This window comes from Schistocerca cancellata, chromosome 1 (genome assembly GCF_023864275.1).
Source record: "Schistocerca cancellata isolate TAMUIC-IGC-003103 chromosome 1, iqSchCanc2.1, whole genome shotgun sequence".
Classification (NCBI taxonomy): domain Eukaryota; kingdom Metazoa; phylum Arthropoda; class Insecta; order Orthoptera; family Acrididae; genus Schistocerca; species Schistocerca cancellata.
Window position 1 is genome coordinate 677,036,378 of NC_064626.1, and position 144,179 is coordinate 677,180,556.

At 43.2% G+C, this 144,179-nt stretch overlaps 1 protein-coding gene across 1 annotated transcript; it reads right to left on the minus strand.

Moving 5' to 3' along the window:
* Positions 1 to 545: 545 nt before the first annotated feature.
* Positions 546 to 120,252, minus strand: LOC126184060 (prolargin-like). The gene is made up of 6 exons (XM_049926424.1): positions 120,219 to 120,252; positions 73,244 to 73,555; positions 59,936 to 60,079; positions 50,846 to 50,932; positions 30,869 to 31,112; positions 546 to 1,953 (listed from the first exon to the last, which is right to left on the minus strand). The coding sequence occupies exons 2-6, from the start codon at positions 73,493 to 73,495 to the stop codon at positions 1,310 to 1,312; spliced, it is 1,371 nt and encodes a 456-aa protein (XP_049782381.1). The 5' UTR covers positions 73,496 to 73,555; positions 120,219 to 120,252; the 3' UTR covers positions 546 to 1,309.
* Positions 120,253 to 144,179: the final 23,927 nt, after the last annotated feature.

Below are 144,179 nucleotides of genomic sequence, written 5' to 3' on the forward strand. Positions count from 1 at the left end.
GTTCTACAGTAAAAACATCTAATGAGCTTACGACACAAACATATTGTGGCTACTGTACTGTAGTTCGTAATGAACAGGAGCGCCTCCACCGATACGGTGACCTAGTTTATACCATATTTAAAATATGTGCTACGATGCCGTGCTGATTTTGTGTATATCTTTTGACGATGCCACTATGGTTTCATTAAGTTATGAGATGTTTTAAAACAGGTATGGGCAGTCAAATTTAAAGAGCATGTTTTTCACATGTAGCTGTATCAGTAATACTTTTCATTGTGGCCTACTGTATTGTTTTAAGATGTAGACTGTCCAGTAGTCGTATTTTTCATCTCCCATATTTTGCTGCAGATCTGAAGATGGTCATCGCTGAGTGAAACTGGTAATCTAAGAACCTAATAAATTTATGATCATAGACGTAAATAAATGAAATTTATTGTACGCTTTCTAGATCATTGTTCTGTTCGCCACCATGTCGCAGCTTGTGGATCTATACATACCATTCGTAGATCATTCGAAGGAAAGTATGGGAAATAATGATACAAGTGTTAGAGCTCATCTTACGTTTTTAATTCTGGCACTAGCGGGGTAGTTCATGTTTTTGCACTGTTGGCAGTTGTACAGCATAGAGTTGCAAGTTTAATAGTTTGTAACCTTATAATGATATAACAGTTATTGCAGACTAGTTTAAGATTCGTTATTTGAAGACTATCATTTCTAATTAGCAATATGTTTAGGAGCTTCTTTAACAGTGGGCAAAAACCTCGTGTGCTACTAGTACACACACCTCCAAGACTGACGTTAGAAATGTGGCAGTTTATACCTTCAGAGCTGGCAGCTGCGAGCACTGTAATTTAAAGCTTGGTGTTTCTACGTCTTTTACTACGAACATTCATTTTCTTTTATCTTAATTTTTTGAGACCATTGACACTGAAGCTGATAACTGCATGGTTAGCTGTTTTGCAACACCTCTCGATGCGGATTTTGTCCAGATTTTGCAGTTTTCCTAGAGATTATTGCAGTAAGATCTTTATTTAGAGCTTTTGGCTGTAAAGATAGCGATTTAGACATTTGTAATTATGTAGCTGGTCAGACAGTAAATTTCGAAGATACTGATATTTGGTTTTTACAATAGTTTATTTTAGACTGGTAATGTGGTTTTAGGGCTAATGTGTTGCCCCAGTGCTCATTTAACTGGTACTAGTTGATTATACACTACAGTTTCCATTGCTTTCACTGACATTGTGATCATTTGGAATAGTTTATATTTTCAGTCAGAAATATCATGCTCTTGTTTGGGATTTTGTATCTCCTACGATGTCAAAATTGACGTACGTTGCGGTTGTTCTGTGCTACCGTTTACGTCTATGGTTGATCCATAGTTACTGGCAGCAACGTTCTGGCTTGCAGGAATCGTGCTCGCAGATGTGGTATATTCAGAATCGAGCGTGACATGACCCCCGTCTATATTTAGATCTTTTGAGCCAGCAATGTAAGTCGTTGATGGAGTTGTTGTTTCGGAAATAGGTGGTGACTCAGTGATGGTTTCATGTTTTACAGATACTGTAGTTACAGAATCAGTAGTACTAAAATCGATCGTCGCATCGTGGGCTACTGCAGGGGCTCCACCGTTGAGGAGTCCCGACGCAGTGACCGTGACGCGACCAGCGGGGTGGTCGTAGCGGCTAGGCCGCCGCCGAAACAAACGACATGTCTGTGGCCTGTCCAATTTGCTGAGCTCTGAAGCTGAGATGTTGTCTCGGCACCAGAAGCTGTTGTACTCGAGAATCACACGCGATGCACCAAGCGCGACCAAGTCTTCGGCAGTCGGCACGAGGTTGTATGTGAGGTCGATGACCGCCGGCTGCTGTGGTAGACTGCTGGCTGGCGGGAGCACGCTTATAAGGTTGTCGGCGAGCAACAGGCGGCGCAGAGACGTCGCCTTGTTGAACAGCCCTGCGGAAACCGGAACGTGTTTGTAGGACACAGGAGAATAAAAAGCTTAAGTCCACATTTTTTTAGTCATTTCACGCACCATTTGCATAAATGAAGTTCTACACAGGGCAAACGTTCACAAAACCACAAACTGCAGGGACGGATTCCTGACTAAGTGGAGGAAGCAAGTTCGTATGAACATCTGTCCTGAAATGGACGGTGTACGTGCAAAGACAACAAATCGTCCTGGAATACAGTATACAGCTGCATCGATGAACGACACAACAGATGTTCAAAGTGGTGTTCATGGGGTTGCAGGTGATAGGGATAGTACCGGTTGTCACGCAGCATACACGTAATCGTATTTTGGCTTACACCATGTTAGCGGGCCACTTGCCTGGAGCCTGTACTAGGGTTCGTCTGAATATCCTGTAGAACCCGATCCTCCAAATGTGGTGTACGCTCAGTCCGCCGCCTCCCTGCACGTCCGTCTGTCTCAATGGACCCATGATCGCACAAACACCCAAAAAGGGCTTAACATGATGTCATGTGATTGGTGGCTGTGAAGGACTTGTTTGGGTATAGCCATGCTGCCTCTCGACCGTTTCCATCTGCTTGGCTGTTCCCGACATGAATTGCGGGCCAGTCTGCTTCTTACAGTAGGCTGAGTCAATCGCACGGCCTGCAGCAAACTAGGAACACACGGCACGTGGTAGGAAGAACTGTCATTCGTCAACGCCGCCAATGTGGTAACGATGCCTTTCCGGACACATGTTCATGGGACCTTTTTTTCCTCCATTTCCAGTCAGGAATCCACCCCTGCAGTTTATCGGTTTTATTAATGTTCACACTGTATGTTACAAAGCATAAATCCTTCAGGGTAGAAAGAGGTTATTCACATAGATATTGAATGTTCTAATATCCATAAACAGGTGGAGGGGGGGGGGGGGGGGGAGGGAGCAAGATCAGCGCCTACTGAGGGAAAATTGTTTCTATCTCACTTTACACTTGATTAAACATGTAGCTGTTTTATTGTCCATTTCCGTACTAACGTTAAGCAGTATGCTCAGTTTCATTGTGTAACGGTAAGCAGTATCCTCAGTTTCATTGTATTTTTATTGTACGAGGTGCATTCAAGTTCTAAGGCCTCCGATATTTTTTTTCTAATTAACTACTCACCCGAAATCGATAAAACTGGCATTACTTCTCTACGTAATCGCCCTGCAGACGTACACATTTTTCACAACGCTGACGCCATGATTCCATGGCAGCGGCGAAGGCTTCTTTAGGAGTCTGTTTTGACCACTGGAAAATCGCTGAGGCAATAGCAGCACGGCTGGTGAAAGTGCGGCCACGGAGAGTGTCTTTCACTGTTGGAAAAAGCCAAAAGTCACTAGGAGCCAGGTCAGGTGAGTAGGGAGCATGAGGAATCACTTCAAAGTTGTTATCACGAAGAAACTGTTGCGTAACGTTAGCTCGATGCGCGGGTGCGTTGTCTTGGTGAAACAGCACACGCGCAGCCCTTCCCGGACTTTTTTGTTGCTGTGCAGGAAGGAATTTGTTCTTCAAAACATTTTCGTAGGATGCACCTGTTACCGTAGTGCCCTTTGGAACGCAATGGGTAAGGATTACGCCCTCGCTCTCCCAGAACATGGACACCATCATTTTTTCAGCTCTGGCGGTTACCCGAAATTTTTTTGGTGGCGGTGAATCTGTGTGCTTCCATTGAGCTGACTGGTACTTTGTTTCTGGATTGAAAAATGGCATCCACGTCTCATCCATTGTCACAACTGACGAAAAGAAAGTCCCATTCGTGCTGTCGTTGCGCGTCAACATTGCTTGGCAACATGCCACACGGGCAGCCATGTGGTCGTCCGTCAGCATTCGTGGCACCCACCTGGATGACACTTTTCGCATTTTCAGGTCGCCATGCAGGATTGTGTGCACAGAACCTACAGAAATGCCAACTCTGGAGGCGATCTGTTCAACAGTCAGTCGGCGATCCCCCAAAACAATTCTCTCCACTTTCTCGATCATGTCGTCAGACCGGCTTGTGCGAGCCCGAGGTTGTTTCGGTTTGTTGTCACACGATGTTCTGCCTTCATTAAACTGTCGCACCCATGAACGTACTTTCGACACATCCATAACTCCATCACCACATGTCTACTTCAACTGTCGATGAATTTCAATTGGTTTCACACCACGCAAATTCAGAAAACGAATGATTGCAAGCTGTTCAAGTAAGGAAAATGTCGCCATTTTAAGTATTTAAAACAGTTCTCATTCTCGCCGCTGGCGGTAAAATTCCATCTGCCGTACGGTGCTGCCATCTCTGGGACGTATTGACAATGAACGTGGCCTCATTTTAAAACAATGCGCATGTTTCTATCTCTTTCCAGTCCGTAGAAAAAAAATCGGAGGCCTTAGACCTTGAATGCACCTCGTATGAGATACGTGTTTGTTGTGCATTGTTATTAGTACTGTAGATTGATCGTTTCTTTGGCCTTCGAAGGGAACGAAATAAAAGTAATGAATGATTTCAACCTCTCATCGTCTGCTCTACCATCAGATCAGAAGACCCTCACCTGACGAGCTGCTGCTCTCCGGACCGTGATGGTGTCAGATTCTGCTTCACGTAATGCAGGGATATCGACAACTGGCTGAAGTTAAGTGGTTAATAAATAGAACAGGAGACTGCAGACTAGTAACAGACAGCTAAAAGAAAACATATTCTCGTAGACACACTGAAATGAGAGGCAGTATCGATACAAGTATATGGTAACTAGCCAGTCCACAATTTCGGGCTGCACGGGTGATCACAGGCTTATTATGGGCCAGGCCACAAGTACATGGAAAGACACAAAAAACGGACACAGATAACGATAACTATTCCGGTTCATAGAGAGAGCTTAAGAAAGATGAACTCCAAGATCCGAATCACAAGTTCTTGTGAGGATCCATGTGTGGGAACATGATGCGAGCACGTAGACAGAGGCAGCAAGAAGAGAACTATCGACTTAACATCGATCAGACCGTGAGGTTGATCTCTCGCGAAGCAAACCGAATACTTGCATCTTAAACACGGTTGCCTTTGCTATGATCGTTCTACCGCGAATGACGTGATTGAGCCGTGGCGCCATTGAATTAATAGTCTGTTCGGTCTGGCGCCACTGGCTCAGGTGTAGAATCGACTATCCCTCTTGCGGCCCCATTGTCAATGTATGTGAGGAAGAGATGGTTTCTGTGGGCTGTGTCCATAGAAAATCTTTGATTGCCGATACATATACCGGGTGATCAAAAAGTCAGTATAAAATTGAAAACTGAGTAAATCACGGAATAATGTAGATAGAGAGGTACACATTGACACAAATGCTTGGAATAAAATGGGGTTTTATTAGAACCAAAAAAATACAAAAGTTCAAAAAATGTCTGACGCTTGGCGCTTCATCTGATCAGAATAGCAATAATTAGCGTAACAAAGTAAGACAAAGCAAAGATGATGTTCTTCACAGGAAATGCTCAATATGTCCACCATCATTCCTCAACAATAGCTGTAGTCAAGGAATATTGTTGTGAACAGCACTGTAATGCATGTCCGGAGTTATGGTGAGGCATTGGCGTCGGATGTTGTCTTTCAGCATCCCTAGAGATGTCGGTCGATCACGATACACTTGCGACTTCAGGTAACCCCAAAGCCAATAATCGCACGGACCGGAGTCTGGGGACCTGGGAGGCCAAGCATGACGAAAGTGGTGGCTGAGCACACGACCATCACCAAAAGACGAGCGCAAGAGATCTTTCACGCGTCTAGCAATATGTAGTTTAGAGCCATCCTGCATAAACATCGTACGTTCCAGCAGGTGTTTATCAGCCAGGCTGGGGATGATGCGATTCTGTAACATATCGGCGTACCTCTCACCCGTCACTGTAGCAGTTAAAGAGCCAGAATCACGCATTTCCTCGAAGCAAAATGGCCCGATAACGGTAGATGTGGTAAATCCAACCCATACCGTGACTTTCTCGTCATGCAATGGACTTTCCACGACAGTTCTAGGATTTTCGGTAGCAAAAATTCTGCAGTTGTGGGCGTTGACCGACCCTCGGAGCGTGAAATGAGCTTCGTCGGTCCACAACACGTTACTCAACCTATCGTCATCTTCCGCCATCTTTTGAAACTCCCACCCCACAAATGCCCTCCGCTTCACAAATATCGCCATGATGCCGATTTATTTTGTATGGATAGCATCGGAGGGTACGCCTCAGTGCCAACCAAACAGTAGTGTATGGAATGCCGGTGCGACGTGCGACTGCACGAGCGCTGACTTCCCTGTGCATAGACGAACCCGCAACAGTCTCCATTTCTTCCTGAACTGTCTCAGCAGCATTACGCCTTGTGCTCGGTCGGCCACTATGGGGTTTATCGTCTAAACAACCCGAAATCATTCTCACCACAGCTGCATTTGTCAACGGTCCATTACCCGTTCGAATCCCCTTCCTATGACGGTAGGATCGTAACGCTGAACTAGCACATTCCCCATTCTGGTAATACAGCTTAACTAAAAGCGCCCTTTCAGGTAACGTCAACATGCTGCGACTGCTGGCGCATCTGATTCTCTCTCTCATTACAGCTCCTTTTATACACGATTGTCATGCGCAGTCACTGGCGTTTTGCTGTCCAGCGCCATCTGTCGGACATTTTGTGAACTTTTTTTTTTCTTCTAATAAAACGCCATGTCATTCCAAGCATGTGTGTCAATTTTTACCTCTATATCTACATTATTCCGTGGTTTATTAAGTTTTCAAATTTATACTGACTTTTTGATCATCCGGTATATGGGGTCCGCTGGCCCGAGAGGCAGGCACCAAGTTTGGGGATTGGCGGCAGCGTCGCGACAAGAGGCGGGCACGACGTTCGAGCGGCCGAAGCGACGAGCTGCGAAAGGAGGGCCTGCGCAAAGCGAAGATACCGCGGTCAGCGTCGACTACAAGCAGCAAGACAACATCCCGTCGATTGGTTGACAACATTCGTGTCGGACGGCTCATGGCCTGGCTGCCCTCTTCTACCTGGCTTTCAACGGCACCACTCAGTAACTGCTGCTACGTACCGTAGATCCATGGAACTGCTTGCACATAAAGGGGAGTAACATTCTGTAATCATCGTGGTGATTTGTGTCATTGCCTACTTGTCCTCATTATTTTCTGGTTTGTACTCGACCCTCAGAGTTTTACTAGGTCCAGCATTGCTGGGTGGCGGCGTGGTCTCAGGCGCCATGTCACGGTCCGCGCGGCTTCCCCCGTCGGAGGTTCGAGTCCTCCCTCGGGCATGAGTGTGTGTGTTGTTCTTAGCATAAGTTAGTTTAAGTTAGATTAAGTAGGGCGTAAGTTTAGCGACCGGTGACCTCAGCAGTTTGGTTCCATAGTCCTCACCACAAATTTCCAATATTTATTTTACTCTGTCGGCTCTTTGGTTGTAAATATAGGCCGTAGTATTCTCCTGAGACACTAGCTGTCATTTGAAAATTTGTTCCGCTAATATATTGCCTTTCCTTTCTAGTTTGTACCCGATCATTTATGTTCTAATGAATCAGCTCCTGGTCATATATACAACCGGAACAATTGTACTAAGGCACAGGTTGCCGTAAAAAAATAAAAAATAAAATAAATAAATAACTAAATAAAAAACAGGGACCTTGTGGTTAAATTTAGTTTTTAACTGGTTCAGTTCTTTGATTGTAATTCCATTTCTCAGTCATTAGTTATAATCTGAACAACCCTTTTACACTAAGCTGTGCGTTGTTGTGTTTGAAATACCGGGTCATTATTGGTGTATTTTAGCTGGATATTGTGGTTCCGCCGAGTCAGTTCTCTTGTAATAAGTGCTCACAAGTAATGCTTAAGACGTTCCTTCAGAGCGGTCTTCATAATTGACAGTCAGTTTAACCTTGAAAATATTAACAGCCAACTGTCACCAGCTCCTTAGTCAAAATAAAATTGTCAAAAGCGACGGGTTGGGATCCAGTCGCACCTTGGTTGCCAATTGAAACGAAGAGGTTGGTTGCTTTGAAGTAAGCCTTATCATTATTATATTGTTTCCTAATCTGTTTAGTCCGCAGCTCGTGGTCGTGCGGTAGCCTTCTCGCTTCCCACGCCCGGGTTCCCGGGTTCGGTTCCCGGCGGGGTCAGGGATTTTCTCTGCCTCGTGATGACTGGGTGTTGTGTGACGTCCTTAGGTTAGTTAGGTTTAAGTAGTTCTAAGTTCTAGGGGACTCATGACCATTGATGTTAAGTCCAATAGTGCTCAGAGCCATTTGAACGTAATCTGTTTAACCTCTAAGAACAGGTGAGCATCTTAACCCCGAACTTTTCGACATACAGTTCTCAAATTAAAAGTTACGCCAGCTGTTTCGGTAATTGAATCACTCTTGTCATCAATGGTGCTCAATAGTTTTCATGTGTTGCAGAAGGGCATTTAATAAGACAGACTGTGTCCAGCGCGGTAGTAAACATCGCTGCCTCACGCGATAACGGGCGGGCTGCAGGTCCGGCCACCTTGAAATCATTCTTATATTGTCTGCTGTTTTGATTTCTTTTGCAAAAGCTTAAGGTCAAAGGAATTTTTTGTAAACAAAAATTTATGGTTATTTAATGTTAAATAAACAGGTTGTGTGAATAGAAAGTTATATTAGTGGGTCCTCCCCTCCACGTTTTTCTTAATTCCAGTGAGTACCACGTATCAGTGATAAAAACTGGAGGTAACGATGTCTGGTTGCTCCCGTGACAGTGGAAAAGAACACACGGAGCTCAAAGCGGCTGATACTCCCGCGCGATTGCTGGTCACGAAATACAGCCTACGAAGTACTGTCTAAACTGAGCCTTCCAAGAACTGCAACGAATTGAGCCTACTAAGCAATGAAACGAAATAAGACCCTAGCGGCCACTCAAAGTACTTTTGGAATCTCGGGTCATTGACATCGTATGCTTCGTCTGAGAGCAATAGGTCCTGCTGCCAAGATGAGCGATGGCCGGATTGCACACGGTCGCTTAAACTTTCAGCCGACGGGTAGTTCGGCGCCCACTCACAGTTTGACGTCACTGGGGTAGCTCCAGGAGTTTCGATGTCAGAGAGGCCGGTGTTCCTCCGCGAAATCGTCGCCTTGGCGTGGGTTTTTGATACCAACGGCCACTGTACCTGCTGCTTTTCTACACAATTTTGAGGCATTTACGAAATAACTTATAAATGAACCCAGAGGTTCCTCTGTCCATACCATCTGATATTCCCGTGCGCAGGCAAGTTATCTGTAGTTATAGATTACTTGAGAAAATTACTTTGATAGCGTAATGAAGTGAATTAACTTGATCGTCTTTTAATAAACGTTTGAGCATCCTCGTGCCTGTTACTGCTGAACTCGCAATTTTATAAGCAATCCGAATGTGTGACTGGAACAGCAATTTCATTTTTACTGTACGCTGTCTCTTTGTGCAGGGGTTGGGCTGGACCATTGTAAAGAATTCGACATGTGCTCTAATCATCACTGGAAAATCTTTGTGTTCCAGTAGGTCTTCATGAACGGCATTCATGACCGGCAATCACATAAGCAAACTAAGCCGCGTAACTGGGAACTGACATGTTTTCATAATGTTCTGGCACCAGGAAGATCAAAGATAATGAGAGATTTTTTATGCTTTTGCTGCTCCGAAGGCCAAGTTGTCACCACCATATGAGTGATATAGTCTCTTCAATAACACATGAGCTGTTTATCATCAGTTTGAAAATCAGGAGTGGAAGTATGAAACCGGAATTTCCCTACAGGTGGTGCTAGCCACCAGTGTAGGGCCCGTGAGACAGCGTCTGCAGCGCCACATGCTTCCTGACGACGAATGGCAACACACAGTAACCCAAGTTCCATGCATCAGTATCTGTTTCAAACCCGTAAACATGTCCAGTTTTTTGGCTGCGAACGACAGCATTGGTTTTCTGTTATCGTTTGAAGAAAACTGCTGCAGAATCGCATCGAATGCTTGTCGAAGCTTCCGGCGAACACGCTCTTGGGGAAACACTGTGTTTCGAGTGGTTCAAAAAATTCGGAAGTGGTAATTTGGGATGAGGAACGACGAGCGTTGGAAATCACCAAAATAGTCCGAAGACGATGGACTGCAGGCCTTATGGGATGAAGATGATACTCGAACTTAACAGTAACTCGTGGAACAATTGAATGTGAGGCAGAAAGCATTGTCTCTTCGGTTACAAGCTATGTGAAAGGTGCAGAAAGCGGGAAAATGAGTTCAGAATGAACTGAATCAAAGACAGCAAGCAAATCGAGTGACCACTTGTGAAATGCTGCTCGCCAGATACAAAAGTCGTTTCTGCATCGAATAGTAACAGGTGTTGAAAAACGAATATATTTTGAGAATCCTAAGCGTCGTAAATCATGCGTGAATCCAGGCCAACCATCGACATCCACTGCAAGGCCAAATCCCTTTGGAAAGAAGACAATTCTCTGTATTTGGGGGGATCAGAAGGGTGTCATTTGGAACCACTAATGCTAATCGCTACCAACAGCAAATGATAGTTTTAAATCAAGCATTGCGTGAGAAACGACCGGAATATGGAAAATAAACAACATACAGTCATATTGCTCCATGATAACGCCCCGTCGCACACAGCGAAACGGGTCAGGCAAACGATCGAGGCGTTCAAATGGGAAATACCAGCTCATGCGGCTTATTCTCCAGTCTTGTCCCCTTCCGATTCTCATTTATTTGCATCACTGGTCCACGCTCTAGCTGAACAACGCTTTAGTTCTTATGGAGATGTACGGAAACGGCTCGCTGACTGGTGCGCTTCAAAACAAGGACTGTTGTTTTGGCGTGGCATTCATAGCCTGCCAGAGAGGTGGGAGAAATGTATAAATATCAATGGAGATTTATATATTTCTGGTTAGGTGAATACAGGATTATAAATACAAAATACAAAATACCTAATACAGGGCTATAAATACAAAATCAAATAGGTGTAATGCAGGAGTCGGTTTAATAATGAATAAAAAATAGGAGTGCGGGTAAGCTACTACAAACAGCATAGTGAACGCATTATTGTGGCCAGGATAGACACGAAGCCCACGCCTACTACAGTAGTACAAGTTTATATGCCTACTAGCTCTGCAGATGACGAAGAAATTGAAGAAATGTATGATGAAATAAAACAAATTACTCAGATAGTGAAGGGAGACGAAAATTTAATAGTCATGGGTGACTGTAAATCGGTAGTAGGAAAAGGGAGAGGAGGAAACGTAGTAGGTGAATATGGATTGGGGCTAAGAAATGAAAGAGGAAGCCACCTAGTAGAATTTTGCACAGAGCACAACTTAATCATAGCTAAGACTTTGTTCAAGAATCATAAAAGAAGGTTGTATACATGGAAGAAGCCTGGAGATACTGACAGGTTTCAGATAGATTACATAATGGTAAGACAGAGATTTAGGAACCAGGTTTTAAATTGTAAGACATTTCCAGGGACAGATGTGGACTCTGATCACAATCTATTGGTTATGAACTGTAGATTGAAACTGAAGAAACTGCAAAAAGATGAGAATTTAAGGAGATGGGACCTGAATAAACTGAAACAGCCAGAGGCTGTACAGAGTTTCAGGGAGAGCATAAGGGAACAATTGACAGGAATGGGGGAAAGAAATACAGTAGGAGAAGAATGGGTAGCTTTGAGAGATGAAGTAGTGAAGGCAGCAGAGGACCTAGTAGGTAAAAAGATGAGGGCTAGTAGAAATCCTTGGGTAACAGAAGAAATACTGAATTTAATTGATGAAAGGAGAAAATATAAAAATGCAGTTAATGAAGAAATACAAACGTCTCAAAAACAAGATCGACAGGAAGTGCAAAATGGCTAAGCAGGGATGGCTAGAGGACAAATGTAAGGATTTAGAGGGTTATCTCACTAGGGGTAAGATAGATACTGCCTACAGGGAAATTAAAGAGACCTTCGGAGAAAAGAAAACCACTTGTATGAATATCAAGAGCTCACATGGAAACCCAGTTCTAAGCAAAGAAGGGAAAGCAGAAAGGTGGAAGGAGTATATAGAGGGTCTATACAAGGGCAATGTACTTGAGGACAATATTATGGAAATGGAAGAGGATGTAGATGAAGATGAAATGGGAGATACGATACTGCGTGAAGAGTTTGACAGAGCACTGAAAGACCTGAGTCGAAACAAGACCCCGGGAGTAGACAACATTCCATTAGAAATACTAACGGCCTTGGGAGAGCCAGTCCTGACAAAACTTTACCATCTTGTGAGCAAGATGTATGAGACAGGTGAAATACCCTCAGACTTCAAGAAGAATTTAATAATTCCGATCCCAAAGAAAGCAGGTGTTGACAGATGCGAAAATTACCGAACAATCAGTTTAATAAGTCACGGATGCAAAATACTAACGCGTATTCTCTACAGACGAATGGAAAAACTGGTAGAAGCTGTCCTCTGGGAAGATCAGTTTGGATTCCGTAGAAATATTGGAATACGTGAGACAATATTGACCCTACGACTTATCTTAGAAGCTAGATTAAGGAAAGGCAAACCTACGTTTCTAGCATTTGTAGACTTAGAGAAAGCTTTTGACAATGTTGACTGGAATACTGTCTTTCAAATTCTGAAGGTGGCAGGGGTAAAATACAGGGAGCGAAAGGCTATTTACGATTTGTACAGAAACCAGATGGCAATTTTAAGAGTCGAGGGGCTCGAAAGGGAAGCAGTGGTTGGGAAGGGAGTAAGGCAGGGTTGTAGCCTCTCCCCGATGTTATTCAATCTGTATATTGAGCAGGCAGTGAAGGAAACTAAAGAAAAATTCGGAGTAGATATTAAAATCCATGGAGAAGAAATAAAAAGTTGAGGTTCACCGATGACATTGTAATTCTGTCAGAGACGGCAAAGGCCTTAGAAGAGCAGTTGAACGGAATGGACAGTGTCATGAAAGGAGGGTATAAGATGAACATCAACAAAAGCAAAACGAGGATAATAGAATGTAGTCGAATTAAGTCGGGTGATGGAGAGGGAATTAGATTAGGAAATGCGACACTTAAAGTAGTAAAGGAGTTTTGCTATTTGGGGAGCAAAATAACTGATGATGGTCGAAGTAGAGAGGATATAAAATGTAGACTGGCAATGGCAAGGAAAGCGTTTCTGAAGAAGAGAAATTTGTTAACATCGAGTACTGATTTAAGTGTCAGGAAGTCGTTTCTGAAAGTATTTGTATGGAGCGTAGCCATGTATGGAAGTGAAACATGGACGATAACTAGTTTGGACAAGAAGAGAATAGAAGCTTTCGAAATGTGGTGCTACAGAAGAATGCTGAAGATTAGATGGGCAGATCATATAACTAATGAGGAGGTATTGAATAGGATTGGGGAGAAGAGAAGTTTGTGGCACAACTTAACTAGAATAAGGGATCAGTTGGTAGGACATGTTCTGAGCCATCAAGGGATCACCAATTTAGTATTGGAGGGCAGCGTGGAGGGTAAAAATCGTAGAGGGAGACCAAGAGATGAGTACACTAAACAGATTCAGAACGATGTAGGTTGCAGTAGGTACTGGGAGATGAAGAAGCTTTTACAGGATAGAGTAGCATGGAGAGCTGCATCAAACCAGTCTCAGGACTGAAGACCACAACAACATCAATGGAGATTATTCTGAACAAAATATCGTTTATCAGTTTCAAACCACAGATGTGTGATTATTGAACCAAATTTCGGTTTCATACTTCTAAAACTGGCAATACTATTCAGTTATAAACAAGAACAGTTATTCTTTTTTATTGTTTTTGTAATTATTTAAAACCTCATACTGAAAAAAGTGTTTTTGTACATACAAATTGGAAGCACCTGTTTTGTCCCTGGGCACATTCATGCCAGCTGCGCTCTTTATTCGTTACAAACAACTGAAGGATATACAATTACTCCCACAAGTATGTAATAATAAAAATACAGGCAGGTTGCAGGTACAGAATAATACGATTCACTGTTTACTTAAATCATTTAAGGATAGCCTACAAAGCAGAAAGCCGATTCATAGTGAAACAAAAAATTACGTATTGTGCAACATCATAATGACTATTAAAGCATATAATATGTTTACGTTCCTCCATGTAGCGTGAGTATATCCATTAAAAGAATCACTTTAACTGGTTGAAATTATTCTTCTACCACATTTATTCACGTGGACTTACGCCACATTTTCCATATGGCCTTCATTTTATTTGAAGTCCACGCTAACAAGTTAGCAATACATTGTAAGTTAACTCTTTTGTATTTGTTTCATGGTGATTAATAAATCTAAGTAATTACCTAACGATGGGAAACCAAAGAATAATTCGTTCACCAAGAAGATATACGAATATTACACTTCACTGCCATCAACAACAGATGAGTATTAATTATTTGTTTTTGCAGTTTATAGCGAAGCGTTTCGTGGTATTATTTGCTCTTTTTCGGGAACGAGATGTTCAAAAATATGTGCGAAATCTTATGGGACTTAACTGCTAAGGTCATCAGCCCCTAAGCTACACCCTACTTAACCTAAATTATTCTAAGGGCAAACACACACACACATGCCCGAGGGAGGACTCGAACGAAATGTTCACACGCTACTTAATCGAAGTTAAAATAAATCCTAAATCTGCAATTTGGTGCTTCGTAATTGTATGAAAATAGTGATAAAAATAGTTCCATCTATTTTGCTCTGACACATAAGTCACAATGATTCGTTTAGTTCTTTTGTGATTTTCAAATTTGTAGTTAAGACATGTCGACAGTTAGTAACAAACCACAAAGAACTTGTACATAGAGTAACACGACAAAAAATATGTGACATTTAAAAATGATGTGAAGTTCCTGCAGAATTTGAAATTAACAATGGATTTTAAGACAGACAACCCTGACTTTTACATGCAGATATTATGGATATTAATAAGGAGCACTGCCAAATGCTTCTATTGAAACTATACGAAATTACCCCACTGAAAACCAAAATCCTAAAATCGATTATGCAGACGGCTACCCCATTGAGATTGGTAACTATAAATACTGTAATATGGGGTGAAACAGGCATAGAAGTTGAATACGAACAGTTTCTTGGTTGACTGTTGTCCGCAGCTCGTGGTCATGCGGTAGCGTTCTCGCTTCCCGCGCCCGGGTTCCCGGGTTCGATTCCCGGCGGGGTCAGGGATTTTCTCTGCCTCGTTATGACTGGGTGTTGTGTGCTGTTCTTAGGTTAGTTAGGTTTAAGTAGTTCTATGTTCGAGGGGACTGATGACCATAGATGTTAAGTCCCATAGTGCTCAGAGCCATTTGAACCATTTTGACTGTGTGGTCACACGTCAAGTGTACGACCGTGGAGAACTTGAGCAATAACAGAAGACGAAATTCTTGACGACACACCTTTAGAAAATGTAGTACTACAACGAGCAAATAATATATAATGATGAACCACCACATTATGACCACCGTCCACCGCCAGACTAAATACTGCCTGATCACGTAATAATCACGTAAAGCGATAAGGAAAATATGTACAAGTGGAGCCAGAGACGAACGGGTAATCATCCTAGCGCCGATATGCGCAATGATGACAGAGGGATGATTGTTTCCAAGCACCTGAGAACGAGCTTGTCGTAAACAGCTGCTACTGCCGTGAGCATTACGAGAAGTGATTAAAATACGATGAAATCACGAGTAGGCGACAAGACGTTGGAGTTTCATCCCTCATCAAGTGGAGCCTGGGGACTTTCCCGCTCTGTACCGCAGATCAGAAAACACAGTACAGTGCTAGTTCAGGCACAAGTGTCCCGGAACACACCGTTCAGCGCACACTGTTGAAGATGGGGCCATGCAGCAGAAGACCCCTACGAGTTTCCACTACGACATCGTCTATTACGATTATAATGAACATGGGATCATGAAGACTGGACCGTTACTCAATGGTAAACTGACACCTGGTCGGACGAATCACGTTTTTTCGTTTATCAGGTCAATGGTCGTGTCTAGGTACGCCGTCATCCAGGTAAATGGCTACTTGAAACATGCTTAGCACCACGGGTGCCGGTCGCTGGAGGAGGTATTACGGTGCAGTAGAAATTCACCCAGGCTTGTATAAGACCCGTGGTTGTTATCGAATGCTCTGTGACCGCTATAGACCACATAGACGTTACTACGGACCACCTGCATCCCTTCAAGCTTGATGTCTTCTCCTACAGCGATGGCCTCTTCCAGCAGGCTAACTGTTAATGTAACAAGGTCAGAACTGTGGTTTAGCGATTTGAAGAGCATTAGAGCGAAGTTTCATTGATTCTCCTGGTCTTAACCTGATGGGACACATCTGGGACGTTACTGGGTGCCATCTCCGCGCCCACTCATCTCTGGCGGACTACCAACGACTTGTGAAATATACGCCACTCAGAAATGCTGCTGTGTTTCCTTTCAAAGGTGGACCAACTCGTTATGAAGCAGGCCATCATTATGTTTTGGCTCATCCGTCTACAGCCAAATTATGAGAACTGGAGAAAAGAATGAGTTCTAAACGAATTAGTACACAAAGAAATCACGTAATCCAACTAAAAATCAAATCTATTATACGAGAGTCTCAAAGAGCGGGAAGGTAACGACAACCAAAATATTTAAAGGAAAAATATGGAAATTATGAGTAATGGATGCAGAAAACTGCAGTCAAAAGAAAATTCATTTAGCTTCTTTATTTAAAAGTCTAAATAAGGTAAATGCAAGATTGAAATTATCCAGGAGTCAAAATAAATATTTTATAAAAGTGTTCAAGTAGCTAGATAATCCAAAACGATTCTAGTCATTATCTGAATCCAAGCAGAAGACTAATGTCGAGCAGAGAAGACAATGAAATCCTGGATCATTCCATGAAAATTCATATATTTGTACAATTGACTGCCAAAATTGCCATCACACTGTCTCACGAAGACTCAGACGAAGCCTTTCTGAAAAATGAAATAGACAATATATTCATACGTATTCAATGAATACAAATTAACCTGTAATGACAATGAAAAACGGCCTGATACAAGCGATCGCACAGTGTTGGTTATACTGAAAAATATCCAAAAATATTACAGTGAGGAAGGTATCACGTATGAATTGGAAAACTTGAGTGATGTTAGGAATAAATCATCCTTAATACGACAACAAGGAAAATATCACTGGTCACTCAAGGGGCTATGTGTTGCCCCTCGTGATGGACATTTCTTCAATAAAAGTATGCCCAAATTTAAGCGCAGTTCTTTATATTATAAATCTAACGTATGGGACCACAACTTCACAATTCAAAATCCAAGCAAACATGAGCCATTACGCTTGTGGTTCAATGGAAATGAAGTTGACTTATCAACTAAAAGCCATGTTACCTGTCTGACTATTTAACAGAACACTCGTTTTCAATTTATGAAATAATGGCTCCAGAGTAAAAAAAAAAAAGGAACAGAACTGTAACCAATGCTCTGTTAGTACACAGCTACTAGGAAAAGGCTGAGTACAACGAGAATTTCATACAAAGCAGCACACACAAATGAATTTGTGATATATGCCTTCATTTATCGAATGAAAACTGCAAAATAAAAATGTTTACTTTTCCACCGGACTGTAGAAAAGAAAATCATAAAACATAAACTTATAATGAGATCTTCTTAAAAATGGGCTTCATAGCTTTCTGCTTTTATTATTCTGCAATAACAAAAATAAAACGCTCAGCAACTTGTGGTGGTTATTTACAGCAAAAAGTATATTACTTATGCCGTATTTCAGACAACGAAGTCTCATCTGATGACGTTAGTACATCAAGTTGTAGGATTAAACATTCTAAAGCGAACAAATGAATGATTATCAGGGAGACAACGATTTTAAGCTTAACCACTTGCAGTCAAAGGACAAGCAGATCATCTCTGTGTCACGTTTCCAACAAACAGTTTTCTTCGTGTTGCAAATAATAAAAATTTAAGAGAAATAACGTGAAAGACACTAGAGAAATATGATACATTTCCGTATCAGAATTAAAGTACCTGCCACAGAATTTCGATACGGTTCCATTACGCCCTCGCGCTTACTAAGCGACCCGTGACGAAACATGCTGCTCGACTCTTCTCTATACTATTAATACCACTCGGTAACGCTCACAGGCTCGTCAAAAAAATTAAACAGCCGCTCGACATAACTACTGAGGAGAGTAATGCCGGTGATGAATAGATCGCTTGAACAACTGGTCACTTCCTGTTCAAAAATTCTTATATATTAACTCGTTTCGGACACAGCCCATCATCAGAACATGGAAAAGTCTTCATACTGAGTAAAGAGTCACATGTATCTGCTGTCAGTATCAGAACGCAGGGTACATGTGACTCCATAATCGCCACGCGACATTAGCCGAGCGGTCTGGGCGCTGCAGTCATTAATTGTGTGGCTTGTCCGGCGGAGGTTACAGTCCTCCCCCGGGCATGAGTGTGTGTGCTTGTCCTTAGGATCATTTAGGTTAAGTAGTGTGTAAGCTTAGGGACTGATGACCTTAGCAGTTAAGTCCCACAAGATTAAAAAAAGAAGAGTAACTCCATAATCTGCATGAATACTTGTCTTTGATACTCTGAAGACGGGCTGTGCCCGAGACGCACCAATAAATAATAACTTTTGAACAACAAGTGAGCAGTATATTTAGCGACCAGTTCAGAACTGTCATAAGTCTCCTCAAGTACGCATTATGGTCCCAGACCTCCTGCGCAAGCTACTTCTTTCATATACGAATTTCAGTTCCTCAACATTCTTCCAGCGACTCTCAATCTGGAACCTATAAATTTTCCTCTAGTTCCTGCATGTGGTAATTCCACTTTACGTCATTCCGAGCGGTTACTTGTAGATATTAATGTTGTTACTGTTTTCAGTGATTTATCGATTAGCGTAATCCAATAGTAACAGATCTCTTCGTCTATTCGTCAGGAACACATTACATTTATTTTCGACAAGTAACCGTCCCTGCAACCAGTCATCGATTTCCCGCGAGCACTCCTGAACTTCTCCGCTCTATTTCTCCCTTGCAACCTCTGTGTAGCTAACTGCAACGTTCGCGTAACGCTTGACGAAGCTTTCAACGTTATCCACAGTTCACTTATAAATTTTGTTAGCAGTAATGGACCTACTCCGTTCGTTTAGGATACTCTTGAAATAACCTTTACATCTGTCGATTAAGACGTTAAGAACAAGTTCTTGAGTTCTGTCTGCGTGGAAGTCCTAAATCCAATCACAAATCCTGTTCGATTCTCGATATGCTCGTATTTTGTTCACTAAATGACGATGTGCACGTTCTTATTCTCTGTTGAATGTTGTATCTTTATAAATGCTAACGCTAGGGGTAGAACTGCTTTGCTTCTAAGTAACATTAATGTTGCATTTATTTCATTGAAATTTTATTTAATGTTATAACACTGAGTATCTGTAAATGTGTTTGATTGAACAGATAACACAAAATTGTATACTCTTTTCTTTGTCAAACATTTGATGTCGTGATTTGATTCTATGCAAAATAGTGTATCTGCAATTTATATTCTTTGTCCCATTTGGAGGGAACAAAACTTACTGTATATGATTGTAATTTTGTGTGAATAATTTTTTGTAGAGATGTCAATATGTGTAAATGTTTTGTTTTATTTAATGTATTTGGTTGCCGTTATGTAAATTGCTGATCCTCACTTATTCTGTATGTAAAAGGTGTAGTGGTTCCCCTCGGGAACGGAACTGTGTAGCGCGCGCAAATTGTGGTTGGCCTAGGTGGAAAAGGTGGAACTGATAGTCAGTCGGGGACGAGCCAGCAGTCGGAGACGAGCTACGAGTCGGAGACGATCTACGAGTCCGTGCACTGCCATGTAAAAGATTCATATTGTGCTGATTCCGAGAGAGGCTTTTCCTGCTTCTTTCCAAGGCCTCGGATGGATGGATAAATAGCTGGAACTATTCTGGAGTTTGTATCTATCATCGCCACCAAGAAATGACAGAGTCCAGCAATTCTGCCTACAATTCCACCTACCAACATGCAGTTGCCACCACATTGCGCAATCATTTGTAACGTAATACTATAATGATGTACAGTGAAGGATCAGCTTAATGGACGTGCTAATGTGCTGAAATATAAGGTAATTTGTATCTGAATTTATGTACCTACCTTGATTTTTCTCCTCATCATAACACCTCTCAGGTTCCTCTCCGTTTGAGCTAAAGTGATATCCGAGTGTCCTTACTAAAAGAAATTAAAGCCTAGAGTTTTGCTAATTAATGCCTCTTGAACTTAGTAAAAAGAAGGTTAAAGTTAATGTGGCAATAGAGTGAGTTAAAGTAAATGTTATTTGCTCAAAATAATTTTCCTATTAAAACTGCTATATAAAGTGCTGTTGCTAACTTCAATATTAAAAGTTCTTAAGACTGAGGCTTATAAGGCAAATGATCACATTATTGTCTGTAATAAATTCTAAAAGGTGAGTCAGTTTCTTGCAATTTGGTCAGTATTGTGTTTCGCTGTAGTAAAAGTGAGAAAGCTGCAGTTGTGAAACATTATATATTCATGTTTGCTAAGTGTTTGTGTATCTTGTGTATTAGAAGTGCATGTTAATAGTAATGTTATAAAGACCATTCACTTTAAGTAAGCCTGAAAGTAATAGGGTGTTTCGGTATATCTTATAATTTAGCAAATAGTTTGTGCTGCTCCAGTTGTTAGCTTCAATCTTAAAACATATGTGTGTCAGAGTTCATTGCACTCCCGTGTGGCTAAGTCTAGGTTGTGTTTGTCCACTATAGTTACTTATACCTACTTTCATAAACGAGAACGTTAATCTTTCTCTTGCCTAATTAGGCTGGCGACCGTTTCCCTTATTCTATAAACAGTATAGCTAGGCAAAATTTTGTTTGTCACTATTCCAATATTTAAGTAATTCTGACTTTCATTTCCGATAAGCCACCTCCGTTAGGAACAACACGGTCAACATAACAAAATTCCTCTCAGAGGGTAACACTGCTCTGTTGCTTTGTGCCATAGTTGCTTTTACAAAATAGTTTTATGTCACAACCTGTTTCTGGCATTGAGGTTATGGTACAGTAGCAGCAGACAGGAGTGTTATACGTACTTTCCATAACTACCGAATTAATGTAACCTGAAAGTTATTAGTCACTTACATCTGCACTACTGTCTAGGTTTCGAACCTTGTAATTTCTCATCTGCGCAGTGCATTATAAGCCAAATATTAGAACCAAAGAAACTGGTACACCTCCCTAACATCGTGTAGGGCCCCCGCGAGCACGCAGAAGTGTCGGAACAGGACGTGTCATGGATTCGACTAATGTCTGAAGTAGCACTGGAGGGAATTGAAACCACGAATCCTGCAGGGCTGTCCATAAATCGGTAAGAGTACGAGGGGATGGAGATCTCTTCTGAACAGCACGTTGCAAGGCATCCCAAATATGCTCAATAATGTTCATTTCTGGGGAATTTGGGGGCCAGCGGAAGTGGCTAAACTCAGAAGACTATTCTTGGAGCCACTCTGGACGTGTGGGGTGTCGCATTGCCCTGCTGGAGTTGCCCAAGTCCGTCGGAATGCACAATGGACAGGAATGGATGCAGGTGATCAGACAGTATGGTTAGGTACGTGTCACCTGTCAGACGTATCTAGATCTATCAGGCGTCCCATATCACTCCAACTGGACACGCCCCTACCATTACAGAGACTCCACCAGCTTGAACAGTCCCTTGCTGACATGCAGGTTCCATGGATTTATGAGCTTTTGTCCATATCCTTACACATCAATCCGCTTGATACAATTTGAAAATAGATTCGTCCGACCAGGGAACATGTTTCCAGTCATCAACATTCCAATGCCAGTCATCAACATTCCAATGTCGGTGTTGGTGAGCCCAGACGGAGCGTAAAGCGTTGTGTCGTACAGCCATCAAGGGTACACGAGTGGGCCTTCAACTCCGAAAGCCCATATCGATGACGTGTCGTTGAATCATTCGCACGCTGACTCTTGTTGATGGCCCAGCTTTGAAATCTGCAGCAATTTGCGGAAGGGTTGCATTTCTGTCACGCTGAACAATTCTCTTCAGTCGCCGTTGGTCCCGTTCTTGCAGGATGTCTTTCCGGCTGCAGCGTTGTCGGAGATTTGATGTTTTACCGGATTCCTGATATTCATGGTATACTAGTGAAACGCTTGTATGGGAAAACCCCCACTCTGTTGCTGCCTCGGAGATGCTGTGTCCCATCGCTCGTGCACCGACTACAACACCACGTTTAAACTCACTTAAATCGTAATAACCTACCATTGCAGCAGCAGTAACCGATTTAACAACTGCTCCAGACAATTGTCTTTATATAGGAGTTATCGGCCGCAGCGCCGTCTTCTGCCTGTTTACGTATCTCTGTATTTGAATATGCGTGCCCAACCAGTTTCTTTGGCGGTTCAATGTACATGGAACTGTGAGAATATCAAATTAATTTAATACTTCCTGGAAGGTTCTAGTTTCAAGAGGAACTACAGATATGATATGATTTCTTAATAGCATAATATGATGAATCTTTTTCTCTGTAAATTTTGTATCCTACAAAGCTTTCATGGTACCCAATTATTTAAATTCTGAGAATTACTTGAATTAATTCATTTCAAACTCACGGAAACCAGCTTTGGTCGAGGTGTCTCAGATTGCTCTTTATTTGTGATCAAGTAAATGTTTCCGACGAATGTCTTTGAAATTGTCTATTCATCATGATCATCATGATCATCATCATCATCAAATCGGCGATCAAGGACCCTGCAGATCATGCGCCGACCTCACAATGCTCCTCCATATATGGCGATCTTGTGCATTTTGGATCCAGTTGTCATTCTTACATCGCTTCCTGGGTCTTCCAATTGAATGGCTTTTTCCCGAGAGGTGTCTGGTCTCCTAGAAATGTAGCCTGCCAAGCTTATTCTCCGCGCTTTCAGTTTTTGAATGATGTTCGGTTGCCTCATCAGCTCATACAATTCTTGTTTTTTCCACGTCTCCACGACATCCCTTCCTGGACAGGTCCAAAGATCCTTCTCATAATTTTTCTTTCAAAGACCAACAATTTTTCTTCATCTTTCTTTGTTGTGCTTAGGCCTTCTGTCCCATACAACAATACTGGCACTATCTCGACATTTTATGCTTTAAGTTTGGTCGTAATGACAGATTCTTTGATGACATTACCCGCTTTAGACACAAATAAGTTCTAGACCCATTCGTTGATTTATTTCGTGTTTTAAATTATTTTGCCTGTTGAACCATGTACCAAGGTATTTAAAATTTTCCACTTTAGCGAATTTCCATATCCCTACCTGTAATGGGATGTCATTAGGGGCTTCTCTTGATTCCTGTATTACCTCGGTCTTCTCCGCATCAATCTGTAACCCGACCATACTTGCATTCTGCGCTAAGTGCTTTACAGTTTCTACCATCTCTTCCTGTGATTGTGCTAGGACTGCGATGTCGTCTGAATAACCCAACAAATCTGTCCTACCATTTAGCGGCACCCCTTTGTTTTCTCTGTACACTTTTTGGATTGCTTTCTCTAGGACCAGATTAAATAACAGTGGTGAAATAACATCACCTTGTCTTACATCCCTTCTGATATGGAATTCCTCGGATATCTCCCCTTGGTATTCCACTTTGGCTATTGTCTCCGCTGTACACACCTTGACCATGTTTATTAACGTCATTGGTATACCAAGCTCTCTCAGGATGTTGTACATATTTAATCTGTGGATACTGTCATAAGCCTTTGAGAAGTCCACGAATGTCACCAGAAACCGATGGTTGAACTCCCAGCATTTATGTCATATTTGCCTCATGGTGAAAATTTGATCGATGGTCGATCGTCCTTCCTGGAAGCCTGCCTGTTACTGTCCTACAATATCTTTTGCAAACGGGTTAAGTTTTTCAAGTATTATTATAGATAGAACTTTATAAGGTACACTTGGGAGAGAAATGCCTCAGTAGTTGTCACAATTCCTATTGCTGTTTTTTTTATACAGTGGGATAATGACGGCTGATTCCACTCTTTGGATTTCCCCTTTTTCCCATATTTCTTTTATGAGATTGTATAGCTCTTCCTGAAGTGTTCCTCCTCCTGCCTGCAACATCTCTGCCTATCCTCTCCTGATGCGTTGTTATTCTTTAGTTTCCTCATTGCTCTCTGTACATCTTGTTGAATAACTTGAATGTTTGCTGCTTCTCCTTCACCTTTTGTCTTATTCTCATATAGAAAGACATTCTCTGGATCTTCAGTATTTAATAACGCTTCAAAATATTCACTCCACCTACTCAGAATTATTTTCTTGTCTGTTATCACATTTCCATCCTTATCATTAATAACTAAAGCTTCGTTTCTGTGACCATTCATCACATGTTTCAACATCTGAAACATTTTCCTGCTGTCTGATATTGTATTTCCCTTTTCGATCTCATCATATTGTTCATGAATTTTCTTTTTTCTGTTCTCATAATCCTATTTGTTTCCCTTCTTACGGTCTTTAGTGCTTCCTTTTGTACCGCACATTGTCTGTCCAGCATGTTCACCGCCCTTGCTCTCTTCCTGGCCTTCACAGCTTGTTCACATGTCTCATTGAACCATTTCTTCTTCGTTGATAGCTTTTTCTCTCCTAGAGAGTTCATTATTTCTTCCCATTGCTTGTTAACACTTGTTTTGTCAGCGTGGTAAGATGCCGAATAGTCTCTAGCACGTTCTAATATTCCTTCGCCATTAATGGGGAAAAAACCCTCTGGGCACGAAAGTACTAGAAAGGTAAAGTAAATAGAACACATTTTTACAACAGACCTGCTACTTTTGACTGTGTTGTGGTAATATGCCTCCAACTGTCTCAGACATATTCGTCATTCCTTAATAGTCGTAAATACGAGCTCGGAGCCACATTTACTGACAGTGGTCCTACAGATGAAATTAGGTTGCTAAAATTATGTTCTACTTGCAGTAGCAGTTTTATCGCCGTGTAAGATTTCTTAGTTATTTACTTTGCAGTTTTGCAATGTTCCTCTGTAAAAATATGCTTATGTGTCTCTTCGACGCAAATGAGTTAATGATCTTGCTGTATGCAAGAGAATGTGCTGTAGAAACCGACAATTAAAAAATAATCTTGTTTTTCTGGCCAAAAGTTTGAAGTATATACATTTGGAAAGCGTGGTACATAAGTTCCAGTTGTCATTAGGTTTATATCCGAAAAAATGCTAGAATGGTATCTGGTAAATGCTAAGTAGAAACAGAGTAGAATTATTTGAGTAATTTGGTTGTTTATAGATATGATATAAACTCCCAGAAAGCAGCTCGTGGTCGTTGCTTGCTTCAGTGACGCACTTTTGAACAATATAACTTTGACACTTTAGTAGCAGCCTGTGTGCATGTATAGAAGTGAACCTTGTTCGTATACAAACGCACAGCGATACCCATGGCTGACAATGCGTGAATGATTCATAAATAAACATTCAGATGAAAGGCCGTCGTTGTGCACCCGTGACACACTACTGAACAGTTCCATTTGCCGAGATTAATCTGACGTACATCTGACCTGAATTTCAATTTACCTTTAATATCTGCCTCTCTGCACAGTTAACATAAAAATCGTCAACTGCGCGGCAATAAAAGCTGATATTCTCTCGCGCATTTTAACCGTGTCTAGTGAGGCTTGACTTTTATGTTTGTACTTCACTATTTCGCCATTCCCCGCTGGTTCACCTATACTATTTTAACGGCCGAGCAACTGAATTTCCCGTCGAATATTGAAAGTAACAGGCTTGATATAAAATATGAAATACGCAATTAAAATTCATTTTTATCGTTACTCGATACAAGAATTCGAAGGATTTTCCATTGTTAACAACGCATCTTCCATTAAACGTGTCATTTCTGTGCTGGTATATCACGCCCCAATTTATACCATGAGCCCCAACTTCTAGGCTGAAATATGCTGTATATGTCTATCACATTTATTGTGTTCTGTTAAGAGGCAACGCCATTTGGGTTTTACACATACATGAGAATTGCCGGTCTCTTATATAGGAGTGTGAAAAATTTGACGATGAATCCATGTAGTACGAAAATTTTATAGGAATTAAAAACGACGAGAAAGAGAAAATATCTCGCTGTCTTGTGAATATTTACCGCTCAAAATTACTGCAGTAAATATGCACCGTGGCCCTAATACTGTAGATTTCTCGATATTACACGAATCATGATTTTTATATTCCACTTCGGGGACTCTGCATTATGTGAAGAGAAATCACAGATCTACAGTTAATCTAACTGCAGTATGATAAAGCAGTTGAAATCAACGAACAACTGTTATATTTTAATTATAAGAATTTATTACATTATAACTAAAGTCAATCGTTTTACGAATCCCTGTAAATATTCTCATCAATGGCTTGGAGGAAGTGACCAAGGACACAAAATTCTTTAATTCACTTTAGTTTCTTCAGATTAAGGATCTTTTGGTATGGATCTGCAGCTGAAAATACGGAAAACTATTTTTCAGTTTTTTATTGTCTCAATTGATTGATCCTAATCTTCTTCAACATATATACACTTCCACTATCAACTCTATTCTGTCAGTTTTAATTAAACCCATGGCAAATGTTAGGCACTCTTTAAAAGGTCAACTTAGGTTTTCATTAAAATGGTTCAAATGGCTCTGAGCACTATGGGACTCAACTGCTGTGGTCATAAGTCCCCTAGAACGTAGAACTACTTAAACCTAACTAACCTAAGGACATCACACACATCCATGCCCGAGGCAGGATTCGAACCTGCGACCGTAGCAGTCCCGCAGTTCCGGACTGCGCGCCTAGAACCACTAGACCACCGCGGCCGGCGGACATGGCTCGACACCAGTCCCAGTACCACTTTCACTTATTAAGCACGTATCATCGTCACTGTGCTTCTCATGTACACTGTCCGCACAGTCAACCGTATACGTCACCACACATTCCACTGACTCATCCGCCACTTCTTTCTCATTCCGTGAAATTCTGCTTGTTCCTTTCTGAGGAAACGTCAACTTTGGCAACATTTGTTGCAGATATAATGCAACGTTTGTTTGCTTCATCGTTGCCATGCTCTGCTTTGTATCAACACCACCAGCACAGTAGCGCTGTTGTGAGTTACTCGTCTACTAAGCAGTCCAGCTGCACTCCGTAGCCTCGTGCTACGCTGACCATTGGGTAACTCGAGTCCCGCCCCTGTTGCCTTTAACAGCCGGTGCTGTGGTTGCTTGGTAGACAACGTATGGGGATTCGAATGCCATAAATACCATTAGCCTTTCGGGATCGCACTCAAGCGGTTCCTTGTAAGAAAATTAAAATACGTTCATTAATATGAAAGAAGGTTTGCTAACACAAATCGAACCAACTTAGTATTCTGTTATAAAGCAAAAAATCGCTTTTCTCATATTCTTATTTCTCTGTCTCTATAAAATCGTATAGAAGTCTATATACAGCTATGTTTTCTGTCGCTAAAAGAGTTTAATTTGTTGTTAATTGATTGCCAGAGGATATCACACGCAGCATCACTTTCGTAGTTTCTTGAAATCTTCTGTCGCAACCGAACTGCATATAGTTAACATCCTCCTCACTTTTACGTTCACATGAAAAAGATGTGATCATGTTGAGGTGGTACAAACGTTGCCGCAATCTCTCGAAGTTGTGTCTTTGTCACTGTAAAGTTTCCCTTGTATATGTTTTCTCTTTAATGCAATTTATTATAACATTTGTAGTCAAGTAATTTATATTTATTTATTTACTATACGTTATAGCTAATTACCTGATATCCAAGATAAATCTTGTTTTACACATCTAATTGCATTTTCACTTTCACTGTAGGTAAACAATAACCACTTTACTATTAAAACTGTAGCAAAAATTATTATTAGTGTTACGATTTCTATTACTGCTAACAGGGCTATGAATATTAATATTGCCACATTTGCCTGCATTATTATTTTTGATGTATAACGACAGGAAATTTGTTTATGTGACAGAGATTGTTCATAATGTCAGTCAGTGGCACCCCAGTTTGTAGGTTCGTTGTCGGCTCCATCTGCAGTGCAGAGAACGTTTCGAGTGACTTCTACTTGTTCTTTCATTCAGTTTAGACGGTAGTCTTTGTTCATAAATTTCCTCCTCTGCTCCCTTGTCTCTTTCCCTGGACCTAGGGCGTGTTGCAATGTTAAAGGTCGACTGTCGCCTGAAGACGATTACATAAACACGGTCTTTCGGATTTCTTAGGTCAGCAGACCAGCACTTCAGCAGCGTTGATCTTCCAGTAGCTCAGCGAAAACGTGTTGGTTCAGATGATTATGTTGCTCCCATGCCGTTCTGTCAGCAATCTTCTCGACCATCAGCCAAGCTGACTCATGGTGCAGGAGCTCGCTGACAACTGATATTACCTGCTGAATCAGTTGTAGCCTATCAGTGTAGCCACGTCCTTAGACAGAAGGTATTTCAGTGAAATGTACTCTGGACTGTATTTTTGCCCGGAGTCTCATTACTTTTATTCGCTTCTGATTTATTGTATGTACGTGACATGTTGTTTGCGGCCCATCAGAAAATAGGTCAGTCCTCTGGAGCGTTCCCGGCGTCGTAATGCGGGGCTTCATTTGAAAAGTTTCGCCTTCCTACACAAACCATCTCAGAATAAGTGGTAAGTGGATGCGGCTTTGACAACCTGCGCCTCCCCCCCCCCCCTCCACAACCCGAATGTATCCATTGCTTTAAAGTCTACACCAGCATACTCATGAGGCACAGAATTCTTTCTCTCCATGTTATAGGACCGTAGAATAAATATTCTCTCCTTTTCATTTCAAACGGACCCAACAACTAATAATAGTAGAGTGACATACCTAGGTTGTGTGGCTGGCATATCCTTATTCAAAGGGCTTTAAAAGGAAGTACTGTCGTAGCGTGAGACATTCTGGGAACTTCTAGTGCATGTAGAAGGATGCAGCGCACACCTTGTCACTATCTACAGAGTTGAAAAAAAAATACTGAATGAGTCAACAAACTTTGGAAACATGAAGACCGTAACAGGGTGGATTATAGTAGCCTAACAACCACATCTGGTATAGGAAGTACGCTGAACGAGTTACGAGGAAAGGTGAGTCACTAGGTACCAAGCAGGTGCAATTAATTACTGTGAAGACATCAATAGACCACACATCACAGGTGCTGCAGATAAGACATGCTGCAAGTCACCCTGAGTGCTCTGGGCTTAGCGATTTCGTTTTCCGCTGGACTTGAATACGACTCCATTTCATGGTAATTCTGACCCCTCAGCCATGGAAGCAGATTATCAGGGTAAGCATTTATGTTTTATACACATTTGTCTCAGAGATAAATTTTCGAAGTACTGGGAAACGATTTTACAGTTTGTATCTGTCTCGTTCCTGATATGCAGGTTAATTCAACTGCCGCTACCGACCCCGATTTATGCAACCTGCAATGCCTGATCACATGCTCCACGCTACACTGCTGGGAACATGCTAGTATTACAAGTACAGAACACACTCCATCAATTCAGTGTTTAATGCGTTATTTATTTCACTGTTACCTCCTTTTGAACATTAATTTCGCTCTTTGTTACATCCAGTCACTCGGGGCGCCTTATTAACACAGCTACATGTCAGGCAGGAATCGCTAAATGATTTAAAGGACTGATGTTCTGCGAACGGGTCGCAAAAACTAGATCGGTAGCGCTAGCTGAATCACCGTCTACTCCCTGTAACTAGGAGCTATATTTTGATATACCAGATAGTATATGGTTTTCAAACTGGTTCAAATGGCTCTGAGCACTATGGGACTTAACATCTGAGGTCATCAGTCCCCTAGAGTTAGAACTACCTAAACCTAACTAACCTGAGGACATCACACACATCCATACCCGAGGCAGGATTCGAACCTGCGACCGTAGCGGTCGCGCGGTTCCAGACTGGAGCGCCTAGAACCGCTCGGCCACTTCGGCCGGCCATATGGTTTTCACTTTTAATTTCAGATGAATAAATTACTAACACAATAATACTGAAAGTCGACATTGGGGTGTTAGTAACTAAAGGGAGAATGACCACGATGTCATCAATGATGGAGTACGAGCTGAGATTGGGGAGGAATGGTTCAAATGGCTCTGAGCACAATGGGACTTAACATCTGAAGAAATCAGTCCCCTAGAACTTAGAACTACTTAAACCTAACTAACCTAAGGACATCACACACACCATGCCCGAGGCAGGATTCGAACCTGCGACCGTAGCGGTCGCACGGTTCCAGACTGAAGCGCCTACAACCGCTCGGCCACACCAGCCAGCTGGGGAAGAATGAGGGGAAGAAATCAGCCATACTCTTTAATAAGAATCAAACCATTATCTGTCTAAACCTATTTAGGAAATCAAGCACTGCTTATATCTGGACACGTGAACTGCTGAACGAGTACAGTCTCCTAACATTGGGCCACATCATTCGTCGTATATTATTAACTAGACTATTCCCTCGTTCTGTTGCAAACAATGACTTCCATGCACACAGTTTGTTCGAAACTATGACAAAGAAATATTTGCCCCTATCTCACTATTTTCAGTATTTGAAATTAATCTCGGAAAATGCCCATTATGTGACTATAATATGTTACCTTGTGAAACGTTCTTGTTCCTCTGCAGGGACAGAATATGAGGAAAATATAATGAATCTGATCATAAATTCTTCAGAAAGAATGTAATTTAATGACGTTAATAACGAGAGACCATTGATAATGAGAAGCTGGACTGAACGACTTGCTTCTTACAAAGTAGCGAACGCAGTTCCTGTCTTACCTGTCGGCAACGACTTGAGGCTATTACTGGACAGATCAAGGAGGTCGAGTTGCGGGTTGTTGTCAAAGGTGTCGCCAGCGATGTCCTCTATGAGGTTGTGGTCGAGGCGCGCGGTGCGCAGCTGGGGCGTGGCTGCCAGCAGGCGTTTCGGCAGCCGCCTCAGACGGTTGTGGGAGAGCCACAGCACCCGCAGACTCCCGCAGCTCGCCAACAAGTCCTCGGGAAGGTCCGTCAGGTTATTGACCTACAAAATAAAATTGCAGCTGGAAAAACATGTAGTACTCTTTTCGATAAGTAAAAGATTGACATTTATAGAGACAAAATGGCAGGAAATAATAATGATAGAGATATATGACTAACTAATATATTGACATAAAAATTTAATGATAATAAATTATGCGAAAGGTACACAGTACTTGAAATGATTTTTGAATAATCTTCTAGGTGTTCATATTTTTGCTGTGGTCTTCACTCCAAAGACTGGTTTGTAGCAGCTCTCTATGCTGCTCTATACTGTGCAAGAATCTTCCACTCTAAGTCTTCTGAATCTAATTATTGTATTTATCTCTCGGTCTCCCTCTACAATTTTACCCCCTTCCCCCCCCCCCCTCCGCGGTTCCATCTAGTATTAGACTTGCTAGCACTTGATGTCTTAGAATGTGCCCTATCAGTCGGTTTCTTCTTTTAATCAAGTTGTCCCTGCTTGTCGTCCATGTTTCACTTCCATACATGGCTACACTCCATACGAATACTTTCAGAAAAGACTCCCTAATACTCAAATCTATACTCGATGATAATAAATTTCTCTTCTTCAGAAACGCCTGCCAGTCTACATCTTATATGCTCTCTACTTTGACCATTATCTGTTCCTTTTCTGTCCAAACAGAAAACTCATCAGTAGATGAGTTTTTAACGTCTCGTTTCCTTATCAAATTCCCTGAGCGTCACCTAATTCGACTACATTTCATTATAACTGTTTTGCTTTTGTTGGCGTTCGTCTTACACTGAAGTGACAAAAGTCGTTGGGTATCTCCTAGTGTGGTGTCTGCCATCCTTTTCCACGGCATAGTCCAACAACTCGACGTGGCCTGCAGAAATACTGAGCGACGCTGCCTCCATAGCCGTCCATAACTGCCAAATTATTGCCGGTGCAGGATTTTGTGCACGAACTGACCTGTCGATCATATCACTCAAGTGTTCGATAAGATTCATGTGGGTGACAAGAGTGCCCAAACCATTCTCTCGAACTATCCTGAATGTTCTTCAAACCAATCGAGAACAACTGTGGAGTGTTGACAAGGCACATCGTTGTTTGGGGACATGAAGCCCAACAATAGGTGCAAATGATCTCCAAGTAGGAAAACATAACCATTTCCAGGCAATGATCGTCTGGGTTGTACCAGAGCACCCAGTGCATTCCATGTAAACACAGCCCACACCATTATGAAGCCACCACCAGCTTGCAATGTGACTTGTTGACAATTTGGGTCCATGGCGTAGTAGGGTCTGTGCCACACTCGAACCCCATCATCAGCTTTTACCAACTGAAATCGGGACTTGTACGATCAGGCTACAGTTTTCCAGTCATCTAGGGTCCAACTGATATGGTCACGAGTCCAGGAGAGGCGCTGCAGGCTATGTCTTGTTATTAGCAAAGGTATTCGTGTCGGTCTACTGCTATAGCCCATTAACGGCAAATTTCAGCGCACTGTTTAAACGCGTTCAAAATTGTGTCAATTCTTAAGGAACCAAATTTTTTAGGTCATCGGTCCCTAGACTTACACACCACTTAAACTAACTTACCCTAGGGACAACAAATACACCCTTGCCCTTCGTGACAGAGCGCCTCTAACCACACGGCCACTCCGAGCGGCATCAGCGCACTGTCCTAACGAATACGTTCGTCGTACGTCCAACATTGATTTCTGAGGTTATTTCACTCAGTTTTGCTTGTCTGTTAGTACGGGCAACTCTACGCTGACACCGCTGTTCTCTGTCGTGAAGTGAAGGCCGTCGTCCAATGCGTTGTCCGTGGAAAGAGGTAATGCCTGAAGTTTGATGTTTTCGGCATTCCCTTGACACTGTGGTTCTCGGAATATTGAATTCCCTAACGGTTTTTCGAAATGGAATGGCCCATACGTCTAACTCCAACTATCATTTCGCGTTCAAAGTCTGTTAATTCCCGTCGTGCGGCCGTAATCACATCGCAAACTTTTTCACATGAATCTCCTGAGTACAAATGACAGCTCCGCCAATGCACTGCTCTTCTATATCTTGTGTGCGCGATACTACCGCCATCTCCATATGTGCATATCGCAATATCATGATTTTCGCCAATTCAGTGGATATACTCCTTTCAAGACTGTCAATTCCGTTCGACTGTTTTTCCATTATAATGTCATCGGCAAACCCCAAAGTTCTTTCTTCTTCCTGAACTTTAACTCTTATTCCAAATTTTTCTTCGATTTTCTTTACTGGTTGCTCAATGTACTGACTAAATAACATCTGGGCTAAACTACAACTTTGTCTCACTCCCTTTGCAACCATTTGCTTCCCTGTCATGTTCCTAGACTCTTCCAACTGGTTTCTGTAGAAGTTGGAATTACCATTTCGGTCCCGGTAGTCTACCCCTGCTACTTACAGAATTTCAAAGACAGTATTCCAGTCAACATTGTCAAAAGCTTTCTCTGAGTCTAGAAATGCTATAATAGTAGGTTTGGCTTTCCCTGACTTGTCATCATTTGTCCAGAATCGAAACTTATCTTCCCCGAGGTCAGCTTCTACCAGTTTTTCCATTCTTCCGTGAAGAATTCGTGTTAGCACTTTGCTACCAGGACATATTAAAGTGATAGTGTGGTATATTCACAATTGCCGCACCTTCTGTCTTTGGAATTGGAATTACTACTTCAGTAGTTCTGTCAGGCCATCTCATTTTATCTATATCCCCTTCCCTTACAGTAATATTGCCTTCACGTATGTTTCCCTTGTATAGGTCCTCTAAATTTTCCTTCCACCTTCCAGCAAATGATCAAATTTGTGTGAATTCCTAAGGGACCAAACTGCTGTGGTCATCGGTGCCTAGACTTACACACTACTTAAACTAGCTTAAACTAACTTGTGGTAAGAACAATACACACACCCACGCCCGAAGGAGGACTCGAACCTCCGGCGGGAGGGGCCGCGCAATCCGTAACATGGCGCCTCTAACCGCGCGGCCACTCCACGCGGCCATCTTTCAGCTTTCCGTTTTTTGCTTAGCACAGGTTTTCCATCTGAGCTCTTGACGTTCATACAGCTGCTTCTCTTTTCTCCAAACGCCTCTTTAATTATCCCGTAGACGGTATCTTCATTTCCCATGGTGAAATATGCTTCTAAATCCTTACATTTATCCTCTATCCATTCCTGGTTAGTCAATCTACACTTTCTGTCAAGCTCAGTTTTTAGACATTTGCATTCTCTTTCACCTGCTTGATTTGATTCATTTTTATATTTTCACCTTTCATCAACTCATCACCATCATTAATAGCCAATTCGATCACTTGGTGATGCAGCCTCTATTAGTCGGCGTGCAACGTAGGATCCCTGCATATCTCTTCCGATGTTGAGCTTCCCGTTGCCAGTTCAGTCCAGCTATCTTCTTTAAGACTTTGTCCCATCTGCCTGATGGAATTCCCCTTGGTCTTTTTTTTGGTATATTGACCTCCAATCTGGTGCTTAGTTTCACCTCCTACCATCTTTTCTTCTTGTGACATGTCAAGCCCACTGCCATTTCACTGTACTCACTCTTTCCATTGTCACCGACCTTTGTCATCTGTCTGATATCAACATCTTTATTTCTGTCTTTCTTCGTGTAGACCAACATTGATCTTCCTTTTCCCCTTTTCTGGCAACGAAATCACGTAACATTCGCGTTTCACATCCATAAGTTATTACCGGCAGTGTACATTAGTCAAAGACTGATTTCATCAGCTCGGCCGACATTTTGCACTTCAAAACTGTGGAGTATCTTCCATAAGCTTGCCAGCCTAAATTAATTTGTTGAAATATTTCTAGTTTTAGGTCACCTTTCATATTTAACAGTTGACTCAGGTAGACTTATTCTGTATCCCTTTGAAGTCGCATGATTCCAACAGTTGTATTTCCCTTCGGTGTCCACTCATTCATCATGATCTTGATTTTATCATAGTTCATTTTTAGGCCAGCTTCAGCGCAGACTGATGCAAGTTCACTAACTTGTATCTGAAGTTTCTGTATAGACCCTGGTTGTTTAATATCTTTCCCAGAATTAGGATTCTCTTCGTTTTCCAGTCTAATTTAGATATCGGTTTTTCGAAGACTGGTGAGAAAAGTTTTGGAGATATACAGTGGCCTTGTTTTACGCCCTTTTTTGTTGGGAAATTTTCTTCAACTACATTTACAGACGCTTTGGAGGTTTTGTTTATGCATTGTAAAACTTTAATATAGACCCGTTCTGTTCCTTACTCTGTTAGGGCTTCAAACACAGTTGAGCGACTGATCGAATCGAATGTCTTTTCTAAATATATGAAGGAAAGGCAAAGAGGTAGATGGTACTCATTTGATCTACTAATTGTTTCGCGTAGAGTGAGATATGATCAGTTATACTAAACCCTACGCGATACCCAGGTTGCTCCAAGGGTTGATCCACGTCAAGTGTAGTGCTCAATCTGGTAGCCAAATTATAGTATAAACTTTTTACAGTACGTACAGGAGGCTGACAGCGCAATAACCTATTAAAATAAAGTTCCCCCTCCTTCTTCCTTAAGTGACCAATGAAACTAACTACCTTTTTAAAATTATGACGTAATGGCATGTGCAGTGAACACTAACAACAAAATATAAAGGACACCGCATAGCTAGAACGCACCATTAGACCCAGAGGAAGGCCGCTGCAATCATGGTCGAAACTTTGGTTTTTCTCCAGTAGCAGTAGTTTTAACATCATGACGCGGTGCCATACCCAGAAAACTTTTATGTCGAGGGTGATAAACCTTTATACCTTTCGTACTGCCATTCTCGTGTATTACGATTATTTTAACTTTATCCCAATTGCTTGGTAATATTCCACTTTGAAACTATTTTAGCAAAATGCTTTATAGATTCGCCATCCAGTAGCTTTAAAATATCGACTGAGAGGTCATCACTACCTGACGCGGTTCCGTTTTTCATCTTGCCTATAGCATGTTTGACTTGTGGTGGGAGTATTTCTAGTATTTGGGAAACAGAGGGATCTAATTCGTCTAGGATTAAGATATCATCATTGACTATACTGTACAGGTTACTACAACAGTTTTTAATATACTCAAATATTTGTTTCTTATGTGTAATTCGGCCTTGATCTGTGTCTAACGATGTCAGCTGGTTCATTCCAATCATAAGCTTCCGCGTGGCTATCTTTAAGCTGAATTTATTTTCAAGACTGACTTTTAGTGTATCTTCTTCATACTTCTCGAGGACATGTTTTATGCTCTTTCACACAGTTCTGATATTCTATCTTGTTTTTTGTATGTTTCTGCTTCCATTTTTCTTCCCTTGTCCATCAGACTTATCGTTTTACTTTCCTGCTTCTCTGGTTGGTTCAGAGATCTGCACTTATTCATCTGTTGTGGTCAGTATCTTCGTTACAAATTCTGCTTCACATTCTTCTAATTTTCTCTCAGTTCTTTCTTGAAATTCCTCTTTCTGTTCTTCGAGAGTTTTGAAATTCAAAATTTTTCTTTTTCCTATAATTATTTTCTGTTGTTCATCTTCTGTATTCAGTTCAAATCTTGGTCTTACTTTAATTGACGATCACTGTAGTGAACCAGTTCAGCACAGAGACATTTAAGGTTTTGTGCCCTGTTGGAAAGAATGAAGTCTATTTCATTTTTCATTTCCAGTCTGATTTAGATATCGGTTTTTCGAAGACTGATGACGTCCAACAACTCTGTCATATTAATGCCAAGCTGAGTAATAGCTTCCATAAGGGTCACAGATGGACCAACGCATTCCTGACTAGACCACTTTCTGAAGTCAATTTGCGACTAGAATGTTTCTTGAAGAACTTATTCATAATAGTTGTTTTCATGCATTCAGAAAATTTAACCAGTTTCTCACCACTGTCATTTCTTTCAACTGTTCCATGTTTGCCAATAACTGAAACACAATGTTCAAATGTGTGTGAAATCTTATGGGACTTAACTGATAAGGTCATCAGTCCCTAAGCTTACACACTTCGTAACCTAAATTATCCTAAGGACAAACACACACAACCTTGCCCGAGGCAGGACTCCAACCTCCGCCGGGACCAGCCGCACAGTCCATGACTGCAGCGCCCTAGACCGCTCGGCTAATCCAGCGCGGCTAACTGAAACAACTTTGCTTTTGCGTCCGAACTTTGGAATTAAAGTACGAATTATAAATTTATAGAAGCATCTTTCTCTTTTTCACAGGTTTCTTTCACGCATTCATACAAGGATTCTATCTCCTTATCCGGGTGACTAGAAGTAGGTGCAAACGCTTGAAGTATTTGGATTTTATACCTTTCTGATATTTTGAGGACCAAACGTGCAGTTCTGCCTGAAGTTCCCTCTAATACTGCCATTTATCTACAACGACTTTGTTTACAAGAAACCTGACTCCGCTTAGTTTACGGTTTGGTTTACCACAGCAATACAAGAGACTTCCCTAATGACTTCACGATAGTCTACGCCCCATTTTGTTGCCCTTAATGACAAGTCTGTATGGGCTCACACTTCAGCAAGATAACGTCCGCACACGGTGAGAGTTTGTACTGTTTGTCTTCGTGCTTGTAGCAAGGTCGACAGATCTCTCCCCAACCCAGAATGTCTCGAGCATTATGGATGATCTAAAGCGCCAATCGGACAGAGTTTGGTACTACACCCCTCAGGAGGACGTCCAACAACTCTGTCATATTAATGCCAAGCCGAATAATAGCTTGCATAAGGGCCAGAGATGGACCAACGCATTACTGACTAGACCACTTTCTGAAGCCCTCTTTGTTGAATACATCATACAATTTTTCTGAAACTGTAATCACATCCATCGATTTCCGTCCTATTCGGATAATTCCTTCGTGACACGTCGTTTTATTTTTGTCTTAGGGTGTACTGGGGGAAAACTTACCAAAAGATCGGACAAGTTATGTTACGTATGCTAAGGCCTAGGGCAATTTAACTGTTTCTTTATGAAATGTTGAAAATGATTGAAGAAGATGTAGGGGCGTGCTTATCTGTATATAGGCCAATTTCCGGCTGATCACCAGAGTTAGGCACCGCTAGGCGTGATTAGTACTCGTATGGTGACCGTCCGAATACGCCACGCACTTTTGACAAATTTACCTTTGCTTTTTTGGCAGAATGGACGGGAGATGTGGTGGCGCAAAGTCCCACCTCAGCAGTCTTTGTGCTAGTGTCCTTGATTAAACTCCAAACCTCTCCGCACTGTCTCTTGAAGTGAGATTATGTGACACTGTTCACGATTATTCTTCTGTCGGATGGACACGTTACGCTCGACGGCGCCCTTTGAGCTCGTCGACAGGAGTAGGCTACATGCTGGTACCGGGTTTCGCCCTCTCCCTTCTCTCATCGTCTTCAGCACGAATACGACTCTACACTACGCTACACACACACACACACACACACACACACACACAATTACAGTTACATGCACTCAAACACACAGCTCTCATACTTGGCGAAGCAAAGGCGCCTGTGGGCGCGAAGGATAAGGAAAGCCTTTCCAATTACCGCCTAAACCTCCCCTTCGGTGTCTCCCAGCGATTAATGCCAGATGACTGGACTTAAATTCAGAAAACATGGGAGAAATTTTTGTTTCAGCGTGACTAATTTGCCTAGAGATCTCTGTTTTACAGAGGTTTCAGATTTTGTTAACGCAAATATTTTTTTCATACGAATGGAGTTACATTTCTGAAAGTTTTTGCACCGTTCATAGGAAAGACCATACTACACAGTTGTTACAGATTTCTTTTTCTGTTCCTGACTCAACTGAATTGCGCGACAAATGTGTGTCAGCCAACGTACCATACGTAATGTGTTTGTTACTCAAGATTTCTGACGAAGTGGAATCACATAAAAGTCAGTATAAAAAAAAAATCTTCCTTACAGAGATTAGTACACATATTCCGTGAGCATCTGCACAATATTATCTTCCTGAGAGCTGAACACATCAAGTGCCACATAACGTTGAATTATTTAGATCTCGTCCTTGAAACTGATCTGGTGAAGAGTATTTGAGCAGTATTCCAGAGTAGATCGATTAAGAGTATTTTCATTTATCTAGTTTGTAGATGTACTACGCCTTCCTAGAATTATGTCAATAAAACCAAAGTTGTCCTTCAGTCCTTTCTACTATAGATCGTTATATTAATGCAGATTCCCAAACAAAGACAGATTGACTCAGCACAAATCCTTGACATGTTTGTTTAGGCATTTGATCATACATCTACTTCCTTGAAAATGTATTGACTCACATGATATCAATTTCAGATACTTAAATTCTATCGCAAGGCACGTTTTTGGGGCCGCCAATTACCGTACTCAAAGTGGCAATCAGTAATAAAGTTCGTAAGACCATGACCACCACCAGTCAATAAACCGTCTATCATGAAATGTATTGGCAGCTGCAAATATGGACTGCCATCAGCTTTATAGTAGAATGACGACAATCAAAATTTGTGCCGGATCGGGACTCGAACCCGGCTTTGCAACTTACCTTTGCCACCGGAGCACACTTCATGGCCTGACCAAAGTTGCCATATGTCGTCAACCATGTGTCTATAACACACAGGCACTGTTATATCTTATGGTAACCGTCCATCAAGACAACTGAAGGTCTAGGAGTCGGCTAATTTGTCATTTCACTTCCGGGGACTAAAAACGAAACGCTTAGGCCAATGTACCTGACCATTGCAGTATTCTCACGCTGTACTTGAAAACTACTGGAGCCGGCCGCGGTGGCCGAGCGGTTCTAGGAGCTTCAGTCCGGAACCGCGCGACTGCTACGGTTGCAGGTTCGAATCCTGCCTCGGGCATGGATGTGTGTGATCTCCTTAGGTTAGTTCGCTTTAAGTAGTTCTAAGTTCTAGGGGACTGATGACCTCAGATGTTAAGTCCCATAGTGCTCAGAGCCATTTGAACCATTTTTTGAAACTACTGGAAGCTCACCCTAGACTCGAACGATCCCTCACACTTTTCCTCACTGAAGAGAAGCTGCCACTCGTGTACACCCTCTTTATACATTTTGTCGGTATTTTGACTATGTTGTTCAAAATCATTTCCCATCATATATATATATATATATATATATATATATATGCATAGTAACTTCTTGTATGTTCGTTCTTGTAAGCTATTGAATAAGAAAAGAAGCGTATCCAGAATGAGATTTTAATTCTGCAGCGGACTGTGCACTGTTATGAAACTTCCTGACAGATTAAAACTGTGTGCCGGACCGAGATTCGAACTCGGGACCTTTGCCTTTCGCGATGGTAGAGCACTTGCCCGCGAAAGGCAAAGGTCCCGAGTTCGAGTCTCGTTCCGGTACACAGTTTTAATCTGACAGGAGGTTTAAAAAGAAGCGTAATTGTGTTAATGAGAACGCGTATGTCATCTGCTGCTGACTGTTGGCCACCGTGACTCCGAAGCTAATCCAATAAAACGGAAGCAAATAAAATTAATATTCCGCCAATTTAAAACGCGGACCGTGAAGAACAATTTGTGAAAGAGATGTGAATGATTTTAAATAAAGTCCTTCGCTACTTAAAATCGTACCAGGCTGTCACTGATAAAGTTTATTAAATCCAAATCGAAAGCTGCGAAATATTTTCATGTGTTTCTCAGTTTTTTATTCCAAGTATTACAGCAAAGATTCATCTACTAGCAATTTAAAGTACCAGTTCCTGTGAAAGTGAAAGACTCACTTGCAGACGAAAGCTATCACCGTCATGATAATTGATTTCTTGGCTTAACTTTAAACCGCTACGGCTGAGATGCGTAATTAGAGAATTTTAAGTATTGTACTGCAGTGTCAGCGAATGCTGCAGACAGAAATGTTCTGCGTTATTACTACTCTGTTAAGGCTTCCATATCCAAGAGCGTAAATGAGAGTGCTAGCACAACGTTGCGTTCTGGAGGAAAGTCAATCTTAACAGCCACACACGACCTGTGCTAGCCATATCAGTTCCTGTGGCCTGATGTTTACGCACAAATCATCGTCAGCCGTTCTCCGCTTTCTATCTACCAATATTCTTCTCTTCGCGTCAAATACAAAATTTTATTAATGCATGACTGTTTTAGTGTCAAAACACTTCCTCTTAAAATACATGTGTGTCTGCAAATTACGGTTGAGTTAAATATTTTATTTTTGCCGTTGTTTCTGGGTTTCGTTTTCTCTTTTTGTTTTGTTATGTTTTGCCTGTTTTAATAATATGTTGTTTCTCGCTGAGTTCATATGTTTTGCGGCACCTTTAACAGAATAAGAGCATGTGCTATGTAAATGGGTTCGCACTGGCGCAAACTTTCTCACGTTGTAATATTCATATACTTGCTCCACGGTGTCACGATTGGATCTTCGGGGTCAGCATTCTCTATAAGTATTTCAGCATACCAGTAGATTTTTGCGAGAGGAAAAAGTTCACGTTATCTATAGCGTTGCCTATTTTTTACGTTGTTCTCCTAACAGAGAGCAATAATCTGCGCTATTATATAATCTCTTCGAATAACTCTCAGAGCAAGACATGTAAAATACGAACACCTTATTTATAAACTTAATAATAATCCCCCCACGGCCTGGTTCCTTTTTCCTCCACACATATCAAACAGAGGAACAAAAAAGAAAGGAAAGTAGATCCTATCTTGAGCTCTAACTGGAAAAAACTCGTAGTGAGTTCGACGTTGTCGAATATTAGTTTGGTGCATACACTGATGAGCCAAAACATTATGACCACCTACTTAATAGCTTGTTCGTCCATTGTTGGAACGAGATACCTCACTGATGCTGCGTATCGGGATGATGATGATGATGATGGTTGGTTTGTGGGGCGCTCAACAGCGTGGTTATCAGCGCCCGTACAATTACCCAATCTTTGTTCAGTCCAATTGCGCCACTTTCCTGGATGATGATGAAATGATGAGGACAACACAAACACCCAGTCATCTCGAGGCAGGTGAAAATCCCTGACCCCGCCGGGAATCGAACCCGGGACCCCGTGCTCGGGAAGCGAGAACGCTACCGCGAGACCACGAGCGGCGGACAGGCGTATCGGGGATCCGACAGTTTGTTGGCAGGGTTGTGGAGGTATGTGGCATTATATGTCTACGCATAGCTCATGTAATTCGCATAAATAACGGTCCGCTGATTTGCGCCTGATAGCGATTCAGATGGGTGCCACAGGATTTACATCAGGCAAATTTGGTCGCCGAGAAATCAATCTGAGTTCACTATAGTGCTCCTCAAACCACTGTACCAGTGTTCTGGCTCCGTGACAGGACAGTTATACTGCTGAAAGATGACATCGCCGTCGGGAATGGCTTAAGCATAAAGGGCTGCAGGTGGTTCGCAGCTGTCATCGTGTCATCGATTACTACGACAGGTTCCACGCAAGCGCAAAAGAAAGTCTTCCAAAGCATAATACTGCTCCCACCAGCCTGCGTCCGTAGCGCGCTGCACGTTTCGAGGTGCCGTTCACCCCGATGATGGCGTTTGTCGAGACCACTATCGACCGGATGTATAGATAATGTGATTCACCCGAAGAGCCGACACGTTTCCATTGTTCCACGGTCGAATCCCGATGGTCTCGTATCCATACAATCGTAACTGACGTTGTCGCCTTGTCACCATGTGAACACTTAAGGGCGGTCTGCTGCAGAGCTCCATGTTAAACAATGTAGGGTGAATGGTGTGCTCCGAAAGACTTGTGCGTGCACCAGCATTGTGCTCTTTCGGCAGAAATGCCAGAGATCACCAGCTATACTATTTTACAGAGCAGACAAGACTCCGAACCCCACGTTCTGTGAAGAGACCTGGACGTCCAACCATTTAGCACCTAGTTGTTGTTTCACTGTCCATCTAACTCATTCCGTAAATGATCACTACAATACCACGTGAACATTCGACCAGATAATCTGTAAGAGGTACGAGCAGATGTAATTTCGATGTATTGCTCATGCGCTGCCTGCGATATGCAAGGTCTCTGACCAGAGAGCAGTGTTGACTGCAGTAGGAACTGTGTAGCTGTAGCAGTAAGTTGTTGCTAGTCTGGAGTCTGCTCTGGTCTGGTCTGGTGTATCGTGCTGGCTGGCCCGGTCGCGGTGCAGCGATGCCAGAGCCTGAGTATTATTGTACAAGGTAAAAAGCAGCCTCGTGCATATGTAGTAATGTTATCTCAAGTCGCATGTAAATGTTTTAAAACTCTCGTAATAATAATCTTCCTCATAAAAAGTAACTTTTAACAACCATTCATTTCAATTTAAAGAATTTACTAATTTCTCCCATCCATGATCATCCCGATTTTTGCAATAGAAAAATCAGTTGCTTTCTTTCATAAATGACAGACAGGTCGGCCAGCAGAGCTGTGCCGGAAAAATTTATTGTAAGAGCAGATATATCCGGCGACTTCATTGAGTTAAGAATTTTTCCTTTTTTTATTCAGAATGATCTTTCAGGGCCATGACGCAGCACTGCTGTCATCCAAAATTTACCAGGTTAAATTCACAGTGAATTATTGAAAAGTCATAAGTGAACGACAATTTAATTGAGAGGTTAGTTACACTGTTTTATTACCAGGTTACTGATTTTTTTTTTTATTGGGACGTTACACTGAATGTGAACGACATAATTATAATTTTTACTGTTGAGAGGTTTAGGAATTTTTCTGTTGTGAGGATACGCTAAATGTGAATGAATTTTGAGCTTAGATTAAATCAGAAGAAATTTTGTGTGGGAGGACAAATGAGAAAGAATTTTGTGGGGAGGTTACACTAAATTATAATCATACTCATATTATTATTTATATTTTAAATTTTTTGTGGGGAGGTTACAAATCGTTCACAAGTTCTGCGTGATAATAATCTGCCCTTTGTCAAAGTCACTTATCTCAGAGGATTTCCCCATTTGCAGCCCGTACCTTTGCCAGGATGATCTCCTCTGCTCAAAAAAATGTTCAAATGTGTGTGAGATCTTATGGGACTTAACTGCTAAGGTCATCAGTCCCTAAGCTTACACACTGCTTAACCTAAATTATCCTAAGGACAAACACACACACCCATGCCCAAGGGAGGACTCGAACCTCCGCCGGGACCAGCCGCACAGTCCATGACTCCAGCACCCTAGACCGCTCGGCTAATACCGCGTGGCGATCTCCTCTGCTTACATACTTTTGTCGCAACATCACGTAGGCGCAACGCGACCGGGTGGCATCCTACGTCTTGGTGGGCAGTAATCATACTGTTCTGGCTTATTAGTCAAATTCGTAGCGTTTTTCCATATGTTCAATAACCCCAACAGATCCAAATAATAGTGACTTTAGTCATCAGTCATATTTTATCCTTCACTATTTACGACTGCCAAAGTTTTTCGACTCCACGGTTGTAGAAAAGTCACATGGTTCCATCACTGAAGGAAGTTCCTTGGAAGCTGTACGATAGAGAGGGGAGAAGTTGAAAATCTGAGGGCGCAAGGTCAGGTGAATAAGATGGGTGCGGATTGATACCCCGACCCAGCTTCTGTAATTTTATTTTTTATTTTTTTATTTGCTTGTTCATTTATTTTTTAGTCTAGTAGAACTCGGGCGGGCGCTATGTAGGAGTAGCATCACTTCAGGCAGTCTTCCTGGTCGTTGTTCTTGGACTGTATCTACCAGAAGCCTCATTTGTTGACAATAAACGTCAGCCGTGGTGGTTACACAAAGGGGAAGCAATTCGTAATACAACACATAGTTCCTGTTTCACCAGATGCATAACATTATGTTATGAGTACGTCGCAGGTCTTTTTTATGGGGGGTCGCTGCTTTGTTTGGGTTCAACCATTTCTTTTATTTTCCTTATGTTGGCGTAAAGGCACCATTTATCGTCACCAGCAGCGATACAGCATAGCAACGGTCAGTATTGTTCACGAGCCATTTGATGACGAACAAGCAGACATGCATATATAACAACCCACTGATTTTTATGACTTTGGCCACGCTGTACCCATAGATACGATTTTTGAACGTTCCCCACTGGATGCAAATGTCGCGCGACGGCGGAATGAACACATTTGCTCACATCTGCCAGTTCTCGAATACTCTGCCTTGGATAATTGTAGTTCAAGGTGTTTAAACGATCTTCTTAAAACTCTAGAAGTATTTCTGAACGCGAACAGCTACTAATGTGAAAACAATCGTCCTTAAAACGAGAAAACACAGTGGAAATTCTACTGGCTGCCTCCATTGCTGTCACCCCTCTATTGAACTCAAACAGAAGAATATGTCGAAAATGTTCCAGTTTCTCCACTTCATACTCCATTTTCCAGCGTCCATAGCTCCACTTATTATTTCCAAATGACAGAATGACAATATGTAAACTCAATTAACAACAGTGAACTACAAATTAAAAATGACAATTGATAAATAAATTCATATCAACCGGAATACCAACATGAAAAACAAAAACACTAAGAACCAACCTAATAATATCAGTGATACCACCGGTATATATAATTTTTCCTAGTTTAATGAATAAAGATAATTAAACTGTTATATAACTATGCCACCTTAAAGTAACTGAATTTTTTTTCTCTTTTTTGGGGGGGGGTGGGGGGTGGGGGAAGGTGGGCAGTGTGTCATGCAACATTTTGTAATGCTACTACGATCTTGTGAATTATTTAGAGGATTGGAACATCCTATATTACTTCACGTGAAAAAAATCAGAAGCTGATCAGCTTTGTGATTTTCCCAGTATGCATCAAATAAATGTCATCTGTCAACAGGACTCGCATTCTGTTCCGTAGAAACTTAATTGTTTGTATAGATGGTAATAATTTCGCGTGGCTCCGTGGACTGGTGCAAGTCGTTCTACTGGACGCCACCTCGGCGACTTGCGTCTACTTAGACTGCCGCAATTGCCCTGACGAGGGAAGAGACCTACTGTTTAACGTGGAATCCGAAGCACATGCTGTGTCTGAGGGCTCCTCGCTGAGAGGTGAATGCTAGGTTGAAGCGAAGACCGAAAATCCATGTTCCGGCCGAGGTCCGATCTCGCGATCTCTAGAGTTCCAGGAACCGATTTCACAGCTTTTTAAAAGATGGTTCTTCATCGTTCCTCTCTCTTCTTCTTTTTCTTTCCTTTTTCTTCCAGTGGTTTTATGCGGATGTCGAATGACACCATTCAAATTCTATCGATGAGATTTTAAGTCAGTTTTTTGTTATTACGAAGCGTGACCAGTCCCTGGACGGAATACGCTGCCCAGTTGCGCCGAGTCTAGACCGCCAGGCCAGACAGGATTGTAGATGGTTCATCTATGGGTTTTGATGGGTCGAGTTTACGAGTTGTATATGACATGTATGACCGTGGCTTTTAATTGTATTGAATTAGTAATTTAAATTATTTACACCGCCAAGGGTCTGCACACCTTTCACATAAGTTTCAACTTGATAACTCTACACACTCTTGATAAAAAGGCGTCTTAACAGACGGACAGACAGACAGCGTATGGTGACAATTTTTTTCTCTTGCATGTAAATCCAAATTAACAATTTTCGAATTTTTCTTTTAAAAGTACTGTAAAAACTTGGCTATTGCCAAATTTTATGATTCTAGATCAATGGAAAGTACCCTACTGGTTCTGATGAATGAGTTTGCGATTGTCAAAATATGTGACATAATTGACCTTTTTTTTTATTACATTGACTTATTCGCCACCAAGTGGCCGTAGGGCTTAGTACCCGACGTAAATTTCAACCCGATACCTATACCAGTTTCTGAGAAACAGATGTCTTAATAGACCAACAGACAGACAGATAGACGTACGACGAAGTCATCCTACAAGAGCTTCCTTTCTACCGTTTGAGGTACGGAAACTTAAAAAGCGTGCACAAAGAGTGTTTTACAGTAAATAAAGTAAATTTCTGAATTATTCCATCCACATTTATTTACCGTGTATCTTACACAGCTTCAACTAAGCATTTCGAAAATGATGTTTACTGCATTCTCCGCATGTAATATGTTTTTTAAAATTTCGAAGTTAGTTATTTTAGAATGAGGTCTTGTAAGCATAAGAAAGGTCACGAACTAAATAATATTTTGTACATCCACAGTTCCTATTTTTAAATCCTAAATATGAAAATGTTAAATCAGGCAGAAACGGAGGGCTCCACTAACGTCATACTTGTATCACAGCCAGAAAATATGCAGGATAATATTATTAAAATTTTGTGGCACCGGAACTTGATGACCACCTCGCTAAAATGATTTTTTATGTATAACCCCCAGATGACGTAATATAGCTACAAACGTTTCAGCTACTATTGTACGCAGCCTTCATCAAGATGTCTTCTTGTGATGAATGATACCAACATTGGTAGCTGAAATGACTGTGTTTTTATCACATCTTGAAGCGGTCACACACGAATTATATGTGGAACAGCTCTCCAACAATAAACCTATCCCTACTGATGTGTATCGCAGTTGACGTGCAACTAGCACTGTCGGAAACCAAATGCGAGACAGAACTGAACATTACTGAATATGAGCTTGGGATCAAGGAGTTAAGCAAGCCTTACTGTTATGAGTTCTATGAGTCAATGGAACAAGTTTGTTTCCAAACAAGACATAAAGCACGTATCATTGAGATTTGCACATTTGCGCAGCTATTTTCAGTACAAAGAATGGTTCAAATGGCTCTGAGCACTATGGGACTTAACATCTTAGGTCATCAGTCCCCTAGAACTTAGAACTACTTAAACCTAACTAACCTAAGGACATCACACACATCCATGCCCGAGGCAGGATTCGAACCTGCGACCGTAGCAGTCCCGCGGTTCCGGACTGCAGCGCCTAGAACCGCACGGCCACCGCGGCCGGCATTTTCAGTACAATTCAGACTGGAAGATACATGTGAGTAAGAAATGAACTGAAACGTCATTACCGTGTGACGAGACATAGGAAATCACTGGTACCGTACACCAAAATACCCCTGAAGAAGCTCCAAAATTTTGATAGTAATAACTTCTGAGTCACTAGATCGCGTGTACTCTTGTACAGGCTTCTTCAATGCTCGATAGTTCTATCTGCTGGGATATTCTACAAAATTCCGTTGGTGTTCCTGGTTGGCTGAACACCGTCTAAAGGGATTTGTCATAAAATACCATTTCCTCGCGCTTTTCAAGAGAAGTAGAGCTACTGGGCAAACGTCTTCAGTCTTGATGGGCTCATCATTGGGTCAGTACTGAAAGCAGGTACTGAAACAGAGGGGGACTCCAAAATATTATTGTTATGCCATCTTGACTGTTTTCCGTTAGTTGGTTATGTTCGTCGCCTGTCGTGACTGGGTCTCTACTCCGTGGCAACGGATAACCATGAAGATGGGTGGCGGCAGTCGTCATCTCTATGAAAATTGTACACTTTCTTATTTATTTCAACTGCTACATGGATGTTATTCCTACCAATATTACTTTCGCTGAATAGCACTCGTTTGTGATTCACGTTCATAATCTGGTCATAGCATTGTTGGTGATCTGTTAGCTCTGCGCGGCGTTCGTCCTTTTCAACCGCTTTTTTTTTATTAACCTTCCAGTTTAGCCGATACATACTTAGCCACAGCAAGTTAGCTGTAGTTTGGAAGGCGTTTTCTGTCCTGTGTTGGCTGAAGACTGTACTCCGTATACCATTCTTCCGAAGCATTCTGCATATGTGACCGGTTACTCCAGAAATAATCTGTAACCTTACAAAAAGTGAGGGAGGTCCTCGTTCTTCTTCTTTGCGTTATTATTGTTAACGCCTCCCTATTTACGATAAGGTTATCATAGCCGTTAACCATCAATGTTTCCCTAAGGAAAATTAGCTCTGATGGCTAGCTCGTACTGTCACTAATGCGGAATGCACGCGAAGACAGTGTCCTCGTGGCTGGTGGTGTAAAGAGGTGTCTAAACACCTGTTTGTCTTGACAGCCTTCATACACTCTCTGTGGCCTAGGGTACTGTCAGAGCTGCACATCAGCACATCTAGGAAGAGGAGAACGACTTCACTTTCTGTCACCATGGTGAAGTCGATTTTTGGAAGAATGCTGCTGATAAAATCGTGAATTCATGTAATTCTTCGCTGTTGTCACTGTGCAACAAATTTGTCATCCACATAGCGAAACCAACAAGACGTATTTAGTTCCGCGTTGCTTAAAGCTTTCTGTTTGAATTGCTCCATTGAATTATCAGCTGTAAAGATGAGGCCAAACCGACTCCGTCACATTGCTCATTAAATACCCCTTTACCCACAGTTCAGTCACATTAATATGACAACCTGTCAAAAGCCTGAATACTCACCTCTTTTAGCGCTGACCTCTGCGAGACGTGCAGGAAGAGAATGACGTCCTGGAAGGTATCGACTGGAAAGTGAAGCAGTGCCGACTGCAGTGTCATGACCATCTGCGCTAGATTCCCTTCGAATTACGCACATACACTGCGGGCCGTGTGACACGTTGGACTGTCCTGCTGGTGGATGCCATCGTGCCGAGGCTTCATTTAGGGTTGGACATGGTCCACAAGAATAGATACGTGCTTGTGTTGATCGAGTGTGCCTTCCAGCATGTCAAGACCACCCAGGGAATGGAGCGAAAACATTCCACAGACCATAACGCTCCCTCGATTGTTGCAGGGTGTTTGTTTTCAAACATTTCGCGCTGTCCACGCCAACGGCCATCTGTCCGACGGAGCGGGAAACGTGACTGATCTGAAAAGGCCTCCTGTCGCCACTCAATGAACGTCCAGCTGCGGTATTGGGGCGCCAGTTCCATCCTACGTCGTCAATGAATAAACGGCCGTCGTCTCAACTTGCCTCCTGTCACAAGGATGCACGTACAAAAACTGTTGTCTATGGCCCTTGGTCCACCACTTGGTGCAAGTAATTTCGTAGCGCCATTTTGCCATGCACGGTATAGTTTAATCACAGCGGAAAATGGTTCAAATGGCTCTGAGCACTATGGGACTTAACTTCTGAGGTCATCCGTCCCCTAGAACTCAGAACTACTTAAACCTAACTAATCTAAGGACACCATAGACATCCATGTATTACAGCGGCGCCGGGTTTCCCATGTTAACCGTTTTTGAAATGCTCCCATCCTTGAGAAAGACAATGATCATGCCCTTCTGGACGTCAGATAAATCTCTGCGTTTCTGCATTACGACGACGACTGCACTGTTATCTGCGTCCCCCCAATACGCTTTCAATACCCTGCACTATTAGTGCTGCCACCTGCCGTATGAGAGTGATTATTACAGTTTGACTCCGAACATGAGTGGTAGTCACATTAATGGGACTTGACTGTGTATTTAAAACAGCTCGGCGGCATGTCCACCAGATCACATGTACCTGTCAGTGGTGGTCGCGTTCATCATTTAGAGAGAGTTGAATGCCTGTTTAACTTAGTCCTCCACATTACAAGTACCGTGGGTATTATTTGTTCACTATTGGCCTGTTTATGACAACTCTATATAGCTAACGACTTCTATAGTCTCCTCCTGTAATAACTGCAGAAGTACTAAGCGAAGAAATTTAATTGCCCTAGTTACAACAGATACAGGATTTATAGCTAATTGGCCCTGCATTGAAGCAATATCACAAAGAATATCCAACTGTGTGCCTCTTGCAACTCATCTGCTAGCGGCGTTGTATTTGCATTTCATAATGTAATCTTGAATACAATTTGTCCTACAGTATCGTAAATTAAATCTGTATGAATACATAGTACTACCTGCAGGAAGAGCTCGGCGAGGTGGCTTGTTTTTTCCAGAAAAGCATGTGGTACCTCCATCAGCTTATTGTGGCTCAAGTCCAGCTCCTGTTAGGAGACAACAGTTAACAATATTAGCAACAGCATTTTACATATTAAAACATGTATGGTGCCTGTTACTTTGACGCAATGCACAGAAAAACGTATTATAGAATTTTATAATGCAGTACTCTGCAAAACAAATGCACCTGGTGCTGAAAGATTACTGTAATTCCAATTCGTACACAAGCATCCTCTGCAGACGTGATACATGATTCGTGGAATGTAATGCTTTACATGACAAGGACTAGTTAAGATAACATTGGTTTTAAGAATGTTAACATATACTTATATTTGCACAATTTAAAATACTTAAGGTGAAAAATTAATTTTGCGAAAGAGGTAACCCTAAATAAAGGAAATTGCTGAATTTTGTTTATTGTCTCCTTGACTTCCGGAAAGCGTTCCACACTGTCTTACTGCCTCCTAGTGAATAAAATACGAGCGTATGGCATACCACACAAGGTTTTCCTTTCGAATGATGAGGTCCCAGTAGATAGAATGCAGTATCTCATTCTTAACGTGGCTTCTTGCTATCGGCAGAAGGCCTGTGAGCATGGCGGAGGGTGTATTGTTTGTTATCAGATGCCCAACCTGTCCTGTGGTCTCTGTTCTGCAATACGGTGCTGGGCAAAGCTTTATAAGAAAGCCGACGTTGCAACAATTTCACAGCAGAATAACGGACTGAAGGGTAAACTGTTTTTTGGTTCATCTTCGCCATTCTGCATGTGTAGGCTTTAAGTTTAGTAGACGTTCTCTGATAAGTGGTGACTGCAGCACGCCCGTAGTGTCTCATTCCGCCCATTTTCTGTACCGGCGATAAGCGCCGCTATTATACGGTTTACTATTATTGGTCCAATAACTAGAAGCATTGTCAGTCTCGCTGGTATTCCGATACAGCTCTGCAAGAAAGATTAAATTATATGTATTTTGGTTCGCCTCTCTGTGATAATTTTTTTCTCGCAGTGATGACAGATATTCGCTCCACGTACAGTACACCTATCTGTACAGACTCTTGGCATATTAGAAATGTTCTCTTAATTTTAATTCAATTCAGAATTACATTAATTTGTTTGAAGCTGGTGAAAATTTCTCGTTCATGAAACGTTACATGTCGAAAATTACTAAACTCATTGAAGTACTTTTTTCTCCAACTACTGAAGCGTCTCTGCAGAGTTGCGTATCGCACTAGGTTTGATATCATTAAGACTATCAGGATGGCGTTGGTCTGTTTAGTTATACGAATTCTGTCGGTGACTAACACGTAGAAAATATGAAGTTTCAAGTCTAGTCTCTTACAAAAATCACGTGAAATATACGTATGGTACAGACGTCTTCACTGTGCAGTGGCTTACTGAGAACTGTCAGTCAGGATGTTTCGCGCGGCGGAACTGGCCACACAGAAGGTGCCGACATCGCCACGTTCACACTGGTGTTTTGTGGGAGCGGTCTAGCCTCCAGCTGCTTTATGTCGAACTACAGATTGTAGAGGTACAATATTTTCTTTGTGGACTATTTTATGTGAACATAATTTTCTTTGTGAAAAAAGAGACTTTCGTAGTGTGTAAGCTTAAAATATTGATAACGCTGAATTTTTTTCTCGTGCTACCTCCTCTTGTCTCTTCTTTCGTTATCTGTGCTCCTCCTAGCTCCTGTGTATAGGGATGTATGCATTTATGTAAGTTATTTTGGATAATTATAAGTACGATCAAATAGACAAATTGCATTGGTCTTATTTATTTTCTAACATAAATGTTATGTTTTTCTTTAACAACCTATCATTTGGATGTGTGCCGGTGAGTTGGTTTCACGGTCAGATTTATCGGATTTGGACGTGTTTACTCGCAACTTCGGCTATCTCATTGAGATTACTGGTAACTGTAGTAGCAACATAGAAACCGCTCTTCTTTCAATTAAGCAGTCTGAAGCACCAGTGAGAATAAGAGTGATGCACCTGAAATGTTTACATTTCACGGTAGCAAGTAATAAACGAAGCCAGCTACTTCTAAATCACAATATTTCGTGTTTTTCGTTTTACACTTGATCTGGGTCTTCGTTAGAAGATGTGGGTAAATTTATCGCCCATACATCTCTCGATTCCTGCCCCCTCCCCCCGCTCCCCTAGAACCATGGACCCTGCTGTTGGTTGGTGGGGAGGCTTGTGTGCCTCAGCGATAGCGATACACATAGCCGTATCGTAGGTGCAAGGTGCAACCACAACCAGGGGGGGGGGGGGGGGCGTGTACCTCATGAAAGGCCAGACAAACATGTTGTTTCTGAACATGGGCAACAGCCTTTTCAGGAGGAACAGCCTGGATGATTGATGATCTGGCCTTGTAATATTAACCAAAACGGCCTTGCTGTGTTGGTACTGCGAACGGCTGAAAGCAAGGGGAAACTACAGCCATAATTTTTCCCGTGGGCATACAGCTTTACTGCATGGTTAAATGACTATAGTTTCCTCTTGGGTAAAATATTCCGCAGGTGAATCAGTCCCCCAGTCGGCTCTCCGAGCGGGGACTACGGAAGAGCACGTCGTTATCAGAAGAAACAAAACTGGCATTCTACGAATCGAAGGGTGGAATGTCAGATCCTCTAATCGGGTAGATAGGTTAGAAAATTTAAAAAGGGAAATGGATAGGTTAAAGTTAGATATAGTGGGAATTAGTGTAGTTCGGTGACAGAAGGAATAAGACTTCTGAACAGGTGAATACAGGGTTATAAGCACAAAATCAAGTAAAGGTATTGCAGGAGTAGATTTAATAATGAATAAAAAGTAGGAGTGCGTGCAAACTACTACGAACAGCATAGTGCATGCATCAAGACCTCAGATGGAAAACCAGTTCTAAGCAATGAAGAGAATGCAGAAAGGTGGAAGGAGTATATGGAGGGTCTATTCAAGGGCGATGTACTTGAGGGCAGTATTAGGGAAATGGGAGAGGACGTAGAAGATGTTGAAATGGGAGATATGATTCTGCGTGAAGAATTTGACAGAGCACTGAAAGACCTAAGTTGAAACAAGGCTCCGGGAGTAGACAACATTCCATTAGAACTACTAATAGCCTTGAGAGAACAAGCCCTGACAAAACACTGCCATCTGGTGAGCAAGATGTATGAGACAGGTAAAATACCCTCAGACTTCAAGAAGAATATAACAATTCCAATCCCAAAGAAAACAGGTGGTGATAGGTGTGAAAATTACCGAACTATCAGTTTAATAAGTCATGGTTGCAAAATAATAACACGAATTCCATACAGACGAATGAAAAACTGGTAGAAGCCGACCTCGAGGAAGATCAGTTTGGATTCCGTAGAAATGTTGGAACACGTGAGGCGATGCTGACCCTACGACTTATCTTACAAGGTAGATTAAGGAAAGGCAAACCTACGTTTCTAGCAGTTGTAGACTTACAGATAGCTTTTGACAATCTCAACTGGAATACTCTCTTTCAAATTCTGAAGGTGGCAAGGGTAAAATATAGAGAGCGAAAGGCTATTTACTATCTGTACAGAAACCGGACGGCAGTTATAAGAGTCGAGGGGCATGAAATGGAAGCAGTACTTAGGAAGGAAGTGAGATAGAGTTGTTGCATATCCCAGATTTTATTCAATCTGTATATTGATCAAGCAGTAAAGGAAACAAAAGAAAAATTTGGAGTAGGAATTAAAATCCATGGAGAATAAATGAAAACTTTGAGGTTTGGCGATGTCACTGTAATTGTGTCAATTCTGTCGGAGACTGCTAAGGACCTGAAAGAGCAGTTGAACGGAATGGTCAGTGTCTTGAAAGGAAGATATAACATGAACATCAACAAAAGCAAAACAAGGACAATGGAATGTAGCCAAATTAAATCAGATGATGCTGAGAGAATTATATTAGGAGATGAGACACTTAACGTAGTAAAAAGAAAAAAATGGCTCTGACCACTATGGGACTTGACTTCTGAGGTCATCAGTCTCCTAGAACGTAAAACTACTTAAACCTAACTAACCTAAGGACATCATACACATCCATGCCCGAGGCAGGATTCGAACCAGTGACCGTAGCGGTCACGCGGTTCCATTCTGTAGCGCCTAGAACCGCTCGGCCACACCGGCCAGCTAAAACGAAACGTTTTGCTATTTGGCAAGCAAATGATGGTCGAAATAGGGAGGATATAAAATGTAGACTGGCAATGGCAAAGAAATCGTTTCTGAGGAAGAGAAATTTGTTAACATCGAGTATAGATTTGTCAGGAAGTCTTTTCTGAAACTATTTGTATGTAGTGCAGCCATGTATGGAAGAGAAACATGGACGTTTAACAATTTAGAGAAGAAGAAAATAGAAGCTTTCAAAATGTGGTGGTATAGAAGAATGTTGAAGATTAGACGGGAAGATCACGTAAATAATGAGGAGGTACTGAACAGAATTGGGGAAAAGAAGAATTTGTGGCACAACGTGACTAGAAGAAGGAATCGGTTGTTAGGACATGTTCTGAGGCATCAAGGGATCACCAATTTAGTATTGGAGGCCAGCGTAGAGGGTAAAAATCGTAGAGGGAGACCAAGAGATGAATACATTAAGCAGATTCAGAAGGATGTAGGTTGCAGTAAGTATTGGGAGATGAAGAAGCTTGCAGAGGATAGAGTAGCAAGGAGAGCTGAATCCAACCAGTCTCAGGACTGAAGACCACAACAACAACATTTTTACTGTGTCTTTTGAACCAATTTCATTTTGGAGACGATCCGCCTTGAGAAAAAGACAATTTTTATCTTTTATTTCCCAGACGTGTGTCGCTAAAGTTTCAGCATCATCAGATGGCTTATATTATCTTTCTATAAAACGGAAAAAATGCTCTCTATTAGCTGTACACATTAAATTTGAGTTTTTAAGTCATTACTTACAAATTTTAAAAACAGACAAGTTTTTGGAAAAGTACCTTGCTACCAAGTGCTGTGGTTTTCCTGGATTTTTATGTTTTTATTGTACATGTTTTATTTCATAGTTTATCATCTGCAACCATGCGAACTTAATGTAGAACCGCTATTTACTTTGTAATTTTAGGATCAGCCTCAAAGAACAGTCAGAAAACACCAAATCATAAACACTCCAAACCTTCCTCTTCACACACACACACACACACACACACATACACACACACGCACACACACAAAGTGGCTGATACACATCACAAAGATTCATAACTCCCGTCCAGAAAATATTCAACTGTTTAGTTGTCTACCATCTTGTTTCTGCAGTTAGTACACAGTAACTTATTGCAGTTCTTCAGAGTGACAACAACGGGAAAACAGAAAAAGTAACTGGAACGTATTTCCAACAGACGCACACACACATACAATCTTCCACGCAGAATTACTTAATGGTGCGAATAATCTAACATTTGCTAGTCTAAAATTTCGAAATGAATAGCTGTTCTATATTAAGTTCTGTATGGATACAAATGGCGAACTGTGAAAGAAAACGTGCAATTAAAAGCATAAAAATCCAAAAAAACTAGAGCGTATGGTAGAAAGGTGTATATAGAAAACTTTGTCTGTTTTGCAGATTTTTAAATACAGTCTTCAAAACTCAAATTTAAATATGTACACGTAATAAAGAGTTTTTTTTCGTATTTTAATCGAAAGATAAGAAAAGCCTACCGATGATGCTAACACTTCTATCTACATCTACATCTATAGTCCGCGAGCCACCTTACGGTGTGTGGCGGAGGGTACTTATTGTACCACTATCTGATCCCCCCTTCCCTGTTCCATTCACGAATTGTGCGTGGGAAGAACGACTGCTTGTAAGTCTCCGTATTTGCTCTAATTTCTCGGATCTTTTCGTTGTGATCATTACGCGAGATATATGTGGGCGGTAGTAATATGTTGCCCATCTCTTCCCGGAATGTGCTCTCTCGTAATTTCGATAATAAACCTCTCCGTATTGCGTAACGCCTTTCTTGAAGTGTCCGCCACTGGAGCTTGTTCAGCATCTCCGTAACGCTCTCGCGCTGACTAAATGTCCCCATGACGAATCGCGCTGCTTTTCGCTGGATCATGTCTATCTCTTCTATTAATCCAACCTGGTAAGGGTCCCATACTGATGAGCAATACTCAAGAATCGGACGAACAAGCGTTTTGTAAGCTACTTCTTTCGTCGATGAGTCACATTTTCTTAGAATTCTTCCTATGAATCTCAACCTGGCGCCTGCTTTTCCCACTATTTGTTTTATGTGATCATTCCACTTCAGATCGCTCCGGATAGTAACTCCTAGGTATTTTACGGTCGTTGCCGCTTCCAATGATTTACCACCTATGGCATAATCGTACTGGAATGGATTTCTGCCCCTATGTATGCGCATTATATTACATTTATCTACGTTTAGGGAAAGCTGCCAGCTGTCGCACCATGCATTAATCCTCTGCAGGTCTTCCTGGAGTACGTACGAGTCTTCTGATGTTGCTACTTTCTTGTAGATAACCGTGTCATCTGCAAATAGCCTCACGGAGCTACCGATGTTGTCAACTAAGTCATTTATGTATACTGTAAACAATAAAGGTCCTATCACGCTTCCTTGCGGTACTCCCGAAATTACCTCTACATCTGCAGATTTTGAACCGTTAAGAATGACATGTTGTGTTCTTTCTTCTAGGAAATCCTGAATCCAATCACAAACCTGGTCCGATATTCCGTAAGCTCGTATTTTTTTCACTAAACGTAAGTGCGGAACCGTATCAAATGCCTTCCTGAAGTCCAGGAATACGGCATCAATCTGCTCGCCAGTGTCTACGGCACTGTGAATTTCTTGGGCAAATAGGGCGAGCTGAGTTTCACATGATCTCTGTTTGCGGAATCCATGTTGGTTATGATGAAGGAGATTTGTATTATCTAAGAACGTCATAATACGAGAACACAAAACATGTTCCATTATTCTACAACAGATTGACGTAAGCGAAATAGGCCTATAATTATTCGCATCTGATTTATGATCCTTCTTGAAAATGGGAACGACCTGCGCTTTCTTCCAGTCGCTAGGTACTTTACGTTCTTCCAGCGATCTACGATAAATTGCTGATAGAAAGGGGGCAAGTTCTTTAGCATAATCACTGTAGAATCTTAAGGGTATCTCGTCTGGTCCGGATGCTTTTCCGCTACTAAGTGATAGCAGTTGTTTTTCAATTCCGATATCGTTTATTTCAATATTTTCCATTTTGGCGTCCGTGCGACGGCTGAAGTCAGGGACCGTGTTACGATTTTCCGCAGTGAAACAGTTTCGGAACACTGAATTCAGTATTTCTGCATTTCTTCGGTCGTCCTCTGTTTCGGTGCCATCGTGGTCAACGAGTGACTGAATAGGGGATTTAGTTCCGCTTACCGATTTTACATATGACCAAAACTTTTTAGGGTTCTTGTTTAGATTGTTTGCCAATGTTTTATGTTCGAATTCGTTGAATGCTTCTCTCATTGCTCTCTTTACGCTCTTTTTCGCTTCGTTCATCTTTTCCTTATCAGCTATGATTCGACTACTCTTAAACCTATGATGAAGCTTTCTTTGTTTCCGTAGTACCTTTCGTACATGATTGTTATACCACGGTGGATCTTTCCCCTCGCTTTGGACCTTAGTCGGTACGAACTTATCTAAGGCGTACTGGACGATGTTTCTGAATTTTTTCCATTTTTGTTCCATATCCTCTTCCTCAGAAATGAACGTTTGATGGTGGTCACTCAGATATTCTGCGATTTGTGCCCTATCACTCTTGTTAAGCAAATATATTTTCCTTCCTTTCTTGGCATTTCTTATTACACTTGTAGTCATTGATGCAACCACTGGCTTATGATCACTGATACCCTCTTCTACATTCACGGAGTCGAAAATTTCCGGTTTATTTGTTGCTATGAGGTCTAAAACGTTAGCTTCACGAGTTGGTTCTCTAACTATCTGCTCGAAGTAATTCTCGGACAAGGCAGTCAGGATAATGTCACAAGAGTCTCTGTCCCTGGCTCCAGTTCTGATTGTGTGACTATCCCATTCTATACGTGGTAGATTGAAGTCTCCCCCTATTACAATAGTATGATCACGAAACTTCTTCACGACGTTCTGCAGGTTCTCTCTGAGGCGCTCAACTACTACGGTTGCTGATGCAGGTGGTCTATAGAAGCATCCGACTATCATATCTGACCCACCTTTGATACTTAGCTTAACCCAGATTATTTCACATTCGCATTCGCTAATAACTTCACTGGATATTATTGAATTCTTTACTGCTATAAATACTCCTCCACCATTGGCGTTTATCCTATCCTTGCGGTATATATTCCATTCTGTGTCTAGGATTTCGTTACTGTTCACTTCCGGTTTTAACCAACTTTCCGTTCCTAATACTATATGCGCACTATTTCCTTCAATAAGAGATACTAATTCAGGAACCTTGCCCTGGATACTCCTGCAGTTTACCAATATTACGTTAACTTTTCCTGTTTTTGGTCTCTGAGGACGGACGTTCTTTATCAACGATGATAATGTCCTCTCTGGTAAGCCGTCAGGTATTTTATCGTTTCGCCCAAGGGGGGGTCCCTCTAACCTAAAAAACCCCCGTGTGCACGCCACACGTACTCTGCTACCCTAGTACCCTAGTAGCTGCTTCCGGTGTGTAGTGCTTCAACGAAACATCTCTGGGAAATAAAAGAAAATTCTGTTTTGCTCAAGGCGACCCTCTCCAAAAACAAATTTATTTCTAAGCAAACACGGACGGAACAACTTCAACATGAAGATGATCTTTTAGACGCGGCCCCTCCCGCCGGAGGTTCGAGTCCTTCCTCGGGCATGAGCGTGTGTGTTGTTCTTAGCATAAGTTAGTTTAAGTAGTGTGTAAGTCTAGGGACTTATGACCTAAGCAGTTTCGTCCCTTAGGACTTCACACAAATTTGAACATTTTGATCTTTTAGACCGGTTTGTAGGATATAACTTCGATACACGAGGCGGAACGCATTGCCGTTTAGCTACTATGGACCGCAGCTGGTTTACGTACCCGCAGCGACGTGGCGTTGTGTAGGAGCCTGGGGGGCAGGCTGTCCAGGTGATTGCGGGATGCCTGCAGGCGGCGCAGACTGGAGGCGGCCGACAGCAGCCGGTCGGGCAGCCGCCGCAGCGCATTATGGGACACGCTCAGCTCCTGCGGGAGGGCAACCACCACCAGTGTCACCACACCGTCACCACATGGAAACTGCTCAGGAACACTTCATGTAAACATGGTTATCATACCAGTCGCGGACCTTAAAAAAGAATTCTTCAAGTGTAGTCTTGTACAAGAAAATCCTAAAAAGACAAGCATGAGCTAAAGTGAAAGTCGGCTAAAACACTGAGGTGACAAAAGTAATGGGATAGCAATGTGCACGTACACAGACGGCGATAGATCGTATACAGAAGGTATAAAAGGTCAGTGCATTGGTGGAGCTGTCATTTGTACTCAGGTGTCACATGTGGAAAGGTTTCCGACGTGATTACGTCAGCACGATGGGACTTAACATACTTTTAACGCAGAGTGGTAGTTGCAGTTAGACGCAAGGGATATTTCATTTCAAAAAATATTCAATAAAAATTCAATATTTCGAGACCCACAATGCCAAGAGAGTGACAAGAATACCAGATACCAGCGTTACCTCGTATCAAGCACAGTGCAGTGGCCGACCGTCTTCATAGAACGACCAAAGGGATCGGTGTTTTCTTAGAGTTGTCACTGCTAAAAGGTAAGCAACACTGCGTGAAGTAAATGCAGAAATCCATGTGAAACATGCGACGGACGTATGGTTTAGAAAAGTGGGGCGAAATATGGCGTTAATGGGCTATGACAGGCGACGACCGACGCGAGTGCTTTTGCGAACAGTACGATATCGCCTGCAGAAACTGCCCTTCGCTCTTGACCATATCGATTCGACCTTAACCGACGGAAAAACCGTTGCATTGTCGGATGGCCCCTGTTTTCAGCTAATGGCAGGGTTCAACTGTGGTGCAGGCTGCACGAAGCCATGTGACCAAGCTGCCAGCAACGCATTGCGCAAGCAAGTCGTAGCTCCATAATGATGGGTGTGCTTACATGGAATGGACCGGATCGTCTGGTACAACTGAACACATCATTGACTGTAAATGACCATTTGCAACTATTCATAACTTCATGTTCCCACACAACGATGGATTTTTTTATGGACGACCATGTGCCATGTCACCGGGCCATAATTGTTGGTTAGACCATTCTGCACAACAGCTCGCGCCAGGCTCAACTGCCCTAGCGTTTCCTCTCCAGCGACAACCACTACGTTTACATGCGAGACGTCTTCCGAAAAACGAAAGTCGAAATTCGGAAAGCGTTTTTCGCTTTCGTGTTTACCTGTTAAGGTCTGAAGCGGATTTGTTAGTGCAGTTAAATATGGCGTCTGGATAACAGCTGACCTAGTTTCTGATTTAGTCAACACAACTGTTATTTCTCTTCACTTAGACATTACACGTAGACAGCTTCACCCTGAGTCTAATATTTCTGCTTCTCCTTCACTGCACAATAAGTCCGTATGAACCGAATATTCTGCAAACAAGACGTAACTTGAGAACGAAGCACGTTTGAAAACCGGTTGCCTTTAAATGGGAACGAAAATCGATTGCGGAATTGGAAAATCGGCAACTAGAAGCGGATTTCCTAAATCGATTTTAAGTGTTTACATAATCACCCAGAAGCGATATTAGGAAATCGGTATAAGAAATCCGGCTTTGGGAGTCCCATGTAAAAGTAGGGAATGCTCGCTACTTCAAATATACTCTTTGACTGTTCATAATAACAAATCGCCCTGAGTAGACCAGCGTGTTTACTACATGTTATTACATTATTCTTATTTTAGGTGTTGCATTTCAATTACATCATAGTCATTCATAAAAACTTTTTATAAATATTAACAAAATATAATACATTAAAAATTACTCCATTACTCAAAGTTACGAATTTAATACGGGAAAAATCTTTTATGTTAGACACTGTGTTGTTGTATTACAAGATTTATGTGTTGTACTCTGAAATGAGGTGAAACTGTAATAAAACAACGTGCAACTGGAACTGAAAATTAAACGGTACATTAAAATTTCTTTAAATTTCTATGTTTTTATTGTACGAGTGGAGGGTTGGAGGCGATAAGGTCATCAGTCTCTTCGTGGATTTGATACGATTCACAACTTCATCTTGTATGTCAAACGCTTGTGCAAGCAGCAACCCTTACACCGAATGGCTTGATTTATTTGTTGACAAATTTCTTACTTCCGCTGCAGTTTTTCTACCTACGACGGAGTCTAGTATTATGAAAGTTTCGTCGCCTATCCTGGCATCGTGTCCGTTTTCTACTTACTGTTCCCCACATTTTCCTTACCTCATCGATATTATGAAAGACCTCCTTATTTCTCATCTTATCAGTCCATCTAATTTTCACGATCCTTCTGCGAGATCACGTCACAAATGCTCGTTATGTTTGACAAGAGCAAACCTGCTTTATTCTACTAATGCCTGTGGCTGTTTCTTAGATCCTGTTTAATTCATCCAACGTCGTGCGTCATTGTACTTCCAAAGCAGCAGGATACCTTCACTTAAGCTATTGCGTGGCCTGTAGTTTTGATATTACAATTTGCGCTAATTTTAGTTCCGCTGCTCCTCATCTTTCTGTGTTTCGCTTTTAGTGCATATTCTGAGCTCACCGAACTGTTTCTCACACTTTACAGTACTTTTTTCCCCGTCATTGATTCTTCGATATAATTACAGAGTGAACAGTAGAGGAGAGAGATTTACATGAAGGTCATGAGATATCTCCTAATGTAGAGTCGGTTCTCCTTTTAGCCTGGGTAGTGTAGCATTTCGACCTAGTATGGACTCAGAAAGTCGTTGGAAGTCCCGTGCAGAAATGTTGAGCCGTGCTGCCACTATAGCTATCCATAATTGCGAAAGTGCTGCTGATGCAGCATTTTGGGTACGAACCGACCTCTCGATTACGTCCCATAAATGTTCAATGGGATTCATGTTGGGCGATCCGGTGCCCAATCATTCACTCGAATTGTACAGGATTTCTTATACCGATTTCCTAATACCGCTTCTGGGTGATCATGTAACTTAAAATCGATTCAGGAAATCCGCTTCTAGTTGTCGGTTTTCCTACTCCGCAATCGATTTTCGTTCCCATTTAAAGGCAACCGGTTTTCAAACGTGCTTCGTTGTCAAGTTACGTCTTGTTTTCAGAATATTCGGTTCATACGGACTTATTGTACAGTGAAGGAGAAGCTGAAATATTAGACTCAGGGTGAAGCTGTCTAGGTGTAATGTCTAAGTGAAGAGAAATAACAGTTGTGTTGACTAAATCAGAAACTAGGTCAGCTGTTATCCAGACGCCATATTTAACTGCACTAGCAAATCCGCTTCAGACCTTAACAGGTAAACACGAAAGTGAAAAACGCTTTCCGAATTTCGACTTTCGTTTTTCGGGAGACGTCTCGCATGTAAACGTAGTGGTTGTCACTGGAGAGGGACGCTAGGGCAGTTGAGCCTGGCGCGAGCTGAGAAGCGCTCGGTCGTAGTGGCCGCTAGCAGCATATATAGTGCAGCACACTGTAAGGTACCAAAATAGAAGAACTGTACGTTATGGCCTTTCATAATTACGGTGTTTACTGGGCACAGTGTGCAAAAAGCATGAAAGCCCTTATGACAGAAAAGCACTGCTGGCCCGAAATTCTTTACTGCAAAGCGACGCTAAGACGAGCCTGTAGCCATGCACTGTTGGCGATTATTATCTTACGCAGCACCAGCAGCCACTCACTAAAGTAAGACCAGACTAACTTTAGTATTTAGAAGTGTATCAAGGATAGCTTGCGTACTAGTTCATTTTGTGAATAATTACCAGCTTACTGTTAACGCTGTGTTACAAGTGTTAAAACTTGAACAGTTACCAAGTTGGGTCCTAGCCTGTCCTTACTAATTAAAACCTAGTGTCAATGCTGGCCGGCCGGAGTGGCCGAGCGGTTCTAGACGCTACAGTCTGGAAACGCGAGACCGCTACGGTCGCAGGTTCGAATCCTGCCTCGAGCATGGATGTGTGTGATGTCCTTAGGTTAGGTAGGTTTAAGTAGTTCTACGTTCTAGGGGACTGATGACCTCAGAAGTTAAGTCCCATAGTGCTCAGTGCCATTTGAACCATTTTTTTTTGGTAGAGAACGATAACCAGCTAACGGCGGACCGCCCGGATAGCTGAATGGTCAGCGCGACACAATGTCAATCGTAAGAGCCCGGCAGGGTCGGAGATTTTCTCCGCTCAGGGACTGGGTGTTGTGTTGTCCTAATCATCATCATTTCATCCCCATCGCCGCGCAAGTCGCCGAAGTGACGTCAAATCGAAAGACTTGCACCCGGTGTACAGTCTACCCGATGGGAGGCCCTAGTCAATGCTGATGATAAAAGGACGATTGCTGAGCTAAATTAATTTTGATAATTTGCATAAAAAACGAAAGTTATCAAAACTTAAAAACTAACTGAGACTGAAGAGTTAATGCTAACGGACTTTGTTGCTCAGCGAAATCTTCACCTAAAGACCAGGATTAATATGCAGTGTACCAAAAGTAATTTCAGCGAGTTTTTAAAGATTATTGTAGATCAGAATGATTAATTTCTGCTGTCATTTCCAGAATACGTAACAGTGTTATGCAAAAGTCAGTCAGTAGTTGTTTAGTGAAAGTTACTCGCTGATAAGACATATTTTGCTTAACAGAAAATACTGATTTAAGATCAGTTGCAATTGGAGAAGTATTACCAGTAGGCTTGTGATAAGTTTCGTGAACCTATTTATTACGCAAACTGAGTGCCAAACAATCAGCAATCAAGTGCGTATGCTTAGCACAGTCTGCTTAACTAATTCCACTATTAGATTTATTTCATATTGCTGACAGTCATTTTGAATCTCAATTGTAGTCAGTGTCACTGTGGACGTTTCCGCCAGAATGTCTTGCACTAATTATTACGTAAATACTTTTCCAAATTGATTAACAACCATACAATATTGTTCGCAAATACCGTTTGCTAAAAATGCCGCGTGACTAAGGCCTCCCATCGCGTAGACCGTACACCGGGTGCATGTCTTCCGATCTGACGCCACTTGGCGACTTGCGCGTTGATAGGGATGAAATGATGATCATTAGGACAACACAACACCCAGTCCCTGAGCGGAGAAAATCTCTGACCCAGCCGGGCTCTTACGATTGACATTGTGTCGCGCTGACCGTTCAGCTATCCGGGCGGTCCGCCGTTAGCTGGTTATCGCTCTCTACCAAAAAAAAATGGTTCAAATGGCACTGAGAACTATGGGACTTAACTTCTGAGGTCATCAGTCCCCTAGAACGTAGAACTACTTAAACCTACCTAACCTAAGGACATCACACACATCCATACCAGAGGCAGTATTCGAACGTGGGACCGTAGCGGTCGTGGGGTTCCAAACTGTAGCGCCTAGAACCGCTCGGCCACCCCGGCCGGCAATCGTTTTCTACAACCATTGCAATCTACAATAAAAAATCTTTAACGTCATTACTTGAGATTTCACCGAATACTTTCCAATTTTAATCATTTGTCAAAATTCTTTCGATGTTACTGCGTAGAAGTAGTCGCGCAATAAGGATTCGGTTATAGCTTTTCCTTCATTTTTTTATTTAATTTGTTCTTCGGTACCGATGATTTTTTCCCGGATAACAGGGCATCAGGATCACGTATCATCAATCACTTTAATTATTCAAAATTATAGGTCCGTTATAATCTGAAGACTGTCCAGGGATATCAGAACTAGTCGTACGGTAAAAGTAACACTGCTAAGTGCGAGTGCGGCTCACGCTCAAGGTTCCGTACAAACCTAACTCTGCACCTACACGGTTCATCCATCCCGGGATTCGAGAATTGGACGATTTTCGCCTGTTATCGATATTTATACTGGCAAGATAGCTACATTTACGTATACATACGTATTCCTCAACCCACAGTACTGCGCGTGCAGGAGCGTACACTTTACAACCACCAGTCGTTTCCTTCCCTGTTCCAACCGCAGACTGAACGAGGGAAGCAAGACTATCTACAAGCCTCCACACGAGCTCTAATTGCTCTTATCTTATCTTCGTGTTCCTCACACCAAATGACGCTGGCTGCAGCAGAATCGTTCTGTAGTCAGCTTCAATTATCGGTTCTCTAAACTTTCTCAGTAGAATATACTGTTCCCTCCCCTCCAGGGATTCCTATTCCAGTTCCCGAAGCATCACCGTAATGCTTGTGTGTGTTCGAACCTACCAGAAGCAAATCTGTTTTACTTCGATGTCTTCCTTCCAACCGACCTGCCTTCAGTCTCAAACACTCGAGCAATACTCAAGAATGGTCACATCAGAGATCTATGTGTGATCTCCTTTACACATGAGCCACATTTCCTAAAATTCCCCCAGTAAACCGAAGTCGACCATTCGTCTTCTCCAGTACAATGCTTAGGTGCTCGTTGCACTTCATATCGCTTTCTAACGTTACGCCTAGACATTTAAGTGAGCTTTGTCAAATACACTACTGGCCATTAAAATTGCTACACCAAGAAGAAATGCAGATGATAAACGGGTATTCATTGGATCAATGTATTATACTAGAACTGACATGTGATTACATTTTAACGCAGTTTGGGTGCATAGATCCTGAGAAATTGCACCCAGGACAGCCACGTTGATACGCCTGGGCATTGAGTCAAACAGAGCTTGCATGGCGTGTAAAGGTACAGCTGCCCGTGCATCTTCAACACGATACCACAGTTCATCAAGAGTAGTGACTGGCGTATTGTGACGAGCCAGTTGCTCGGCTACCATTGACCAGACATTTTCAATTGGTAAGAGATCTGGAGAATGTGCTGGCCAGGGCAGCAGTCGAACATCTTCTGTATCCAGAAAGGGTACAGTATCTGCAACATGCGGTCGTGCATTATCCTGCTGAAATGTAGGGACCGAATGAAGGGTAGAGCCACGGGTCGTAACACATCTGAAATGTAACGTCCACTGTTCGAAGTGCCGTCAATGCGAACAAGAGGTGACCGAGACGCATAAACAGTGGCACCCCATACCATCACACCGGGTGATACGCCAGTATGGCGATGACGAATATACGCTTCCAATGTGCGTTCACCGCGATGACGCCAAACACGTATGCGACCATCATGATGCTGTAAACAGAACCTGGATTCTTCAGAAAAGATGACGTCTTGCCATTCGTGCACCCAGGTTCGTCGTAGAGTACACCATCGCAGGCGCTCCTGTCTGTGATGCAGCGTCGAGGGTAACCGCAGTCATGGTCTCCGAGATGATAGTCCATGCTGCTGCAGACGTCATCGAACTGTTCGTACAGATGGTTGTTGTCTTGCAAACGTCCCCGTCTGTTGACTCTGGATCAAGACGTGGTTGCACGATCCGTTACAGCCATGCGGATAAGATGCCTGCCATCTCGACTGCTAGTGATACGAGGCCGTTGGGATCCAGCGCGGCGTTCTATATTACCCTCCAGAACCCACCGATTCCATATTCTGCTAACAGTCATTGGATCTCGACCAACACGAGCAGCAATGTCGCGATACGATAAACAGCAGTCGCGATAGGCTACAATCCGACCTTTATCAAAGTCGGAAACGTGATGGTATGCATTTCTCCTCCTTACACGAGGCATCACAACAACGTTTCACCAGGCAACGCCGATCAACTGCTATTTGTGTATGAGAAATCGGTTGGAAACTTTCCTCATGTCAGCACGTTGTAGGTGTCGCCACCGGCACCAACCTTGTGTGAATGCTCTGAAAAGCTAATCATTTGCATATCGCAACATCTTGTTCCTGTCGGTTAAATTTCGCGTCTGTAGCACGTCACTTTTGTGGTGTAGCAATTTTAATGGCCAATAGTGTAGAACACTACTAATGCTGTATTCGATCATTATGGGACTGTTTTTCCTACTCACCTACATCAACTTACAGTTTTCGACATTAATAGCTAGCAACCATTCTGTCATATATTGACGACGTAATGACTTCCACGTTGATGCGCTTAAGACTGTTAGAAGCATCAAGGGCAGCATTCTAGAAAACCAGAGACACAATGCAGAGAGCAAGCAAATGTGGTAGCGTTTAGGTTACCGGAGATAAACAGTAAAACTAGAGCCAAGCAATTTGCAGACGCTCTGGGAAGCTGTCCCAGGTGAGAAGTCGGGCTTTAGAGCCTTAACTGGTAACTCCATTCACCGCCTAGACGCTGTTGTAAGGTGTCCCTTTAGAAGACGGCCACGAAAATGCAAGCCTCAGAAGAGGCAGCAAGTTTGATACTTGCTCATTAAAACTGCAACTTCAGTGAGTTTATACAGGTTAGAGTGATATACAGCAGTCCCCACTCACAAAAGGACGGAGGGCGGGGCCAAGTGATGTAAAACACTGTTGTTGCTGGCCATAATTGGAGTGACAGTGAAATTTATCTTTCTGCTCAACGCAGTTGTTAATGTACGATTCAGGAGAAAATCCGAGTAGGAGTAGGGGAGAAATTTAAATGTGGTTGGTCAGGGGCGCTCTGGAGGTGCAGAGCGACTCGCCAGATTGGCCGAAGCTTGTTAAGTTCCGGTGGATTGGTGGCTCTACTGTAGGAACGGAGAAATGATGCGCCACCACGATTCTTTAAAAACTCATGTTTTTGTATTCAGAGGGAGTTCTCAGTCAGATCGCTGAGGCGCCGACTCCGTGTCGCTCGTGACCAACCTCGATAAGTTCCGACGTGTGTTTTTTCTTACTTGGAGTACTGCTCTCAAGTTTGTACCTAACGTGCTGCTAGTGTTCGCTACTTCTGTTATCATCCGCCCCCCTGGCTTCAGACACTTCCCTTGTGCAACCAGTTGCCTCCTTTGCTTTTTATAATGTTTAGAATTGGCCTTCAGTGTATCAGCTAACCTGATCGCAAATAAACACTGTTAATGAGACCCCTGAATCACGTGAGCCTCCTGCTGCAGGAATCCTGTCGCGTCCCAGAACCTGTATCTCTCGTTAATGCCCTGGGGCGGTGTTTGGCGCTGATCCAAGTCATAAACCCGCCGTCATTGGGAATTGTCTTTCTACATTTGCTCCTCACAGCTCGGAAATTTCAGACTGACCAAAACCCCCTGTCTTCCCTCTATCCCGTGTCAGGACACGACAATTTATCACACCAATCAGAAATTTTGTCATCTTCTATCCCCCCTACAGCAACTCAACGATGACATCTTCCCATACACCACAGCATCATCAGCAAACAGACCCAGATTGCTTCTCACCTTGTGCATCAGATGATTTATTTATATACAGCATAATACCGGGCCTATCACACTTCCCTGGGATATCGGTTCTGAGTGATGAAAGACTTCCGAAAATGTTTTCATTTCAAGTTTTAAGTGTTAAGTGTTTCTGTAATTTCGCAATCGCTAAAGTAATTAATTTAGTTTATTAATATTGGAATTATACTAACATTCTATGCTACATGGCAGTTGCATTTATGTCACGTATTTATACACTCGCAATCTCACTCATCAAAATATACAGGGTACTTGTCGTTGACCTACAGTCATGAAATTTGGATAGAAGCAGTGCTTCACAGTACAAGTGAAGAAAACATCCCAAAATTGTTAATTACACCTCCAAAGGGTCGTGGACTGTCGTATGTGCCATAATTTTGAACTTGATACGTCTACTCGTTCTGAGAAAAAGGGGTCTTAACGAAGGACAGGCAGACAGACACGCAGGCGGATAACAAATGACAAAAAAATAATATTCGTTGTGTGATACAGTTACAAACACTATAGGTTTTGGTGAGTGAATTTGCACTGTCAGAATTTGTGACATAAATAGCCATATCTTTCTATTGCATAGACATAAAAGCTCAATTATTTTACACCACCAAGGGACCGTACCACCTGAAATATATGTTAACTTGATACCGCTACCGTTCTTGAGATAAATGGGCCTTAGCAGAAGGACAGACAGACAGACGGACGGACAAGAAAGTGATACTATAACGGTTCTGTTTTTACCGATTGATATGTGAAACTCTAAAACCAAAGTGCAACTGCGCCCGAAAAACAAACGGTAGACTAAATTTGTTTTAAATGTTAACATAGTTGTTCTCTCGCTGCGAATACCACGAGCTATGAAACATACGTTGGTCATAAAAGGCCGTACAGACATCTAGAGAATGTTCAAACTTGATCTATTTGATAGCCCGAAGTCCGCTACACAGACAGGCATACATTTTAGAAATAGTACCGCCCCCTTTTTTTTTTGAGTTATCAGTCTTTCCATCGTTTTGATGCGGCCCGCCAAGGATTTCTCTCCTGTGTCAACTTCATATCAGAGTAGCACTTGCAACCTATGTTCTCAATTACTTGCTGGATGTATTCGAATATCTTTCTTCCTCTACTTTTTTACCCTATAGAGCTTCCTATAATATTATTTAAGTTATTCCCTGATGTCTTAACGGATGTCATATCTTACTGTCCCTTCTTCTTGTCAGAGTTCTCCATACAGGGTGGTCGGAAAATCCCGTTACAAACTTCTAGGACATGTACAGCTTAGCGAGTACGTAACATTTTGAATAGGAACCCATGTCCGAAAAGAATACTGACTCGTTCCGTTATTAGTTACGCATTTGCATTACAACTTACACCTTATGATTTACATTAGTCGACAACAACAAGAACCTAGCATCTACGGCACCAGCCGCAACGTACCGATGCATTACAACAGCGGCTCGATGTGGCGACCACCAACTTTGTTACACACATTGTACCTCCGAAGCATGTTCTGGTACACTCTTTCCATACCACCTGGTGTCTCTTCAATGTCTTGTGCACCGGCCATAACTCGTGCCAGCAGATCTTCCTCTGTCTCTATAGGTGTCTCATAAATTAGGCTCTGCATACGACCCCACAAGAAGTAGTCCATAGGGATTAAATCCTTCGATCGTGGCGGCCACGCGGTTGGACCCCAAGGCCCATCCATTTTTCACCATACCCTCTGTTGAGATGTCTCCGGCCACCCAGTGAAAAGTGAGGTGGTGCTCCATCATGCTGAAACCACATTTCCTGACGGACATTCAATGGCACAGCTTCCAAGAACGGATCCATTACGTGTCGTAGGAAGACTAAGTATGCGGGACCCGTGAGCTTGGATGGAAGGAGGTATGATCCAATCACATGACCCTCCAGAATACCTGCCCACACGTTAATTCCAAACCTGTCTTGAAATCAATGAACATGCGTGGCATGAGGGTTTTCGTCCGCCCAGACATGGCTATTTCGAGCATTCAGAACACAATCCCTTGTGAACCTACGTTCATCTGTGAAGAGAACTCGACGTGGAAACTGGGGTGCGTCGATGCAACGGTGCAGGAACGATGTGCAGAAAGCGACCGGCGTTGGAAAGTCTGCTGGACCCACAGCGTGTACCATTTGTAAGTGGTACGGATGTAATTGTTGCTCATGCAGGACGTCCAAGACGGTACTGTGACTAACAACCGTTGAATGCGCAATTGTTCGCGAACTCGTTGACGGCCTATCTTCAAGGCGACGCAGTACACTTTCTTCAATTACGGGAGTGCGGCGTCGCCGTGGAGCACCACAGTCCAGCCTCCTCACGGTGAAGATACCCGTTTCTCGTAGCCGTTGTGAAACTTGGGCAAACGGTTTGTGCGATGAAGTGTGACGGTGTGGATAACGTTCGTGATACAGCCGAATAGCAGCTCTTCCGTTAGCTCCAGCTTCGCCATACACAAGGAGCATGTCTGTGTATTCCGCAAACGTGTATGCACCATGTTTCCTCTATAGGTGATGCACAGGTATTGACTCAGTCTCACAGCAAAACGGACAATAAGTGACATCTGGGGATCGTTTAACGTAGTACTCGTCATCGTGTCTACACTGTTATATGCTCTGAGACGTTTCTCTTGCTCTAATCAGACGTTGACGAGGTACACATCTGAATTGAAACTGTCGTAGAACGGGAACGATACGATTCCGGACATGGGTTCCCATTCAAAATGTTCAATAGTCACTATCCTCCAGATGTGCTAGAAGAAGAATTTCCTTCCATCCTGTATATTCCTTTCCTCTACGATTCTGAGCAGAATCTCCTCGTTCCTTAAATTATCAGTCCACCTAATTTTCAACGTTCTTACGTAGATCCACATCGCTTCCGTTCCGATTTTTCCTCAGTCCATGTTTTACTACCATACAATTCTGTGCTCCAAACGTACGTTCTGAGAAATTTCTTCCTCAAGTTAAGGCCTACATTTGACACTAGTGGACTCCTCTTGGCCAGAAATGTCCTTTAGTCTGCTTTTGATGTCCTCGTTGCTCCGTCCGTCATGGGTTATTTTGCTGCCTAGGTAGAAGAATTCCTTAACTTCATCTAATTCGATCCTGATGCTAAATTTCTCGCTGTTATCATTTCTGCTACTTCTCATTACTTTCGTCTTTCTTCGATTTACTCTCAGTCCATAATCTGTACTCACTCGACTGTTCATTCTATTCAACAGATACTGTAAATCTTCTTCACTTTCACTGAGGATGACAATGTCGTCAGCAAATCTTACCATTGACATCCTTTCATCTCTAATTCTAATTGCACTCTAACCTTTCTTTTATTTCCATCATTGCTTCTTCGACGTATAGATTGATGAGTAGGTGGAAAGACTGCATCTCGATCATACATCCTTTTTGACCCGACCATTTCATTCTTGAGCTTCCACTCTTGTTGACCCTCTTGGCTCTTGTACAGGTTGTCTATTACCCCTCTCTCCCTATTTCCCTCAGAATTTCGAACGTCTTGCACCACTTGACACTGTCGAATGCTTTCTCCAGGTCGACAGTCCCCTAGGATCTGACGAAGTCATTTTTCCGCAGTATTCTTTCTTCTAGGTCTGCTCCAGGGTAGGTAGGAGAAATTCTGTAAAGTTTGGAAGTGAAGTATTGCTGGAAGTGAATTTTGAAGGCGGGTTGCGAGCTGTACCATGGTATCTTGGTCGGTAAGAGCACTAGTCACTAAATGTAAGGTTCCATGTGCGAGTCCCGATCAGGCGCACAGTGTCAATCTGTTAGAAAGTTACACCAGACTCTCCGCTGTATAGTGGAAGATCCATTCCCATAATTCACTACTGCGCTGTAAGGTAAGGAAGAACCAGTGGCATGCCTGTAGCGATTTGTGTCTCTTTACTACTGACAAGAAAGTCGAAGTGTCAAGAGCTACAACGAGAAGCTTACCTCGAGGTCCGAGCACTCAGCCAGCCAGTCCTCTGCCAGCTCCTGAATGTTGTTGCGGTACAGGTAGAGACGGTGGAAGGTGCCGCAGCAGGGCGGAGCGCTTCGCAGCTTATTGCCGCAGAAGTTGGCGGCCACCAGGTTCCTCGAGCACAGGTCGTCAGGCGCCGCCTCCAGGCCACTGAGCGACTGGTCCAGCACCTGCGGGGCCGCAGACACTGTCCACAGCAGGAGGAAAAGCACCACCTGCATCATGGCAGCTCCAGAGGAAGACAGCGGGGTGCAGATAGAGAGGTGAGAGGTCTGCAGAAATGCCTGGAAAATAGAAGTGCCACGAAGAGTGAGCATTAGCTATCTTTTGAAGTAAAGACCCATAAATTATCTAGATGCAGTATTTCTTTAGGAGCTCTTCATCTCCATTGATACATCCTCCAGAAGTCACTATAAAGTACATGGCGGAGAGAGAGAGCATTTGAACCACTATTGTTCAGTGCTTTACTTTTTATTGTGCAGTTTTCGCGACGAACGTGTTCGAGAAAGCGGAATGATTGGAACTGGCTGTAAGAATATCCTATAGTCTTCCACAACGACCGACATGTTGTTGTGGCCTACTCAGTCGCCAGATTCATCTCCAATTGAGCACACGAGGAAAATCATCGGATACCTCCAGCATCATTCCTGTATGGACTGACCAAGTGCAACAGGCATGGAACTCCTTTCCGCAAACTGACATCTGACACCTGTTAAGGCCGAGCGGTTCTAGGCGTTACAGTCTGGAACCACGCGACTACTACGGTCGCAGGTTCGAATCCTGCCTCCGGCATGGATGTTTTTGATGTCCTTAGGTTAGTTAGGTTTAAGTAGTTCTAAGTTCTAGGGGACTGATGACCTTAGAAGTTAAGTCCCACAGTGCTCAGAGCCATTTGAACCATTTTGAACATCAGTTTAACACAACGCGTGCATGTTTGCCTGCTTGCATTCAATATTCTGGTTGTTACCCCAGTTATTGATGTACCAGCCTTTCACATTTGAATCTTGCACTTACATTAACCTATGTCCGTCCCAGGTATCTGAATGGACAGCGCGACAGAATGTCAATCCTGAGGGTCCGGGTTCGACTCCCAGCTGGGTCTGAGATTTTCTCCGCTCAGGGACTGGGTGTTGTGTTGTCCTAATCATCATCATTCCCATCCCCACTGACGCTCAAGTAGCCGAAGTGGCGTCAAATCGAAAGACTTGCACCAGGCGAACGGTCTACCCGACGTGAGGCCCTAGTCACACGACAACGAGATCGTCTACTCTCCTCCAGTTATTCTCATATATTATCTCTCAGCATTTCCAAAACCTATTTCGGTTAATTAGCTGTTTTACAAAAATAAAACTTAATTAAAGTTTACCAGTGATGCAACTCTATAATTACTTACAGGCTTAGCTCTTTCCAAAACTATACTACACTTTCTGGTGACAGCTCATCAGTACTCACTTCACATATTAGACACGTTATGTACATATACCTTCAATTGACAGACCGACGACGAAATCCCAAACTCTGTAACTTTCATTGTCGGTTCCCGGTTGTCTATTCGAAAAGCTAAGTCAGCATCCCTCCATAAAGAAGGAAAAGTAGAGATGACGGACATGAAAGGAGGCAGGCATTTTCGATCAGAGATCTTGGGCGTATAATTTTTCAGTAACACTATATTCTGAATGTATATAGTGGAAACAAATAGATTTTTTAAACTGTTGTTAAAACTAATATTTTTAAGAAGCCTACTTTACTTTATGTTAGTAATTATTGCGTGTATGGTATGTATTATTCTTTAACTACCTTCCTGAACATGTTGCTTTTGGTTCTCTCTCAGTTCCATTGGTACCTTATTGTACGGTTTGGTTCGCTGGCACAAAACACATTTTTGAGTTTTGTAATTAACTTTCCTGGGTGATACTGACTCAAAAATATTCCTGAATGTCTTGTGATCATTTATAGGCAAAAAATAGAAAGTTGTAGCTGCTATACTTGCATATGGTAGCAATGTTTCACTGTGGAAGCACGATCGCACACAAAAGACAGCGGGAAAACCACGGTAACGTAAATCACATTAATTGCCCTACGTGTTGTGATGTACTGACAAGTGCAGGAAGAGAAGAAAATCCTCATCTCACTGGACCAATGTACTGGATGCGACCTGAAGGATCTCAGCTGTAACATGGAAAGACAAGACTGGGGAATGCCGATGCTCGTTACACCTGTCAAAGCGAAAATAGGAGAGAAGAGACGAAATGCACAGCTTAAACCGAAGATCATCGGTGAAGGGACAGTAATCATTTTCTGTAATGCAAAATTTATAAAGCTCTATGAATATTAGGGTTACAGTTCTGAACAGTAACAAAAGAACGAGCTCTTGCGAGACTAATTCGTGTACTAAAAGCTGAAGAACCTGTACACCAGATCTGGACACCAAGAAACGGGGAAAAATCGAGAAACTAAGGAACGATTTGTCATGAGGTACTAGTGCCGGACGGTATTGTACCTGCGTTGGAGCCGCGCAGTTTTTGTATTGTGAGTAGTTTCATTTTCCTCTCAGTACTTGTATAAAGTCCTACACAACTGCATACTGCTATGCAAAAATGCAAAACCATAAATGAATTTTTCTTTGGTTGAAACGGTTATGAACTGACAAGCAACAGTCTGTATTTCACACAATATGCTTGACCGGAGATAAGATTTTCTAGTCGATGTTACCTCCATACTCTGAGGTGACAAAAGTCATGGGATATCTCGTAATATCTTGTCGCACCTCCTTTAACCCGGCGTAGTGCAGCACCTCTACGTGGCATGGATCATTAGCTCGTTGGAAGTCCCCTGCAGAAACATTGAGGCAGGCTGTCTCTATGGCCGACCACAATTGCAAAAGTGGTTGCCGGCGCAGGATGTTGTGCACGGACTGAACACTCGATTATATCAACAAATGTTCGATGGGATTCATCTCGCGCGATCTGGGTGGCCAAATAATTCACCCGAATTGTCGAGATTGATCTTCAAAACAATTGCGAACAACTGTGGCCAGTTACAATTCCGTCGTTGTTTGCGAACATGAAGTGTTTGGGAACTTGTTGTCCACAGCTCATGAATGGCTGCAAATTGTCTCCAGGTTGTTGAACACAATCTTTCCCAGTCAATGATCGGTTCCGTTGGACCAGAGGACCTAGTCCATTCCATGTAAAGAAAGCCCACACCATTATGGAGTCACTTCCGAGTTTGGAAAATTTTGGAAATTTGTGGTAAGGTCTTATGGGACCAAACTGCTAAGGTCATCGGTCACTATGCCTACACACTACTTAATTTAACTTAAACTTACGCTACATGCACACTCATGCCCGAGGGAGGACTCGAACCTCCCACGGGGGGAGCCGCACAGACCGTGATAAGGCGCCTGAGACCGCGCGGCTACCCCGTGCGGCCTCCTTCAATTTGCACAGTTCATTGAGAGCTTGGGTCCGTGGCTTCGTATGGCCTGCACCATACTGGAACCCCAATGTCAACTCTTATTAGCTGAAACCGGGACTCATATGACCAGGCAACGGTTTTACCGAAGTCTAGGGTTCAACCGATATGCACACGAGTCCAGGAGAAGCGCTTCAGGCGGTGTCCTGCTATTAGAAAAGGCACTCGAATCGGTCGCCTGCTGCAATAGCCCATTATCGCCAAATTTCGCCTCACTGTCCTAACGGGCACGTTTGTCGTACGTCCCACATTGATTTCTGCGGTTATTTCACGCAGTGTTGCTTGTCTGTTAGTATTGACAGTTTTATGCAAATGCCGCTGCAATCGGTCGTTAAGTGAAGGCCGTCGGCCACTGCTTTTTCCGTGGTGAGAGGTGATGCCTGAAATTTGGTACTCTCCGCACACTCTTGACACTGCGGATCTCGGAATACCGAATTCGCTAACGATTTTAGAAATGGAATGTCCTATGCTTTTAGTTACAACTACCGTTCTCCGTTCTTTGTTACTTCGTTTCGTGGGGCGTTTATCCCGCTTCAACGCGTGGTCGGCCGTGTTACTATTGATTTGGCAGTGTTGGTTGCAGAAGGTGGCCGGATGCCCTACCTGCCGCCACCCGGAAGACTCCAGAACGGAATTAATGAACCCCAGCTGTCTGCATCTAGTGTAAACCATGGAATAGTGCGAACGTTTTCAAACGTGTGCGAGTCGTGTAACTAAGGTAGAGGGTGACATCCAGCCCGGTATTCACCTAGTGGGATGGGGAAAACCGCCTAAAAACCACATCTAGGCTGGCCAGCATACTGGCCCTCGTCGTCAATCCATCGGGCGGATTCAATTTGGCCGGCCGCTGTGGCGAGCGGTTCTAGGCGCTTCAGTCCAGAACCGCGCTGCTGCTACGGCCGCAGGTTCGAATTCTGCTTCGGGCATGGATGTGCATGATGTCCTTAGGTCAGATAGGTTTAAGTAGTTCTAAGTCTAGGGGACTGACGACCTGAGATGTTAAGTCTCATAGTGCTTAGAGCTATTTTGAATTCGATCCGGGGCCTGCGTGCCTATCCGAGTCCAGGAAGCAGCGCGTTAGCGCTCTCGGCTACCCTGGCGGGTCAACTATCATTCCGCGTTCACAGTCTGCTAATTCCCGTCATGCGGCCATAATCATGTCGGAAACCGTTTCAATTGAATCAGGTGAGTACAAATGACAATTCCGCAATGCACTGCCCTTTTATACCTTGTGTACGCGATACTACCGGTGTATGTATACACGCATGTCGCTATCCCATGACTTTCGACACCCCAGTGTAGAACGACGCTTGAAAATAGTGGGGTACACTTTCATCCTTCAAATTGCCTAGAGCCCTCCTTCTTCCTACGTATGTATCTCGATCCACGAGAAAAGTGCATATGTGAGCCAAGCGGGTCAAATAGTTCTTGAAAAGCTCAGTAACTCTCTGCTGGGAGCAATCTGCTGCGGTAGTATTTCGCACTGGTGCGTATTCCGGTGCTGAATTATCAGAAATCACGAAGGCGGAGAAGTGTCTATTAGTGCAGTCTTCCGTCACTTCTATGACTGCTGTTATTCTAGCCATAACAGTAACACATCTTCGATTTAGCTATTCCTTTGAAAATAGGGTTTGAAAATAACCGCACTGGGCAAAAATTTTGGTACACGCAGGATAACATGCTAATACTGCTTGACAATGCTCTTAGCCCTCATAATGGCCTCAGTTCGGCGAGGAAGAGAATCCACATGTTTCTTGAGGTACACCATATCCAACTGCAACCACTCATTCAAGACTGGATCATCCCGCGTCCGGCATCCTGATTTAGGTTTTCCGTGATTTCCCTAAATCGCTCCAGGCAAATGCCGGGATGGTTCCTTTGAAAGGGCACGGCCGACTTTCTAACCCCATCCCTCCCTAATCCGATGAGACCGATGACCTCGCTGTCTGGCCTCCTCCCCCACAACAACCCAACCCCAAGACTGGACCTGGGTGTGGACTAAAATAAAGGTTTGTTGAATTCTTCCTCTGTTCCAAATTTCATCCTCTGTTCCAAATTACCCCACGCATTTTCGATGCAATTAACAGCAGATGTAGGCGAAAATGGGTACTGACATTTAATCTTCGGTGTCTTCTACAATATTACCGTCAAAATGTTAGAGCTTGAAAATATTATGTAGAAAATATTCTGTGCAGTTTTTGTTCGATAACGTTCATGGACGTTCATTTGATGAGGATTTGAATTTTTAATTATTATAACGAATTTTTAATTATTATGATGTACACTGGTAATGCCGCCGAGTTGCAAGTCTCATGTCACTCGACGCCGCAATGGGCGACTTACGTGCCGGTGACGATGATGAAAGGATGGTGACGACAACACCCAGTCCACGAGCGGAGAAAATCTCCAACCCGGCCGGGAGCCGAACCCGGGCCCGCTGCATGCGAGGCAAACTCGTAACCACTCAGCCAAGCAGGTGTACACTAATAAAGTACTAAAGCGGCAACATTACAGATTACATCTGCATATAAGTCTGCTAAAATCAATGTGACAGATTTTTGTTTAAGCTCATAGTTACTTTCAAATCAGTTTTTCAATTTTATGTTAACCGAGATTGCCCTCTTTTTCTCATACGGTAAAGGAGAACGTCTCCCATACAGAAAATATAGAAAAATTGCTGCACAGGATTATTCAGTAAGTGATTTCTAAGAATTTCGCCAAATTTCAGGATATTAGCTTCTACAGTTCCTGAGAGAAGGCACATTATATCTGAAAAAAATTGCTCTACTGCATATCTCATTGTTAACAATATTTCCGTACCTCTAGTCATTATTCTTGTCCATATCCATAATCTTCATTCTCTTCCTTGTCTTCCTGCATCTTTCTCTTCATCTGCCTCCATTGCCCAGCCATTTTTTTCATATTTTCTTCTGCTCCTTGAGCTCTGTCAAATCGAGCTTCATCGATGCTTCTTAGTGTCTTCAGTGCGCCCGGGTGGAAGCCTAATCATTGCAGGTACCTACATTTCTATTACTAAACACTAGACAGACGTCAGATGGAACTGTCTTCACAACATCCGAGAACACAAGTACTGTTTTTTAAAAATGTATCCACCTAAGGCGATTGTAGTTCTCATTCGTATTTTGTGTTTTTACGTGTACACATTTTTTCATCAGTTCATTATTGGCTATGTTTATAGAAGTTGGCTTTATAGCAATTAAACCAGCAAGTGGCTAAGCATGCTTAAGGGTTATGGCTTCCTTGGCTTCTCGCTGACGATATTTGCACCATGATATGTCACAGAGGAAGTGCTGACGAGTCTCAACCATGCAAATTTTGTGGACGAGGTACCCGTGGTCTAGGGGACAGTGCGGCTCTCCCAGCCGAGCGAAGCAGACGTGCGGTGTGTGCTCTCCGCTGTCAGAGAGGGCCCGCGCGCCTTGTTTACTTTCTTCGGCCGACACTAACGTGACGCCGTAGCGCTACAAGACGATGGCAAACCAATACAGAAGATCAACCTTGAAATTCACATTTCGGAACGACTTTACCCGACCAAAGGCGCTCGAAGTCGAACGATTTTTAAAAGAGGAAGCCAAGATCCCGGCTGCCGACATTGTCGGCATTCACTTTTCGATCGTCAGTAGCACGGTCTATGTAAAGCTCATAAACGAAACTACATGCGACAAGGTGCTTCGTGAGATGAAACAAGAACTCCGCTTCTGCCATGCAGATGGCAATGTTGGCAACGTCGAGGTCGGCCATGCCGCAATGGGACTGCGGACTATACGCATATTCGAACTTCCATTTGAACTCCCGGCGGCAGAAGTTGTAGCGGCGCTCCGCCCCTACGGCACGGTACACGAACACGTGGCTGAAAAATGGACCCAGTTTAAGACGTATCCAGTACTCAATGGAGTACGCAAAGTGCGCATAGATCTCCAACGACACGTGCCATCCTATCTAAAGATAGGCGGATGCCGGGCCATAGTTATTTATGACGGCCAGCCGAAGACGTGTTCCGGATGCGGCAAAGAAGGACACCTTCGTTCCGAGTGCCTCCAGCGTCGGATCACACAACTCCCGCCGAAGGACGTTGCACCACCAGCGGCGAAGACTATTCTACCCGTGACTTACGCGGCGGCGCTCACGACGTTCTCCACACAACAGACACGGCCGACCGCTTCAGCGGTACAAGAATCAGTTTCCACGGACAAAAACCTGCATGATCCGCCGACCTGGCCAGTGGTGGAAAATAGTACTACGACTCTGGAGCTACCGAACGCGACAGACATTGACGCCGGCAAGATGGCAATTGATTCCCTTGTTGTACCGACCGAAGCGTTTGTTCCGGCGGAGCGTGAGTCAGTGCCGTCTTCTGACAATGAAGGCCATGTACGGAAACAGCGATCGCCGAAACGCCGAAAGCGCCGTCGTCGGACCGTGTCGGAACACAGCGGTTCGCATTCGGCCGGGGAAGAACAACTGACCACTCAAGAAGCCAGCTGCGAAGCTGAGGCTGTGTCCACTGACTCCAACCTTGCAGAACAGACAGAAAAACATGCAGCTTTCGACCATCAGCCCATTGACAGAAACAATGAGCAGCGGGAAGGTACCAGTGCAGGCAGCGAAGTCGCCCGGTCCCTTACTATCAAACATTCTGAGGCTATGGAACATGAACAGACATCCGCGCCCGCTTCGTGGGCCGAGGACTTCGAGGCACAAGATCCCGACCCGCGGCAAGCTGAGGCGCCGTCGGATCATGCAGCATAAGCAGCACAAGGAGGACCGCGTTCGGCGGGGGGTGACATCACTTCCGATGTTCGCTTCTCTCCAACTTCAACATGGATAACATCGCCCAAACAACGCGTTGCCAGGCTTACAGCCTGGCGACAATGAATATCAACATGATCAGTTCTTCTGTCAAGATCCAACTTTTGAAAGAAACCATACGAGCCATGGGAGTTGACTTTGCTTTCCTACAAGAAGTGAAAACGACTGAACTCCCGCACTTTTACGGTTACGCCACACATGTGACGCCCGGTAGCCCTGCAGACACCGGAGTGGCAATATTAGTGCGTGAAGGTATTGAAGTTACCGAAGTCACGTTTCTTACCTCCGCGCGAGGAATAGCATTTACGGCACTCAACACCCGATTCATTAATGTTTACGCGCCGTCGGGTACCACAAGACGTCACGACCGCGCCAGATTCTACTCCACAGATATCGCTCCCCTTTTCCTTGGACGATACTACCACAGCGTCTTCGCCGGCGATTTTAATTGCGTACTTCACCCCAAGTACCAAATCCCACATTACATGCCTTGTCCGGAACTGGGTGCGATGATCCAAGAACTTCACTTGTGCGACACGTGGGAAAAAGTCCACGGTAATCGCTCTGGCCACACTCATCTTACCAGTCATTCGGCCAGCCGACTTGACCGCATATATGTGTCACAAGATCTCACACAAGGTGTGGTGGACGCCGAATTATGGCCTCAAGCCTATTCCGATCACAGTGCCTATATCTGCACTATACACCTACGCCCCCAACAAGTCTGGCGCAGCAATGGCTTTTGGAAGCTCAACATAACTCATCTCCAGGACCTGGATTGCCGTCGGCAAGTTGCAGCAACGTGGACTGACTGTGAACGCCGCCACCCACGATACACCTCGACCCTGGAGTGGTGGCTCCTCTGTGCCAAACCAGCAATCCGTAGGACACTTATGCGATATGGCAAGGACGTGATTGCGTGGCATCGACAGATCCTCGATTTTTACTACGCGGCACTCAGGGACCTCGACGCCTTACCCCCTTCCCCGGAGAGACAACATGACCAAAGCAGAATCAAGGCTGACATACTATCATTGACGAAGCGCCGACTAGAAGGTGCAGTAGTCCGCTCGCGACGGCACGACCGAACGGTTGCAGAGGAACCCACTATGCACCACGTTGTGGCGGATAAGCGCCGACAACGCCAACATTTAATCACACAACTCAGGACACACGACGGTCGCTTATGTACGACCCAAGCAACCATAGTAAAGGCGGTGGAGGATCATTTTCGTCACCTTTACAAGGAAAGAACCGTCAATGAGGAGACCACTACTGAAGTGTTACAGCAGGTAACACGTACTATCGACGAGGCTACTGTGAATGCACTAACAGAGGAAATCTCACTCGAGGAAGTCGAAGTCGCCATGGACGAAGGTGCGGCCAACAAATCTCCTGGACCTGATGGATTGTCCATCGAATTCTACCGGACTTTCCGTGACATCATGATGCCTCGCTGGGTTATAATGTACCGCGAACTTATGTCTCCAGACTGTGTTGTGCCGCCAGCGTTTGTAGAAGGTCTTCTCATACCGGTACACAAGCCAGGTGGAGGGCTATCGATTAACGACTATCGGCCGCTTACAATGCTGAACGCCGATTACAAAATTTTCACCACGATTATGGCGGGCCGTATTAAGACGACTTTGCCGATGATCCTCGCTCCAGAACAGACGTCGCAGGGGGGAGAAGCCAACATACACATGGCCACCGGTGACTGCAGGGACTTAATAGCGATCGCTTCTGCGTGCCGTCTGAGAGCGGCGATCGTCTCCGTCGATTTCAACTGCGCCTTTGATAGAGTGCACCACAACTTCCTCCTACGAGTGATGGACTGTATGGGATTCCCCCGGGCCTCATCGACACCCTACGGTGTCTTTGGACCGCAGCCAGCTCACACGTCCAGGTCAATGGAAGGACGGTAGGACCAGTACCCATTAAGAGGTCTCTACGACAGGGTTGTCCCCTTTCTACCTAACTTTATGCAATCGCACTCGAGCCACTCCTAGGGGGCCTTAACCACCGCCTATCTGGCATCACGCTGCGGGACGTCACCTTTCGCTATAGGGCATACGCTGACGACCTGCTACTGCTGGTTCGTTCCAATGACGAAGTTCAAAGCGTACTAACCTGGATTGAGCGATACGGACAGGCCGCAGGCAGTCTTCTGAACATCAACAAGTCGGCGGCGTTGGATATTGGGCGTGGTCTCGGACCGGAAGCCCTCGCTCCCCTCCCAGCAGTTCCTGATCTGCGATATTTGGGAATCACGTTCAAGAAAGATGGACGTAAAACAGCTGAAGCAAACTACCGACGGTTATTACAGATCATACGCGCAATGGTGCGACAGAACCTGCCCCGGGACTTGAATCAGCTACAACGTGTTGAATACCTGAACCTCTACGTAGCATCAAAACTCAACCACGTGGCACAGGTCCTCCCACTACCGCTGCAGATAGGTCGCCGGCTTCAGGCGGCCTTCAGTTACTACGTTTCCGCAGGTCATATCTTTAAAGTACGATACGACACTCTTACCCTCCCAGTTCACAAAGGAGGGCTGGGATTGGTCAACGTCAGGGCGAGAGCAGCTGCCCTTTACATGAGCAACATGAGGAAACGATGGAAAAGTCAATATACCTCTCTCACGGGTCGTTTACTACAGGTTCTGATGCCATTCTCTAACGTCCCGCCGGTGTCGGTTGCGCACGTCGCACAACAGCTCTCCCATGTGTCGACCTTCTTTCTTGATTACAGCTATGTCAGCTCGAACCTCTCCGCCACAAGTCCACGAAAGGCGAAAGATTTTTATACCAACCTTCTGCGGGCTGTTCCCCATAACGTGGTGGAAAACAAGTACCCTACGGTTCACTGGCCAAGAGTGTGGAAAACGATACACCACAACTTTCTGTCATCCACGGTGCGTTCGAAGTGGTATCAGATCACCAACAAAAAATATGCCACACGACAGCGACTTCACACTATTGGACTGGCAGACTCCCCTTATTGCCCAGATTGTCACCTTTTGGATACCGATGAACATCGTTTTACTTGCGCATCATTGTCCGGAGTTTGGCGACTAACACAGAAGATATTGGCTTGTTACCTCCAGGTCACACCTGATATGATTGACCCTGAGATCCTACTCTGTCCCTATGAAACTTACTTTCCGGCTGCAAAATATCATGCGCTTACATGGTTCAAAGGACTTACCGTCGCCTACATCTTTAGCGACGGAGAGAAAGAGCAGCTTGATTACTAGTGGTTCCTACAAAATGCTCACAATGCCCTCGAACGCACACCGAAATACCGTACGCTCTTCGCAAATTATTTACGCAGCGTTTTCGTTAACCCCCCACTCAGCTGGGGAGTGCCAAGCTGCGGTTAATGTTCTGTGCCGCATCACACTAACGGCTCAACGTTCTGCCTTGTCAGCCATGACCAAAGGAAGAGACAAGCTGCTGCAAGGATACTGTTTTCCTTGAGGCACTAGCGAAGCAGAACGCCTCCGTTGCAGATACCCTTCAAAGGCGCTATTGGAGATTTCAGATAACGATGGCGAAGCTCCAAGTGGAACCAGTTACATTATTGAAGAACCTTTTAGTTAGAATTACATCAGTGGTTTATATTTTTATTTTTTGATTACTCTTTTATGCCACCTTTGTTGTTGTAACACTTACTTGTAACACTTAGTTACTAGAATTCTCATTTGTACACGCTCCCTAAATGTAATCATGTAAAAAAAAGTGGCAAAGGATAGCCCTAACCTTGATTTCTCATATTTCCCCTGGTCTATAGGCTCTCTGGGGTGGGTTTACTCAGGAGCCAACGCCTGAAGTGGATCAGATTTTTTTGTTATCGGCTGAAAAGTGACGGTGGCACTTAGGTTTTTTTTAGTTCCATTTTCCTAAGGGGCTTTTTAAAGGAAAAAAGTGGTCAAAAAAGGGGGTAGCGTCCAATAAAAAAATAAAAAATAAATAAAATAAAAAGGGCCAGAAAAAAAACAAAAAATAAAAAAATTAAAAAACAACAAAAAATAAAAAAGGGGTAGCGTTTTAAGAAACAAAAAAGAAAATAAATAAAAAAAGGTAACGTGCTTGCCTGTCAGGTGAATGCTGCCTCTGTTCGCCTTTCGAACCTCGCCGAAAGCCAGATTTTTAATTCTTTTGTAGCAGAGCTAAAAAAAAATAAAAAAAGGGGTAGTGTCTTTGATTCATAATAAAAACGTCTTCGGTTCCGGGTTCGATCCCCGCCACTGCTTAAATTTTGATAAATAATCAGCATTGCCAGCCGAAGACTTCCGGCATACGAAGTCAGCCTCATTCTGCCAACGGCCTTGTCAAAGAGGGCGGAGGAGCGGATAGAGGTTCACGGCACTCTCTTGTCCTAGGGGTGGGAAATTGCCCCTAAAGGCGGAAGAATCAGCAATGATCAACGACATGAGGATGCAGAAGGCAATGGAAACCACTGCATTAAAGACACGTAACGTGTATCCACAGGACACGTGGCCTGTAATTGAAGAAGTGTCATGATGATCTCTCCATTGGCAAAAGATTCCGGAATAGTCCCCCATTCGGATCTCCGGGAGGGGACTGCCAAGGGGGAGGTTACCATGAGAAAAAGATTGAATAATCAACGAAAGGATAACGTTCTACGAGTCGGGGCGTGGAATGTCAGAAGCTTGAACGTGGTAGGGAAACTAGAAAATCTGAAAAGGGAAATGCAAAGGCTCAATCTTGATATAGTAGGGGTCAGTGAAGTGAAGTGGAAGGAAGATAAGGATTTCTGGTCAGATGAGTATCGGGTAATATCAACAGCAGCAGAAAATGGTATAACAGGTGTAGGATTCGTTATGAATAGGAAGGTAGGGCAGAGGGTGCGTTACTGTGAACAGTTCAGTGACCGGGTTGTTCTAATCAGAATCGACAGCAGACCAACACTGACAACGATAGTTCAGGTATACATGCCGACGTCGCAAGCTGAAGATGAACAGATAGAGAAAGTGTATGAGGATATTGAAAGGGTAATGCAGTATGTAAAGGGGGTCGAAAATCTAATAGTCAGGGGCGACTGGAATGCAGTTGTAGGGGAAGGAGGAGAAGAAAAGGTTACAGGAGAGTATGGGCTTGGGACAAGGAATGAAAGAGGAGAAAGACTAATTGAGTTCTGTAACAAGTTTCAGCTAGTAATAGCGAATACCCTGTTCAAGAATCACAAAAGGAGGAGGTATACTTGGAAAAGGCCAGGAGATACGGGAAGATATAAATTAGATTACATCATGGTCAGACAGAGATTCCGAAATCAGATACTGGATTGTAAGGCATACCCAGGAGCAGATATAGACTCAGATCACAATACGGTAGTGGTGAAGAGTAGGCTGAAGTTCAAGACAGTAGTCAGGAAGAATCAATACGCAAAGAAGTGGGATACTGAAGTACTAAGGAATGACGAGATACGTTTGAAGTTATCTATCGCTATAGGTACAGCAATAAGGAATAGCGCAGTAGGCAGTACAGTTGAAGAGGAATGGACATCTCTAAAAAGGGCCATCATAGAAGTTGGGAAGGAAAACATAGGTACAAAGAAGGTAGCTGCGAAGAAACCGTGGGTAACAGAAGAAATACTTCAATTGATTGATGAAAGGAGAAAATACAAACATGTTCCGGGAAAATCAGGAATACAGAAATACAAGTCGCTGAGAAATGGAATAAATAGGAAGTGCAGGGAAGCTAAGACGAAATGGCTGCAGGAAAAATGTGAAGACATCGAAAAAGATATGATTGTCGGAAGGACAGACTCAGCATACAGGAAAGTCAAAACAATCTTTGTTGACATTAAAAGCAACGGTGGTAACATTAAGAGTGCAACGGGAATTCCACTGTTAAATGCAGAGCAGAGAGCAGATAGGTGGATAGAATGCATTAAAAGCCTCTATGAGGGTGAAGATTTGTCTGATGTGATAGAAGAAGAAACAGGAGTCGATTTAGAAGAGATAGGGGATCCAGTATTAGAATCGGAATTTAAAAGAGCCTTGGAGGACTTACGGTCAAATAAGGCAGAAGGGATAGATAACATTCCATCAGAATTTCTAAAATCATTGGGGGAAGTGGCAACAAAACGACTATTCACGTTGGTGTGTAGAATATATGAGTCTGGCGATATACCATCTGACTTTCGGAAAAGCATCAACCACACAATTCCGAAGACGGCAAGAGCTGACAAGTGCGAGAATTATCGCACAATTAGCTTAACAGCTCATGCATCGAAGCTGCTTACAAGAATAATATACAGAAGAATGGAAAAGAAAATTGAGAATGCGCTAGGTGACGATCAGTTTGGATTTAGGAAAAGTAAAGTGACGAGAGAGGCAATTCTGACGTTACGGCTAATAATGGAAGCAAGGCTAAAGAAAAATCAAGACACTTTAATAGGATTTGTCGACCTGGAAAAAGCGTTCGACAATATAAAATGGTACAAGCTGTTCGAGATTCTGAAAAAAGTAGGGGTAAGCTATAGGGAGAGACGGGTCATATACAATATGTACAACAACCAAGAGGGAATAATAAGAGTGGACGATCAAGAACGAAGTGCTCGTATTAAGAAGGGTGTAAGACAAGGCTGTAGCCTTTCACCCCTACTCTTCAATCTGTACATCGACGAAGCAATGATGGAAATAAAAGATAGGTTCAGGAGTGGAATTAAAATACAAGGTGAAAGGATATCAATGATACGATTCGCTGATGACATTGCTATCCTGAGTGAAAGTGAAGAAGAATTAAATGATCTGCTGAACGGAATGAACAGTCTAATGAGTACACAGTATGGTTTGAGAGTAAATCGGAGTAGTAGAAATGAGAACAGCGAGAAACTTAACACCAGGATTGATGGTCACGAAGTCAATGAAGTTAAGGAATTATGCTACCCAGGCAGTAAAATAACCAATGATGGACGGAGCAAGGAGGACATCAAAAGCAGACTCGCTATGGCAAAAAAGTCATTTCTGGCCAAGAGAAGTCTACTAATATCAAATACCGGCCTTAATTTGAGGAAGAAATTTCTGAGGATGTACGTCTGGAGTACAGCATTGTACGGTAGTGAAAGATAGACTGTGGGAAAACCGGAACAGAAGAGAATCGAAGCATTTGAGATGTGGTGCTATAGACGAATGTTGAAAATTTGGTGGACTGATAAGGTAAGGAATGAGGAGGTTCTACGCAGAATCGGAGAGGAAAGGAATATGTGGAAAACACTGATAAGGAGAAGGGACAGGATGATAGGACATCTGCTAAGACATGAGGGAATGACTTCCATGGTACTAGAGGGAGCTGTAGAGGGCAAAAACTGTAGAGGAAGGCAGAGATTGGAATACGTCAAGCAAATAATTGAGGACGTAGGTTGCAAGTGCTACTCTGAGATGAAGAGGTTAGCGCAGGAAAGGAATTCGTGGCGGGCCGCATCAAATCAGTCAGTAGACTGATGACCAAAAAATAAATAAAAAAAAAGATTTTGTGACGCAAAATCACCACAAAACAGTCTACAGTAGAGAAAGCGTGGATCACAGCACGAAAAAAGGGGACGTGGCTGGCGCTGATGACCAAGGATTAATTTTTTATTTAGGCAGGTGTCGATCATGAAATTTGGAGATGTCGTTCTAGAAGCATCAATCTAATGTATTAAGCAATAAAAAAAACTTCTAACTTTTCTCCATTTTGCCCTACATGCGCCCTTGATGGATATTCAGCAATCCAGTCGAAACACGCGAGGAGTGTACGTATGTAAAACTGTGAACACCAACCCCCCACAAACATGGGATGTCACACCATACTCAAATGTAAAAGAAAGGCGATACTTACTCACCGATGTCGCAATAAACACCTTCTTCTTCTTCTTCTCTTCAGCTATTAAAAGAAATTGCTCGTTACGGAACCCGTCGTTGCCGGGATCTTCCTCTCTCTCTTCTTTCTAAGCGCTCATAATTCCTAGCCTTCTGTTACTCTACATTCTTTCTAGGTGTTCGTTCCGTATTCTCCAATACTCTAGAATTTTATCATTTAGACTATAGGTTTTTAGTTCTTCTCTAATATCTTGATTCCTTACTCTGTCTTCTATTGTGCAACCTCCTAGTCGTTTCAGTAACTTAATTTCTTGTACCTGAATACGGTATTCTTGGTTTTTGCTAACCATCCAAGTCTTATTGCTCTAGAGCAGTGTGGGGGCTGCAAATGATTTGTATAATTTAATTTGAATATCTTTCTTAGTTTTGTTTTTAAGGTTTCTGTTAATTGTTCCACATACCCGGCTAAATTGACTAAGTTTAATTTCTATGTCTTCGCTGTAGTCTTATGTCATCTCACATACTAGATAATTAAAGTGATTTACAGCTCTTAAATCTTTTGATATACCATTATTTTGGTTCTAATATGTTACTTGTGTTGAGATCTCCATGTCAAATGTCGCACTTATTTGTTTCAATACGTAAATTCCTTTCTGAAGTCCTCTTCTATATCTGCTTGGATCACTGCATCGTCAGCATATAGCAGGTTATTTAAGAGTCGTCTTGTCTAGAAATATACCTTTCTGAAATTCTGTTTTCCATATGTGCTTTATTTCATGTACGTAAACGTTAAATAAAGTTGGGGACATACAGCAGCCTGATCTTACTCATCTGTTATCTGCTATTCGTTAGTCATTTTTCCGTTGGGGTGTGGAATGACAGTCGTGTTCTGATAACAAACTTATTATCACGTTTATTAGATGCTTCGGATATCTTCCGAAGTTTCTTTCTATTGACATTGTCAAAATCTTTTTAAAAATCGATAAAGGCTATGTGCGTTTGTTTATATTCGTTGCGTTTTTGTGTTCTCTCTTGTAAAATGAAAGCTACGTATATAATACAGCATCCTTTCCTAAAGCCCATTTGTTTCTCATGCAGTACTAATTCCGTTGTACTTTTAAGTCTTGTGTTCAAAGTAGTGGGACATATCTTGTATGCTGAATCTAGTAAATTTATCCCTGAGTGGTTATTGCACAGGCTATCGTCTCTTTTTTTTTAACAAAAAAACTGGCATCACTCTAACATTCTTCCACTCCTTGATGATACTCTTGCTCTTTCAATACTCGTTTAACAGATAAAGTAGCCGTACATGCAGCTTCATTCCTCCATATAACAGCAGTTCAGCATTACTATCATCTCTTCCTGTAGCTTTCCTGTTCTTAAGTGTTGTTGTTGTTGTTGTTGTGGTCTTCAGTCCTGAGACTGGGTTGATGCAGCTCTCCATGTTACTCTATCCTGTGCAAGCTTCTTCATCTCCCAGTACTTACTGCAACCTACATCCTTCTGAATCTGCTTTGTGTATTCATCTCTTGGTCTCCCTCTACGATTTTTACCCTCCACGCTGCCTTCCAATGCTAAATTCGTGATCCCTTGATGCCTCAGAACATGTCCTACCAACCGGTCCCTTCTTCTTGTCAAGTTGTGCCATAAACTCCTCCACAATTCTATTCAATACCTCCTCATTAGTTATGTGATCTACCCATCTAATCTTCAGCATTCTTCTGTAGCACCACATTTCGAAAGCTTCTATTCTCTTCTTGTCCAAACTATTTATCGTCCATGTTTCACTTCCATACATGGCTACACTCGAAACAAATACTTTCACAAACGACTTCCTGACACTTCAATCTATACCCGATGTTAACAAATTTCTCTTCTTCAGAAACGCTTTCCTTCCCATGGCCAGTCTACATTTTATATCCTCTCTACTTCGACCAACATTAGTTATTTTGCTCCCCAAATAGCAAAACTCCTTTACTACTTTAAATGTCTCATTTCCTAATCTAATTCCCTCAGCATCACCCGACTTAATTCGACCACATTCCATTATCCTCGTTTTGCTTTTGTTGATTTTCATCTTATATCCTCCTTTCAAGATACTGTCCATTCCGTTCAACTGCTGTTCCAAGTCCTTTGCTGTCTCTAACAGAATTACAATGTCATCGGCGAACCTCAAAGTTTTTATTTCTTCTCAATGGATTTTAATACCTACTCCGAATTTTTCTTTGTTTTCTTTACTGCTTGCTCAATATACAGATTGAATAACATCGGGGAGAGGCTACAACCCTGTCTCCTCATGTCCCTCGATTCTTATAACTGCCATCTGGTTTCTGTACAAATTGTAAACAGCCTTTCGCTCTCTGTATTTTACCCCTGCCACCTTTAGAATTTGAAAGAGGGTATTCCAGTCAACATTGTCAAAAGATTTCTCTAAGTCTACAAATGCTAGAAACGTGGGTTTGCCTTTCCTTAATCTTTCTTCTAAGATAAGTCGTATGGTCAGTATTGCCTCACGTGTTCCAATATTTCTACGGAATCCAAACTAATCTTCCCCAAGTTCGGCTTCTACTAGTTTTTCCATTCGTCTGTAAAGAATTCGCGTTAGTATTTTGCAGCTGTGGCTTATTAAACTGATTGTTCGGTAATTTTCACATCTGTCAACACCTGCTTTCTCTGGGATAGGAATTATTATATTCTTCTTGAAGTCTGAGGGTATTTCGCATGTCTCATACATCTTGCTCAACAGATGGTAGAGTTTTGTAAGGACTGGCTATCCCAAGGCCGTCAGTAGTTCTAATGGAATGTTGTCTACTCCCGGAGCCTTGTTTTGACTCAGGTCTTTCAGTGCTCTGTCAAACTCTTCACGTAGTATTGTATCTCTCAATTCGTCTTCATCTGCATTCTCTTCCATTTCCAGAATATTGTCCTCTTTCATCAATTAAATTCAATATTTCTTCTGACACCCAAGGATTTCTACTATCCCTTGTCTCTTTACCTACTTGATCCTATGCTGCCTTGACTACTTCATCCCTCAAAGCTACCCATTCTTCTTCTTCTGTATTTCTTTCCCTCATTCCTGTTAATCGTTCTCTTATGATCTCCCCGAAACATTGTACAACCTCTGGTTTAGTCAGTTTATACAGGTCCCATCTCCTCAAATTCCCACCTCTTTGCAGTTTCTTCAGTTTTAATCTACAGTTCATAACCAATAGATGGTAGTCAGAGTCCACATCTGCCCCTGCAAATGTCTTACAATTGAAAACCTGGTTCCTAAATCTCTGTCTTACCATTATATAATCTATCTGAGACCTGTCAGTATTTCCAGCTTCTTCCATGTATAGAACCGTCTTTTATGATGCTTAAACCAAGCTATGATTAAGTTTTATCTATGCAAAATTCTACCAGGCGACTTCCTCTTTCATTCCTTACCCCCATTCCATATTCACATACTACTTTTCCTTCTGTTCCTTTTCCTGCTGTCGAATTCCAGTTCCCCATGAGTATTAAATTTTCGTTTCCCTTCACTTTCTCAATAATTTCCTTTTTTCTCATCATACATTTCATCAATCTCTTCGTCATCTGCGGAGCTAGTTGGCATATAAACTTGTACTACTGTAGTAGGAATGGGCTTTGTCTCCTTCTTGGTCACAATAATGCGTTCACTATGCTGTTTGTAGTAGCTTACCCGCACTTCTATTTTTTATTCATTATTAAACCTACTCCTGCATTACCCCTATTTGATTTTGTACTTATGACCCTGTATTCAACTGTCCAGAAGTCTTGTTCCTCCTGCCACCGAACTTCGCTAATTCGCACTATATCTAACTTTAACCTATTCATTTCCCTTTTTAAATTTTCTAACCTACCTGCCCGATTAAGGGCTCTGACATACCACGCTCCGATCCGTAGAACGCCAGTTTTTTTTCTCCTGATAAGAGATTATGTTTCTATAAAAACTCAAGTCAGATTCATTGTAATTAATTCTGTAATTGCCGCGCGCGATTAGCCGAGCGGTCTGGGCGCTGCAGTTATGGACTGTGCGGCTGGTCCCGGCGGAGGTTCGAGTCCTCCCTCGAGCATGTGTGTGTGTGTTTGTCCTTAGGATAATTTAGGTTAAGTAGTGTGTAAGCTTAGGGACTGATGACCTTAGCAGTTAAGTCCCATAAGATTTCACACACATTTGAACATTTTTGAATTCTGTAATTACCAGTTCTAGAACTTTCAAAACGAGATTATTATGTAAAATTTGAACCTCAAAATGTATTTCCGCTTTATGTAAAGTACTCAAAAATATGTTACCGTTAAAATTGCTGGTGTAATTAACTTGATATTAATTATTTTGTATCAAATATTGTTAGTCACATTTCTCAAGCAAAATTTCGATACTAAATTTCAAAATAAAGAGGTATGACGTGTAACGTATATTACAGGAGCACTTGAGGAAGAGATGGTGAATATCAGTCCGTAGGAGAAACTGCGATTCCTCAATGTTTCTGGGCTCAATCGTGATAGGCTTCACGTAACACATCGTGCAGTGTCTTTAGGTGAGCGCAATTGTTCTAGCTATCTGGCAACATAAAACGGCTATTTCTAAATTTGCGACGCGGTGATTCTGATGTCGTACATGGGTAGTGAAAGTTATCTACCTAGAACCGTTTCAGCTGCACAAACAATTACACTTCCTGTAACAGAATAGTACTATTTTCGTCGTATAGTTGTCCAAATCTTTGAATCAAAACCTCTGTCACTCACGCACTATATACTCACGGCATCCAACATCACGGAGGGCAGTGGTGATAAGTTTTAGGTTACCAGTGTACAGCCACAAATGAACCACAAACGAAACAAAGAGTCATTGATTACTTGTTGTGGATAAAGCCGCGAAAAATGCTATCAGAACTGTTTGCAACACAGTCAGAAAACCAGCTATGTAAGTCAGATCTGCAATCAGCTTCTACTGCACACGAAGCCAATATAGTTCAAATGATGAAGCTTATTATTGATAAACTACTGCCCACTGTAACAGAAATCTTCAACCACCCGTTAATCAGAAGTAGTTTCCCTGAGGCCTGTAAACAAGCCATTACTTAAAAAGGACATCGCCGCAGCACACTCAGATTGCCGACCTATTTGCATTCTTTCTGCATTGTCCAAAACCTTGGAATAAAGTCAATAGACAACTATCGCGAATCTCAATACCGACCTATGTGCACTTTGAGAATGGGTACAGGATACAGAGTTAAAGCTCAACCATCCAAAACCATTCTAGACTCATTAGCTGAAAATATAGGGAATCCGTACCATCCTTAATCCTAAATTTGGTGAACAGCCTAGAAGTAATAATGCAATGAGCACGTAACTGTAACGTGCAAGAAATTATCAGCATCCCTCCACAACCTACAAAAATATAAAAAATTCTACCCTCTTGACCTAAAAAAGCAACTTGTACAAACACTTATACTACGAACTGTTGATTGCAGCGACATTATTCTGCAAGACCTTTCTTAAGAAAATACACGACGCCTAGAAGTGATTATGAATGCCTGTGTTCTTATATTTGTGATATTCGATTATGTGATCACATTTCATCATTATATGCACAGCTGTCCTGGCTGTGTGCAGGCAAACACAGAGGTTTCCATACCCTCTGTCTTCTCTGCTGTCTTGTCAATGAACACTGTCCCTCATATCTCTCCTCCACCTTAGTACTCCAGAACCATCTGCTCCTACCAGAGCAAAATTCTTTCTGTCCCACTTCATCGTTCAGGCACTTTCTCGAGGTCCTTCTCAGTAGCAGGATCCCGACTGTTAAAACAACCTCCCGCATCATATTAGCGAACTAAATAACATCTCCAGCTTCAGAAGATTGTTAATGACATATCTACTAAAGCAATAATAATAATAACCACTGTATTCATATGCACTCGTTACCCTTCTACATCCGTCTCTCCCACCTAATCTTCCTCATTTCCCAGCATTCTTAGCCGATGCAGTCTTCTTAAATTTCCTTTTTCTTAGAACTCATTACATCAGAAAACCTCAATTTCTTTAAACCTATAAACTCTTATATCCGCGACTGTCGCTATTGTTACCACTGTCATTATTTTTATTATTATTGCCGGCCGCAGTTGCCGAGCGGTTCTAGGCGCTACAGTCTGGAACCGCGCAACCGCTACGGTCGCAGGTTCGAATCCTGTCTCAGGCATGGATGTGTGTGATGTCCTTAGGTTAGTTAGGTTTAATTAGTTCTAAGTTCTAGGGGACTGATGACCTCAGAAGTCTCATAGTGCTCAGAGCCATTTGAACCATATATTACTACTATTATCACTATTAGTGTCAGCAACAGCAGTAGTACAAGTACTGCTAGTAATAACTTTATTAGTTCATAGTCAGTACTATTTATTTCCAATCACAACAGGCACTCAGATGTTTTTCATATTAGTTATCATATTAAACTGTTATTTCCTAGGTAACGACGATCTAACAAATATACTGGATGTGTGAAACACTGGTCAGACTTAAGAGAGAGCTCTATGGACATAATCAGATCAGGTTAAATAAATAAATGAAATAAAGATAAATGAGAATGTCACAACGATCGTCTCATTCAATAAAATTTCTCTGGGGTTGTGACAGCATTGTCAATATATATAAAACTGCCGACGTTTCGGTTACTGTTGCAAGCTACCTTCTTCAGGGTGTTTTTGCAACACCCTGAAGAAGGTCGCTTACAACAGGGACCGAAACTTCGGTAGTTTTATTTATATTGACAATGCGGTCACAAACACAGAAAAGTCTTATTGAATGTGACAATGGCAGCAGAAACCTATGTTTATAAATGATTGTCTCGTTTGCATCAGGACACGCATTTCACACTTTTGTATGATAAATACGAGCCTATGTAGATATTCCTGATCCTTTGGTACAAGTAAGAAAAAGTAAAAACTCAGTAAATGTAAAGCTACAATAAGCGTCATGTTGTGTTGAATAGCCGGCCTGTGTGGCCGTGCGGTTCTAGGCGCTTCAGTCTGGAACCGTGTGACCGCTACGGTCGCAGGTTCGAATCCTGCCTCGGGCATGGATGTGTGTGATGTCCTTAGGTTAGTTAGGTTTAAGTAGTTCTAAGTTCTAGGGGACTGATGACCACAGATGTTAAGTCCCATAGTCCTCAGAGCCATTTTTTTTGTGTTGAATAAAAACAGTTTTGAGGCGAATATTGTTGTTTAATGACACATTTCGTCTTATTAGGGCACATCATATTTTGCTTGCTGCTATGCTGAGAAATAAATATACATCAAGGTCGCGTAAATGGTAGTATACCCTCGACACGCACATGACAGCAGGCGAGACGACACTTACAGAGCTGTAGAAATGACATGTCGGTTTCTTGAGAATCAAATAATGTGTGCCAAATCCAAACAAAAGATTCCTGTCACAGTGAGAGAACTTATACTGTCGCTCAGTGTAGGTCTCGTGTCTCTACGTTGTGCTACCACAATATTGTTCGCTCGCGACTGCAATAAAGAAATATTTTTTCCTGGAATTTTTCATAGATTTTCATGGATTTCTAGTATCCCTCATGTGAAGGAGGAGAGAGCAATTGAACTTCAGGTCATCGTAATTCAGTTTCGTTTACCCATCGGAGTCCTCCAAAGGTGTGTATGGCTTAATGATATATATACAGGATGGTCCATTGATAGGGACCGGGCCAAATATCTCACGAAACAAGCATTAAACGAAAAAACTACAAGAATGAAACTCGTCTAGCTTGAAGGAGGAAACTAGATGGTGCTATGGTTGGCCCGCTAGATGGCGCTGCCATAGGTCAAACGGATATCAACTGCGTTTTTTTTTTAAAATAGGAATCCCCATTTTTATTACATATTCGTGTAGTACGTAAAGAAATATGAATGTTTTAGTTGTACCACTTTTTCGCTTTGTGATAGATGTCGCTGTAATAGTCACAAACGTATAAGTACGTCGTACCACGTAACATTCCGCCAGTGCGGAGGGTATTTGCTTCGTGATGCATTACCCGTGCTAAAATGGACCGTTTACCACTTGCGGAACACGTAGATATCGTGTTGATGTATGGCGGTTGTGATCAAAATGCCCAATGGGCGTGCGCTATGTATACTGCTCGGTATCCTGGACAACATCATCCAAGTTTCCCGACCGTTCACCGGATAGTTACGTTGTTTAAGGAAACAGGAACTGTTCAGCCACATGTGAAACGTCAACCACGACCTGCAACAAATGATGATGCCCAAGTAGGTGTTTTAGCTGCTGACGCTGCTAATCCGCACATCAGTAGGAGACAAATTGCGCGATAATCGGGAATCTCAAAAAAGTCGGTACTGAGAATGCTACATCAACATCGATTCCACCCGTACCATATTTCTATGCGCCAGTAATTGCATGGCGACGACTTTGAACGTCGTGTACAGTTCTGCCACTGGGCACAAGAGAAATTACGGGACGATGACAGATTTTTTGCACGCTTTCTATTTAGCGACGAAGCGTCATTCACCAACAGCGGTAACGTAAACCGGCTTAATATGCACTGTTGGGCAACGGAAAATCCACGATTGCTGCGACAAGTGGAACATCAGCGACCTTGGCGGGTTAATGTACGGTGCGGCATTATGGGAGGAAGGATAATTGGCCCCCATTTTATCGATGGCAATCTAAATGGTGCAATGTATGCTGATTTCCTACGTAACGTTCTACCGATGTTACTACAAGATGTTTCACTGCATGACACAATGGCGATGAACTACCAACATGATGGATGTCCGGCACATGGTTGAAGCGGTGTTGAATAACATATTTCATGACAGGTGGATTGGTCGTCGAAGCACCATACCATGGCCTACACGTTCACCGGATCTGACGTCCCCGGATTTCTTTCTGTGGGGAAAGTTGGAGGATATTTGCTATCGTGATCCACCGACAACGCCTAACAACATACGTCAGCGCATTGTCAATGCATGTGCGAACATTACGAAGGCGAACTACTCGCTGTTGAGAGGAATGTCGTTACACGTATTGCCACATGCATTGAGGTTGACGTACATAATTTTGAGCATTTATTGCATTAATGTGGCATTTACAGGTAATCACGCTGTAACAGCATGCGTTCTCAGAAATGATAAGTTCACAAAGCTACATGTATCGCATTGGAACAACCGAAATAAAATGTTCAAACGTACCTACGTTCTGTAATTTAATTTAAAAAACCTACCTTTTACCAACTGTTCGTCTAAAATTGTGAGCCACATGTTTGTGACTGTTACAGCGCCATGTATCACAAACCGAAAAAAGTGGTCCTAGGTGCTGCTCATGCATGGTTGTTTAAATCTTTGGACGGGTTTAGTGACATCTCTGGACAGTAAAGGGACTGTGTCAGTGATACAGTATCGACAGTCAATGTCTATCTTAAGGAGTTCTGAAAACTGGGGTGATGCATTCCTTTCTGTGATGTGTGTATACAGCTACTCCAGCATCTGATGCACCTTTTATTATCAGTTTCCATTTTATTGCAACATTTGAGTGCTTATTTTCTTTGATTAACCTACAATAAAAGTGTCTCTCAAAATGCTTGGCCTTCCATCCCCGCAGTTCAGAAGCATAACATTCAGCCACTACAAAAACGACGGCGACCCTTCATTAGCTCACGACAGAAAGAAAATGGAAAGATTTGGATTTATCCTCTTTCGACGGCGATGTGATTAGATCGCTAATTAGCTGTTAATGAAAGTAAGTTCCTTGCGAAGTTTCAGGTTTCTCACAGCCAATTCTTGTTGGACATGTTACCAGTGCGATTTACAAGAAGCTAAACAGGGAGTTGAAAATGGAGAAATACGTAACATGTAACAACTTGATTGGCGCAACATCTTTGAAGGCAGCAATTCTCCTGTCCTTTCATTAGTGTTACTATTTGGTCGAATATGTACGCAAGTAGAACAATCGTATTGAGGAAAAAAAAACCGCAGTCACAAGAATCAGTAACGAAAGTTTTTGTAAGAGAAATGATACTAAAGTGGCTGGTAGCTGTAACCTTCGTTATTCTCTAAAGTGTTTGAGAAGGAAATGTACGCAAATTTTATTATGCTGTAGCTTTAGGTCAATTCATCATTCAGAATTGCACTTCAAAAGGACCCTTCCATTGAGACATCTTCTTATACCTAGTCTAAGCACATGATAAAGTTTTTAAACGATGAATATGAAAAGATGGATTTTTCTGCGACATATTAAAGTTATATTATTCGTCAGTCACGACACTCTATAAGAAACGCCCAAGTTTTCTAGAATGGTCGGTTGTATGTCTGGTTAGGTAGTTATCTAAAAGAATAGATGTCGAAGAAAATACAGGAGGGCGCCACTTAATTAGTTTGTTTCTTTTTTTTTTTTTTTTTCGTTGTAGGATGGAGGGGGGAGGGATCATTAGTCTTCCGACTACTGCTCCCATCAGTTGTTCCCTAATGTCCTGTCGTCCTGTCCCTTCTTTTTGTTCTTCAGTATTTTCCTTTCTTCGCCGATTCAGCTAAGAACGTCGTCGTTCTTTATTTTATCAGTCCACTTAATTATCAACACCCTTCTATAGCAACATATCTCAAACACTTCGATTCTCTTCTTCTCCGGTTTGATCTGTAAAGAGAGAAACTAAAATATGCTTCACATGAGGATCGATACTGGGTCCTTCGCTGTTCTTGCTCTATATGAATTATTTATTTGAATATAGAGACATAATTATTTCCTATGAATGAACAAGTAAAACAGTAGATGACACCTTTGTGAAAGCTTTTATCTGGTTCGATGCAAATGGGCTTGTTTTAAACTTCGATAAAACACAGCTTGTCTAATTTCCTGATGTATAAAATGTAACAATTTCCATTAGTATAGTACACCACCAACAAAAGAGTGAACAACACTATATCTAAGATCTTAGAGATACATATTAGTGAAATTTTGGAACAACCCATATGAGTTTTGTAGTGAGAGATGACCATATGTACAATACAAGAAAGGAAAATTGTGTTCGCTGGCAAAATATCTTGAAGACGCAGATCTTTGTACGCCGGATATTGGTCTGAATGATGACGACGATACAATGATGTTGACGATGATGATATCGATGCTCATGGTGGTCGACATAACATTATTTTGCCACTGAAAACCAATGTCTTTGAATAATTGTCATTCGAGGTCTTCCTTGTACAGGTCCACGCCCGACTTCGGCTCGCTATCGTCATGAAAGCTAGTTAATGATTTTTTTTAGTACCGTACCGTTCACTGTACCGGGGTCTATACCTTTGTCCAAGGCGACTACGAGCTCAAACTCTCAAATATGGCCTCAGTTACTTCTGTGCTGCGTCGTTGCGTAGTGAGCTTCGTCAAGATACCACACTCACTTTCTTTCGAAAGTTTTAACACCGCTGAACTTGATGTACTGTTTCTCATGATTTTCGAATCACGGACGTAATTGAAGCAAGGAGTACGGCTTTCCTAAACAGATACAGTACTCATCTGAGGGAAAATGTGGGATACACACCGACTGCTCACCTTTCATTTTTCAGCTTTCCTCTTTTCCCTATTACGCTTTCGTTTTAGATATCAGCGAGTGTCGATTTTGCTGTCGAATTTACTCTGCGGCACGAGAAAAATTACTCCTCACAATCCTTTGCAACAGGAATGAAACACGGTTGCCAAGTTGCTAACAAAGAGCAGGTTTTTCGCTTTCACCAGTGGAAGTAAAATTTATAAAATGCCATTAATAACATAAGCAAGCGTTATTATCCTAAAAAAGCACTTTGGCATACATCGTACTGTATATTGCTACATGCTACATGTGGCAGCTAAACCAACGCAGAGATAAATAGTCTTGGAAAGATCCCAACCGCCTACAAACACTTTCAGTCGCTTGTGAGCTCTGCAACATCCAAGTACTAATTTTTATTTACATGACAAACCCTATTTTCAGGGCTATATTTTAATTTGGACTAATGGATCTATGCAGATATTTGTAAAAACGACGATGATACATCATTCCATATTAATGTAATACTGCCGCCTTCTGAAGAAGACAGATTTAAATCTGTCGAAACCTAGGTAAATATTACTTTATCCATTGCAACTGGTCGGCTGTTTTTAGTCTTATTACGTGGAACCGTTGCTGTTGCGCAGCTATGTTTAAAATACTTTGAAGAAACTTTTATTCTGACGCCAGATTTCGGTAGTTGTATTTCTCTCCAGTAACATGTCCTCGACACCTGTAATGTGTTGCAGTGATCGGTAATTTGTTCGTCTGATGTGAGAAATACTGTGAAATGTTCACGTGCCACATTGGATGCTGCAGTGTGTACGTGATTTTTTACAATCATTTCTCTACTTCTCTCTCAGACTTTCATATATTCAGATAAATAACAAGCCGTGGATGTATGGAGCACGTCACAGGAGCATATTTCTTGATCCTTAAGGTACTGAAGATGTGAGACAACAATTGTAGCCATGTGACGATGAGCATAGTTGTGCAGTGTTAGCGATGAAATAAAAGCTTTTTATTTTTAAGATACACTGCGCAACACAATTAAAGGACCAGAAAATTATGACTGCACTGCATTCTAAGGGTTCAGATCACTTTCAATGGGGGTGCCGGCCCACCACTTATTTAGAGAAGAATTGAATCGTCCGTGTGTGTCATCAGCGTCGAACATAGTCGGGAATGTAGTCCCGTTGCTCATTGCACAGTAAAGTGTCATTTTCGACTGTGAAATGTGTGGAAATGAACGCCGCAAGAAAACGGGTGGATTCATTTATGCCCTTCGTTCTGACCTCCATGGCAGAGGCGTCAAAAACGGGGGTGAAATGTGGGTAACAGAGATGTGACGACCTCTCCATAGTGTAACATATCCACGGTGGCGCCAGGCAGACTCGTGGTGACATCTGGTGCCATGTGACGTCATTAACCCACCTTTCAGCTCAAATGAACTTCTAACCTGTGGCCTTTTTCTGGCATGCATCGAAACATTGCGGTCTGAAGCATCGCTGAGCTCGAGTATGATTTCGCAGAACGCCGCACTTTTACGTTGTTATGGAGGAAGGTTGCAGGCACCTTTGAGGCAAATCTGAAACTTCCGTTACAATGTGAGACAATTACAGCGTTCCAAAAAAGTGAGCGTTTTTCTGTATTGCTCGTTGTATTTGTGGTGTCTCCGCCTTTAATCTTGCAACAACTACCACGGACTTCAACGACTGAAATAACAAATAGTAAGTACCAACTGACGCTCCCGTAATAACAGTTCAGACATCACACCTCACTCACATTGCTAGGCCATAGGTCAAAGTGAGCGCGAGCGAACAGGAAGTTTAATCAAGTCCGATAAAACTATCACACCACACAAGGCAAGAGGCGAGCGAGTTTCGCACGGGACAACCTTGAGTTATGCTCCGTCGTCTCGCTACCGCGCTGTAGTATACAAATGTAGAACACTGCATGCGTTTTCTGGTTAATAATCCTCGAATAAAAAAAAGAGAGTCAGTTCTAAAGAGTGATAAATGTTACAACCATTCCAATACTACTTAGAAATAATGTAGAAACAAATTATATTTTGTTTGAGTTAACTTTTTTATTTTTCAGCACTTAAAAATACATCTAATTCATGTAATTACCATCTAATGTATCAGGTATATACCGGGTGATCAAAAAGTCCGTATAAATTTGAAAAGTGAATAAATCAGGGAATAATGGAGATAGAGAGGTACAAACTGACACACATGCTTGGAATGACATGGCAGTGTTATTAGAACCGAAAAAATACAAACGTTCAAGAAATGTCCGACAGATGGCGCTTTATCTGATCAGAATAGCAATAATTAGCTTAACGAAGTAAGACAAAGGAAAGATGATGTTCTTTACAGGAAATGCTCGATATGTCCACCATCATTCCTCGACAATAGCTGTTGTTGTTGTTGTGGTCTTCAGTCCTGAGACTGGTTTGATGCAGCTCTCCATGCTACTCTATCCTGTGCAAGCTTCTTCATCTCCCAGTACCTACTGCATCCTACATCCTTCTGAATCTGCTTAGTGTATTCATCTCTTGGTCTCCCCCTACGATTTTTACCCTCCACGCTACCCTCCAATACTAAATTGGTGATCCCTTGATGCCTCAGAACATGTCCTACCAACCGATCCCTTCTTCTGGTCAAGTTGTGCCACAAACTTCTCTTCTCCCCAATCCTATTCAATACTTCCTCATTAGTTACGTGATCTACCCATCTAATCTTCAGCATTCTTCTGTAGCACCACATTTCGAAAGCTTCTATTCTCTTCTTGTCCAAACTATTTATCGTCCATGTTTCGCTTCCATACATGGCTACACTCCATACAAATACTTTCAGAAATGACTTCCTGACACTTAAATCTATGCTCGATGTTAACAAATTTCTCTTCTTCAGAAACGCTTTCCTTGCCATTGCCAGTCTACATTTTATATCCTCTCTACTTCGACCATCATCAGTTATTTTGCTCCCCAAATAGCAAAACTCCTTTACTACTTTAAGTGTCTCATTTCCTAATCTAATTCCCTCAACATCACCCGACTTGATTCGACTACATTCCATTATCCTCGTTTTGCTTTTGTTGATGTTCATCTTATATCCTCCTTTCAAGACACTGTCCATTCCGTTCAACTGCTCTTCCAAGTCCTTTGCTGTCTCTAACAGAATTACAATGTCATCGGCGAACCTCAAAGATTTTATTTCTTCTCCATGGATTTTAATACCTACTCCGAATTTTTCTTTTGTTTCCTTTACTGCTTGCTCAATATACAGATTGAATAACATCGAGGAGAGGCTACAACCCTGTCTTACTCCCTTCCCAACCACTGCTTCCCTTTCATGTCCCTCGACTCTTATAACTGCCATCTGGTTTCTGTACAAATTGTAAATAACCTTTCGCTCCCTGTATTTTACCCCTGCCACCTTTAGAATTTGAAAGAGAGTATTCCAGTCAACGTTGTCAAAAGCTTTCTCTAAGTCTACAAATGCTAGAAACGTAGGTTTGCCTTTCCTTAATCTTTCTTCTAAGAGCTGTAGTCAAGGAATAATGTTTTGAACAGCACTGTACAGCATGTCCGGAGTTATGGTGAGGCATTGATGTCCGATGTTGTCTTTCAGCATCCCTAAAGATGTCGGCCGATCACGATACACTTGCGACTTCAGGTAACCCCGAAGCCAATAATCGCACGGACTGAGGTCTGGGGACCTGGGAGGCCAAGCATGACGAAAGTGGCGACTGAGCACACGATCATCACCAAACGACGCGCGCAAGAGATCTTTCACGCGTCTAGCAATATGAGTTGGGGCACCATCCTGCATAAACATCGTACGTTCCAGCAGGTGTTTATCAGCCAGGCAAACCCCATGTCATTCCAAGCATGTGTGTGAATTTTTACCTGTATCTACATTATTCCGTGGTTTATTTAGTTTTCAAATTTATACTGACTTTTTGATCACCCGATATATAAATGCAACATACATGAAGATATGTATATAGATGCATTGTAGTTGAAGATGCGTGATCTATTACTAAACATTGCTATTAACGAAATCAGTTATACACATCTCTTTTTATAAGTTTTGGATGAATATTCTGTCTACTGAATATGGAAACATTCTCCGTTTTAATTAGCTACCTATCACCTTTCTGCAATGCAGATCAGCTTTTTAAACTCAGTCAAACAACTTTTAGAAGCAGAACAAGGAGACATCTTCTTTGCCTTCGCATCTACAAGCTGTGTCTGCCAAAAGTCGTCAGGTGCATTTTCTCTGGTGTTCCTTCAGATATCTGCAATTTCGTTTTTGGTTTGCGTAGCTGGAGTCACCCCAATCACTGCTTGTCACGATTTTCAGGCGACGTCCAGTGTCGGTTTGGTTCCAATTAACAAACAAAATGTTTTTTGAATTGGAATTTTATGTGTCCATCCGAGAGAGATTGTTTCGTGTAGAGCTATATTTGATTTATCGATATGTGTCAACAAAGACAGTAAAACTCGAAAATTAACCAGTACTCCAGCAGCGACAGCGCTGCCCTGGCCCGAGCTGACAGCTACCGCCAAGAACACAGCGCTGCTCAGTCGTTGCTGCATTGCTGGTTATCGTTAGAGTTTTACTGACCCTCTTGATACATGCCGATAAAACAAATGTTGGACTCCACTAAACTGGGACCGCTCTATCGAATTTAAAGATAATTTAGTTTGTAATGGGAAACAAATCGAGTTCTATGTTGAAGGACGTCACGAGCAGTAATTGTTTGGGCTTACTCTAGCTACACAACGCAAAGACAAAATTACAAATATCCAAAGTAAGAGAAGACAAAATACTCCTAATGACTCAGAGCGACACCTGGCACAGCCGACGAATACACCTGCACTTAAATTTCTTTTCTTTAGGAAAGGAGAGACAAGAAAATGAGCCTTGCCTTTCAGAACATTCTTAACACATTCTGCTATAGTGTTTTAGGGATGTCACTCCAATAATACGTGTTTTATACCATAGCATGAATATCATTGGAACGTATGTCTACACAAAACGGTTTAACACATATGCTGAAAGTACTTATTCTCTGGATTTATGAACATCAAAATTGTTCAAATGGCTCTGAGCACTATGCGACTTAACTTCTGAGGTCATCAGTCGCCTAGGACTTAGAACTAATTAAACCTAACTATCCTAAGGACATCACACTCATCCATGCCCGAGGCAGGACTCGAACCTGCGACCACAGCGGTCGCTCGGCTCCAGACTGTAGCGCCTAGAACCGCACGGCCACTCCGGCCGGCAAATGAATATCCAACACTGAAATGTTTAAATTTTTTTGAAGGCAGTCTTTGACAGCCATAACAATATTCACAAATTTTGATTGTACTATGTTTAGACACCTTCACTCTTTCTTTACTCTTTCTACGGTCTTTTTGGGAGCGTAATTGTGTTATCCATACCACATGCAAAATATCAATACAATAAAAGGCATATATGCACGACCCAGTCACATCAATTTATTCATTGTCTGTATTCCAAATCAACGTTCAATAACCACTCGCACACGACAAGTTGCAGCACTATCAGTGTGGGGACGCGCAAAACATTTAAAAAAAAGAGGTCAAATGGCTCTGAGCACTATGGGACTAACTGCTGTGGTCATCAGTCCCCTAAAACTTAGAAGTACTTAAACCTAACTAACCTAGGGACATCACACACACACATCCTTGCCCGAGGCAGGATTCGAACCTGCGACCGTAGCGGTCGCGCGGATCCAGACTGTAGCTGCTAGAACCGCTCGGCCACCCCGGCCGGCGGAAAATATTACAGTCGTTATCGTAACGCGGAAATGGAGTGATTTATCTGACGTTGACAAAGGCATGGTCATTGGCTTTCTGGCCAGGGGTTGAAGCATTTACGAAACGTCTAAGTTTGTAAGTTATTGGCGTGCCGCCGTGGGGAAAGTGTAACGTACATGGCAAAATGGCACTATCCAAAATCAGCGCCGAGGCAACTGACAATGCAGCGTGTGGCAGTGTACGGGTGTGGTTCGAAGAGCACCAGGACGAGTTTACCGTACTCCCCTGGCCACCAAACTCCCCGGATTTAAACCCTTTAGAGAATCTGCGAGACCGCCTTTCGCGTCATGGTTCCTCAACCGAGAAACCTGGCGCAGCTAACCGCGGCACTGGAGTCGGTATGGCTGCACATCCCCTTGTAATAATTAAGAACGACTGTGCTGGTGAAACTGTTACGTTATTTGATACAGAGACAGCTGAGTAAAACTGAACGTACTCAGACAGTTCTCTCTATACTTATTACTCTTAGCATACACTGAAAGCTAAAGAAACTGGTACACCTGCGTAATATCGTGTAGGGCCCCCTGAGCGCGCAGAAGTGCCGCAACAGACGTGGTGGCATGGACTCGAATAATGTCTGAAGTAGTGCTGGAGGTAACTGACATCATGAATCCTGCAAGGCTGTCCACAAATACGTAAGAGTACGAAGGGGTAGAGATCGCCAACGGATGTGTAGCAATTCTGGACGTGTGGGGTGTCGCATTGTCCTACTGGAATTTTCTAAGTCCGTCGGAATATGCAGTGGACATGAATGGATGCAGGTGATCAGACAGGATGCTTACTTAAGAGCCACCTGTCAAAGTCGTATCTAGACGTATCAGAGGTCCCATATCAGTCCAACTGCACACGCCCCATACTATTACAGAGCCTCCACCAGCTTGAACAGTCCCGTGCTGACATGCAGGGTCCATAGATTCATGAGATTCTCTCCATATCCGTACATGTCCATCCGATCGATACAATTTGAAACGAGACTCGTCCGACCAGTCATCAACGTCCAATGTCGGTGTCGACAGGCCCCGGCGAGATGTGAAGATTTGTGTCGTGCATCCATCAAGGGTACACGAGTGGGCCTTCGGCTCCGAAAGCCGATATCGATGACACTTGTTCGTGGCCCAGCACTGATATCTGCAGCAATTTGCAGAAGGGTTGCACTTTTGTCACGTTGAACCATTTTCTTCAGTCGTCGTTGGTCCCGTTCTTGTAGGACTTTTTTTTCCGACAACAGCGATGTCAGAGGTCTGATGTGTAACAGGATTCCTGATGTTCACGGTACACTCGTGAAATGATCGTACGGTAAAATCCCCACTTCATCGCTACCTCGGAGATGCTGTGTCCCATCGCTCGTGCGCCGACTGTAACACCACATTCCGACTCACTTAAATCTTGTTAACCTGCCATTGTAGCAACAGTAACCAGTCCAACAACTGCGCTAGAGATTTGTCTTATACAGGCGGTGCCGACCGCAGCGCCGTATTCTGACTGTTTACACATCTCTGTATCTGAATACGCATGCCTTTACTAGTTTCTTTGGCGCTTCAGTGTATTAACTACATATTTTTAGTATATATGTCACCCTACCATCTTAGAATATGGCATAGAGATCTAAACTAACTTCCAATTAAATAACCATAGCTGAAAACACGATAATTTTAAGGAGTTCGACACAGTTTCATTTTAATTCATACAGTAAACTCTGAGAATCCCTGTTAACAGTATTATGTGACGCATACCAGCGCCTCGTCCAGATCCTGAAGGCCCGAGGAATGCCAATCGGCCACCGTCTCGTCCTCTGTTATTTGGCGTCATGCAGACGCGGTATGGAGGGGCATGTGGTAAGCAACCTGCTCTCCAGGGTCTTTATTCTGACTTTTCCATATTGCGCAGCCGCTACTACTGGGTCAAGTAGCTCCTGAGTTGACATCACGAGGCTCAGTGGAACGCGTCAAAGCCATCTCAGCGAGGAAATATAGCTGGAATTGCAGGGAACCGCACCCATGTGCTCCGAATGTTAGCCATCTACGCTGACGACGCTGCTGCAAAAGCGGACTGTGTGATACATTTTTTTTTTTGTTTTGTCATCAGTCTACTGACTGGTTTGATGCGGCACGCCACGAATTCCTTTCCTGTGCTAACCTCTTCATCTCAGTGTAGTACTTGCAACCTACGTCCTCAATTATTTGCTTGACGTATTCCAATCTCTGTCTTCCTCTACAGTTTTTGCCCTCTACAACTCCCTCTAGTACCATGGAAGTCATTCCCTCATGTCTTAGCAGATGTCCTATCATCCTGTCCCTTCTCCTTATCAGTGTTTTCCACATATTCCTTTCCCCTCTGATTCTGCGTAGAACCTCCTCATTCCTTACCTTATCAGTCCACCTAATTTTCAACATTCGTCTATAGCACTACATCTCAAATGCTTCGATTCTCTTCTGTTCCGGTTTTTCCACAGTCCATGTTTCACTACCATACAATGCTGTACTCCAGACGTACATCCTCAGAAATTTCTTCCTCAAATTAAGGCCGATATTTGATATTAGTAGACTTCTCTTGGCCAGAAATGCCTTTTTTGCCATAGCGAGTCTGCTTTTGATGTCCTCCTTGCTCCGTCCGTCATTGGTTATTTTACTGCCTAGGTAGCGGAATTCCTTAACTTCATTGACTTCGTGACCATCAATCCTGATGTTAAGTTTCTCGCTGTTCTCATTTCTACTACTTCTTATTACCTTCGTCTTTCTCCGATTTACTCTCAAACCATACTGCGTACTCATTAGACTGTTCATTCCGTTCAGCAGATCATTTAATTCTTCTTCACTTTCACTCAGGATAGCAATGTCATCAGCGAATCGTATCATTGATATCCTTTCACCTTGTATTTTAATTCCACTCCTGAACCTTTCTTTTATTTCCATCATTGCTTCCTCGATGTACAGATTGAAGAGTAGGGGCGAAAGGCTACAGCCTTGTCTTACACCCTTCTTAATACGAGCACTTCGTTCTTGATCGTCCACTCTTATTACTCCCTCTTGGTTGTTGTACATATTGTATATGACCCGTCTCTCCCTATAGCTTACCCCTACTTTTTTCAGAATCTCGAACAGCTTGCACCATTTTATATTGTCGAACGCTTTTTCCAGGTCGACAAATTCTATGAAAGTGTCTTGATTTTTCTTTAGCCTTGCTTCCATTATTAGCCCTAACGTCAGAATTGCCTCTCTCGTCACTTTACTTTTCCTAAAGCCAAACTGATCGTCACCTAGCGCATTCTCAATTTTCTTTTCCATTCTTCTGTATATTATTCTTGTAAACAGCTTCGATGCATGAGCTGTTGAGCTGATTGTGCGATAATTCTCGCACTTGTCAGCTCTTGCCGTCTTCGGAATTGTGTGGATGATGCTTTTCCGAAAGTCAAATGGTATATCGCCAGACTCATATATTCTACACACCAACGTGAATAGTCGTTTTGTTGCCACTTCCCCCAATGATTTTAGAAATTCTGATGGAATGTTATCTATCCCTTCTGCCTTATTTGACCGTAAGTCCTCCAAGGCTCTTTTAAATTCCGATTCTAATACTGGATCCCCTATCTCTTCTAAATCGACTCCTGTTTCTTCTTCTATCACATCAGACAAATCTTCACCGTCATAGAGGCTTTCAATGTATTCTTTCCACCTATCTGCTCTCTCCTCTGCATTTAACAGTGGAATTCCCGTTGCACTCTTAATGTTACCACCGTTGCTTTTAATGTCACCAAAGGTTGTTTTGACTTTCCTGTATGTTGAGTCTGTCCTTCCGACAATCATATCTTTTTCGATGTCTTCACATTTTTCCTGCAGCCATTTCGTCTTAGCTTCCCTGCACTTCCTATTTATTTCATTCCTCAGCGACTTGTATTTCTGTATTCCTGATTTTCCCGGAACATGTTTGTACTTCCTCCTTTCATCAATCAACTGAAGTATTTCTTCTGTTACCCATGGTTTCTTCGCAGCTACCTTCTTTGTACCTATGTTTTCCTTCCCAACTTCTGTGATGGCCCTTTTTAGAGATGTCCATTCCTCTTCAACTGTACTGCCTACTGCGCTATTCCTTATTGCTGTATCTATAGCGTTAGAGAACTTCAAACGTATCTCGTCATTCCTTAGTACTTCCGTATCCCATTTCTTTGCGTATTGATTCTTCCTGACTAATGTCTTGAACTTCAGCCTACTCTTCATCACTACTATATTGTGATCTGAGTCTATATCTGCTCCTGGGTACGCCTTACAATCCAGTATCTGATTTCGGAATCTCTGTCTGACCATGATGTAATCTAATTTATATCTTCCCTTATCTCCTGGCCTTTTCCAAGTATACCTCCTCCTCTTGTGATTCTTGAACAGGGTATTCGCTATTACTAGCTGAAACTTGTTACAGAACTCAATTACTCTTTCTCCTCTTTCATTCCTTGTCCCAAGCCCATATTCTCCTGTAACCCTTTCTTCTACTCCTTCCCCTACAACTGCATTCCAGTCGCCCATGACTATTAGATTTTCGTCCCCTTTTACATGCTGCATTACCCTTTCAATATCCTCATACACTTTCTCTATCTGTTCATCTTCAGCTTGCGACGTCGGCATGTATACCTGAACTATCGTTGTCGGTGTTGGTCTGCTGTCGATTCTGATTAGAACAACCCGGTCACTGAACTGTTCACAGTAACACACCCTCTGCCCTACCTTCCTACTCATAACGAATCCTACACCTGTTATACCATTTTCTGCTGCTGTTGATATTACCCGATACTCATCTGACCAGAAATCCTTGTCTTCCTTCCACATCACTTCACTGACCCCTACATAGCTTCCCAATAAGATGTATACTCCAAATTTTGTGCACTGTGTTTGTAAGGTTTCTATAAATATATCTGTTTCGTTGTATGGTATAGGGCATTATGAAGTCAGTACTCAGAACATTACGCACCAGTTGTAGAAAACGCGTCATTTATTTACTACAAAGTCTTTCGGCACTGTATTACCCAATCATCAAGTTCCATAAAAGAATGAATCGCAAATCATTACATCGCATTACTGAACATACTGGCACATCTGTAGTATTACATGCCTTGTAGTAAATATGCCATTAGACACCGTCAAAAGTAAAAAGCAAGCAGCAAACATGCTTTGTCAGCGTAACAGAATTATTCCTGGAACACCTGCTGTTGGCGCATAACACTCCGCAAAGCTCAATTTTCAACTAACCTACCAAAGATTGTACTGTCACGTAACGTACACTGATGAGCCGAAGCATTGTGACCACCAACAGCTTGTTTATCCGTCTTTGGAACGAAAGGCATCGCTGATCCTGCGTATCAGGGATCCGATAGTTCGTTGGTTGGTTTGTGGAGGCACATGGCATTAGATGTTTACGCACAAGTCATGTAATCCGGAGAAATAATGGACCGCTGATTTCGGTACGCGGTCATAGCCCCAAATAGTAGCCCAGTTGGGTTCCATAGGACTTACATCAAGCGGCTCAAATGGCTCTGAGCACTATGGGACTTAACATCTATGGTCATCAGTCCCCTAGAACTTAGAACTACTTAAACCTAACTAACCTAAGGACAGCACACAACACCCAGCCATCACAAGGCAATGAAAATCCCTGACCCCGCCGGGAATCGAACCCGGGAACCCGGGGTTACATCAAGCGAATTTGGTCTCGAGCACATCAACGTGAGTGCACTATACTGCTCCGCAAACCACTGTAGGACGGTTCTGGCTCCGAGAGAGAGACAGATTTACTGCTGAAAAATGACATCGCCGTCGGGAAAGACATCAAGCACGAAAGAATGCAGGTGGCTTGCAAGTGTCAGCGTGTCATCGATTACTACGATAGGTCCCATGAAAGCGCAGAAGAATTTCTCCCACAGCATAATAATGCTCCCACCAGCCTGTGTCCGTGGCACACCGCACGTTTCGAGCCGCCGTTCACCTCGATGACGGCGTTTTTGGAGACGTATGGAAAAAATGTGTTCACCCGAAGAGCAGACACGTTTCCATTGTTCGACGGTCGAGTCCCTATAGTCCCGTGTTCACTGCAATCGTAATTCACGATATCGTCGCGTCAAAACATGAACTTGTAGAGATGATCTGTTGCGGAGCTCCATTTTCAACAATGTACGATGAACGGTGTGCTCCGGAACTCTTTTGCATCTGTGTGCCAACATTGTTCTCTTTCGGCAGAGATGCCACAGCTCACCATCTGCCTTAGTTTACAGAGCAGACAAGACTCCGAACCCCACGTTCTGTGAAGTTGTGGACGTCCAACCATTCAGATACTAGTGGTAGCTTCACTGTCCTGCTGATTCTTCCATAGATACTCGAGACAGATAGAACGTGAACATTCGAGCTGCTTCGCCGTTTATGAGATACTCGTTCACACGCTCTACATAGCAATAAACTGCCGTTTTTAAAATTCGTTAACCCCCAATAGAGTTCCCCATTTGCAGGCTATGTCTCCGATACGGCGCTCCCCCACCCGTGTCTGCTCCGCTTACATGTCTTTGTTACCACGTCACGTGCCAGCAACGCCATCACGCGGCTGTCAGCGTCACGGTTGGAGTGCTCACAATGTTTTGGCTTATCACTGTATGGATTCGAGACTAACGATGCTGCAATGTTAGCCTCCATACAGAATAGCCAACACGAAACATTAAATGTTTCTGAATGTAGGTACTTACCACATCTACATTATTTCATAATTAAGTGTCTGGCAGAGGTTCATCGAACCACGTTCAAGCTATTTCTCTACCGTTCCACCCTCGAATGGCGCACGGGAAAAACGAGTACCTAAGTCTTTCTGTGCGAGATCTGATTTCTCTTATCTTATTAGGATGATTATTTCTTTCTATGTGGGTGGGCGCTAGTAGAATATTTTCACAATTGGAGGAGAAAGATGGTGATTGGCATTTGACGAGAAGATGCTGCCGCAACGAAAAACATCTTTGTTTTAATGAGTGCCACCTCAATTCTGGTATCATGTCCGTGACTCTCTTATCTATTTCTCGGTAATTCGAATCGATCTGCCCTTCTCTGAACTTTTTCGAAGTCCTTTGTCAGTACCGGCTGTCTCGAAGCCCACAACGCACAGCAGTACTCCAAAACAGGACGAATAAGCGTGATGTAAGGTGTCTCTTTAGCAAAACTGTTGCACCGTCTAAATATTCTGCCACTCAATCGCAGTCGCTTTACCCACAATATTATCTATGAGATCATTCCAATTTAAGCTATTCGTAACTGTATTCCCTTAGTATTTGGTTGAGTTTACAGCCTTTAGATTTGTGTGATTTATCGTGTAACCGAAATTTAGGTAATACCTTTTAGCACTCATTTGGTCACACTTTTCATTATTTAGAGTCAATTGCCACATTTCGCACCATACAGAAGTCTAAATCATTTGGCAATTAGTTTTGATCATCTCATAAGGTGGTAAATAACTGCATTATCTGCAAACAATCTAAGACGACTGCTCAGATTGTCTTCTATGTCGTTTATGTAGCTCAAGAGCAACAGAGTGCCTACAACACTTCCTTGGGAAACGCCAGACTTACTTCTGTTTGTTTCGATGACTTTCCGTCATTTACAACCGACTGTGACCCTTCCGACCGGAATTCACGAATCCAGTCACACAGCTGAGGCGATCTCCATAGGCACGTAATTTGATTAGAAGATGCTTGTGACAAACGGCATCGAAAGCTTTATGGAACTCTAAAAATATGTAAAAAATTTGACATCCCCTGTCGACAGTACTAATTACTTCGTGGCAATAAAGAGCTGGTTGTGATTCACAAGAATGATATTTTCTAACTATTTTTCAATAAATCGTTTCCTTCGAGGTAATTAATAATTTTCGAACACAGTATATGTTCCAAAATTCTTCTGCAAATCAAAGTTAGTGATACGGGTCTGTAACTCAGCAGCTTACGTCTATTTACTTTCTTGGCTACAGGTGTGACATTTGTAACTTTCCAGTCTTTATGTACGGATCTATCGAAGAGCGATTGGCTGTAAATGATTGTTAAGTATGGAGTTACAGTACCTGGATGCTCTGAAAGGAACCTGTCTGGACCTGGGGTATTGGGTTTATGAAGGGATTTATGCTGCTTCGCAAAACCGACGACATGTACTTATAAGTTACTTATGTTGGTAGTCATTCTAGATGCAGATTATAAAACATTTAATTTTTTGATCAGAGTAAACAATGTATTTTTAGATTAATCGTAATGTCGACAAAAATTGATATTGCATGTGCCGAATGCACTGCAGATCTGACAAAATATGCGTAATTCGATCAGGGTGGCTGACGTAAAAATCTGAAAATTCCTCATATGGGCTGTATAGTAATTGTATTTACATTTTGCATATCATGTATCACTTTCGACATGTTTTATATTTATACTGCCAATAGAATGGTTCAATTTTTGTGTGATGTACAACTAATTACTTATTATGGAAGAATTGCTACAAGTTTGTTTTAAAACATCTGTCAAAAGCCTGAATCGCCGCATTTTGCAGCGCCTACCGCTGCGAGAGGTGTAGGAAGCGAGTCAGCGAGGTTGTAAGTAGGCTGTTTAGGTTTTTATGTTGTTAACGCCACTTAGTGCTGGACCCGTCTGTCAGAAAAAGGAAATTTGTAAACATGGATGTCATGAACTGATACATATATGATGACTTTTGAACATTATTAAGGTAAATAAATTGTTTGTTCTCTATCAAAAAATGGTTCAAATGGCTCTGAGCCCTATGGGACTTAACGTCTGAGGTGATCAGTCCCCTAGAAGTTAGAACTACTTAAACGTAACTAACCTAAGGACATCACACACATCCATGCCCGAGGCAGAATTCGAACCTGCGACCGTTGCGTCGCGCGGTCCCGAACTGTAGTGCCTAGAACCGCTCGGCCACTTCGGCCGGCTGTTCTCTATCAAAATATTTCATTTGCTAACTACGCCTATCCGTAGTTAGTGCCTTCAGTAGTTAGAATCTTTTATTTTGCTGGCAGAATTGCCGCTCTCCGTATTGCAGTAGTTCGCGTAACGAAGATTTTTGTGAGGTAAGTGATTCATGAAAAGTATAGGTTATTGTTAGTCAGGGCCATTCTTTTGAAGGGATTTTTGAAAGTCAGACTGCGTTGCGATAAAAATATTATGTGTCAGTTTAGTGATGATCAGAATAAGTAAAGAGAGAACTGTCTGAGTACGTTCAGTTTTACTCAGCTGTCTCTGTATCAAATAACGTAACAGTTTCACCAGCACAGTCGTTCTTAATTTTTACAAGGGGATGTGCAGCCATACATGTGCAGCCATACCGACTCCAGTGCCGCAGTTAGCTGCGCCAGGTTTCTCGGTTGAGGATCCATGACGCGAACGGCGGTCTCGCAGATTCTCTAAAGGGTTTGAATCCGGGGAGTTTGGTGGCCAGGGGAGTACGGTAAACTCGTCCTGGTGCTCTTCGAACCACACCCGTACACTGCCACACGCTGCATTGTCAGTTGCCTCGGCGCTGAGTTTGGATAGTGCCATTTTGCCATGTACGATACACTTCACCACGGCGGCACGCCAATAACTTACAAACTTAGACGTTTCGTAAATGCTTCAACCCCTGGCCAGAAAGCCAATGACAATGCCTTTGTCAACGTCAGCGTTACGATAACGACTGTAATATTTTCCGCCGGCCGGGGTGGCCGAGCGGTTCTAGCAGCTACAGTCTGGAACCACGCGACCGCTACGGTCGCAGGTTCGAATCCTACCTCGGGCAAGGATGTGTGTGGTGTCCTTAGGTTAGTTAGATTTAAGAACTTCTAAGTTCTAGGGGACTGACGACCACAGCAATTAAGTCCCATAGTGCTCAGAGCCATTTGAACTTTTTTTTTTTAATGTTTTGCGCGTCCCCCCACAGGTAGTGCTGCAACTTGTCGTGTGCGAGTAGTTATTGAACGTTGATTTGGAATACAGACAATGAACAAATTGATGTGACTGGGCCGTGCATATATGCCCTTTATTGTATTGATATTTTGCTTGTGGTATAGATAACACAATTACGCTCCCACAAAGACCGTAGAAAGAGTAAAGAAAGAGTGAAGGTGTCTAAACATGGTACAATCAAAATTTGTGAATATTCTTATGGCTGTCAATGACTGCCTTCAAAAAATTTAAACATTTCAGTGTTGGATATTCATTTGCCAGCCGGAGTGGCCGTACGGTTCTGGGCGCTACAGTCCGGAGCCGAGCGACAGCTGTGGTCGCAGGTTCGAGTCCTGCCTCGGGCATGGATGAGTGTGATGTCCTTAGGATAGTTAGGTTTAATTAGTTCTAAGTTCTAGGCGACTGATGACCTCAGAAGTTAAGTCGCATAGTGCTCAGAGCCATTTGAACAATTTTGATGTTCATAAATCCAGCGAATAAGTACTTTCAGCATATGTGTTAAACCGTTTTGTGTAGACATACGTTCCAAATGTTATTGCGGCAGTTTATGAGTATGTGCTATGCGTACTAACGGACCGCTCAAAATTCGTTGCAGCCGTTTACTCACGGAAGTCAGTCACGTTGTTGTGCAAGGCACATGGCAGACTTGAAATTTCGTGATCACAATATTGTTGTGTTAAAATATGTTAACAAAACTGAGACCTATCCTCGCAAACTAATGGAGACTGGCAATTGAGACACGTGTGGCGCTATACTAGTAATGAAGTTACGTTAGTGGAAAACCGTAGGACCAGCAAGTAACGAATGTTAATTCTTACGAATAGGAATGTAAGACACATAGTGCCAACAGAAGAGTAGTGATGGAAATATTCTTTTTAGGTTTAGAAAGTAGTGTCCCCTAAAACAGTAAAGATTCACGTTGTCGTGTCGTGACCTGACACGAGTCTATTGTTCTGGTTGCTAGTTAGATACTAATTTGCTTCTTCCATAGATCATTTGAACGCTTCTTTTATCGACATGATGTCAGTTTACCGGATGTGTAGTCACGACTATTGTTCACATTAATGAAGTCGTTAGTACTTTAGTCCTACACATACCTTCGCGCTCGACCTTCAGAGAAGACAGAATTCTTCTGCAAAGAAAATTACAGGCCCATACTAAACCGGATTGGGGTGGAAGTGATGTTGTTGCGATCTTTTTCTAATGACAAGAGTGAATGCAAACATAATGGGTTAAACCTCAGGCTTCTCAGTTAGTCTCGGAGACTAGTGAGGATTTGTTAACAGTAATCTGCTTCTCGCATGGGGAGAAGTTCGACAGGCGCTTTAGAGACGATTGGTCTATATACTGGGTCTATGCTTCAACCTTACATTTTATGCTAATGAATAGCTTTCATGTTCCATGCCTCAAAAAATTTGGACTGCTTCCATCTGCAGCCGTGAGGTAACTGCTCTGTAAATATAGAGACACAGTCCGTCCATGCTGCGTATAATCATCGATATCAATCATTTGATTTGATGACGGCTTCCCCTAGGCCCTACCATGCATTGTGGTCCTCAGCCATGAGCATGCATGTTGATACCGAGTGTTTTTTAAACCTTCTGCCCACCTTCGCCAATGCCATCATATCGATCTTTCTTCATCGCTTCTACATCTACATCTACATACATACTCCGCAATCCACCATACAGTGCGTGGCGGAGAGTACCTCGTACTACAACTAGCATCTTCTCTCCCTGTTCCACTCCCAAACAGAACGAGGGAAAAATGACTGCCTATATGCCTCTGTACGAGCCCTAATCTCTCTTATCTTATCTTTGTTGTCGTTCCGCGAAATATAAGTTGGCGGCAGTAAAATTGTACTGCAGTCAGCCTCAAATGCTGGTTCTCTAAATTTCCTCCCCTAGCGATTCACGAAAAGAACGCCTCCTTTCCTCCAGAGACTCCCACCGGAGTTCCTGAAGGCATTTCCGTAACACTAGCGTGATGATCAAACCTACCAGTAACAAATCTAACAGCCCGCCTCTGAACAGCTTTTACGTCCTCCCTCAATCCGACCTGATAGGGCTTGGAATTCGGCAAAGAAATTTCACGGTTTTTTCACCATAAATTCGCCTGGATAAGTGTCCCTCGTATCTCACCTACCTGTCGTATGAGAACAATTTCTTTCCCTCTCATGCACCTAGCGCTCACGGGATACTAGATGAATCTCAAGCATTCTTCCTTCCTCGTCGCAAATTGTCATAGGGAAACCACACAGACTGGTTATAATCCAGTGATAGGCAGGATTCGACATTACGGTTGATGTACGTCTATGTCTGTAGCTACATCCACAATATACTCCGCAACCCATCTTTCGGTGGGTGGCGCAGGATGCTTTCAGTACCGTAGTGAGTTCCCCATTTTTCTTTCCCAGACGTGTATGGTTCGCTGGAAGAGCGATTGCCGATAAGCTTTCGTGTGGGCTTGAAAGCCTACAGTTTTTCTTCGTCCTTTTTTCGTGAGATATACGTAGCAATAAGCAATATATTGCTTGACTTTTCTTCCAGTAATTGTTCTGCAATCGTGTAATCACACAACAAAGAGCCTTTTTGTATATGTATTCGCAATACGTTACATTTGTTCACATTGAGTATCAGTTTCCACCCCCTGCACCAGTCGTCGATGCTCTCCAGGTTTTCTGAATTTCGCTACAATTTTCTAGCATTTCGACTTCTCTGTATACAACAGCGTCATCCGCGAAAAGCCTCGAGGAATTTTCGATGTTACCTACTATAACAGTTGTACATATTGTGAGAAGTGGTGGATCTAATATCACTCCTCTGGGATAAGCCCGAAGTTACTCTTACATATGAAGACTTCTCACCATTGAGAATGACCTGTTGTGTTCTGCTTGCTGGAGACTTTCCAATCCAGGCACAGCTTGTCTGATACGGCGTAAGCTCGTATTTTGCTCATTAGGCGGCAGTGCGGAACTACATCTATAGCCTTCCGAAAGTCAAGGGATGCGCCTGTATCTACTGCTTTCTAGGTCTCTGGACGAACGATCGTTGTTGCCTGTACCCATGCTGATTCCTACAACATGATTTTCGGACTCCATAAATCTCATAATACACGAATATAAATCATGTTCCAATATTCTACAAGCGACTGACGTCAGAGATACAGGCGAACAGTTCTGTTCGTCTGTTTGAGGTAAATACGTTCCCTGCCAAAACGACGTATCAAGGAGAGAACTACCACAGAATCCGACCTTCTTCAAATATGATCCCGAGCTTGGGGCAACAGTTATTCGTTCAAACTGGCCTGCCTCAGAATAAACATTATGGCCTTCAGCGAACGCTAGAAATCGTTATATCGATGTTGTACACGTAATAAAGCAGACCTGACGTTAATGATCAAATATGGAAGTAAAAACCTTGGGTATATAAACGGGAACTGTGGCACCTCACCTTATGCAGCTTTCGGAGCAGCGAACGTGTAGACGACGCTTTGGAGACTGGTCGTCACCACACATATCTCGCGCGAAAACCATACGGCACGCCGGAAGTGCTGAGATTAGCACGACCTGCCCCCACACACTGCTTCCGCCTGCCACCAGGAAGGTCTTTGCCGAGTTACTACGATTCCAGCGAAACATTATTAACTACGTGTGACTAGTTGGCTTCCTCGTCGAACTCTCACAAGTTTACAAGTTGGCATTGCAACGTACTTAAGACTTACTTAATTATTAAAGTCGTATGTTCATAAAGACGTTTGAAGACACGTCAATAATTAGTTGCATTAAGGGAGGGGGAACAAAGGAAAATAAAAAATGTTAAAGTATAGAGTGATTTCGAATTCGGCCGACGAACTTTCAGCGGCTGACCAAAATTGTCTGCGGATAGTTTTGATGTACGGAAAGCCTTGAGCTGTAGTTACTTGTTATAGAATAAGTCGGTTTGTTACCCTAATTATATTTGAAATCGATTTTCAATGCCGAGCACTTCATAGCACTGAAAATATGTAGTATTAATAATGGCGACAGTGAATATACTTTTTGTAGCTGGGATTCACAGTCATACAATTTTTTTTTAAGGATATCATCTTTACGCCAGTGACTGTTATGGGCTTTTTATTACACTATTGCAATTTCGGCCTTAGGCCATATCACATGGTAATGGCCTAAGGCCGAAATTGCAATAGTGTAATAAAAAACCTGTAGCAGTCACTGGCGTAAAGATGATGTCCTTCAATGGCAACAGTGTTTTTGTTAATGTAGTAACTGCATTTATTACGATACATGCATGCATCTCTGAAGGACATTGTACTGGGGAGAAGCTCGACGACAGACAAACTCAAATGAAGTACCTGCTAGATTGACGTAATCGATATTTTTACGCCTGAGGAAATAATACACTCCTGGAAATGGAAAAAAGAACACATTGACACCGGTGTGTCAGACCCACCATACTTGCTCCGGACACTGCGAGAGGGCTGTACAAGCAATGATCACACGCACGGCACAGCAGACACACCAGGAACCGCGGTGTTGGCCGTCGAATGGCGCTAGCTGCGCAGCATTTGTGCACCGCCGCCGTCAGTGTCAGCCAGTTTGCCGTGGCATACGGAGCTCCATCGCAGTCTTTAACACTGGTAGCATGCCGCGACAGCGTGGACGTGAACCGTATGTGCAGTTGACGGACTTTGAGCGAGGGCGTACAGTGGGCATGCAGGTGGCCGGGTGGACGTACCGCCGAATTGCTCAACACGTGGGGCGTGAGGTCTCCACAGTACATCGATGTTGTCGCCAGTGGTCGGCGGAAGGTGCACGTGCCCGTCGACCTGGGACCGGACCGCAGCGACGCACGGATGCACGCCAAGACCGCAGGATCCTACGCAGTGCCGTAGGGGACCGCACCGCCACTTACCAGCAAATTAGGGACACTGTTGCTCCTGGGATATCGGCGAGGACCATTCGCAACCGTCTCCATGAAGCTGGGCTACGGTCCCGCACACCGTTAGGCCGTCTTCCGCTCACGCCCCAACATCGTGCAGCCCGCCTCCAGTGGTGTCGCGACAGGCGTGAATGGAGGGACGAATGGAGACGTGTCGTCTTCAGCGGTGAGAGTCGCTTCTGCCTTGGTGCCAACGATGGTCGTATGCGTGTTTGGCGCCGTGCAGGTGAGCGCCACAATCAGGACTGCATACGACCGAGGCACACAGGGCCAACACCCGGCATCATGGTGTGGGGAGCGATCTCCTACACTGGCCGTACACCACTGGTGATCGTCGAGGGGACACTGAATAGTGCACGGTACATCCAAACCGTCATCGAACCCATCGTTCCACCATTCCTAGACCGGCAAGGGAACTTGCTGTTCCAACAGGACAATGCACGTCCGCATGTATCCCGTGCCACCCAACGTGCTCTAGAAGGTGTAAGTCAACTACCCTGGCCAGCAAGATCTCCGGATCTGTCCCCCATTGAGCATGTTTGGGACTGGATGAAGCGTCGTCTCACGCGGTCTGCACGTCCAGCACGAACGCTGGTCCAACTGAGGTGCCAGGTGGAAATGGCATGGCAAGCCGTTCCACAGGACTACATCCAGCATCTCTACGATCGTCTCCATGGGAGAATAGCAGCCTGCATTGCTGCGAAAGGTGGATATACACTGTACTAGTGCCGACATTGTGCATGCTCTGTTGCCTGTGTCTATGTGCCTGTGGTTCTGTCAGTGTGATCATGTGATGTATCTGACCCCAGGTATGTGTCAATAAAGTTTCCCCTTCCTGGGACAATGAATTCACGGTGTTCTTATTTCAATTTCCAGGAGTGTAGTTGGAGATTCTACAAGCACATCTGTACTCCGCAAGCCATCGGTGTCGGCGCACAGTACTTTGTGTATCACTGCCACTTCCCATCCCCTCCCCCATCCCTTCTTTTCCTCCTACAATGACAAACGTTTCCCGGGAAAAACCGTTGTCGGTAAGCCTCCACATTGGCATGTGTCTCTCTAAATTTTTCACCGTGGTATTTTGCGAGATGTACATAGGACGAAACAATATGTTAGTTGACTCTTCTAGGAATGTACGCTCTCAGAACTTCAGTAGTACACCACACTGTGAAGAGGAACATCAGTCTTGGAGCGTCTGCCGCCGGAGCTGGTTGATCATGTCCATGACGCTTTCGTGCTTACTAAATGAATCTGTAATGAAACGTTTTGCACTTTTTGGATGTTCTATATTTCCTCTATCGATCGTACCTGGTACAGTACTGGCGAGCAGTATTCAAGGGTTTTGTAAGTTACATCCCCTTTTTGACGGATTACATTTCTTGATGATTCTTCCAACGAATCTGTCTGACGTCTGCCTTTCCTATGACTAGTTTTATGTGGTCGTTGCACTCTAAATCGCTCAACGTTCCTTGATATTCTAGGTAACTAGCGTCTTCCAGTGATTGTTCTGATATCCTGTGATGATATAATAATAGATTTTTATGTCTATGTATTCGCAATACGTTACATTTGTTTATGTTGAGGGGAAATTGCGACTCCCTGTAGCAAGCCTCGATTCCCTGCAGGTCTTCCTCCATTTCGGCACAATTTTTCAGGATTCCGACTTCTCTGTATACAACAACATCTTCCGCGAAAAGCCTCGTGCAACTTTTCATGTTGTCTGCTATGTCACTTATATATACTGTGAAAAGTATTGAATGGATTCACTCGCTTGGAATACGCCCGAAGTTATTTTTACCTCTGAAGACTTCTCTCCTTTGAGAATGGTATGCTCTGTTATGTTTGCTAGGAACTCTTCAGTCCAGTCACAGTACCATGGAAGTCATTCCCTGAAGACTTAACAGATGTCCTGTTATCCTGTCTCTTCTCCTTGTCAGTGTTTTCCACATATTCCTTTCTTCTCCGATTCTGCGCAGGACCTCCTCATTCCTTACCTTATCAGTCCACCTAATTTTCAACATTCGTCTGTAGCACCACATCTCAAATGCTTCGATTCTCTTATGTTCCCATTTTCCCACAGTTGGTGTTTTACTACCATACAATGCTGTGCTCCAAACGTACATTCTCAGAATTTTCTTCCTCAAATTAAGGACTATGTTTGGCACAAGTGGACTTCCTTGCCTAGGAGCGCTCTTTTTGTCGGCCCTAGTCTGCTTTTGATGTCCTCTTTGCTCCGTCAGTCATAGGTTATTTTGCTGCCTAGGGAGTAGCATTCCTTAACTTCATCTGCTTCGTGAGTATCAATCCTGATGCTAAGTTTCTCGCTTTCCTCATTTCCGCCGCCTCACATTAATTTTGTCTTATTTTGATTTACTCTCAATCCATATTCTGCACGCATTAGACTGTTCACTCCATTCAGCAGATCATGTAATTCTTCTTCACTTCCACTAAGAGTAGCAATATCATCAGTGAATCGTATCATTGATATCCTTTCAGCTTTAATTTTAATCCCAATCCTGAACCTTTCTTTTATTTCCATTACTGCTTCTCCGATGTACATATTGAACAACAGGGGTGAAAAACTACATCCCTATCTTACACCCTTTTTAATCCGTGCACTTTGTTCTTGGTGGTCCAGTTTTGATATTCCCTCTTGGCTCTTGTACGTATGGTACGTTACCCATCTCTCCCTTGAGCTTACCCCTATTTTTCTCAGAGTTTCGAACATCTTGCACCATTTTACATTGTCGAATGCTTTTTCCAGGTCGACAAAGCCTATGAACGTATCTCTATTTTGCTTCCATTATCAACCGAGACGTCAGAATTGCCTCTCTTTCCTAAAGCCAAACTTCTCGTCATCTACACATCGTCACTTTTCTTTCTCATTCTCCAGTATATCATTCGTGACAACAACTTAGGTGCATGAGCAGTTAGCTGATTGTGAAATAATTCTCGCACTTGTCATCTCTTGCAGTCTCCAGAATTGTGTGGATGATACTTTTCCGAAAATCAGATTTTATGTTGTCAGACTCATACTGCCTACACACCAACGTGAACAGTCGTTTTCTTCCACTTCCCCCAATGATTTTAGAAATTCTGATGGAATTCTGTCCGTCCCTTCTGCCGTCTTTGATCTTAAGCCCTCCAAAGCTCTCTTAGATTCAAGTTCTAATACTGGGTGAATTATCTTTTCTAAATCGACTCCTGTATCTTCTCCTATCACATCAGACAAATCTTCCACCTCATAGAGGCCTTCAGTGTCCTCTTTCCACCAACAAAACCCTCTCCTCCGCATTAACTGTGGAATTTCCGTTGCACCCTTAATGTTACCATTCTTGCTTTTAATTTCACGGAAGGTTGTTTTGACTTTCGTACATGCTGAGTCCGCCCTATCGACAATCATATCTTTTCGATTTCTTCACATTTTGAATGCAGTCATCTCGTCTTAGCTTCCCTGCATTTCCCATTTATTTGATTCCTCAGTGACTTGTATTTCATATTCCAGAATTACTCTGTACGTATCCCTCTTTCATGGATTAACTGAAGAACTGAAGTCTTTTTTCCGTTACCCGTGGTTCCTTTGCAGATACCCTTCTTTGTATATAATTTTTTTTCTTTTTCAGCTTCTGTGATTGCACTTTTAGGAGATGTCCATTCCTCTTAAACTGTAATGCCTACTGAGCAATTCCATATTGCTGTACCTATAGTCTTATTGACATCTTCCCTTATCATCTGGCCAAGTATACCTCCTCCTGCTCTTGTGGCTTTTGAGTAGGGTATTTGCTATTACTAGCTGAAATTTATTACAGCAGTCATTTAATCTTTCTCCTCTCTCATTCCTTGTCCTAGGCCCATATTGTCCTGTAACTGTTTCTTCTGCTCCTTTCCCTACAACTGTATTCCAGTCCCCATTACTATTAGGTTTTCATCTCTCTTTACGTTCTGTAATCGTGCGTTATGTTTTTAACAACTATTACTTTTTTATTGCTGATATGTTCAACACTACTGCTCTCACTTTGTTTACCGACGGTGTAATTGGTGAGTATCCGACTAAGAAATCTCTAGTTGTGATTATGATGTTCCGCATTTTCACGAAGTCCTGTCTTGTCTTTCATAAACGATCACTTGGTTATAATGAAGATCTTTTAACATAAATCGTACACATGGAATTATTATTTCATAAAATGTCTTTTGTGATTTAGAAGCAAAATTTTGCATTTTCGGTCTCTCCTACATGGTTCCTAGCGTCGTATACATATATGCCCCATAATCATATCGAAAAAGTATTTAATGATATTAATAGCAGGTCAGTGCATCTGTCTTTTCTTCATATGTTAGAAGAAAACACAGCGCTCTTTTCTTTTCGATCGTACTCTTCAGTCTTGTACTTTTCAGTCAAATTTCAGGATTACTTCCCGAACCAGTTAGCTCTAGGAAGGCAGCTATTCGGTATAGATAGGGGCGACACTCCATAATTTGTCTCTGCCTGCTGTCTTATGGTCGTGTGGGAAACGTAGGCTAATATGCAGCTACAGAACGGAAGTTGCCATTTGAATCCGCGAAGTGACAGCCAAGCGCTAATTGGTTTGTGGCTGGAGTTGTTAAACTACCGTAGTCTACTGTAGACAGTCATAAGTGAAAATAGACTATGGTAGATTTCCCAGTAGTTGTGGTCAGCTAAGATCGAATCCGCAGTACCTGCATGTCAGGTGTGTTGCATACCTATTAGGCTGTACTTCATATCGATCGAGTTGTTTACAAATGCGATCAGTGTCTTGCTAGATTTTCCTAGACACCGGAAGTGGTGAACCATCTAGAAACTGATTGAGGGTATATAGACAGCTGCGTACGCCAAAGAACATTTATTTTCTAACCTTCTGTCTGCCACTTAAAAACAGTATTAGCTGCAAAATTAAAATTGTCTGACTGAGATTTTATTCGCTAATTTTTGATTTGTAACATGAAACAGGGATATTGTACTAAAACTAAAAGAAAAAATCAAATTTATCATTTATCATTCGAAAACACAATTTCCTCAATAAAAATGATAAAAAACTAGAAAACAAAAATATATCAAACATCGCTTCAAGACTTCGTGTAGCGTATATGAAGCATATTTCTGTCTTTCATAAACAACTTCCGAATTGATCAGTAATAACAGGAAACTCTTGCCTTGAACATCAACGTTCTATTGATCATAAAATAGCAATAATAATTCTACGGATTTCGTATGTTTGTAGGTCTTAACTTGAATTGTATCAAAAATAGGTTACTTTGGTTGCATAAAAACGCATTTTTATTAGTTTAAAAATGGCTCGGAGCACTATGGGACTTAACATCTGCGGTCATTAGTCCCCTAGAACTTAGAACTACCTAAACCTAATGTGGTGTCACCGCCAGACACCACACTTGCTATGTGGTAGCCTTTAAATCGGTCGCGGTCCGTTAGTATACGTCGGACCCGCGTGTCGCCACTATCAGTGATTGCAGACCGAGCGCCGCCACATGGCAGGTCTAGAGACACTTCCTAGCACTCGCCCCAGTTGTACAGCCGACTTTGCTAGCGATGGTTCACTGACAAATTACGCTCTCATTTGCCGAGACGATAGTTAGCATAGCCTTCAGCTACGTCATTTGCTACGACCTAGCAAGGCGCCATTACCAGTTACTATTGATGCTGTAAAACATCAAGAGCGATGTTCACCAATTATGGATTAAAGTTAAGTATTCCAGCAGCTACGTACGTTATTTGCTATTATAATTACCTTGTCCTGTTCCAGACCTCACGCCAGCCTGCGTGAGCTTAAACGCGTGCCCTTCGGCTTCCTCCTAGTGGATTGGCTGTCTTGGCAGTCCACAACAGTTGGCGACGAGGATGGGATCCAAACCGCGTTCGTAACTATACTGCCCTGATTTACTTGTGCAATGGCTTCGCCACAATCTTCAGATGTACTGTCCGAATTTTATCGCTTACAGAACCAGCAGACGCAGGCCTTACTGGATGCCCTTGGACAGCTCATCCAGGGTCAACGTGCAATGCAAAACGATGCGGCAGCCGCCGCTTCACCGCTCACGCAGCCACAACACGCAGTTGCACCCACTTTTCGTCCTTTTGATGCTGCATTGGAAAGCTGGACGGAGTGGTCACGCGAATTTGGATTCCATCTCGCCGCCTCCAGAATTCAAGGTAACGAGCGGCAGCCTTTCTTATTATCGTGTGTCGGAGTGACCACATACCGTGTGATAGTCAACTTGTTTCCCCGATGCGACGTAGCATCTCTGTCCTACGACGAAATTTTGTCTGCATTAGATGCATATTTCAAGGAATCAGTCAATGTAGTTGTGAAAAGGTATACCTTCTTTCGTACAAAACGTATGGCAGGTCAGACTAATCGGGAGTGGGTTGCAACCTTTCAAGGCCTTACTAGGGATTGTGCTTTTGAGTGTGAATGTGGACTCCCTTATTCAGATACTATGGTACGTGATGCAATTGCACAGAACGTTTCTGATGTTCGTATACGGGAACAGATTTTGAAACTAGTCAATCCCTCCCTTCAACAAGTGATGGAGATATTGGATCGGCAGGACACACTTGAGTTTGCTCAGGAATCATTTGAAAGTTCGCCACCCATGTGTCAGGTTAACCGGCCCACCGGGCGAGCTGCACGGAACCGTAAACAGTCCTCGCGCCCAGCTGCACCAAAGCTGCCTCACTCTCAGGCACGTGTCCCGCGCCAGCAAGCAAATGCAGTGAAATCATGCCCACGGTGTGCTACTAGACATTCGCGTGAGAATTGCCCGTCACACCAAGCTATTTGCTTTTTCTGTAATAAAAAAGGCCATATTCAGAGTGTTTGCCAGAAAAAGCTCAGATCGGACACTCACAACCATTCCAGGCCCTTTGCTTCACGCCGGAATCGGAATCGAACCACGGATACTCAGGCTCGTGAAACTTCGCCTATGGAAATTCATGTAGTTCATTCCACTCCGCCCAGTGCTACTCTCTCTCACAGTGACTGTGTTCGTCCCACAAATAGTGTGTGTCGACATCGCAGGAAATCCCGTCAAGTCGCAAGTGATTCTGTACCAGTGTCAGTTCATGTTGCACAAGACAGTCGCTCTTGTCGTCAGCAGGACAATAAACTTTTTGTAGACTTGGACATTAATGGCACAGTGATACCGTTCCAGCTCGGTACCGGAGCTGCAGTTTCACTGATCAATCAAGACACTTACAAACAGCTGGACACACTTCAGTTGCGTGCCGCAAATGTTAAGCTAACTAGTTATTTAGGTCACGAGCTCCCTGTGTTAGGACAGTGCAGCCTTCTTGCAACATACAAGGGACAAACAAAACTTGTGTCATTTTACGTACTTCGTTCTTCTGCTGCAGTGAACTTGTTTGGTTTCGATTTATTTCAGTTGTTTAACTTGTCATAGTAAATCAGGTCCTATCAGTGAACCAGACTGTGCCTTCAGCCAGTGTTTCTCGTCTATGTGAAGAATTTGCAGACATTTTTGCACCGGGCCTCGGTTGCGCTAAGAACTATAAAGCACATTTGGAACTGAAAGTAAACGCGCAACCGAAATTTTTCAGAGCGCGCAACGTTCCCCACGAATTGCGTGATGAGGTCGCAAAAACATTACACGATTTGGAATCACAAGGTGTAATTGAACGTGTGCAGGCTTCTCTCTGGGCATCACCCTTAGTAATTTTGCAAAAACCTTCCGGAAAATTGAGACTTTGTGTGGACTTCAAGGCAACAGTGAATCCACAACTAGTGACTGCAACTTTTCCTTTACCCCGCCCGGAAGATCTTTTTGACAAACTGTGCCCGGGTAAATATTTTTCGAATTTGGACCTAGCAGATGCGTACTTACAAATACCGGCGGACGAAGAATCCCAGCGCGTTTTGGTGGTTAACACGCATCTTGGTTTGTACCGATTCAAACGACTGCCATTCGGGTGTGCATCCGCCCCAGCATTGTTTCAGCAATATCTACAAACTGTTTGCGCGTCGGTCCTTACTGCAGCAAACTATCTGGACGATATTGTGATCTCCGGAAAGACGGAAGAAGAACATTTAGCCAATCTCAGAACATTATTTCAGGTCTTGCGACATAATGGTCTTCGCTTGCGCAAGGACAAATGTGTGTTTTTTGCTCGTAACTTACCCTATCTGGGACATGTACTCAATGCCCAAGGCATACATCCCAGTCCAGAGCACCTCCGTGCCATACAAGACTTGCCTTCGCCGCAGAATTTGAAGCAGCTGCAGAGTGTGCTGTGAAAAATTAATTATTATCATCGCTATATGCGCCACGCCTCTTCCATTTCAGCTCCACTTCATTGCTTACGCCATAAGGGTGTTCCGTTCGTCTGGACGACGGAATGCGAACGCGCCTTTCACCAGTTGAAATCGGCGTTGCTTTCCAATACTTGCCTTACGCCATTCGATCCCCGGAAGCCCCTTTTGTTGATGGTGGATGCATCGGATTTCGGGATCGGTGCTGTGCTTGCGCACAAAGATGGTTCGCAAGATCGCCCTATTGCCTTTGCATCCAAATTGCTCTCGTCTGCGCAAAGAAATTATTCACAGATCGAGAAAGAAGCATTGGCTCCCGTATTTGGTGTTACAAAGTTTCATGATTTCTTGTATGGTCGTCACTTTACCATCATCACAGACCACAAACCTCTGACATCGCTTTTTCATCCGACCAAGCCTGTACCTCCACGTACAGCGCAGAAATTCATTCGCTGGTCTATTTTCCCCTCGCAGTACCGCTACGATATCTTGTATCGGTCCACTGCTAAGCACGGAAACGCCGATGCGTTGTCCCGTTTGCCTGTTGCTGAGGATAGAGCATTCGATTCCTCCGAACTTGCTTGCATGTTCATTGATTCGGAAACCGATGACGTGTTCGAATCGTTTCCGATTGATTTTCGTCGGGTAGCTACAGCCACAGCTGCCGACCCTGTCCTTGCTACCGTTCTGCGTGTTGTTGCTACGCAATGGCCCTTGTCAAAGTCACGGATCGGGGATCCGTTGGTTCGCCGATTTTTTGCTCACAAGGAGAGACTTTTTGTACGACGTGGTGTTTTGCTGTTGCGTTCTGATAATGATCAGTCCAGGGTCGTGGTCCCACGTTCGTTACAGTCCTCTGTCTTACGGCTTCTCCACCAAGGACATTGGGGTATAGTGAGAACGAAACAACTTGCTCGTCAGCACTGTCCTTGGTTCGGAATCGATGCCGCGATTACGAATATGTGCTCTTCTTGCATGGTGTGTGCCGAACAACAATCAGCACCGCCGCGGAAATTTTTTGCATGGCCAAAAGCCACTTCCCCTTGGCAACGCTTACACATCGATTTTGCTGGTCCATTCTGGAATGCTCGATGGTTGGTTGTGGTAGATTCGTTCAGTAATTTTCCTTTTATTGTCCGGCTGTCTTCCACGACGTCATCTGCCACCATCCAGGCGTTATCCGCTATCTTTTGCATTGAAGGTCTTCCACAGACTATTGTTTCCGACAATGGCCCACAATTCATGTCCGCAGAATTTCAGTCAATGCCAATGGTATTCAACATCTGACGTCCACGCCGTTTCCGCCACAGTCAAACGGTGCCGCTGCAAGTTTGGTCAGGACTTTCAAGTCACAGATGTTGAAGTTGAAAGAGTCGCATTCTCGGGAGGACGCGTTCTTGCTCTTTTTGTCCTCGTATCGCTCTCAGCCCCGAGATGGTCGCTCGCCGGCTGAGTTGCTTCACAGTCGCCCTCATCGCACCTTGATATCTTTGCTACAACCGCCGCATCAGGTTCCTGTGCAGCGGCAGACACCTGCTTTTGCTCCAGGCGACGTTGTTTACTACCGCAACTATCGAGGTTCACGGCGTTGGCTCGTAGGGCGCATTCTTCGCTGCCTCGGCCGCGCTATGTATCTGGTTTTGGGGGCCTCTGGTGAGGTGCGTCGGCATCTCAATCAGCTGCGCCTCTGTCGTCGCACGGAATCTGCCGTTCCCCGTCTGCTTTCAGCGACGGTGCCGTCCGGTCAGCGCCCTGGGGACCCATCTACTGTCTCGCCTCAGCCCCAGGTGTTACCGACGATGCCTTCCATTTTGCCCCATGGCGACGCGCCGCCGCCGCCGCCGCCTGTTCTCCCGCCGGCGACGCCTGCAGTGGACGCGTCGCTGCAACCGCCGGGCGCCTCCCTGGGTCACGTGCCGCCGATCGCTTCCCGTGACCAGTTGTCCTCCGTCATGGAACTCTTGCCCGCTCCGGACCATATGTCGTCTTCGCCCGTCGGGTGCCCCGGCCCGATGGAGGTCGACCCCTCGGCCCCTCCTGTGTCTCTAAGGGCGCATACACCGCATGTTGGCGTGCACCCTGAAGCAGGTTTTCAGTCGTTTCCTAGCTCCCCTCGGGCCGAATGGCAGGGTGCGGGTGGCACAGCCTCGCCTGTTGTTAGGCTCCCCACCTCGTCGCATACGTCAACATGGGGTCCTCCCCACGGCGGGCGGAAGCCTTATAATACAACCGTCCGCCGATTTGCGGGGGAGGAATGTGGTGTCACCGCCAGACACCACACTTGCTAGGTGGTAGCCTTTAAATCGGCCGCGGTCCGTTAGTATACGTCTGACCCGCGTGTCGCCACTATCAGTGATTGCAGACCGAGCGCCGCCACACGGCAGGTCTAGACACACTTCCTAGCACTCGCCCCAGTTGTACAGCCGACTTTGTTAGCGATGGTTCACTGACAAATTACGCTCTCATTTGCCGAGACGATAGTTAGCATAGCCTTCAGCTACGTCATTTGCTACGACCTAGCAAGGCGCCATTACCAGTTACTATTGATGCTGTAAAACATCAAGAGCGATGTTCACCAATTATGGATTAAAGTTAAGTATTCCAGCAGCTACGTACGTTATTTGCTATTATAATTACCTTGTCCTGTTCCAGACCTCACGCCAGCCTGCGTGAGCTTAAACGCGTGCCTTTCGGCTTCCTCCTAGTGTATTGGCTGTCTTGCCAGTCCACAACACCTAACTAACCTAAGGACATCACATACATCCATGCCCGAGGCAGGATTCGAAACTGCGACCGCAGCGGTCACGCGGTTCCAGACTAAAGCGCCTAGAACCGCACGGCCACACCGGGCGGCTTTTGTTAGTTATAGAATGCAACTTATTTTCTATAAGAACGCAAAATACACAATGGACTAAAAATGAATGATGTACGGTTCCAGTACTGTGCAAAACAAACAACGAAAGAAAAAAAAACAAGGGAAGTCGTCGACTCCCAGTTCCTATAAGTGCTAGCAATACTACCGGTAGAGCTACCATTTACTACATCATTTATGTAGTGTGCCGAAACTACCGGATCGGTGTTTTGGCAGAGCGCAACTGTAGTCGTGACTATTCTGCAATTCAGCATAGATGCAAAGGTGCAAGAGTGTTTTAAGACAGGAAAGTTGTAATGAATCCACTTTCCTTGCAAAGAGATAAGCTTATTTTACTAGCACTGTCCGAGGATAGGCCAAGAATCGAGAGTCAAGCGCCAAGTGCTCCCAGCGAGTTTTATGTTGTCAGATACAGATGATCCACTAAGTAGTGTGTCGAGCTTGTAACGACGTAACGGTAGGAGGGCTGACAGCGTGTCCCCATCGCCGTGGGTTGACTCCCAGCAAAACGAATTATACTGGCTAGTGAGAGATAATTATAATTATGGAGTGCCGATACTACGCTTTAGCGTTTCTCGTGTCTGTCGCACCGGCCAGTGGATTGCAGTAACGATAACGAGCCCAGATTCTTAGAAGAGCGCGCCACGATAATTCAATATATTTGGCTTGTGTCGAGCTTAATCGTTCACATAAATGTATGACAATAAAGTGACACTAATTACGCAATTGCTTAAAAAATTCGAGACAATACAGTCTGCTGTAAAACTGACAGTACAACAAATGTCTACGCCACTGAAGCGACACTATGTCCATCTGCACTGACACAAGGCCCAACTTCGTGTGACGGGTGCAGGTCGCCAAGCCAGTCTAATTTCAAATTTTTATTTGAAAACATTAGATAGTTCAACTGTAATTGACGGTATTCTACGTGTCTTGTAACGATCGACGCCTCAGCAGACATGGCTGGCAAAGATACATTGTTGGGCTTTCACGGTTCGTACTGTCATCACCTGAAACTTCCGGGGTGATAGGCCGTGGTCGATGCAGGAACTTTCTCCTAACGTTTCTTCTCCGACTTCGGGAAACATCTTCAGAGAAAAGCGGCGAACTGCAAATCAGAACTCGAGGGAGCGCCGTATATACAAGCGGCACCACAGTACATCACATGACGTCGGCTCCGAGATTATCGCTGGTAATGACAACATTCTCGACTGAAAGTCCAACGTTGACATCGAAATTCTATCTAACTGAATATTATTGTCTCGGCCACTGTAGGAGTCAGCACCGACACAAACCAGGAAGGAGAGAAGTTGCGACTGCCGGTGACAGGAACCCAAAACGATCTGAACATTAAACTTGAAGATTTATTGAACATTTAATTTCTAAAAAGGAAATAAACGTAACTTCTCTTTATGAAGTGGTTTCCTGCGCCTTCTACTTGCAAGTACTTTAGCCACTATTACTATTCGCAGAACGCAGGCTAAGTATCGTCTTCCTAATACTCAGCGCTGACGCTCCCAAAATCTGCGACCGAAGTGGGGCCGACCAGCGATGGGTGGCTGGTTAAATCAGCGTTGACAGGGTCGCTGAACTCTGTCTTCCTGGAAATGTGGTGCTGTCTGCTCTTACCATTCGTGCGTAGGTCAGCGCCTTCTTGATGCCATTTCGCGGCGCTGGTTCTGCTAATACTATTACAGTGTTTATAAATCTCAACAACCTCTCTAAACATGCGCGCTTGAAACGATGTTTTCAGTATGAAGATCGTCTCAAGCAGATCTCCACCTGCGGGGCATACTATACTAAATATTGAGGCAGGGATCCGTCAGCTACCATAGCAGTCCGCTGGTGTAATTAGGATGGAAACAGTATTTTACGTATGTGTAAGCCATCTGATAGTAACCTGTCGCAAGTACTCAGGGAGGCGCTAAGATATACCGACGGAGATAAAAGTATTATTGTTCTTACTGCAGAGAAGGGTAATTCCATAGTCCTGATGAGAAATGACCATATGCTGCTTTAAATGTGTTGGCCATCGTAATGTTAAGGGAAGAACGTGGGCGAAGTAGTTCAGTTTTGAAATAATTTACACGTTGGTATAACGTGTTCGTAGGTGCATGTACGTTCCGCGCAGTTTCTTCGTCTATATCAGAGCGCGTGTGAGATGGGGCATCGGCTGTACGTAACTGCCACCCTGTGGAGAACATTAGCAGAGAACAGCACTTCCTAACTTTTAAGCGCCACTTGTCAAAGGGCACCGCCTGTTTGGAACAGACCCCCTTCCAACATTCATGTATTTTGTCTTCTTCACGTCGATGACGCAGCCAGCGAACGCCCCATACTGGCGTAGTCACTGGAGCGCCGTGTGCGAATCATTCCCCGATCCGGCCGAGAACACTACATCGTTGGCGAATGCATCGCAACGGAAAGTCAAGACCGATTTGTGGATGCCTTCCAATCGCTGCCGTAGACCCTGCAAGCCTGGTTCGAGCGCTGTAGGCCTTATATCACATTATATGTCTTAAATGCAGTGCTTTCCATTGCCTTCTATATTCTCAAGCCGTTGATCATTGCTGGCTGTTCCGCGTTTTAGGGGTTGTTTCCCACACCAAAGCCGAGGGATTGCCCTGAACCTCCGTCCAATTCTTCAGCATCCTTGACAATGCCGTTGGCAGAACGATTGTGACTTGTTATGCTGGAAGTCTTCCGCCTCCATTATTGATGACTTGTATTTAAAGTTTAAGCAGTGACGAGGTTCGAACGTTTTGAATACTAGAGAAGCTACACCTAGACCACGGGTACGCACGATTTCTGAAAGTACAGACCCTCTGTAGACTTCTATTTTGATCCAAATGCACATGGTCAGAATGATGGTTCGTTTATTTAACAATATACTATCACAGAACTATCAGACGTTCTTTCTATCTGAAGTAAACATGCAAAATATGAAAAAGAAATATAGCTGGGCGACAGGTGGCGAAGTGACCATGTGCTAATTGTTCTTAACTCCATTGTAGTAAACGATGATTCGCCACTACGTTATAAATCACACCACGAGGGTAAGAATATCGCATGATGAGCGCCTTCGGTGACACCAAGGTGACAACGGACAGGCCGCCAAGAGGCATCAGACGCCATTGCACTGATTCGAGAAACGACAAAAAAGTTTTTACCGGCCGCCACTGTGTAACTAGGTTATTGATGTAATGTTTTTACGTTGCGCCAGGTCAGAATATTTGTCGCATTAATTGTTAAATTGAATTGAATATTGAAGTGCGATTTGTCACTTTATTAGTGAAGTGGCTCTGCAGGGTGGTCCATTGATAGTGACCGAGCCAAATATCTCTCGAAATAAGCATTAAACGAAAAAAAACTACAAAGAGCGAAACTCGTTAGCTTGAAGGGGGAGACCAGATGGCGCTATGGTTGGCCCGCTAGATGGCGCTGCCATACGTCAAACGGATATCAACTGCGTTTTTTTAAATAGGAACCCCCATTTTTTATTACATATTCATGTAGTACGTAAAGAAATATGAATGTTTTAGTTGGACCAATTTTTACGCTTTTTGATAGATGGCGCTGTTATCACGTAACATTCCGCCAGTGCGGGCAGTATCTGATTCGTGATACATTACGCGTGTTAATTATTTTCCAATTGCGGAAAAGGTCGATATCTTGTTAATGTATGGCTATTGTGATCAAAATGCCCAACGGGCGTGTGCTATGTATGCTGCTCGGTATCCTGGACGACATTATCCAAGTGGACGGACCGTTCGCCGGATAGTTACGTTATTTAAGGAAACAGGAAGTGTTCAGCCACATGTGATACGTCAACCACGACCTGCAACAACTGATGATTCCCAAGGAGGTGTTTTAGCTGCCGTCGCGGTTAATCCTCACATCAGTAGCAGACAAATTGCGCGAGAATCGGGAACCTCAAAAACGTCGGTGTTGAGAATGCTATATCAACATCGATTGCACCCCTACCATACTTCTATACACCAGGAATTGCATGGCGACAACTTTGAACGTCATGTACAGTTCTGCGACTGGCCACACGAGAAATTACGGGACGATGACAGATTTTTTGCACGAGTTTTAGCTGCCGTCGCGGTTAATCCTCACATCAGTAGCAGACAAATTGCGCGAGAATCGGGAACCTCAAAAACGTCGGTGTTGAGAATGCTATATCAACATCGATTGCACCCCTACCATACTTCTATACACCAGGAATTGCATGGCGACAACTTTGAACGTCATGTACAGTTCTGCGACTGGCCACACGAGAAATTACGGGACGATGACAGATTTTTTGCACGAGTTCTATTTAGCGTCACTTACCAACAGCGGTAACGTAAACCGGCACAATATGCACTATTGGGCAACGGAAAATCCACGATGGCTACTACAAGTGGAACACCAGCGACCTTGGCGGGTTAATGTATGGTGCGGCATTATGGGAGGAAGGATAATTGGGCCCCATTTTATCGATGGCAATCTAAAAGGTGCAGTGTATTCTGATTTTCTACATAATGTTCTACCGATGTTACTACAAGATGTTTCACTGCATGACAGAATGGCGATGAACTTCCAGCATGATGGATGTCCGGCACATAGCTCGCGTGTGGTTGAAGCGGTATTGAATAGCATATTTCATGACAGGTGGATTGGTCGTCGAAGAACCGGATCTTACGTCCCCGGATTTCTTTCTGTTGGCAAAGTTGAAGGATATTTGCTATCGTGATCCACCGAAAACGCCTGACAACGTGGGTCAGCACATTGTCTATGCATGTTCATTACGGAAGGCGAACTACTCGCTGTTGAGAGGAATGTCGTTACACGTATTGCCAAATGCATTGAGGTTGACGGACATCATTTGGAGCATTTATTGCATTAAAGTTGCATTTGCAGGTAATCACGCTGTAACAGCATGCGTTCTCATAAATGATAAGTTCACAAAGGTACATGTATCACATTGTAACAACCGAAATAAAATGTTCAATCGTATCTACGTTTAGTATTTTAATTTAAAAAACGTACCTGGTACCAACTGTTCGCCGGCTGGAGTGGCCGTGCGGTTCTAGGCGCTTCAGTCTGGCATGGATGTGTGTGATGTTCTTAGGTTAGTTAGGTTTAATTAGTTCTAAGTTCTAGGCGACTGATGACCTGAGAAGTTAAGTCGCGTAGTGCTGAGAGCCATTTGAACCATTTATTGAACCAAATGTTCGTCTAAAATTGTGAGTCATATGTTTGTGACTATTACAGCGCCATCTATCACAAAGCGAAAAGAGTAGTCCAACTAAAACGCTCATATTTCCTTGCGTACTACACGAATATATAATAAAATGGGACTTCCTATTTAAGAAAACACAGTTGATATCCGTTTGACGTATGGCAGCGCCATCTAGCGGGCCAACCATAGCGCCTTATGGTTACCGCCTTTAAGCTAGACAAGTTTCGTACTTTGTAGTTTTTTCGTTTGACGCTTATTTCGTGAGATATTTGTCCCGGTCACGGTCAATGGACCACCCTGTATATATAAACCCAAAAATTCCTATGTACCTGTGTCCGATTTTCTATCGTTACGGACCTGGAGTGGGTTGAAGAATACACACATCCACGAATGAATATGAAAGACAAGTGTGAATATTCCTTAACTGAAATTCTGTGGACAGAATGATGGCTTGGCAGATAACTGATCCATCCTCTAAGAGGCGTTCAAAAATTCCCCCACACATCTCAGTGTCTTTGTCAACATGTTGCAGGGTGTGATGTATTGCACATAGAACATCAAATCGGCTGGCCTTAATGCAGGCAACAGCGTTGGAGATGTGACAGGCAAGTTATTCACGTTTATTCAGGAGGAGGAGATTAATGTTTAACGTCGCGTCGACGACGAGGTCATTAGAGACGTAGTTGAAGCTCGGATTAGTGAAGGATGGGGATGGAAGTCGGCCGTGCCCTTTCGAAGGAACCGTCCCGCCATATGTCGGAAGCGAGAAATGGAAAACCTAAACCAGGATGGGCACCCGCGGGTCTGAACCGTCCTCCTCCCGAATGCGAACCCAGTGTGCTAACCACTAAGTCAGTTCGCTCGGTACATGTATCCACATTGACAACGTACGTATCACTCTTTAACCAGCCCCATGAACAGAAATCTAATTGGGTTACCTCCCGTGATCTGGCAGGCAAGTTAATGGGTCCGAAACGACCAGTCCACCATTGAGGAAATGTTATTCAAACACTGGGATACTTCACTGGTACAGTGAATCGATGATCCATCATGTAGCACGTACATTCACCGTCTTTGATCCATTGTCACATCTTCCAAAAGTGCAGGTAGGTCTTCTATCAAGAAATATGCGTACGGTGCAGCTGTCATGAGATTTGACAGGAACACAGAGTTTATCACCATATCATCAATCATACCACTCCAGACGTTCACCGAGAACCTAACCTGGAAACTTGTTTCCCTGGTATCATGAAGGTTCTTCAACGGCATTGTATGAGAACTGCTGGTATTCATGATACCATTGCTTGTGAATGTAAGTCTCATCTGAAAATAACGTGTGTTGGAAAACGTCTCTGTATGCTGCCAACCATTCACAGAATTGTTCTCTGCTTACTGAGTCACCTGGATGCAGATGATCCACGCAGTTCACATGGAGTAGGTAGGAACGCTCGGAATGTAAGGTACGCCACACACGCGTTTATGGAATATCGAGCTGGCGACTAATGAGAAGGGTACTAGTGGTGGAGCTTAGTTGTACCGCTGCAGTAATGTCTTCCCTTTTCTCAGCCGACTGCATGGTCTGACGTTCTGATATTACGTATACAGTGTTCAGGTTTCAGCTGATGTTTGAAAAACCCTGGGAAATAACGAAGCAAAGGGAGTTTGTCAATCAGGGAGACGTCTTTGCTATTCTGTTACAGCCGCACGGGCACTGCCTTTGCAGTATCCGTACACAACGACATGTCTGCGTGTTCTGCATCGGTGAACGTATGCAGCATGTTGGTATTCACGGACACAACGGACTTGCTCAGTTAAACAACACTCAAAACGACATACACACGGCCTCAACACTACCCACTGTTCCATGCCAGGTTTTCACACTCGGTATGCTTGCAGCTGTTGCCTCAGTTCCACGTCTCAGTACTACAATCTGTTAGAAATTCCCACACCTGTTTTAGGATGAATCGGTCATCTGTCTCACCATTAGTATGTCCACCACAGGCCCTACACTGCATTGTGGGAAGTAATATTCACAATTCATGTTTATTCATGGATTTGTGTAGTCGTCAAACTGCTCCAGTTCCCTTATGATCGAAAATCGGACAAATTTTCACATGGAGAATCGCCCCACGAATTATGTGACATTTCTCTTGAATCACCCTGTACATAGTTGAGGAATGCAAGTTGCATTTTTTGTTTATGGATATATTTCAGGATATACAGAACGTTATGCTTTAAGAGGATTTAGTCCTTCTCATCAGTAATTTGAAATTATTTGAGTGGGAACCTTGAACTGTGTAAGTTTATTAATGATTATTATGCAATGCTACTTTTATTGAGGGATAACTGCAAAAACCGAACACAACATTTATAATAACTCGATTTGGAGCTTTAAATCTGATGTAGACAAGAAGTTGTTTCAGTACATAGCCAGATGTAAATTCGTAGCTAAAAATAGACAGTTTCGGTTAAAACTCATTTGCGCATATTCTGGGCTCTGAATATTAGCCACCCGTTGTTGAAGTTTCACCTGAGCTGAAATGCTCTTTGAGAGTTCATGAACGGAAGTCTGGCAACGGACAGGGCAGTTAGGTAATCTCAACCACCGAATAGCAGAACCACCACACTGTGCAGTGCTGGATAGCGTATCCTATAGCCTCATTTCGATTTCAAGAGACTTGCGCACTGCGACTTCCTCTTCGCTCCCAGTGTCCTGTGACGATACTCACTCTCGCATCCATACTAATCCCTGCGACCTGTGAGTTTCGGAGTGCGGAGGTACGCTTGTAAGGCGGTCCTTTCTGCGTCACATAGTGAGGAGGCAGTTCTGTCTCCTATGGATCTATTTATCCGGTATTAAACTGACTACTGAACTGCTCTTTTGTGGCCATTCTGCGCGATGATGTCCGCCATAATCGGTGGTGACCTCAGCCCTTGTTTGCGGCCGCATTCTTTTCCTCCTGATTGCGGTAGGCTATTCACGATGGCACGTGGGAACCCAACTGCATGAGTTCGCTGAAAGGAGAATTCCCTTAGTCAGAAATATATTAAATGTAAACGTAGCCTTCCACGGCCGTTGTCACTGTCAATAAAATCCTTCTGGGTTTGAGGCCGCGTTGTCATCTGTAAAATTCCGACGTTTCGGAAGCAATACACCCTGAGGAAGACGTCTTGCAACAGTCACCGCAACGTCGGAATCTTAAAGATGACAATGCGGCCTCAAACCCAGAAGAACTTTATTGACTGTGACCAGGAATATATTGCTTGTGACGAGTCAAATGCAGTGGTGCCACGTGACTTCCCCATTCTGCGTTCAAACGAGACGGCAGAGGCCGGCATGCTATTTGACGACACCTCAGCATCACGCCGAACTGTTCCAGGCGCACTGTTTCGGTAATATCGCAGTTATCTCTCACCTGCTCATCATTGTATATCCGTTAAACTGAAAAAAAAGAACACGAATACGGCTGCAGTTTTAGATACGCTAGGACGTGGGGTCAGATTATCGGGCACAACGTAAGTGTGGAATGAGCAGACGAGGTGATGTGACTAGAAGGAGTCGTATGACACGCTATCTGTCTTTTAATTGCACTGTGTGAGCAATATTCTGCACCTTGGTGAGAGAAAGGTGCGAAGTTTTTAGACGATCCACTCTGGGCGGAAACGGCCACGCCGCATTTGGTGCACAAAGTAATCCCCTCCATACACCGCAGACGCAAGGAAACCAGTGACTTAACAGCACATGACCCCTGCTCTGCTTTCGAACGATACAGGAGCGCCATCCTGAGAGTCATATTCCACAGCTATCGAAATCTGAGTGACCGCCACCGAGCTAGGCTGGACGTTGGTCAGAACTTCACCTTGTACAAGAGTGGAGAAGCGTTCATAGCGTCCTAAGCTTCCTCGCTTCTTGGAGAACTGGCGAAATGGGCAGACGTTCTCTTAGAGTCAGCTATGGGAAACTGTGCTTGGTAAGACGTGGATCAGAACCCTTGTACACTGGCTATTATTTCTTCAGTGGGCAGGCATTCGTAGCGTGGACACGGTTACAGCTGAAGAAATCCGTATAGAAGCCGTAAGAATAATGTCGCGCAAAGCGTCCAAAAAGTAATTTAACTGTGAATGAGAAGAATGGTATAAAACGCCGGAATGAAAACGGTAGTGTTATCATTGTCTCTGCTGAAAAGGGAAATGAAACGGTTGTGACCAACTATGAAATTAAGAGTAACGACTTATTAGACCCGCAATCAAACAGGAAACTAAGTAAAGATCCCACTGATAAAGTTCTTACAACTGTTAAGCTGTTGAACAGAGCGTTCAGAAAAGTCTGCTCAATTCAGTTGCGCTACCACCAAGACTTTACAGACAACCGAAGGTGCAAAAAGAACATATCGGAAATTTGTGGGAAGATCTTATGGGACCAAATTGCTGAGGTCATCGGTCACTTAGCTTACGCACTACTTAATCTAACTTAAAATAACTTACGCTAAGGGCAACACACACACTCATCCCCGAGAGGCCCCAGACCGCGTGGATCAAGAAGTAATAAGAACATCTTTCTTTAAGATCTATTGTGAGTGGTATAGGTTCGCCCTCAGATTCATTTGCCAATTTATTGACAGTATTATTATGATCCTATGTTGGCCGATGGGATTCGGCACATTTTATCAGGAAATTAAACGGGTTAGTGGCACAGCTGGAGGACATATTTGTTAATTTTGAATTGATATCGGGATTCACTATGGCTCCGCTCAATGCAGTGTTACGGCAGCTGAATCGGATTTTTCCTTCCGATATTCCAGAACTGTTTAAATATTGCCCCACAACTACGTATTTCAAATGGAACAATCAGTTCTATTGATCAGACGGATGGTGTCGCTACGGTGAGCTCCTTAAAGCCAGTTATAGCGAACGTCCCTCCAGAAAAATTCGAGGAGCTGCAGAAACCTAACATTTGGTTCCGGTAGGTGGTTGATACGTCCGAAGATTCAGTTTACCGTGGAGGAGGAGGCAGGCGGAAGATTAAATTTTCTTAATGTGCTGGTTTTCAAGAAAGAAGATGGCAACTTGGGCCACACGGTTTACTAAACACCCACGCACACGGACCGTTACCTTCACCGGAATTCGCCCCACCACCCACAACAAAAGCGAGCAACAAAAAAGCATGGGCGTAAAGAACAAGGAAAATATGCGAACCAGAGCTATTTGATGCAAAATTAAAATATCTCACGAATGCACTGCTCAATAATAATTATTCGTACGCTAAGGTAAAAAGTGCGGTAAGACCACCGCGTACAAATCATAGCAGTCCACAAGCGCCAGTGACATCGAAACTTTTCCTGGCTTTCACAAAGGACAATACTGTCCGCAAAGGAAAGAATCTTGATAAAGCGGAACGTAGCGGAAATCTACAAACCCTCTCAGAAGATACAAGATCGCCTAAAATCGGCCAAGGATGCTAGATAACCGCTGGAAATAATAGGAATATCTAGGATTCCGTGTAGTTGTATGGAAGTGTACGTGGCTACTACAAATCGAATGCTCAGGTTACGACTAGAAGACGACAAAAGCAGTTGCCGCAAAGGGGATCAGCTTTCGCGGTCCATGCATTGCAGCCAGAAGGCCTCCACATTAATTTCGATAGGCTCAAGGAATGCAGCCACAAGCGGATACCATTAAAGGCTATACGGAGAGGCCCAGGAATTTCAGTGGGAAGGAGTAGTGCGTGCAATTCAGTGACATCTGGATTCCGGTGCTGAAGGAGACGTGTACCAGTCTTCCTCCACGAGGTGATAGTAGCAGCGGACGACAGAAATCGACAACAGGCGGTTGCGCTGGCGTATCCAAAACATGCAGCGTCACGCCACTGCGTCGAAGCATGCTGAAGCGGAATTTTTCTGCAACCAGTAGCGAGCTAGAGTGTGAATCAGACATTCAAAGAAGCTACGATCCTCTGGAGATGGCTGCGAAACATTTGATTTTAAGATGGAATCCATTAGACCACGGCACAATAGCCCAGAACATCTTATCAATTGTAACGTTTCCAGCTGTGAAAGTTTACGTTTTACAAA

Bases quoted from the DNA above. Each gene is read 5' to 3' on its own strand.
- LOC126184060 (XM_049926424.1), bottom strand. From the start codon at position 73,495: ATGATGCAGGTGGTGCTTTTCCTCCTGCTGTGGACAGTGTCTGCGGCC. The intron at 50,933-59,935 runs GTACGTAAACCA...GTCTCCTAACAG, and splicing joins ACAACGCCACGTCGCTGCGG to GAGCTGGACTTGAGCCACAA. The intron at 1,954-30,868 runs GTAAGACAGGAA...CGGTTTCCGCAG, and splicing joins CCTCAAGTCGTTGCCGACAG to GGCTGTTCAACAAGGCGACG.